Here is a 144179-nt window from a genome sequence, read left to right on the forward strand (position 1 = left end):
CTGCACGGTCTAAGGACAGACTTATATTCAGCAACTTCAGTTTATGCTCTTTTTGTGTGAGCTTAACCCCTTGAACCGGGATCTGTAAATGGAAAATCTTAAAAATCTTTAATGATGAGTTGTGCAAGGGAGGAGGAGTAGGCTGAATAATGGTCACCCAAAGATCTCAGGTTTCAATCCTTGGAATTTTTAGATGTTATCTTCTGAGGACAAAGTTCTTTGCAATGTGCTTAAGGATCTCGACAGATGAAGATTATTCTGGATTACCCAGGTGGTCCCTAAATTTATCACAAATGTCATTATGAGAGAAAAGCAGAGGAGTTTTGACACATCAACACAAAAGTGAAGGCTACGTGCAGATGGAGGCAGAGATTGGAGTCATGCAGCCACAAGCCAAGGAAAGTTGGCAGCTGCCAGAAGCTAGAGGTAAAGAGCAGGCTCCCCAGAGCCTCTGGAAGGAGGGTAGCATGGCCAGTACCTTGATTTCAGACTTCTCCTCTCCAGAACTGTGAGGGAATAAATTTCTATTGTTGAAGTCATCAAGTTTGTGATAATTTGGTACAACAGACACAGGAATCTAACACAGAAAGAAAATAAGCTAACATGGAATAAATTAAGATAGAAAATAGAGGAAACCTTTAAGATGCCTGCATTTGCAAAAGTATTATGAGATGCCCCATCCTATTAAACCATGCTAAAATTCTCAGTCCTTCTTTCGTATTTCGTTTTGACCCATCCGTCCACTCTCCTAAACAGCCATTCATTTATACAACAAATATCTATCAAGAACAAACAGAGGGCTAGGCTCTGGGGAATACAAAGTGGCCATGGAGTTTATGTTTTATTAGAGCACACAGACATTAGGCAACAATTTACGACAATTATTGACTGAATGGAATTGTTTTAAGAACTATGAAGAAAGATAGGATGCCACAAAAATAATCTGTGTGATGTTGAACATTTTTTTTTATTTTTTATTTTTTTTTAAAGATTTTATTTTTTCCTTTTTCTCCCCAAAGCCCCCTGTACATAGTTGTATATTCTTCATTGTGGGTCCTTCTAGTTGTGGCATGTGGGACGCCGCCCCAGCGTGGTCCGATGAGCAGTGCCATGTCCGCGCCCAGGATTCGAACCAACGAAACACTGGGCCGCCTGCAGCGGAGCGCGCGAACTTAACCACTCGGCCACGGGGCCAGCCCTGATGTTGAGCATTTTTTACTTGAAATACTGAAGCTTTGTTTTGTTTGTTCTGTGTGTTTCAACTTGCTTGGCAAGATTTGTAAGACATTTAAATGAGATTATGTGTCTGGCACATAGTAGTTTATTAAAAAAAAAAAAACACAACAACTCCCCTTGCATTATTTTTCTATTCAGTCTAGACAATGTTTTTTCTTAATAAGAAAGCGAATTCAGCCATGGTATTAAAACGTTCCCTTCTTCACAAGTATGCTTGTTGTTAATTCATAACCTTACTGAAAGAATATAATTCTAGTTCATAACATATTTTTCTACGCCGGATTCCTGATTGTCTATTCTGCTGAGACTATAAATTGTGTGACAGTATATCGTGGGCCCTCTATAAATTATCAGCAAAAATTACCTGTAGGATGTGGCCATTTACCAGATTTTCCTGATCACGAATAATATCCTGGAAATAAGCTATCATTTTTAACTTTTATGTTTATGTAAAACTTAGAGCAAAGCCTAAATTTGACTGCCAAGTATACTTATTTTAATGCTAATGCTTTTGGATATTAGGGGTAAACTGCAGTCGAATAACTTGTGTGCCACAAATTCCAAAGAAAATATATTTCTTAATCTGGATATTTACCAATGAAGAAGCATTTTGAGAGTGGCTATCTGAGGGGCTGGCCCAGTAGCACAGCAGTTAAGTGTGCACGTTCTGCTGTGGCAGCCCAGGGTTCGCCGGTTCGGATCCCGGGTGCAGATATGGCACCTCTTGGCATGCCATGCTGTGGTAGGCGTCGCATGTATAAAGTAGAGGAAGATGGGCACAGATGTTAGCTCAGGGCCAGGCTTCCTCAGCGAAAAGAAGAGGATTGGCAGCAGTTAGCTCAGGGCTAATCTTCCTCCAAAAAAAAAAAAAGTGGCTATCTGAGACAAATCACCATTGTAGAGAACTCAGCAATTATTAGAATATTCATTTTGAATTAAGATCCAATTTACATTCTACTTCCAGTTAAATCAAACATGTAAAATCAACATTTTCTCATAGTTTAACATCAATCCATGTGAGCCTAAAACAAATCAAAGTGAGTCAAAATCATTGGGTAATCTATCTTTGAAAATAATATAGCAAATTTTTGATTAAGATGTTCTACTTTGTTTTTTTTTTTCTTATTGGACTATTATGTTAGTTTATGTAGATTAAACAGATTTGGTGTATCCAGAGCTATGTTAATAAGCCACTTGCACTTATATCCAGTATTGTCCTATTTTCTCCCCAGAATATTGACAAGCTTCTTCTCCCCAGCCCGTCCACACTCTTTCTGGGGCTGCTCTAGGTACTAAAACAGTCAATTGTGCCACCAATAAAAGTTCGACAACCATCTGCCAATACAGAATTAGATTACATTCACTTCCGAAAAGAACTTATATAAGTACAAACTGAAATTTCCTTTTTCAGGGTTAAACAAGAATCAGCTTGTATTTAGCTATGGTCATTGAGGGGAAGATGATGACTATAATTTGTAAAAATCTGTATGTATGAAAAGAAATACAGAGTAAGACGATAAAATATTTTTTGCTTTTGATTATGAAATTGAAGAAATGAGAAGTAGAAACATTTCAAATAAAGAGAAAAAAGTCTCAATGTGACAGTTAGCTAAATGACAATAGATTTCTGTTGTCTTTCTTACAGTAGAACACAATTATATAACCCAATTATAATTAAAGTCATACTATTTAAAATGAATAAAAATTAATTCAGCTTCTCAGAATAATCACTGAACATGCTTTAATTTGCATAGCATCTATCCTACCTATTAAAAGAAATTGAGGAAAAAAATTTAAAGAACCTTTCAATGATCTATCCCCATATAACAATTAATCGAAGCTACTTACCTTCAAAGGTGTAAAAATTGATATTTTGTGGGCCAGCCTCATGGTGTAGTGGTTAAGCTCGATCAATGCACTCTGTTTCGGTGCCCTGGGTTCATGGGTTCAGATCCCAGGCGTGGACATGTACCACTTGTCAGCCATTCTGTGGTGGCAACCCACATACAACTTAAGGGAGGTTGGCACAGATGTTAGCTCAGGGCTAATCTTCCTCACCACCCCCCCCCACCAAAAAAAAAAGATATTTTGTTCTTCTAGCTGGCTAGAGGGCCAAGAAAATTAGAGTTACTCTTGAGTTCATATTTCTTCTGAGCTGGAGTAACATGCTAACGCATTCTTAGGAAAAAAAAAACAAAACGGAAGGAATATGAAGTATTCTTTTTGACTGTGGCGCTTCAATGTCTCCTCTCTACAGCATAGCAACTAGCTTAAGAAAGAAAAATAGAGTAGGTGAACTAACTACCAGGACTCTAATAGAATCTGGGACCAACAGTGTTATGGCAAAACAAAGGTAAACATTAAGTTCCAGTTAGAAAAGGTAAATTAGTTTTCAAACTCCTGAGAAAAAATAATTTAGTCACTTTGTACCTGATTTCTGGTCAGTACCATACAACATAGACCCTTTCTCCCTGCTCCTTTCTGCTAAGCACAACTATACATACATGCTGGCAATAAGGCAAGACCCAACCAAAGAAGAACTCTGCAAAGTGGGGAGAGGAAGTCGAGCTAGTTAGAAACCCGAGGACTGAGGGAAGGTGAGAGCACAGGGCATCTCAGGATCCCAACAATGAACAGAAAGCTACCCAGAGTTTCCTGACTCCTACACGAGTGACAAAAGGCAGCATAAGTCGGCTCACTCCTCTCTTGGATTGAACGGGAGTCACACACACAGCAGGCAGACACCACCAGTAGAGGGGTTCATTGCAGAATCAGCTAACCAGACGTGGCCAGAGTACCAGGTTAGAACTCTCTTTCCACTCCTGACCTGAGACACACCCCCACCGCACCCCTAGAGAAACTGGGTGGCTAGGCACATCTGCAAGAGGGATGCCACCAGAACAGCACTTGACCTGACTCTTTCTTGCCTCTGGCCTGAGACTCCTCTCCCACCCTGAGAAATACCACGTGGCTAGGGGGACCAGCAAGCGGTATCCCACCGCAAGAAGACCCCCATCTGAGCAGCGCTATCCCTCACCCACAGAAAGGCTACAACAAGCTCCTGGCACGGGAAGTGCTCTTCTTTCCCACCTGGCTTGGGACTCCCTAGCCCCACCAAGAGACACTGCTTGACCTGGCAGCACGAGCTAGAGCAATTCTGCCACAAGCAGCCAAACCCAAGAAGATTTTTGTCTTTGAGAGCTGGAGATGCGCTTCTCTCATCTAAAGGCACTGTCTACCTGGCCAGGGGAATCCTTCTGGAATCCATTAGGCAGCATTAGCAGAGAACAGTGGGAGGCGCAACCCGAGGTCACCAGATAAACCAAGTAGACAAAAATTAAATTGTCGTTGGAACCACAGCCCACAAAAGTAGACAAGGATTTGCCTGCTAAAACTAAACAGGGTGACTGCTTGCTAAAATAAAATATTTGTGTAGAACTTCATGCCTCTTGACATAATAGGTAAAACGTACAGCATACCATTGAAATTACTTATTATTACAAGATCCAAATAGATCACAATATATATGAGAAAATGCAAGCAACTAATGACAACACTAGGAAGAGTCAGCTCTTGAATTTTAAAGCAGCCATCACAAAAATGCTTCAATAGTAACTAAAAATTGTCTTGAAACAAATGGAAAAATAGAAAATCTCAGCAAAGTCATAGAAATTATTAAAAAAAGAACCAAGTAGGAATTAGAGAACTGAAAAATACAATAACCAAAACGAAAACTGGTTTAATAATAGAGTGGAGATGACAGAAGAGAGAATCAGTGAGCCTGAGGACATATAAAGAGAATTCACCAAATCTGATTGACAAAGAGAAAATAAATGAAAAAAAAGGGAGAATGAGCATTGCCTCAGGTGACTGTGAGATGGTAATTAAAGATCTAAGTTTTGTATCATTGAAGTCCCAGAAGGAGAGGAGAAAAAGAGTGGGGCTAAATGAGTATCAAAGAAATAATGACTGAAAACATCTCAAATCTGGCAACAAGCTGAGTGAACACAATGGAGGACACAATTTAAGAAATCCACATCAAGACACATTAGAACTAAAACTCTGAAAAGAGACATTTTGAAAACAGCAGAAAGAAAGAATGCATTAACTATAGAGGAACACCAGTTCAAATGAGAGCAGATTTCTCATCTGAAACCATGGAAGCCAGAAGGAAGTGACACAATATTTTTCAAGTGCTGAAAGAAAAGAACTATCAACCACACACTCTATATCTTGTGAACCTATCAATCACTGATGAATGAATGGGAGATAAACACATTCTCTGATAAGGGAAAAGAAAAGAAAAGGAAAACTGCTACTGTTGCTGTTAGACTTACCCTAACACAATGATATTTAAAAGTGGGAAAAGAAAAAGGACATATTATATCAAAATCAGGTTTCCACACTTCACTTGAACATAAAAGTTGATCCTAGTAGAGTGTAAGTCACATATGTTATACTGTAATACCCAGAGCAACCACTAAGTAAATTACACAGAGAGATGCACTCAAAACCACTATAAGCAGATAAACGTGGAATCTTAAATACGTTCCGGTAACTTACAGGAAGATTCAAAAAAGAAAAACAGCAGTGAGAATCAGAGGAGAAAAACAAAAGTAAATAATAAAATGTCAGATTTCAGTTCTAACATATCAATAATAACCTTAAATATAAATATAAATCATCTAAATGCACCAACCAAAACACAGACATTGGTAGAATAGATTTTAAAAACATGGCTAACTATGTACTGTTTACGGGAAACTCACTTCAAATTCAATGACATAGGTAGGTTGAAATTAAAAGATTGGAAAAGATATATTATGCAAAGGTCAATACACACACACAAAAAAAACCACACACATACACTATCTGAAGTAGTACAAAACCTCTTTTTTACCATTTTCTTTTATTAAATGAAATATACAGTTCCATGCATGTTATACTCCCATCTAAGGTATTTAGAGGGAAAAATGGGAGGGATTTTTGGAGAATATATTTTAGTAAATTCTTTGAAAGTAGGGACAAATGCATTTCAATTTGAAAGATTATTGCTTTTATTAAAGTAAACAAACACTTTTCTAGTGAATTTAATACTGTATAATCTAGTAAAGGAGAAGCTGATTACCTTAAAAAATGATAACAAAATATTGTATATTACATTGCAAAGAGTGATCATTCAGACAGTAAATACCTAACTGCGAGCTGTTGTAGTTAAGGCAGGATCTAACAAGGATGAAATTAGAGGATTATTAGGATGCTACAGGATTTAAACAGAGGAGCAATAGATTTTAGCTTTACATTTAAAATTAAAACTTTAGTTCTTGTGGACAGTGGAGCTGTAGGGGAAAGGAAGAGAACATGGTCACTATATTAGGGTTCTTCAGAGAAACAGAACTGATAGGGTGTGTGTGTGTGTGTGCGCGCGCATACATATAAAGAGATATATTTTAAGAAACTGGCTCATGTGATTGTGGATGCTGGCAAATTTAAAATCTGAAAGACGCGCCAGCAGGCTGGCGGGGCAGGAGAGCCAATGCTGCTGTTCAGATCCAAGAGTGGTCTTCTGGAGGAATTCTCTCTTGCTTGAGGGAGGTCAGTCCTTTGTTCTATTCAGGCCTTCAGCTGATTGAATGAGGCCCACTTACATTATGGAGGGCAATCCATTACGCTCAAAGTCTGCCTATTTAAATGTTAACCTTATACAAAACACCCTGAAAGAAACATCCAGAATAACATTTGAGTACACATCTTGGCACCGTGGCGCAGTCAAGGTGACACATAAGATTGCCATCACAGTCATCATTGCAGTGATCCAGTGCAATCTTTTTAAAACATGGTATGCCTACACTTAGGATGTAGAAGGAGATGGAGAGCTTTAAGGGAATGGTTTTGCAGATCCTGAACTTCCTTGTATACTCTTTCCCAAAAGTGATCTGTCTGAGAATAGAGTCTGTGATCCGCCCCTTGTCTTCTTCGGCTTTCCTTTATTTAATAAGTAGCCTTTATTCCACTTTACAAAACATATTTCAGTCACCACCCCCAAATATTATTGTGGAGCACTGCACCAGAATGTAATATTTCTGGTGATCCAGAATGACACACGTCAAGAAAGCATACATCATGGCAGCAAAGAAAAGATAATTTCTTTCAGAAATCCTAAAGAGTATTGCTTATTTTATCTGTTTATCCTCCACATCATCTTTGTACTATGTTTCAGAAGTGTGGTGGTACAAATAGGATGCATATTTAGATCAATAAGTGAAGTCAGGCTATAAGTGACAAAACGTGAATTTAGCTGATTTGTTTGACAATAAGCATTGACCTTAGCAATTAAGTCATATGGTGGCAGGTTCCATAAACTGAATGAACCAATATGGAAAACCAAGTTTGGCAAAAATATATAGAATGGACATATCCAATATTTGATAGGCTAGAAATTACAAAATTTGTAACTACTAGTATTATTGTTAAATTTTTTCTCAATGTAAACATTGATATCAAAGCTTTTTACTTTTTATTCATTTTATTATTTTTCATGTGTGTGAGGAAGATGGACCCTGAGCTAACATCTGTTGCCAATCTTCCACTATTTTATCTGGGATGCTGCCACAGTGCAGCTTGACAAGCGGCACTAGGTCCACTCTCGGCATCTGAACCTGCAAACCCCAGGCCAGAGAAGTGGAGTGCGCAGCCTTAAAGAGTACATCACCAGGCCGGCCCAGATATCAAAGCTTTTTAGATGTCAAATTACAGGGAGATGTGAGCCAAAAATGTGGAGACTATTGATAGCTGGATGATGTGAATTTTTACTATGATGTTGCCATTATGACTGAAAATTTTATATATATATATATTTGAGAGAAATGTGTATTAATTTCTAATACATTTTATCAGGAAATTTAAACACCTGATGATCCACTGAAATAAAATTTGTCTGAAAAATTTATTTGATGAGTGCTCATATTAACAACTCTTCTCACATATAACTTTTCAGAAATTAATTCAGGAAATTTGAGATATTAATTTAAGAGCAATAGGTTAATTGATTTGAAATAAACCTGCCATGAAAGTTAAACATTCATGATTCATTCTATTATTTTTTCAATTTTCAAAGTTAAAATTTCAAATATAATAATTATCATGTATTAATTTTAAATCAATGGCATTTTTTCTATGCCTATATGACTAGCATACATGATTAGCATGGGAAATATATTTCTCATCTCCTTTTTCTTTAACAAAAGAACACATGAACACCTTTAAGAAAACGTTATAGCTTATTTAGTTACACATTATTATAGTAAACGTTATAGCTTATTTAGTTACACATTATTATAGTACTTTCTTTTTAGTTGTGACATTTGCTGTAATTTCAATTTCTTTCTAGTAAAGGTATATTTTCGTTGCTAGGCCTATATAAGAGGGAAGCCATAGAAAGCATTTTACTCACGATGGAGTACTGAGGATATCGCCAACACATAGAAAGTATTATTTTTGAAGAGCTGTAGTATCACTCAATGTAGTCTAAGGGTCCTTATCCCAGTTGGAGTTATGTCAATAGCTCTTTTGCTCTATTGCTAAATAAAAATCAAATGTAATCTAGGTATTCTAGAGATAACCATTGTTAAAATTTGCAAAACTGAACAAAATAATGACCATGATTATCAACCAAGGGGGATTTTTTCCCACCAAGGGACATTTGGCAATGTCTGAGATATTTTGGTTTTCACAGCTGGGGAGGAAGTGCTACTGGCATCTAGTGGGTAGAGCCAGGGATGCTGCTAAACATCCTACAATGCAAAACCTCACACACGAAGAATTATTAGGCACAAAATATTGAGTGTTCCTGTTGAAAAAAACTGAGAAAATCTGAAATGTGGAACATTTTTATAAGTGCTTTACAAAAGAAACATAGAAATAACGTCATCAAGATGCAAATTCAACTCATGAGATACCTTCCTCATGCATTAGAAAGTATAGAATCAAAGACAGAAAATGCTAAATGCAGACGAGGATGTAGAGCAGGTGGAAATCTCACACGTCACTGACCAGAAAATAAAAGGGAACGATTACTTGGAAGATCTCTTTTGCAATTTCTTGGAAACTTAAACAAACATCTACCTTGTGACTCAGTGACCCATCTAGGTGTTTAAAATGAAGATCTATCCCAACAGCAGGAAGTGTAAAGTATGTTCACAGTAGCTTAATTGAAAATAGCCGGAAACTGAAAACAACCCAAAGTCTGTTAACCAGAGAACAGGTGGACACACTGTGTTACACCCATACAGGTGGCACTCAAACGGGCAGTGTACTGTGTGTGTGTTTCCTGACGTTTACATTCATTGTACAGACATAATTCACTTGCTCATGTGATGACACTGACAACTATCAAAAAAATATTACATTGGGAAAAAAGACATCAAAAGTACCTTTGTATAATTCCATTTATATGAATTTTATGAGAAGGTAAATCTAATCAATGGTATAGAAATCAGAAAGTACTTGTCATTCTAGTGGAGATGGGGATTAACTGAAAAGAAGCTCAAGAGAATTTTCTAGGATGATAGAAATGTCTTTTAAGGCTGGCCCTGTGGATAAGCTTGGTGTGCCCTGCTCCAGCGGCCTGGGTTTGGTTCCCAGACATGGACCTACACTGCTCATTGGCTTCCACGCTGTGGTGGCGACCCACATACAAAACAGAGGAAGATTGGGAACAGATGTTAGCTCAGGGCAAATCTTCCTTAGCAAAAAAAAAAAAAAAGAAGAAGAAGAAGAAACTTTTAGCTTCCTTTGGGTGCATCTTACATGAATGTCTATGATTGTGAATACTGTAAATTTAAAATGAAAACAATATTTATCACTAAAAACTTAATATTTATGCACTTAACTTTATCTAAATGTTATATTCAGTAAAAGAAATAACACATCATTCATCCGCTCCAACTATTCATAGGCACAAATTTTTAAGAAACTCATCAAAAAATAATGCAGATAGAACTAGACTGGAGGGGAGAACGAGCTTCAGAAACAGGTATACTTTCCCAAGTAAAGGGAGATGACTTCAATCTTCTAGACAAGAATTGAGATTAAGGGCGAGAGAGAACGGTAAGATGTCAAATCTTACTTAATGCTACGTGGTCACAGAAGTCAATTCCAGAGACCCAGGGAGCACTCAGTATGAGTCCAGCCAAGACAGCAGAAATCAGCAGGATTTGGGATGAAATTTATCATAAGATGTTAAAAGACGAGATTTTGAGCAACTCTTCTAACACCACTGAAAGAGAGGATCAAGAATAGGGAGGAAGTCGGGGCTGGCCTGGTGGCATGGTGGTTAAATTTGCACGCTCTGCTTCGACGGCCTAGGGTTTGCAGATGCAGCATGGACCTAGCACCACTTGTCAAGCCACACTGTGGGAGCATCCCACATAAAATAGAGGAAGATTGGCACAGATGTTAGCTCAGCAACAATCTTCCTCAAGCAAAACGAGGAAAATTGGCAACAGATGTTAACTCAGGGCCAATCTCCCTCAAAAAAAAAAAAAAGAAAAAGAATAGGGAGGGAGGAAGAAACCATGAAGCCATATTTAACATTCCTTAGAAACATTTGAAATGTGAATCATTAAAAAAAGTCTAAGGGTCATGTGATAATGATACTAAACAACAAAAAATCAGAAATGTAATCAAATGCAATAGGAAGCAACACCCCAAAGGACAGTGAGGGTAGCCACAGTTTGTATCTTATTAGAAAGCCTGTCTGTAATGCAGCCTCTGAAAAAAACTCTCAAAGAGAAGGAATGAAAAACAGATAAGAAAACCAAAAGGAGTAATGTGGCTTTTTTAGTAGAATACCATTCTGGATTTCTGGTTCTTGTAGACGGCTAAAAGAATACCTGATTTTTCCTTCCTATGTTCTAATTATTTATTAGAATGATTAAAAAATATAAAAAACAAGAAAAAAACAATTCAGTGCTACAAACTATGGAAATATTCTATTTATATGACAAACTCTAATATGTATGTAAATCTGTAACTAGATTAGGGAAAGAGAAAAATATTTATATCTCATTAGAAGATAAAGCAATTCTGGAAAGTAATTCGCAGAGATTCTCTGTGAACTCCTTAATCCAATTTAGCACAGAGTAGCAGAACTTGACAATGAGGGAAAAGCAGGACTCAGTTATTTGGGCGTTGGCTAGAGGGGCAAATCTTCATCTTAATATGAATGTTGGTATCGCTTCAGGATATCAGGAGGAAGAAATTCATTCAGGAGTAAATGACTGAAAACCCAACTCAAACAGGCTTAAATAATACATGGGTGACTGATTTCTTCTGATTGGTATTTAATGCACGGTCTTGTGTTAAAAGAATCAGAAATTGAGCTGTTTTTGAGTTCTGTTGTTGTTATGGTTACTCCCTGTGCATCAGAGGCTTCAAATTATTCTAATAATATCTGTGTTTGCCTCTCTATTTGTTCTTGGGCCTTTCCTTGCTCTGCTTCCCAGAGCTATCTTGTATAGGTCCCAACCAATATTCCCCTGTCCTTTTTACTGGACTAGCTAATGTGGCGATGGGGCAGGGCGATAGGATGTACCCTGCTGCCCGAGTCTCGGTCTTAGACTCTGCAAACATGGGCCTCTCTGCTGTGGTGAGTGTGTTCCTGTTCATTTCCAGGATGTAATGCTCAGCCTAGCCTCTCTCTTTGAAGTAGAACTTTTTTTTTCTGTTCTCTCCACGCTACTATTCTGATGCCTTTACCCATTTAGATTAAGGGGTTTTTTTGTTTGTTTTTCTGAGGAAGATTAGCCTTGAGCTAACATCTGCCACCAATCCTTCTCTTTTTGCTGAGGAAGACTGGCTCTGAGCTAACATCCGTGCCCATCTTCCTTTACTTTGTATGTGGGACACCTGCCACAGCATGGCTTGACAAGCAGGTGCATAGGTCTGCACCCGGGATCTTAACTGGAAAACCCCAGGTGCCAAGTGGAACAGGTGAACTTAACTCCTGTGCTACCAGGCCGGCCCCTAGATTAAGGCTTGTTGTTCCTTAGAACAGACAGGGAAAATGGGCCTGCATGGCGTTTTTGGTTGTAGTTGACATTACTCTCCGCTGGATTCAGTGATTTTCTCCCATTTTCCTCAGACTACAGATTTTGATAACCTCCCTCTGTAGATTAAGTGTTTTGTTCATTAGGAAATATGTGTTAGTGTAGAGCTTTTATGGTGGTGACAATTCTCCTCCAGCAGCACCTTAGGGCTGGCTTTCTCAGGATGCTCTCCAATGTTCCCTATGAGCATCTTGTAGGGTTCCTGGAGGAAAAGTCTGTAAGAGGATGCAATCCTTCCTATGAACTTCTGGATCTTACACTTTCATGGTAGCCAAACCTCAGCTTCTAAAAATCTGTTCAGAATTTCTAGCTGAATCTTTAATCGAAATGTATGGGGTTGATTGTGCCAGTCTTGGGTAAGCAAAGGTTCATTCCTGTTTCTCTACCCATGCCTGTCTATTTTTGGGGGTAGTTCTTTGCCCCATGATCTCCATTTTCTGAATTTTTCAGATAAATCATTGATTTGCAGTTGTCCCAGGTGTTTTCTTATTATTAGGGAGGAAGTGACGTTCTCTCCAGCTCTCTAAATCTCTGAGCTGAAGCTGGTTTACTTTTTATTACTCATATTTGACTGGCCTGAGATTTTTAAAGGACCAGTAATGAGCAGCAGTCTCCTGTGCCGGAGAGGCTGGGATTCTGGGCCAAGCTAATACATGCTCTTTTTAGGAGAGAGAATTGTGTGCAAATGCATTCCTTATTAAGCCTTTACTTGAATCCAATAAACCTAGATTGGCAGCTTTTGTTTTGCTTACAATGCAAATTATTTCCTCTCTTTAAACCTCAATTATAGACCATCTCCTACAAATAATGTCTTTCATGCCTGACGCTTAAGTCATTGTTCACGTCCTTCTCCCTGGAAACAGTGTTGGGAATCTTCAAGGCTGTGAAATGATCTCTTACAACAAAGAAAATATAGTCTTACACCTTTAGATGTGCTAATTATGTAAAAACGCTGCCCTTTTTTAGATTTTCTGATGTCTATGGTTATAGTATTCTTTTCAGATGTTCCAGCTTATCTAGTCACTTCTCCTAGAAAGAGGACCTCTAGTTCCACAGAAAAATTAATTTGTGTTTCTGTTTCTTATTTAATTGATTTTGTTTCTTTTAATATAACTTTTCGAAAAAGGCAACTCCACCATATGAAAAATACAAATTTAATTGCCAATTTAATTTTTTGGTGAAATTTTACAATTATTCTTACAGGAAGTTTTCGTAAACATATTTTTCAAAGGAATGAATGAGATTTATTTTTATCACTTGCTTTAGCAACAATATATGTCAACATATATATAATCTTTAACAATTTAGTAGGTAAATAATGGTACTGCATTTAAAATTTATATTTATTTCAGTATAAAAGAAATTAATATCATCTTTCATGATACATATTTCTTTTTCTGGTGGCTGTCATTAGGGATATTTTTCTAGATTTTGCTCTACATGTCCTAATTTTTTTAAATTGATTCTTAATAGTTTAATGGGTACGAATATATTAGCCTTTTAAGAAAGTATTTTGTGGTCATTATAAAGATTTTTTTTCATGAATATAGCATACTTTGAAAGATCATCTTTCCTCAAATACTGTCTTCAAAGTAATCACCTATGGTTTTTTAAAGTATCTTTGTAGTTTAACATCAAAGTTAATACATTTGAGCCCTTTGGGAAATAGTTTGATGTTGTAAATAAGGTTGTATTTTGTTTTGATTTATTATAGCTTCCCAAAATAATATTGGCTGTACTCATATTAATTATTAAATAATTCAGCTTTCCTTCAGCATGAAATCCTACCAACAGATGCAATAAATGCCTCCATATGTTTTAACCTGTTTCAAGACTCTTTTGCACTCTACTGATCTATCCTTCCTTAACAAAATTGTGTCGGTTTAAGTCAGTTTGCCATTAGAATGCATTAAAATAACTACTTGGAAATGTTCTCTTTTTTTCCTTTTACTCGTTACATGTTTATTTATTTATTTTTTTAATGGTGAAAATTAGATGGCTTATTTCTGATTCTAAAAAGTGATACGAGAGCCAGCCTGGTGGTGCAGCAGTTAAGTTCGCACATTCTGCTTTGGTGGCCCAGGTTCTCGGGTTTGGATCACAGGTGTGGACATGGAACCGCTTGGCAAGCCATGCTGTGGCAGGCCTCCTACATATAAAGTAGAGGAAGTTGGGCATCCATGTTAGCTCAGGAAAAGCTGGTGTTTGCTGTTCCTCAGCAAAAAGAAGAGAATTGGAGGCAGATGTTTGCTTAGGGCTAATCTTCCTCAAAAAAGAAAAGTAATATGAGAGTAAACTTCTGGTTTTTAGTTCTATGTGTAAGGAGTTTGGAAATTTCCACTCTGTCCCAACAGGAAGTAAAAAGCCAAACAGACTCGAAAACCAACTCTTCATGGATCCATAAGAGAGGGGAGGACACAAGGCAAACTGTTGCCTTCGAGATTGGAGAGATAGACAGATGATTGCAGAGAGTAGGTATTTACTGGAGCAGAGACTGGAGTTGAAAACTGCCTCAGGAACCAGAGCCAGAGTGGGAATTCTGAACCGTAATTGACAAACAGCTGGTAGCTTAGTGCAGACAACTCTTAAAGATGCCAGGAGAACGCAATAACAGGAGGGCTCAACAACATTGTGAGATTTACCTCCAGGAGTTCAACCAGGTACCCAAAATAAATATCTGAGAAAAATGTCAGGGGGAAGGGAAAAGGAACCATTTTGAAATACATCAGAACAAGTTGTTCTTCTTAACATAGCTTGCCTTCAAGGGAAACTAGTTAACTAGAGCCTACCCTGCTGGGCTATTATCAGAGTCCAACTGACTTGGAGAAGGGAAATTCTCAACTAAAGCCAACTCTAGCCGTCCTGTCACAGCTTAAGGGGGAGAAAAAAAATTGAGAAACCTTGTGAAATTCACAATCCAGAGGCAAAGGCTCACTAAAATGCTGAGACCTCATCATAGGGCGGTAGAACGCTTCCCCTACCCCACATCTTACCACCACATTACTAAAGGCCTATTTGCCATGTTTAGTGTAGGGGAGGAAGACATTTCCTCTTCCCAAATGTGGGTTCGTCTGGCTGGAGAATGAATTAAATTCACATGAGACAGAATAGCAAGAGAAAATTAAACAAAGCTTTATGAGGAACCATGGCCCGGGGCCTTTCTTCCCAAAGGAAGAAAGGGCACCAAAGAAGTGGGGTGCACATAGTGGTTATATACCCCCAAACAGGGTGTTTCACATGTGATTGAAATGTTCCTCCCACAATAGTCACAAGATTGCCCTGTCTGCACAGTGCTTGATGGGCACAGCAGATAGTGGCCTGCTATCTCGGTGGGCATAGCAGGAGGCTAGTTGATTGCCTGGAGCTGGGCGGTCACAGGTGAGTGCAGCAATCAGTTCCTAGCTTAAGGAAAGATGCTTAATCCTTAAAGAAATGCCAACGTTGGGGGGGGGGGGAGTTAGTTACAGGAGGTTACCAGACTAGCACAATAAAATGCAGATTTTAAGTCCTTGCCTTTGGTATTGATTAAGAGTTTCTAGAGAGAAGGTCATCTCCTTTCTTCTTCCTGGTACAGAGAGGGTGGCAACTTTTATAGATAGAGATTTACCTTACAAATGTAAATGTGTCCTAATGAAGGGCAAGTTCCATTCCTCAGAGCCTCCTTCCCTGTCCCAGTTTATCAAAAGCAATCAGCCTCAAATAATACTGATTCCAAAGAGACATATCTTGGGGTGGCCAATTTCAGGTCCCCACATCAGCTATCAAGAAAAAAATTATAAGGCATACCAAAAGGCAAAAAACACAATTTAAACAGACAAAGCAAGCATCAGAACCCATCAACTGAATAAGGGCCATTTATAGACTACTTCACTCAACAACAACAAAAGAATGCACATTCTTCCCAAGATCACATGAAACATTCTCTGAGAACGCATTCTGGGCCACAAAACACACCTTAACAAATTTAAATAAATAGAAATCATACGGTGTCTGCTTCAGACCACAATGGAATTGAACTAGAATTCAATAACAGAAAGATGACTGGAAAATCCCAAGATAAATGGAGATTAAACAACACACTTCTACATAATCATGGGTCAAAGAAGGAATATTAAGAGAAATTTTAAAATATTTTAAACTAAATGAAAATGAACACCCATTTTTTCTTTTTGTTCTTTTGTTTTTTTGAGGAAGATCAGCCCTGAGCTAACTACTGCCAATCCTCCTCTTTTTGCTGAGGAATACTGGCCCTGAGCTAACATCTGTGCCCATCTTCCTCTACTTTATATATGGGACACCTACCACAGCATAGCTTTTTGCCAAGCAGTGCCATGTCCGCACCCAGGATCCAAACCGGCAAACCCCGGGCCCCCAAGAAGTGGAACGTGTGAACTTAATTGCTGCACCACTGGGCTGGCCCCTGAACATCCAATTTATCAAAGTTTGTGTGATTCAGGGAAAGCAGTGCCTAGAGAGAAATTTATAGCATTCAGTGAGCGCATATATTAGAAAAGAAGGAATATCTAAAATAAATATTCTAAGCTTCCACCTTAGAAATCCCGAAAAAGAAGCACAAATTAAATCCAAAGTAAGCAGAAGAGAAGAACTAACAAGAGTTAGGGAAGAAATTTATAAAATTGAAAACAGAAAATTAATGAAACCAAAACATTTATCCAGTGACACGGAACTCATTTTACCAGGATTGTTCTTATGCAAAGTTACGTTTCTTACGCAGATTCTTAACTGTCCAAATCACACACAATTCTTGAGAAAGGTGAAAAGAACAAATGGAATGTTAAAACTAAATGTATTTAAACTGTCATCTACCTTTAAGCTCTGATGACCCAATTTACTATTGTTAGCTCTCATATCCTTCATTCTTTCTTTGAAAGAAGTCACAGATTACCCCCCATGAACTCATCACTGATAGGCTCATGCAAATAAAAATAAATCTATCCATACTTGTTTCCAGTCTTTTACAAGGTGAAGAGCTAAATCTTTTAAAGCATTAACTCATATCAGTTATCATAGACTTTCTTTCCTTCACCCACTTAATCATCCCCTTTATGACCTAAGTCAGGTGATCTGTATTCTGGAAAAGACATCAGATAAATACTGATCTTGGACATCACCAGAAAAAAATACTTTACCAGATAACTCTTGACTACTTTGTGAGCAGTTAAGGTACAAGCAATTTATCCTTGGTTGTATATTAACCAACTAAAACAACTTGACCCATTATCAAAAGATAAGATGATACTCATGAAGGTCTTAAACAGAGCGCTTCCAAAAAATTTCTAGAAATAGTCTACAGAAGAAAACTACAGACTAAACCCATGAAATATGTATGAGGTAGCCAGTATTTGCTAAATACCATTGGAACAAAGGATTCGTAGATGCCTGGAACCATGATTGCAATGCCCTCTTTGTATACCTTTGCACTTTATCCACTTAGCTGTATTTTTCCTCTGCCCTACTTTAAGGCTACCTACAACTGAATCTATTACGCCCCCTTCCAAGTAATAATAAGTTGCCTAGGTCTAGGCTTTACTAGGGAGGGTCTGTAACCCTATTCTCACAAATTATTGCCAGTATGTTCAATTTATGTAGTTTTGCATATGCTGATACCTACAAAATACAAACGAACAAATAGGTAATGGTAGGTTATATCTGTTCACACTGTCCAAGCATAGAAAAGAAATGAGAGTAATATAAATGTATGTCAAACCACCTTACCCATAAGGATATACTTTTGAATATAAAGGAAATTATCTTTGCAATGATATAAAGTAAACAAATATTCTTGGGATGTGGCAGTGATTGTTTTTCAAGACATCTCCCAGAGACAATATACCTAGAACTCCACTAAAATCGGTTATATCTCTTGCACATTTCCTGGTTTCTTTTCTTACATGGGAATAATTTTTTTCCTTTTCATTTCTCTTTTCTAAATGTCTATCTAGGAGGAGCAAGGCTTACTTTTCTGTGAAATGAGTAGTTAGACAATTTTAAGCATGCGACTTTCCGGCTTTCTCAGAGGACCGTTTTCTTGAAGAGATGGGAGGGATAAAATTCTTTTTTGGTGATGTAACTAATAATTTCTAGAACAAAATCCTGAGGATAGTTATTCTACCCATAGGAGTAAACAACACAAGATGTTAATCAAAAAATATATTCTTCACTTTACCTAATAAAATTAATAATTTAGCTTATTTCCTGGGGGCACAACCCACCAATTTAATTCCTTGACTTAAGTAATTACGGATGAAAGAACAGGCTCTAATTGTCTTGTGCCCAATGAGCAGACAGTCTGCACTATGGTTAAACTTCATGTACCTGAATGAATCTCACAGTTAATATAGCAAACCTATATCTGTGCTAAGGAAAATGCAGCCTGGCTAAACTTCACCTAATTTAGAGAAAAGAATGTATGCAACTTAAAGAAAAGATTGACTTAGAGAGTCATCGAGACGTGTTTTCTTGATCAAGCCTGAGAGATCTCATAATACTTTGTTATTCTTGCGTGTTTCATATTCATTTGAAATGTTATCCAGCGCCTTCATGTCTTTGTGCAGCCATTATCCCTACATGATTCAATAAATTATTCAAAGAAAAACCCAGTATGCAATAATGCTGATGAATGCTCACACTGAAAATCAGACCTTCACAAAGGAAACCTTTATCTTCTGGTAGAAGCAGGGACACTGGTGAAGTTCTGGACACTCCTGATAATATCTCCTGCAGCTTTGGCTCAGAAGGACAAAAAGAGGTGGACTGAGGATAAAAAGCTTCTGACCTACGAGGAAAGGACTGATGGTTCTTCAGCTCTAGTATCATCTAACCACCAGAGCTACGTGAAAGTCATTCTCATGATCCATGACAAGTTGGCATCAGGAGCCAGGCTTTTGAGAGCCAGCCAATCAATTACAACCTTATGCTTATGAAAGTCAGCCAACCCATAGAGCATCAAGTTTACACACTTCTGAAATCTTTACATTTCATACTTCTAAACACCTATAGACAATCGTCTGTCCACTTTGTTCAGACAAACAGTGCCTTATAAGTGTGCATTACAGCTCTCTCTTCATTATTGATGAATAAATTCAGCTTTCTTTCTATTTTGTTTTCCTTCCTTCCCTTTTTTCCTTCTTATAGAAGTTGACTTCTTCATTTATCATCCACATTTATCTCTGCAACTTAGTTCATACCAGGTTATAGCCCCCAAAAACCAAAGTGAAAGTATATGTAACTTATTGCTTTATTTTTATATACACATATCCAAGACTTACATAAGTGATAAAAACTTTAGTAGTTACACAATATAATTCATGCACGATATTTTGTTTTGCTTTCATAAATCAACGAAATATACATCCTGATTCTGTTTCAAAAAAAGAGCTATAAGTCAGCAGTCTTGTGAATGGCAAAGAGATTTAGAGTACAGACAATACAAAAGAAAGGTTATGTTTCCTTTTGTCAGTATTGGCCACTGGAAAGTCAGAGAAAATATTGAGAAAGAAAGGAAAAGTTCATCATGGCCTTGACCTATTTGAACATCTCATTGACACCTCATTAAGATCCATTTCTTCTCCTTCAGGATTTTCTCAGAGAATCTATTTTTCCCCCTTAAGTGAGAATATTCATTACAAAAATGAAGAGCTATGTATGAAATGGTTGAAAGCAGAGAAATGCTTTAAGGGTCCTCTGTGGGTTGAGAGAGGAGAAAATATCTGGCAAGGAATTTGTTCGTGTAATGTGTTTGCAAGTTGAAACATATCAAAGGAAATAGAATCTCATGATCTTATCCTAGAGAGATGCCAGCTACTGGGGAAGAAAACACTTAAGGGCTTTAGTAAAATTCACAGTATAGGTCAGTCAAATGCAAATTGTAAAACACAAAGGTTGATTTTAATCCACTTTGCTTGCTTGGAAGAAAGCTTTAAGCCTCTCAAAATTCAGAGAGGCTCGTATATTTAGAGCTAGTTGAAATCCTATTAAACCAAAGAGGGATTATGTAGATTAATAAAAGAGGAGGTTTATTTTTGTTTGTTTGTTTTAATATAATATTCTCTGAACCATTTTTGATTATTAGAGTCTTCTCTTTGAGCTCCTTTCTGAAATTACAGTTCAAACAACCCTTGTAAAATGGCTGAGGGAGATTGATAGTTAATACTTTTTTGTGACAAATTTTACCAGGAATGAGGTCATTAAAAATATTTTGCTTGTAGCTGTATATGATAGAAGAACATATTAAGATTAAAAATAAAGAGTGTAGAAATAGCTACATAGGCAAGATCTACCAGAACATTGCATTGCATGTAAGATGGGAAATTTTACCAGGTTTATTTAAACTTCTTGGTTTTGTTGCTGTAAGTTTGCTTTTTTTTTTTTTTTGGTCAAAAGATAGATAAAGATGTATTTATATACATATCTGTCTATCACTATCTACATACTTTCTTTCTTAGTTTTTTGAATGAACTTCAGAACTTAATATGTTAATGACACATTTACAATTCTTAAAGAGAATTTTAATTCTTCAAAAGCATTATATGACTTATTCTTTATAACGGGACAAGGGCTACCAAATGCATACATGTGTGTAGTTTCTTCACCTAATATTTCTTTAAATCCAAGAAAGATAATTAAAATAGAAAATTAGTATCTTGATTCTTATTAGGATACAGATTTAAAAAGTGTAGTCTGTTTATTTAATTGTTATTCACAGGTCCCTGCTATGTCTCGGGGATGGTGCCCCGCAAGGTGAATGAACGTGGCCTTGGTCCTTAAGCCCTGCACTAAGGGAAGGTGGTCATTGATTTCTCTATTCATTACACAAGTAAAGGGCTGGACATACATAAAAATAGAGAAGGATAAGCAAATGGAAGTAAATATCCATATTGACATAAACACAGTGAGGAAAATACTCAGAAAAGCACGAATGTATAGATAAAAGCATAATATGTAAATACTCTTAAATATTTAAATCAAGTTGGTGTTTGAAAGTAAGTTAGATTCTTCTCTTAATTCCTTTCCTAGGTTGTATTATTCCTAAAGAGGAACATAATTAAAAGCTTATTTTAAAATATCTCCAAAAAAGACAGTGTTATATAAAAAAATCACTGTGTAGGCCAAGTGGGGAGAAATGGTAGAAAGAAATACCTTAGAGGACAGTTTTGTTGTACAACATTTGGCCTTAAGTAAATGCATGGACCTGCGAGTGAAAATATATTACATATGCCAAAGGAACAGTAATTAAACCGCTCCCTCTCAGCTTTTTTGATAGGCCATTTTCAGAATGAATGGCTGAGGCTGGGAAAGGGCGCTTGGCATTTAAGATCCCTACCTTTAGGATATTATTCTCCCTGATTTTTCTATTCAAGATAATTTCTTTTTTCACTTTTATGCCAACTTAAGGGGAAGTTTTCTGCTATTTTAGCAAAAGATAACTTGAGAATCACATAGAAATTGTAAGTTGTTCCTAAGATATATTTAATTAATTTGGTCATCGACTAGAAATGATTAATGATGAGACTGCATCTAAATCCTAAAGAAGGATGACAGATTTAGTAGGTTGTCATGGTAAAAATGGCAAATTTTATAGTTTGGCATTTACTAATGGAAATTAGTATGTTTCATAGTCAGTGTTATAAAATGGTTTAAACTCATTATCTGTCTAAATTTGTTTGTGTGATATGTATATATAAATGTGTGTGTGGATAAGAGTATGTGTCTGTATATAAATAGCTATATGAGTGTATATATATAATATATTAAAGTTTCTGATCACAACCTACCATTCCTTTTTAAGAACAAGTAATTCATGAAATAAATCCTTGCTAATCTTTAAAGGAACTGATAAAAGTTGAATTAGTCTTCTACTTAAAAGAAATGATGAACTACTTTTAAAATTCTTCCCAAAATTCAGAAACAGGTATATGCCATCACTGCTTTAAAATTTTTAAAAGATATTACCACTGAAAATATGAAATTTTGTTACCATTCTTTTCATAGTTTGCTCCTTGATAGAGTACAAATAAATAAAACAAGGTACACACAATAACAACTTTAAAATATTTTGTTAAACAATAATGACTCAAGTTATAGTGTTTTAATGTTTATCAGCTACAATTAATTTAATGAAAGATGTTATTGTCAACTATTAAGACTTCATATTATAAACAATTTCATCAAATTGTATGCATACAGTTTCTTTGCTTGTGTAAGGCAATAATTCTATGTCTTTCCTTTATTAAAAGCTCACAAGCAACACAGATTAGGATATTATTTTTTAGAGAATGTTTCCCAATGTTTATAGTGTTTAATTATCAGCTGACTCCTGAATGCAAGGGCAAAATTCCATTATTTGATCTCAGAGTTAAACACTTAAACATGAGAATATGTAGCTAACCTTTAAAATGTTTGAACGGTGGTTACTGGCTTTAATGTTATTATTATAACATGTAATCAGATTTTTCTATATTCAGTACTAGCCAGTTATCCTGATAACCTTATGTACCAGGTAGTTATAATAAGTTTAAAAAAGAAGTTATAAGTATTTACTTCTAATGGTTTATAATGTAATGGAAGATGCTAAAAATAGAATTCTTTTGGAAATCACTGTGTATATTAATAGATTTTCTTTCATAGAAGGCTCGAAGCGTTGTCCATTTTCTCTTAGCAAACAAGAGAGTTACCAACAGCAAAGGAGTCTTGCCTTAAATATTTTTAATCTGAAGTCCATAGTACATGGTTTCAATTAAGGTTCATATCATAAGCGTGATTATTCTATTTGAGGTAATTTTTAAGAAATAAGTCCTTGAACAGTTAAACGTGATTTTACTTATATAAAAATCACATATTTAAGAAAAGACATTTAAGTGGCAGTTAGCACTTGAACCCATACAGAGAATTTATTCTTCCTTATTGAGCCTTGGTAAAAGCAGTACTTGTTCAGGCAAATTATGCACATTCTTTAATTAGAATGTCACTCTGTGATTTATATCAGGTGGTACATATTTGGTTATAATAAAAAATCCAACTCAAAGTTAGTCAAGAAAGGAGAATTTATTAATTAGACACTTGAATCTCATGATAGCCAAGACAGAATTATACCTATATCTTAAAAATCCCTGGAACTAGGAACTAGAATGTTAAGATGACTTGGCATCTCAATCTTTTTCTTTTCTTTTGATCCTCTTTTTCTTCTCCTGTTTTAGTTTTTGGCTCTTTCTTTCATCGCTTAGTAAGGATGGCTTTACTACAGAACAAAAACCATGCCCATAGATATATTTCAAATAAAATAATAACTTTATACCATAATAATACCTAAAAATTCCAAGCATTTTTTAAACTTAATATATGATAAATGCAAAATGTCGAATTACTAGGGAGAGATCAATCAATCAATTCTTATCTGCAGATCACTGGTTCAACATTTGTTCAAAAGTACACTTGGATCCATATTTGCCACATTCGATTCAAACACAACTAATTACTTTTGTGATTTGTTTTGATGGGCAATATGGCACACAAAAGTATTTTAACATTTCCCGAAGAGTTAGCCAATAAGTAATTTATAGAATAATGTTCCTTTCTCTAAACATGCCAACTCCATGGAATAGTAATTTCTTGAACAAACTAGGTCTGTTTCTATTTTTGTGTGTGTCTCAATATATTATTCTTTTACTGAGTTAAGAAATTCCTCAGAACCTGATAAAGTATTAAAGTCACTCTATTTTTAAATATAGCATAGTTGTTCTCATGTTCTCAAAAAATACAGTTTTTCAAATATGTCAGCAATATATTATTGTTTCAAATGAACAAAATCTCTTTGTAAATGTTGTTACAAAAGATAAAAGTATAAATTAGTGAATTTCAATGAGAGAACTATTATAATCAAATATGGTGCTTTTAAAATTACCAATTCCTTTGTTAAAAGATATGTGATACATTGCACTATTCATTCATTCGACTTTGCCACCTGTTCATCTTATTTTTAGGAAGGATATTTGCCCCTGGGTAATACCAGGTTCCTTTTTCATGATGTTTATTAAGTTCTTTGATGTTCCATTGTTTGCTAGACAGTTATTTCTTCAAGGCAGAACGTCTGTTTAACTCTAGTTCCTAATATAGTGTGGAAAACATAGACGATAATTACCACCAAATAAACATTTTTTAAACTAAATATACTGAATAATCTGAAACCGGCCTGCATTTCTTTCCTTTCTAGTAAAAGCCAATGAACTACCACACTCTCCGGAATGAATGGCCCATTCGCTCTTCCGGTGGAGAAGAACTCTTCTACAATCCTTAGTGACATAATGTTCTCAAAATTTTATTCCTGACTTTGATGAGAAAATGGTGTACATAGTGCCTGGAGGGATATAGAAGAAATAAAATGACTCTGGTCCTCAAAGCAGCTCTTCAGCATAAGAAAGGATGGGGTGTTTGGTCTCCCTCAACTAATTAGGGACTTAAAGCTCTTAGGAAGTGGCGAGTAATGTGCTGAGTGGGTTGGAATCATCCACTCACACCCCTTTTTTTAACCAAATGACGCTCAGATGCTCTATGTCCAGTTTGTATCAGAGCTTTGAAGGGTTGAAAATCATTTTGTTCTATGGCAGATACCATGTGTTGTCACCGCAGATTTCTTTTTGCTTCAAAATAGAAGATGTTTAGAAGAAAAAAGCTTTTTGTTTTGTTGTTTTTTTCCATTTATTTTTAATTTCATTTTTCAACTTTACCTTCTTGTCAGAGAATAGTGCCAGCGTATCTTTTATTTTTAAATTTACTTAGGCTTAATTTATTACCTATTTTGGAAGAATCATAATGTCATTTACCAGTAAATCATATTCTATTACTGCCTCACAAAAGCTATATACCTGTGCAATTAATATTGGATATTTAGTTGAACAATGCTATATTCTTATTCTTGTTAGTTATATTTTATTTTTTCTTATTTAATCTACAAATATCAAGAATACCCTGCTAACGTTTCCGCCTAAATTCATGTTCTTGCCAATTTATCCCTGTATCTCTAACAGTTCTGTTTTGATGCTAAATTACTTAGTGGTTAAAGGTTCAAGATTGTTGTGGCTTCATTTCGCTTTGCCATTTTACCAACTTTGTTTTGGTTAATGTTTTCCTCTGTACTATCTTGGTCCTAAATCCTAACAACTCATTAGAATGAACTAGGAATTTGAAATAAGAAAGACATGGAAGCCTAGGTTATACCCCAGGCCCAGGGTGTCTAGGAAGGGCCAGGGATAGCCTAGTGTTCAAAGATCCACATGTAAATCTAATATTTAGTCATATGAGAATCACTGTCCTAATATATGTGACCTTTCCTCTTCTTGGGAAATGTTTTGCTTAATTGTATTTCTTGTAAGGAGAACATAATTGTTTTCAGAAGTTATTGTAAGATTTTTTAATTCTATTGGGGAGGTAAATTTATTAGTTAAGTTTGGACTTAGTAGTAATTGCATCTCAGTTTTAAAAATTCTTTTTTTTAATTTCTTTTTTTTTTTACTTTTCTTTCTATCCTTTCATATTTTTAAGAACGCAAAGTTATTCTAAAAGTGAGTAGGCACCATAATCCTTTGGCAATCTTGTGAAGTTCATTTTATGGGACGGCGATGTCAGAATCAGCCTCAGGAGATCTGAGATGGGTCCCAGACCTATAACTTATCAAACAACTGTGGTGATCCTGATAAGGATGCAGATCTAGTGACCAACATTAGTGAAAAGGATAGCTCCTCTCACTTCCTTTAATTAGAACTCTGACTTCCAACAGCTGGTTCTGAAATAGAGCTCTCTATGAGAAGGAGCTGCTGCTCAGAAAGGTGCTCTGTCTCCCTTTGGCCTTTCTTGCTTCTATCTCAGTTACCTCCGCTGGATGAAGACTGCTCTCTTTAACACTCTGTATCCAGTTGTTCCCTCTTCGAACAGTTTAAAATGTTCGGAGCAATCGACATAATTTATTAAACATGGAAAAAGAACACTGAGGCTATGCACACAGCCTATATAAACACTTAAGAGCTGCTGGGTTTCCTCGTGGGGATATGCCTCTCATCCCATGCTGTGAAGTCTACTTTCTTGGACCCTGGCACGCAGTGACTCTGAATATTCCATCTTTACGTGTTTAGGTCATATCCTTTCCCAGACTCTTCTAAGTATCTTCCTTTTTCGAGATAAGATTTCTAGCACAGTGACCTTCTTAGTATATGAGTAAGAAAATGTGCTGTGTGAGGAGTGGATTACTCCAGAGTAAACTCTCTGCCAACAACACTTCCCTCCCATATCTTATTAGTTTTAATAGGCTTCTCTACTTACATTGTATATATTTCTAGAATTATGTGTTCAGCATTTTCTAGTCAAACAGTATTTCATTTGTGTCTGAAAGAACTAAAAATAATCCTATTTTAACCTAAATACATATGTGGTCTTCTGTTACTGTGTCACCAAACAGGAAATAAATTGCCTTCACTTTTTCTGTACTCTATTATATTAAACCTTAGCAAGGGATATAGAGAGACCTATAGGTTAGTTCTACTGTTAAGCTCCTGATTGTTCATATTATTAATGAAAATACAGGCATTTCTGATTTTTGTTTTTCGTTAATTTATATATTTATAATTCTGAGATACTTGTTAGTACTTTTCAACCAAAATGTGATTTTTTAAAAATTAAAAGTGCTTTTAAAATAGTAATGACAAAATGACTTTGGGGATTAGAAATTAGAGGAAGTATTCACACTGGTTGTTAACTTTCAAAAGAAAATTTTATTAAGTAGAGTCTTTGATGAAAGTGCATGCCAGAGGGATATTGATTTTTATCTGCTAATTATGTCCAGTATGAGCACAGAGTATTTAAAAATGTTTCTCTTTATTCTTTGAAATATGTGTGTGTGTGTGTATATATATATATCCTGCTTTACAGATGTTGCTGAATAATATTGTTAACTGTAAAAAATGGAACTGTTCTATCTCAAAGAATGACAAAAGTATAATTGTCACAGCTAATATTGAAATTAATGTCTGATGTAATTCTTAATTTGTAGGATTTGTAGGAGTCAGTGCTACTATTATAACTTGAATGTTCTTTCTTACCTTTCTTTCAAGAAATAGGTTAGAAAAATTGCAGTACTTTCAATTTGGTTATGAAAATTATTTTAAAAACTGATTAAAATAAAATGCACAAAAAATTTGAAAACCCAATAAATGAATTCTTTCATTTTTTCATGCCAGATTACACTTTGCTATAATAATGCTTGATTAGTTTTACATGAAAACAGAACTTATAATTATGTATATTAGATAGAGCCTTAGTATATTTTACAGGGTGGTCATCATCCATGTTCTGTAAAACTTTGTAGTTGGCATGACAATAAGTTGTGCAATGATATTGTGGTGGGAAATGAAGAAAATATGTTTCATTGAATGAAGCAAGATAGATGGGCTAAATCTAACAATATCTAACAGAAACAAAGCCCAGTTATCCATTTTTGTTCAAAGAAAACAAAATGACATTAAGAAAGTCAAAAGAGAGAAGACATGACAGCGTGAAAATCAAGAATAAACAATTATAAAACAAGTAAATATTGTTCAAAATTAGTTTAAAAATGGCAATACTACTAGAAAGATCATTTTAATTTAGACTGTACTAATAGGAATAGAGTCAAGTCAAGAATGAAATGAGGGTTCTCAGGGTGATAATGGAGTATGATATGTAACGCTATCACTAGTCCCCAAATTAGGATGGCCTCCTGAATTCTTCCGGTCCTCTGGGTGATACCTAATTGAGGTTGTTAAGAGGTAACACTCCACCTGCAGCAAGTTTAACATGCAAGCCTCAGGCTTATAGCATAGCCCATTTTATTTCTCCTGTGCCCTGTGTACTGTGGACTGCCTATTAAAAAACAAGGGCCATATGCCGATCCATGACATCTAACACAAATTTCCCTGCAGTATAGCCTCGGTGTTTCCCATCTCTTCATCTTTACTCAGAGATTAAAAAGCAAAATCAATAAGACACTGTATCACTTCTCCCACTTATAAAGTTGAAAGAGAAAAGAGACTATTGTACGCTCATCCGGTTTAAATGCTTCCCTCCATGTCCAATGCTTACAGTCTGTCCACTGACCATCATGCTAACGGCGGAAGCTAGAATGGGAAAAAGAAGGGGCAATTACTAACGGACACAAAGTCCTATGGCCACTCCTTCATTTTGGTGTTTGTCATTTTTTTATTTCACAAAGAGATCTGAATGCTTTGACTGTCTACTGCTTCCTCCTAAAATTTGACTATTATGATATTCATGACTTACTGCCAAATTTTGAGATCTTGACTTTCAGAATTCTCACCTGAAGCAAGAATTTAAATGATGTAATTCATTATGATGTGCATCCATGTATAAAATCTGTAAATCTAACAGTCCGCTTCATCCCATCTGTAATATGGTAATTCCAAGCTCTTGTCTGTTTTGTTTTTGTTCTCTCCTCTGTCCTGCTGAGATTTAAATGACTAGAAGCAGAGCACAGAAGCTTCACTTGCTTGGTGCTCTTGGGAGCAGCGACAACACTAATCTCTAGTCCATCATCCACCTGCTGACTGTCCCACACTGGTGTAGGCCCCTCACTGCCCACACCTGCAGAGGTACGCCAGCCTACGGTGTGCTCAGCTCTGCTTTACCATCAGTCATGCTGTGCATGCATGGCAGCCCCTGAGTCAGGACTACAGCTCGGCCCCCACCAGCTATATAATCTTACAGAACCACTAAAAATTCTTCATCATTGGTGGCTCCATGAGATACCACAAGGATAGTGGAGACACTGCTCTCACACTACCTGGCCTATTGACAAAGTGCACAAATAGTACCATCCCTAAGATTCTGAAATTTGTTTATCAGCATCTGGGGCGAGCTGTTCAGCCACCTGCACCTTGCTATCAGAGGATCAAGTCATACAGGGGGCCACAGCAGAGCTCTGAGTCCACACTCTGGGCCTGATGCAGGCCTGCCTCCTTTATCCCTCAAACCCTGGGTTTTTCCTTTCTGTCCTCTGAAAGGAAACTAGATACATAGGTTTCGTTTCCTGCTTTTCTTCAAAACATGTTTTGGTAGCTCTCCCAGTGACTGGCTCCCTCACTTCTTTCAGCATTTTGAAACAATGCCGACTTCCGGTCAGATCCACCATGAACATTACACACACAGTGGGAGTCCACTTCCACTCATCCCCCTTGTCAGTTATGCTTTTCTACATCACACTTATAACCTAATATATAACATTTATTTTACTTATTATTTGTCTCCCTCACTGGGATGTAAACTCTAAAAGGACAGATAATATTGCTGTGTTTTGCTTTGTTTCGTACCAATTCCCCATTATTTAGAAAAGAGTCAGGTACAGTGTAGAGCTCAACAATTAGTGGGTAAGTAAATGAATTTAAAGTAACAGCCCCATATCACCCATACTGTGTTTCTTCTCCACCCCACACTTAAAGCACAAGATTATTCTTATCAGTCAGCAAACTCTAGTAAATATTCTAGGACAGAACTGACATGGGTTCAAAGGTTTGCAAGAATAATGACTCATTCATTATGGCACTTTTATTATTGTGGCACTTAAATTATCTCTAAATTATTATTAATTTTATCATTTTACTGTTGAATAGAGGATCCGCATCCCAGGATCATTCACGAGCACAACTAAATTTCAACAATCGAGACAATCAATGTGAAGGGCTGGCCAGAAGAATTGCTACTTTTTATACCAGGCAATGGCTGCATTCAAGGTAACTTTCTACTAAATTTTTCTATGACACGGTTGTGTGTCTCAGTATTCTATGTATGTCTGTATCACTGAACCAGCAACTGGGTAGATTACAGCCTACTACAATAAATTCTAGGGGAGCGATAGGCTATCCACATATTCTATGCATTGACTGCAATATGAAACATGGCAAATATAGATTGATATAATGTGAACATCAATTTGATAAGGCTAAATAGCCTATTAGCAAATTTATTAAAACATTTTAAAAAAGTAATGGTAATAACAGCTGGGTAAATTTTATTCCTGGAATATTTGATAATTTAAGGCTGGTCAAATAAATAGCAATCACAAATTAGATAAATGATTTCTGCAATCTCAGTAGTTATAAAAAACTGAATAAACCAATCAGCTTACTTATACCAAAAGCACCTTAAATCTAACGTTAAACTAAAATGAGGTAAAAATGCTATTATTTTTCAATGGAGTTAATTTATTATATTCCAGGGTGGGAAGATTATTTACTCTACATATTTTATTTCTTCAAAGTTAAATATAAATAATTTGTTAACTGCAATTAAAAAGAATTGCACTGCAATATTTTTAAAAAATGGCAAATTAATTTAATGGTCCATCTGAATGTATCAACAAGCAAAAATGTTCACATAATTTTATAAATTAAGAATGAGAAAGTCCAATTTTATGAGCTGTTATTAAGGCAAATTAAAAGCTAGATGACTGAAAACAAATCATAACAATGCTAATACAGACAGATTCTTCAGTAAAACAAATATAAAGCTGTACGCAGACGTGTATAAGAATTGCAAATATAATAATTGTCACATAAAAGTCAGTGGACATACCAGGCCACTTTGTACCTGCTAGCTATCAGGTAGGTAGTTATCTAATTGAAAACCTATTTAAATTTTCACTTCCTGTACACCTAAATAAATGCAAGATAAAAATGAGCTAAATATCAAACATTAGTTACTAAATGGACATGTGAATGATTATTAAATGCTCTAGATAAGGAAGATTTGAAATATAAAATCAACGAAAGATATATTATTTTACTCCTGGCTATGCCTAAGTTACTTTTATTATAACAATTTTCCCAAGAGAAAAATAATGGAGTCTGGATTGTATATTAAAAACAATAAACAAATAAACAAAATGTTTTTAGAAATAGAAATGTCAAGATTTGAGTGTAACCGATGCTGGCAAAATGGGTGGGTCACTTTTATATACCCTATGTTGATATCTCTCTTGAGGCATTCAATGATTTGCTAGAAAAGAGTAAGATCAAGAGTTCAAACAAAAATCAGCTGACCCATGTATTCACCGTCTAAAAGAACTGACAGATTAGAATTCATGGCTATGAAGTCAGTGAGGAATAGAGAGGTTAGCATCCTATAGGAAATGCTACCTGAATTCAAGATACTATAGGGCTACAGTAATCAAGACAATGCAGTACTGGCAAAAAAATAGACAAACAGATCAATGGAATAGAAGAGAGAGGCCAGAAATTGACCCAAATAAATATAATCAACTGATCTTTACCAAGGAACAAGGGCAACGCCATGGAGCAAAGACAGACTTTTCAACAAAAAGAACCACTGCGCATCCACATACAAAACAATTAATCTAGACCCAGACCTTATACTCTACACAGAAATGAACTCAAAGTGGATTATAGACCTAATTGTAAAATATAAAACTAAAAAATTCTAGAAGATAACATAAGAGAAAGCCTTGGATATGGTGATGCCCTTTTAACCTTTTTTTTATTATTTGATGAGGAAGATTGGCCCTAAGCTAATATCCATTGCCAACCTTCCTCTTTTTGTTTGAGGACGATTGTTGCTGACCTGACATCTGTGCCAGTCTTCCTCTATTTTGTATTTGGAATGCCACCACAGCATGGCTTGATGAATAGTGAGTAGGTACGCACCCAAGATCGGAACCCATGAACCCTAGACCACCGAAGTGGAGGAGGCAAACTTAACCACTATGCCATTGGGCCATCCTCTGGTGATCACTTTTTAGATATGACACCAAAGACATGATCTTAGAGAGCAATAATTATAAGCTGGACTTCATTAAAATTTTTAAAAATCTGCTCTGCAAAAGACAATGTCAAGAGAATCAGAAGGCAAGCCACAGACTGGCAGAAAACATTTGCGAAAGACACGTTTGATAAAGGACTGTCATGCTAATTATACAAAGAGCTCTTAAAACTCAATGATAAAGAAACAAACTACCTCTTAAAAAATTGACCAGAGACCTTTATCGAACCTCAGTAAAGAAGATATGCAGGTTGAAAATAAGCATATAAAAAGATGATCCACAGCATATACTAGGGAAATGCATATTAAAACAACAATGAAATGCGACCACACACCTACTAGCATGGCCAAATTCTGTAATACTGACAATACCAAATGCTAGCAAGACTGTGGAGCAATAGAAACTCTCATTCATTGCCGGTGGGAATGCAAAATGATATAGACACTTTGGAAGACTAGCAGTCTCTCACAAAACTAAACATACTCTTACCCTAGAATCCAGCAATCATGCTCCTTGGTATTTATGCAAAGGAGTTAAAAACTTATGTCCACACAAAACCTGCACATGGATGTTTATCACAGATTTCTTCATAACTGCCAGAACTTGTGAGCAACTAAGGAGCACTTTAGTAGATAAATGAATAAATAAACTGTGGTACATCCAGGCAATGGAATATTATTCATCACTAAAAAGAAATGAGCTGTCAAGCCATGAATAGACATGGGGGAACCTAAAATGCGTATTGCTAAGTGAAAGAAGTCAATCTGAGAAGGTTACCTACCGTATGATTCCAATTATATAACACTTTGGAGAAAGCAAAACTATGGAGACAATATAAAGATCAGTGGTTGCCAGAGACGGGGGAGGTGGGGATGAATAGGCAAAGCACAGAGGTTTTTCAGGGCGGTGAAGTCACTCTGTATGATATCGTAATTGTGGACGTGTTACTATATATGTGTGTAAATCCATAGAATGTACAACATCAAGAGTGAACCCTGAGATAAACTGCTGATTTGGGGTGATTATGATGTGTCAATGCAGACTCATACCTGATAAAAATGTACCATTCTGGTGACTGATGTTGATAACGGGGGAGGCTATGCATACATGCTGGCAGGGGGTATATGGAAAATCTTTTTTTTTTGTGACAGAATTTTATTGTAAAGCTAAAACTGCTCTAAAAAATGAAGTCTGTCTTTAAAAAAGTCCTATGGGAAAAAATACTACAGAATGGTGAATCCAATATTTTGCACTTCTTTTACTCTTGGGGAATTTACCAATTTCTAAGTTATGCTTCACAAGAGGCCAGCCAGCTGGTGAGTGTCTTAAGTGAGGAAATTGGGAAACTAAATAGTCTGAAAAGAATAAGGAGAAATGTAGAGCATTTAGTGCCCACTAAAAATATTTTCTCAAAAAAGTTTTTTGTTTGAGATCACAGAATGGCTCTACACTCTCAGCAAGGACAAATCAAAATAATGGAGATCTTAGAAAGATTGAAATCAAGCATTAAATTAACTCCATGAATGTCTGGATAAAGTGATCTTTATCTCCTCAGATTGACTGCCTGGAGATATATGTTTAGATAAACATAATTTTATCCAAAGCTTCTTTACTACTTTCATGCTCAGTGCCCAGATTCAAACAAAATTACTAGACATGCTTAGAGATAAGACCAAATAAGTAAAAATCATTGGAAAAATTGTAAAAAGATACTAGAAATAGACACAAGAAGGATGGATATATTGTAGTTGCCAGACATGGATGTTAAAATCACTAACTAATATCAAAATTGTAGATAAAACATGGAGAAATTGCATGCAGAAGTGAAATCTCCGTATATAATGATAATCACATAGATTTTTATAAATTAGAAACACATGTCAGATAAATCTGATGAAAATACATTAAAGGCAAACATTCTAATGTTAAGATCCATGATTTGTTTGTGAGCAGATAGAGTTGGAATAACATTAGGATTTGTTAATCAACACACAAATGATGCTTACTAAAAGAATACAAATAAACTATATAACATGCAAGCAAGAACAGAAAAGTGAAAAGGAAACAAAATTTAAAATCAGTTAATCCAAAATAAGCCAAGTAAGGAAGAAAAAGAAAATACAAAAATAAAAAATTGGGAGTGGCGCCAAATATAATCCCATAATATATTGTTAAAGTCTACAAATAACAGTAACCATATTACAAACAAAGGGACTAAATTGTCTAGTTATGTTGTAAAAAGTATCTAACAAAATCCTATTTGCATGAGAAACATCTAAAGCATAAGAATCCAGAATGAATGGGAAAATATTTACTAGGTAATGTTCAATTTTTAGAAAATCCTTCTATAGCTTTAGGCATGACAGGCAATATAAGTTGGAGGAAAAAACTCATTACATGGGATAAAGTTTTCACTATAAAATATATTTTACTTACCAAGATGATATATAATTCTAAACAAAATCAGTCATATGCTTAGACTGATTTAAGAGGGAAACTGACCTCAGACCTGTGTTTTTGAGGACACTTCTCTTGCTGTTCTGTAGCAAAGCCCTTTTCTCAATTACATGAAGAGTCCACTAGGCCAAAACAAAAGTTTTTCTATATTGAACCTCATAAAATTGAATAATACCATTGGTATTAAAAAACAACCAAACCATGTTTTATTTATTTATTTTTTTTGAGGAAGATTAGCCCTGAGCTAATGTCTGATGCCAATCCTCCTTTTTTTGCTGAGGAATATTGGCCCTGAGCTAACATCCGTGCTCATCTTCCTCTATTTTATACATGGGATGCCTGCCACAGTATGCCTTGATAAGCAGTGCATAGGTCTGGGCCCAGGATCCAAACCAGCGAACCCTGGGCCACTGAAGCAGAGAGCGCAAACTCAACTGCTATGCCACAGGGCCGGCCCAAAAATCACGTATCTTTTAAAAGTTATGTACATAGGATAAAACTATAAAGCAAAGCAAAGCAGTAAATTGCAAAATTCAGGATGGCAGTACTCTAGGGTGAAGAGAGGGGAATGTGATTGAGGCCACAGTGGACTGCAAGACTTCATTTAGTATTCTGTTTCCTAAGTTGGTCAGTGTGTACCCAAGTATTCATTTTATTGTTATTCTTTAAACTGTGTGTGTATTTTACACCATCTTTCATCTGTATGATATGTTGTGCAATAAAACAATAATAAAGGAAGAAAAAGGAAATTTGAAAATAAGTATGTAGATTGCAAAGAATAAAAACAAAATTAACCAAAGCTATGAAAATAATTGGGTTCAGAAAAAAATGTTCTGAATTAAGTAAAAGAGACTGGAATTTTCAGTAAGTAAAATATAAGGTCTTTTTCAAATAAACAACCGAAAAATAATGTTGGCGTGCTCTTTATGTTGTTAGGGCTTTTTAAATTTAGGAGCAAAATCACGAGTTCTCTATGTTCATTTTCTTAGGTTCTAAAAAAATACTTAGGTGACTAATTTTTTTGATTTGCCCAGGGGTGTTGCTTATAAGATACTGTGACAATTTTTTAATGATATCAATATCTGTGCCAGTAGTATTTTATACCAGCTGTACTGGACTAATTATCTGGTTTCCTCAAATGTCTGTTTTTGAATTAATCATGTCTTTTGAACACATAATAACATTATGCTTGGGATGGACAAGAATTCTGCCTAAATCACTTGTTTAAAAACTTGGCAAAACATTTCCATATACTTATTTCACTAGTCCTTTGGCACCCAGACTCCAGAAATCTTGCCCTTATCATTATATGTGCCAATTTTATTTTTAGATATCGATATCCCTAAGTTTATTTAAGGCTTGATTCGACTAGGTACAGAATACGTTTTACCATAGTAACTAAAATATTATATACTATCTTCCTTGATTTTTTGGCAAAAAAAACCCAGCATATAACATTTATAAAAGGAAATTTGAGATGCCAACCCATAATTGCACGATGTGGTGGATTAGTTATTTTATCAGTCAATTATCATAGCTGTTTCTTAGTGTGAAATAAATTTGACAAGCTAAATAAAATGGAATGCTGATAGCACAGGTAGCTTCCACTTATAGTTGACCAAATGCCTCACAAGCACACCACACAGACACAGATGAACACACACACACACGTGCACACACACTACAGTGATTGCAATGATCATAACACTAGGCAATTAGACAATTGTGGAAACATAACGGCTTCATATCATCTAAAGTCCTAATACTTCATAGCCTCAAGAATATTGCATATGAGAACAACATCATATAAACCAATTAACACTGTTTTATTTTTGTCCCTTTCTGGACAACTTAATATGATTTATGTGCAACTTCAGTGCAAAATGCATTTTAAAATATATTGTATCACATGACTAATCATACACAACATTTTGAAATTTTGCCACTCAAGAGCTATTTAAAGTTTTCAAGCTTGATAACAAATGAAATTCTATAAATTGTTTCAATCATGATCAGATGAAGAAACAGCATTCAATGCCTGAGGCATCGTTAAGTTATTTCTTTCTCTTTGTAATTTTCAGGTTGACTGACAATCGCATGTATGTCTTTCTCAAAAAAATATCCAGCCTTTTTATTTTCTCAGTTTAATTTAAGACTATGGAGAAAAGGTCAAGAAGTTTGTCCTGCATTTTAACTTTCTATGTTTACTCTTAAACTGAATTTATTTATTCACAGGACAATTTATTTAAAAATATATAAATACGTAAAAAATATATTTTACTATATGCTACATCAAGCAGTCATTTCTATTACCTTTTACCTTTATATTTTAGGTTCTTCTATCAGTACTTTAGCCCATTCATAGTATAATATATTAAAAAATAGCAATCAAAAACTTGGGTAATTGAAAAATGACCCCATAGAATTCTCTTAGGGAAAATACTATTGATGAACGTTTTATTTACTGGTAAAGAGAGAGATAAATAATGCAATAATTAGGCCACATGTTCATTTTATTCTAATATTTATTAATCCAAGTGGATAAATTTTCATCAATAAAGTTTAAATTGGAGTAGCTAAAAAAGTACTGATAAAGAAATAGCTGTAATTAAATTATGTCATGAATCAAATGCTTTTGTCAAATAAAAGCAACACAAAATGGTGGCCAAATTTTATGGCAGCCTCTGTAGCAGAAAAAAGGACTGAATTTCAATCTTGCCACTAGTATTTCTCATCTTCAGTTTTGTCAACTCTAAAGTGATGATGAGCTGAATTAGCTGGTTTTTATTACCTCTGCCAGCTTAAAAAAAAAAAAAGGAAGGAAAGCAAAATGATTCCTTATTGTTCACTAAACCACATTTTTCTCTATATACACATTTTACTTCAAAGATTCATTTTCTACATTATTCTCATCTATGATCTCATAACTTCATAAAACTCTCAATGATCTATTCTTCCTAGAAGATAAAAGTGTTTACTAATACACTGAACTTACCTATTAACAGAAAAACCTGTAAAATTATTCTCATTCCAGTGTTGTAACTTTTCTTGATATAATTGTAGATACAATTTCTAGATACAGTTACAAAAGGATAGTTTAGCACATTGAGTTCTATTTTGAGACATTTAAAAATAGTAAGTTAGGAAGGCACGGACTATGATTGAAAACGTACTTTAAAAACATTTCAGGGGCAGGCCCCGTGACCTAACAGTTAATTTTGACGTGCTCTGCTTCAGCGGCCCGGATTCACAGGTTCGGATCCCTGGCATGCACCTACACCACTCATCAGCCATGCTGTGGCAGCAACCCACATGTAAAGTAGAGGAAGATTGACAGAGATATTAGCTCAGGACTAATCTTCCTTAGCAAAGAAAACCCCAAAAACCCATTTCAGATGGTTTTGTACTTCTCACACGTACAGCTCTTTTTATTTGTGATGCATAAGTTACTGAGAGTAGTTTAGATGGAAGCTCATCCTTCCTATTCAGTAGTTTTCTTTAGCATCTCAGTAAACTGCATGGCCCAACACTTCCCCAGCACTAACGTCTAGACTCTATTCCTTATTATTGTTGATACTTTAGGTTTTCATGATGTCCTATTCAGGAAACCTTTGTAGTATATTTACTATATTTCCATTGGGTTACTTTCCAGTTATTATTTTGAATTAATGAATAAAATCCTTTACATCTCTCTTTGGTGTATATTTTATCTATGATTGATTATGTGAGAAACTTTTACTAAAGATACTTTACTATAGAGCCCAGGTAACAGTTCATGTGAACTACGTCAGTGCACGTCTTCATATCCCTTTGCAGTTAGAAAGAATTTCTTAAGCCTGAGATATGCAGACTTTTTAACGTAAAAAGGCAAATAGTGAATATTTTAGGCTTTGAGAGCTGTGTGTTGCTTGTCACAGCTATTCAACTCTGCTACTAGTCGTAGTATGCACAGCCGTAAACAATACTTAAAAAAAAAGAAAGAAATTTGTGGCTTTGTTCCAATAAAACTTGGACACTAAAATTTGAATTTCATATAATTTTCATATGTCATCAAATATTATTCTAGTTTTGAGTCCCAACACTTTAAAACCAGTTCTTAATTTGGGGCTGCACAAAAATAGACACGAGGCCAGACTCGGGCCATGTGTTATAATTTACTGGCCCCTGATTTAGAGTAATAACGAATATGACCAGTAAAGCTTTACTCAAGTACCCTTAGACAAAATTCAAGATTACTTTAATATGAATGCAAACGATATGTATTTATAACATAGCAATGATCTGTCCATTTAATGGGCTGTCCCTACTTTAAGTATGCCACCACTTAAATCGTTACAAAATTATTTCGTGAAAAAAATGTGCTTGCTAGTTTTCCTGTTGTCTACTAACTTACAGATTTACATAAAGGAAATAAATATACTTTGGTAGGATGTGTCGATCACTTTACAGGCCTGTAGATCTTTGGATTATGTGTGTGTGTGTGTGCATGTGTGTATGGACACAGAGTGAAATTTGACATCTTTTTTCTTTATGGTGAGTTTCTTTTTTTTATAGCAAGCTGCATATAAAATAGCTTAAGTGCAAAATATCACCAGAAATATCAGTAAAGATATTGGTTAGACCAAAGTATATGTATCCAAAATTATCATAATAAACTATTTAAGCTTACGTGTTGTTTTTCAGTAACTATAGTTATGTGAAAATATATTTGATTAATAAAATTGATTTCTATCAATGTATGCTGTAACATTTTCTCTTGGCCTTTGAATGATATTAAAGAAGTTTTAGTAAGTCATGCTACTTTTGTAGCATTAAAACTGAAAATCACGATGCTCCATTCTTTTGGGTGACAGTTCCCATGGCATTTCTTCACATCTTATGTCAGCTTTTGTTCCAGATTATTTTGCAAGGATGATTATATAGGAAATAGACTTGAAGATAGAAGCAGTGTCTCCATCTGTGACAGAAGGCAGATTTGTTTCCTGCCTAAGATGGCAAAGATAACATCTCCTTCCAGGGTGATGGTTGAATGGGTCTGCTAGCAACCTTCTTTGAAAAAATGGGGTTTCCTAAATTGGAGTTGCCTCAGCCGTGACACAAAATCACTGTGTGTACCGCATCCCCCTCGGCTGCCTCTGCATCTTCTCTGTGGGACTTTGAGGCACTGGAAAACTAACGTGAACAGGAAGCTCACACTGCTTGCTGTGTTGTGAGTAATAAAGTCCTTTCTCTCAGACCTAAGAGTCTCATTTCTTCTGCCAGCATCTAGGAAACTGTGACAGACTTATTTCTTAGTTTTAAAGTAAGGTAACGTCTCAAAGCCTTCACAGTTCTTGATATCTACCTTTTAACTCAACCCAGAACAAAATAACTTTTCCTGGAAAACTATCTCTGGCTCAAAATAGTTACCAAATGATTAATTTTATTAGTATACCCTTGTGTGTCTTATCCACGGCTAGACGTTTCATTAGGGATGCTATTCCCTCATATTCTAACTAAAATTCTACATTTTATTTCATGAAATTCTGACCATTTAAATATTTTTATGCATAATTATTTCTAGAAAATGAAAACTATGAAAACTGGTAACATGTTTGTGATATTTCATGAGAAAATAATGCCTTATTAATAAAAACGTGGTATGTATATTACAGAAATGTGTTAGTGAAAGCTTAATTTAGGAATTAAACTCTTCACTGAATTTTGACTTTCAATGTAAAAATGATGTTTGAGATGATGGATGTAAACCCCGTTTTCTTTTGTGAGACTGTGTTTTTGTTTGATGTATTTCTTAGTAAACAAATTGCTTGATATTGCAAAGTAGTTAGAAATCTGAAACACAGATATCTGGAAAGATGTATGAAAGTAGTTAGATATATATAGCAGACAGTGTTTCTTCTATCTCCTATCTCATGTAAAATATGCAATAATTCTGGGCTACATTTTAGCTAATTTCATCATATATTTTGACCTTTATTATTTTGATTAATTGTATCCTTTTTCAATGTTTTTGAGCTGATAATTAATAGAATATGAGTTGATTTCCAGATGAAACATATACTAAACTATGAATAATATTAAATAAGTTAGCAAGTCATGCTACTTTTGTGGTATTAAAACTGAAAATCAGAATGCTACATACTCTGGGGTGACAATTCATCAGCTACAAATATAGCTCTAGTGTCTTTCTACAATCATACGGACTAGTGTTTATTTTGGGGGTTAAGAGCAAGGGTGTCATTGGGAGAGTGACAATGGACCATCCAGTGTGCTCATAGTGTTCCATTTCTTCACTGGGTCGTGGTATGTTTACTATTTGATAATTCATCATACTGTGTGCACTATCAAATGTATATGTGATATTTAAGTTTAAATGTATATTATACATTCTGTGTTAAATGGTTTAATCATGCCCAAAGTGAGTCTGTCCTTTATCCTCAACTTCTGGAGAGTAATGTCTAAGCCCTTGGAATGTCATGACTGACAGAAGTACCTTTGTTTGCCTGGAAGACTGGGCCTGCCAGAGAGTAACAGTGTAATTTAGGGTAAGGGCTTCGAGCCACACCAACAATATGGTTTCAGCTGGGGTCTTTGGGTCAAGCAGTATCAGCTGGACCTCCTAAGGGGCTGGAAACTAGGTTTAATCCTCTGGGCAGTCAACTGTGTCAAGTGATGAAGCTCAGGTAAAGACTTTGGACATACGATTCCAGTGAGTTTCCCTGGTTGTCAATACTCCATGTGATAGACATTGTCACAAGTCAATGCCAGGAAAAGAATGCTATCCATGACTCCAATAGGAGAGGACAATGGAAGTTCTGTGTTTGAAACTCTTCTGGACTCTGCCCTATGGGCTTCCTCCCTCCACTGATTTTAATCTCTATCTTTTCTAGTAATAAACCCTAACCGTAAGTGTGAGAGCTCTCAGGGAGCTCTGTAGCAGGGAGACCTTGTAGCAAATTTTCAAATCTAAGAATAGATTTGGGAATCCTCCAAACTTTCAATCAGGGTCAGAAATGAGAGTGATCTTCTGTGGACTGTTCTCTCAAAATTTAGAGTTGTAACTTATTCCAAAAAAGCACACAACGGGGGCTGGCCCAGTGGCACAGAGGTTAAGTTTGCACGTTTCACTTCGGTAGCCTGGGGGTTGCCCAGGCATCTCACATGTAAAGCAGAGGAAGATAGGCATGGATGTTAGCTCAAGGCCAGTCTTCCTCAGCAAAAAGAGGAAGATTGGCAGCAGATGTTAGCTCAGGGCTAATCTTCCTCAAAGTAAATAAATAAATGCAAAGAGCATTTGTATTTGTGAGGAAACAAATGAGAAATTTCCTGCCTGGAATTCACTCACAAATATTTGCTCAAAGAGATATAATAAATTCCCACATGATACACATTTGTATTAGTACATATTTAGTGGCTATTAGTTGCAACAAATTAAGTATAAATAAGTAAGTAATTGACATTATTGTGTAATGATCAATAATTCTGTCTCAGCCCTAGCAGCAGTTGTTCATGTAATATACATTTACTCCATATTAATTAACTCCATTAATTTAATAAGAACTTTCTTGTTCAATTTTTCCAATGACGTATTTTGTATTATCACTGAGTTATCTCCCCATGCTGATAACTCAGTGATTCAGTCTTTTTTCGTTTTGTTTTTAAGGTATGATTTTCTTTTTGGTGAGGGAGGTAGGTCCTGAGCTGATATCTGTTACCAATCTTCCTCTTTTCTTTCTCTTCCCCCAAAGCCCCAGTACATAGCTGGATATCCTAGTGGTAGTCCCAGTTCTTCCGTGTGGGATGCTGCCTCAGCGTGACTTGATGAGTGGCGTGTGGGTCTGAGCCCAGGATCTGAACCGCCGAACTCTGGGCGGTGGAGGTGGAGTGCGTGAACTGAGCCACTACGCCACCTATTCAGTCTTGACTAAAGAACTTCTTGTACTCATTTAAATATCACACATTTATCTTTCTTTTCTTTAAAATAATAAATCTGAAAAAGATCATGTCACTTAATTAATTTTATTATTTCTGAGAAAAATGTTTTCTATCATTTTTGTTTTATAATGTGCCAAATCTTGTACCAGACCCAAGAATATCTCAACTAACACTTTTCATGACTAGCTCCTTTCCTCTTTCATTAGAGCTTATGAAATCTAAATTTCAAATATATAACAAAAGAGAAGCATAGAAAAATTAAAATTTGGTAACCTAAACTTATGTAGTCCACTTAATATACCTCTACATCATTGAGGCCTTTCTAGTTTTTTGTTTCTTTTTGAGGAAGATTAGCCCTGAGCTAACATCTGATGCCAATCCTCCTCTTTTTGCTGAGGAAGACTGGCCTTGAGCTAACATCCATGCCCGTCTTCCCCTACTTTATATGTGGGAAGCCTGCCACAGCATGGCTTGGTAAGCAGAGAGTAGAGCCACACCTGGGCTCCAAACCAGCAAATCCCAGGCCTCTGTAGCAGAGCACGCAAACTTAACCACTGTGCCACTGGGCTGGCCCCGAGGCCTTTCTATCAAGCTTCAACATACCAGTAGATATAACATATATCAACTATTTGAAGTGCAACCACTTATGGCTCATGTGCACTAAACAAGTGTATGAGTACCTATGGAAATTGAAAGGACATATTACCAAAAAAATTATCCTCTTTTCTTTTAAAGAGAATTTTAAAATTTTGAAAGTCTTAAAAATCTGAGCAGGATCTTCTTTCAGTCTCTATGTCTGCTGTTAGAAATTACCAGAAATATATGCTTAGCAACTTAACACTAATTTATCATCTCACTTTATGAGGTGGATGAGAACAAAGAAAAATTTCAGTTCTTAAAAAAGCTCATTCATTAAAATTGAAAGTAGACAATAAACCATTACAACACAGTTAAAGATACAATTAAACATAATTTAATGAAATACGCTTCTACGATCACATCTGATCTGTCTACATTTTAATCTGATTAAAAAGCCATGAGTTACAAATTAAAATAAGAAGAAGAAATAAAGATACTAATATTAGTAATAATAATAATAGCTTTCTTTAGTAAGCTCCTATTTTGTGCAGTGTATTCTGATTGGTTCTTTAAACCTTATCTCTAATTTTTAAAACAATTTCATAAAAAATGTATATTTATCTTAGTTTTACATATGAGAGATTGAAGTACCAGAGGAGTTAGATGGTATGTCCAAGGTCACCTCGTTGACAGGTGACAGAGATAATATTCAAATTAAAGTTTGCAAGAGAGAAAGACTTCCTGTTTTTGCTGTATTCCTGCAAGGACTGGGTGGGGTCTATGTATTTAGAATAGTAAAATGGATCTAGTAAACAAAATCTCTAGTCCATGTACACAGTATATTTGCTTTTTGTTATCACACACCTTTAGTAAAAGCTTGTGTCACTGGAAGAGTTAAAAACTGCCATTCCACCCATAAGTAAAAACTGAGGGAGGATTTGCAGTTTCCAGTCCAGCAACAAGGAAGCTTGGAAGTCGCCACTCCACCCTAACAACATGTAAAAACATGAACAAATTGAAAGATGAACAACTCTTCTTAGATCCATAAGAGAAATGAAGTCACATAGCAAACAGCTGCCCCCAAATTAAAGATACCGACAGACAAATACAGAGAATTCCTGGAGCAGAAATTTCAACAGGAACCAGTACTGAGTTAGGAAAACCTGAACTATAATTGATGAATTGCTGGAGGCACAATGTGGGCAAGTATGAAAGATAAAAACTCCAAGGAGACCCAGTCATTGGGGGACCCCAAAATTTTTTGTGAGTTTTACCTCTTGAAGCTCTACCAAGATCTCAGAGTGGCTATTGGAGAAAAATCCTTTCATGTTCCAACAAGGGGAGAGGAAAAGAAACTATTCTGAAATATACCAGAGCATCTTGTTCTTCTTAACAAGGTCTGCCCTCAAGAGAAGCTATTTAATCATATCCTAACTTTCAGGGGTTTTATTAGAGTCTAACTGAACTGAGGCAAGAGAAATACTCAACTCCAGCCACACAGAGGAAGGGCAATACCCAACTCCATCCTCCTCCAGTTTTCCACGTGGGAGAAGGGAAATATGCAACTAAGCTTGCTCTAGCCATTGTACCCCACCTAAGTGTGGGAGACTGGAAGCATATGTCAAGTTCACAGTCCAGAGGCCAAGTCTCACTAAAATACTGACACCTAATCACAGGACTATAGAATGCTTATGTTCCTCCCACACCTTACCACCACATTAGTAAAGGCTTACTCACAGCAGTTCCTTTTACCCAGTACGTTATGTCTAGCTATAAGAAAAAATTAAAAGACAAAACACAGTTAGAAGAGAGAGGGCAAACGCCATAACCAGACTCAGACATGGCAGAAACGTTGGAATTACTAGATTATGAATTGAAAACAACTATGCTAAGGGTTCTAATGGATAGACACCATACAAGAATAGATAGGGAACATAAGGAGAGAGAGAGAAATACTAAGAACCCAAAAAGAAATGCTGGAGATCAAAATCACTGTAATAGAAATGAAGAAAGCCTTTGATGGGCTTATTAGTCAACTGGACATGACTGAGGAAGAATCTCTGAGTTTGAGGATTTATCAACAGAAACTTCTAAAACTGAAAAGCAACGAGAAAAAAGAATGAAAAAAACCCAAACAGAATAACCAACAACTGTGGGACACTGAAAAAGGTATAACATACATACAATGATAATACCAGAGTGAGAAAAAATATAGAAAGGAACAGAAGAAATATTTGAAATAATGATGACTGAGAGTTTCCTCAAATTAGTGTCTGACACAAAATCACAGGTCCAGGGACCTCAGAGAAAAATACCCCAATTACTACACCTAGGTATATTATTTTCAACTACAGAAAAACAAAGATAAAGAAAAAATCTTGAAAGAAACTAGAGGAAAAAAGACCCTCCTTATAGAGGAGCAAAGAATAAATTGTCTCTGACTTCTCATTAGAAACCATGTAAGCAGGAAGAGTAGAGTGAAATATTTAAAGGGCTGAGGGAATAAAACAACCACCCTAGAATTCTGCACCCAGAGAAATTATTCTTAGAAAGTGAAGAAGAAATAGACTTTCTCAGACAAACCAAAATTGAGGCAATTTGTTGTCAGTAGATCTGCCTTTCAAGAAATGTTAAAAGAAGTTCTTTAGAGAGAGGAAAAATGATACGTGTCAGAAACTATGATCTACATAAAGAAAGAAAGAATGTTAGAGACGAAACAAGTGAAGATAAAATAAAAATTTTTCTTTTCTTTTTCTTAATTGATCTAACAAACAGTAGTTTGTTCAAAATTATAACAGCAACAATGAATTCAATTATATATACATATACACACATATATATGTACTTATATATAAATGAGAAGAATGACAGCAATGATATAATGACAAGAGGGAGAATTAGGATTACTTTGTTATTGTAAGGTATTCACACTACTCATTAAGTGGTATAGTCTTATTTGAAAGTGGAGTTGGATTAGTTGTAAATGTATGCTACTCACTCTAGGGCAACCACTAAAAAAGATTTTTTAAAAAGTGTAATTGATATTCTAGCAGAGAGAAAATGGAGTCATATAAAATATTCCATTAAAACCACATGAGGAAGAAACAGAGTGGAAGATAAAAATAGGAAAAAAGAACAAGGACAACAATAGAAAGCAGTAACAAATACGGCAGATAATAATCCAACTAAGTCAGCAATCACTTTGAACATCACTGGTCTAAATACCCCATTAAAAGATGGAGAATTTTAGAGTGGATCAAACAGTAAGATACAGCTATGTGTTGTCTATGAGAAAGCCATTTTAAATATAAAGACACATATAGATTCAAAGTAAATGGATGGAGAAAGGTATGTCATGCTAACACTAATCAAAAGAAAGTGGGAGCAGTCATACTAATTTTGGACAGAGCAGACTGCAGAGTCAGGAAAAGCATCAGGGATAAAGAAAAGGATTACGTAATGACAAAGGGGTCAATTCTCCATGAGACATACCAATCCTTAACATGTATGTGCCTAACAACAGAGCTTCAAAGTACATGAGGCAAAACCTGGTAGAATTGCAAAGAAAAAACAGATGAACCCACTATGATAGTTGGAAACTTCAACACCTCTCTATCAGAAAGGGAGTGATCCAGTAGGCAGAAAATCAGTAAGGACATAATTGAGCTCAACAACACCATCAATCAACTGGATATAATATTCGTCTATAGACTACTACATCCAACAACAGAAGAATACACATTCTTCTCAAGCTCACATATAGCATTCTACAAGTTAAAACACATTCTGAGCCATAAAATATATCTTAACAAATTTAAAAGAATAGAAATCATACTGTGTTGGCTCTCAGACAACAACAGAATTAAACTAGAAATCAATAAAAGAAAGATAACTGGGAAATCACAAATACTGGGAAATTAAGCAACACACTTCTAAATAACACATGGGTCAAAGAAGAAATCTCAATAGAGATTTAAAAATATTTTGAACTAAATGAAAACAGAAACACACTTGAAATTTGTGTGATGCAGTGAAAGGAGTGCTTAGGTTGAAATTTATAGCAATGAATGCATATAACTGAAAAGATGAAAGATCTAATAATCAATATTCTAAGCTTCCACCCTAGGAAACTAGAAAATGACACACACATTAAACCCAAAGTAAGCAGAAGAAAGAAATAATATATACAAATTAGAGCGGAAATCAATGAAATCAAAACTACAAGATCAATAGAGAATGTCAAAAAATCAAAAGCTGATTCTTTGAAAAGGTTAATAAAATTGATAAGCCTCTAGCCAGGATAAGACAAAAAGAGAGAGGACACAAATTATTAATATCAGAAACAAAAGAGGTAGGTATCACTAGATTCCATGGACGTTAAAAGAATAATAAATGAATGTTATAAACAATCTGCCCACAAATTTGATAACCTAATGAAATGGACAAATTTCTTCAAAGACCCTTCTGCCAAAACTCACACAAGAAGAGATGGACAATCTGAATAGACCTATATATACAAAAGAAATTAAATCAGTAATTAATAACTTTCCAAAACAGAACACATCAGGCCCAGGTGAGTTCACTGGTGAATTCTATCAAACATTTAAGGGAGAAATTATACCAATTCTCTACAGTGTCTTTCAGAGGATAGAAGCAGAGAGAATACTTCCTAACATATTCTACGAGGCCAGGATTACTCTAATACCAAATCCAGACAAAGACATTACAAGAAAAGAAAACTACAGACTAATATGTCTCAAGAACATAGATGTAAAAATCCTCAACAAGTACTAATAAGTTAAATCCAAAAATGTATTAAGAAGAATTTTATACCACGACTAAGTAGATTTTATCCCAGGTATACAAGGGGGGTTCAACATTTTAAAATTAATTAATATAATCCATCACATCAACAGGCTAATGAAGAAAATCACAAGATTATAACAGTAGATACAGAAAAAATATTTGACAAATCCAACACCCATTCATGATAAGAAGTCTCAGTAAACTAGGAGTAGAAGGGAAATTTCTCTACCTGATAAAGACTATCTACAAAGAGCTACTTAGGGCTAACATCATACTTACTGGTAGTAAATTCAAAGCATTCTCCCAGAGATCAGGAACAAGCAAGGATGTACCTTCTCACTATTGCTTTTCAACATTATACTGGAAGTCCTAGTTAATGCAATAAGACAAGAAAAGAAAGAAAAGTTTATACCAAGTGGTAAGGAAAAAATAAAAATGTCTTTGTTTGCAGATAACATAATTTATGTAGGACATCTGAAAGAATCAACAAAAAATATCACCTGGAAATAATAAGCAATTATTGCAAATTTTCAGGGTACAAAGTTAATACAAAAAAGTCAATCACTTTCCTATGAGCGAGTAGAACTTGGAATTAAAAACACGTTACCATTTACAATAGCACCCCTCCAAAAAAAGAAATACTGAGGTATAGATCTAACAAAATATGTACAATATGTATATGAGGAAAACTACAAAAACCTAATGAAAGATATCAAAGGAGAACTAAATAAATGGAAAGATATTTTTTGTTTATGGATATTTTATGCCCATGGACTTAATATTCTCAAAATGTCAGTTCTTCCCAACTTGATTTATAGATTTTATGCAATCTCAATCAAAATCCTAGCAAGTTATTTTGTGGAGATTGACAAACTGATTCTAAAATTTATAGATATGGTGATAGATGGTGCTGATGGCCAAAAAAAAAAAAAAAATAGAGAGAGAGGCAAAGACCTAGAATAACCAACGCAGTATTGAAGGAGAAGTTGGAGGGTTAATTTTACCCAATTTCAAGACTTACTATAAAAGCTACAGTAATCAACACAGTGTGGTATTGGCAAAAGAATAGACAAATAGATCAATGGAACAAAATACAGAGCCCAGAAATAGATCCCCATAAGTATAGTCAGCTTATTTTTGACATGGGCAAAGGCAATACGATGGATCAAAGATAGTCTTTTCAGCAACAACAAATTGACCGTAGATACAGGCTTACATTCTTCACAAAAATTAATGCAAAATGGATCTCTGAACTAATGTAAAATGCAAAACTATAAAAAGCCTAGAAAATAACATAGGAGGAACGCTAGATGACCTTGGGTTTGAAAATGACTTTTTAGATATAATGCAAAATTTCAATCCATGGAGGAAAGAATTGATAAGCTGGACCTGATTAAAATTAAACTTTTCTGCTCTACAAAAAACACTGTCAAGAGAATGAAAGACAAGCTATAGGATGGTAGAAAATATTTCAAAAGACACATCTAATAAAAGACTGTTATCCAAAATATACAAAGAACACTTAAAACTCAACAACAAGACAACAAACAACCCAATTAAAAGATGGGCCCAAAATCTTAACAGACATCTCACCAAAGAAGACATACAGATGGCAAATAAGCAAATGAAAAGATGTTCCACTTGATATGTCCTCAGGGAAATGCAAATTAAAATAATGGGGTACCACTAAGTGCCTTTTATAATGTAAATTTAAGTTATAATAAAATTAACATAATTATTGTAATAGCCAAAATCCAGAACACTGACAATACCCGTTACTGGTGAGGAGGTATGGCAGTAGAAACTCTCATTCATTGCTATTGGGAATGCAAAGTGGTACAACCTCTTTGGAAGATAATTCAGTGGTTTCTCACAAGTGAACATAGTGGTATCATTCAATCCAGCAGTTGTGTTCCTCGGTATTTACCAAAAGGAGTAAAAAACTTACGTCCACAAAAAACCTGCAAACAGATGTTTATAGCAGCTTTTTTCATAATTGCCAAATCTTGGAAGCAACCAAAATGTCCTTCATTGGGAGAATGGATAAATAAATGGTGGTACATCCAGACAATGGAATATTATTCAGGGCTAAAAAGAAATAAGTTATCAAGCCATAAAAAAATAGAGTAACTTTATGTTTATATTACTAAGTGAAAGAAGGCAATCTGAAAAAGGCTACACACTGTATGATTCCAACTACATGACATTCTTGAAAAGGCAGAACTGGAGACGGTAGAAAGATCAGTGGTTGTTTGGAGTTAGGGGGAGGGAGGGGTAAATAGGCAGAGCACAGGGAATTTTTAAGGCATTGGGATTATTCTGTATAATACTATAATGGTGGATACATGCCTTTTTAAATTCATTCAAACTCACAGAATGTACACCACCAAGAGGGAACCCTAATGTAATCCTTGGACCCTAGATCATAATGATGTGTCAATATAGGTTCATCATTTGTAGCAAATGTACCACTCTGGTTGGGAATGTTGATAATGGGCGAAGATATACATGTGTGGGGGCAATGGGAATGTGTGAAATCTGTGTACTTTTTGTCTTATTTTTCTGTGAACCTAAAATTACTCTAAAAAATAGAATCTATTAAAAAAAGCTGAGTGGGAACATGACTTTTGAATGAAATCTTAAGCAGCATCAATTAAAGAACTTTTGTTGGCTTTTGCATATATGAGAGATTTAGGAGAATACAACTCTTTTCTGAGTTTACACTGGATTATCTCTAAAATTTAATGTTAGTCTTTGGAAGAAATATGGTTATACGTATGAACCAGTGGTTATTAGCTAAAATTACTACCAGAAAAGAATCATACCTTCAATTCATAACGCTCGTGAACCTGAAAGCAAGCTCAGTTTCAGATCCCCTGTTTAACTAGGATTGCTCCATAGATTTTGGAGTGAGAGGCTCCCTCATCACCTTCTGCTCATCACCATCTTGCACTGTGTTGTCCTGCAGGACTTTCAATGTCCAAAGCCACTACGTGATAACCTCCTGATGTACCCAGACACTATTCACAAATTAGTAAATCAGACTTAGTTTCAAACGTTTCTCAGTAGAGTGCAAAAATCAACAGGTCAGCATAATATTTCAAAATATGGACAAGAATGGTAAAAGTAGTAGTCAATGTAGGAGGTATTTTGGAGAGAAATGGTTGCGTGTGTGTCCTTGATGCGTTGGGGTTAGAAACCCTTGTGGTTTTTGTTTTGTAATTTAGAACGTATCAGATTTTTAGATGATGATGCATTGATATGCTGTATAATGCATAAGATACCTAGCTTGCTTTAGGGGAGCACTCTACAATCAACCTCATCATATTTATGTACTAAAATGTGTGAATATTCATACAAACTGGTATAAATAAGACTATAAGTAGCTGCGTTTCTTTTCATACCTGTTTTTATGACCCAATGAATATACAACTATCAAAAAAATTTGGTTTGTAGAGTCTTTTGGATTTCAGCATTTTGGATAAGGAGTTGTAGTCTGTTTACACACTGAGCTTACTGACAGGAAACTGATTTTGAATACTTTTACTGTCTATGGTAAAACAGTGACTATTCCTATGCAGTGTGCCATTTAAAATCCCTTCTCTCAGGCTGGCACTGTGGCATAGTGGTTAAGTTAAGCAAACTCCACTTCAGCAGCCCAGGTTCGCAGGGTTGGATCCTGTACGCAAACCTACACCACTTGTCAGCCATTCTGTGGTGGCGACCCACATATAAAGTGGAGCAAACTGGAACAAACGTTAGCTCAGGGCTAATCTTCCTCAGAAAATAAATAAAATTCCTTCTCTCATGGAAGAAAGGAGAGAATGGAGACAACTTGGTCTGCAGGTGTGTTCACGTGCCCTGTCTCTTATATGTTACGGCTGTCCCAGGAGACATTAACTGCTTCACACTATATGTTGTGTTTCCTTGCGTCTCTCGGCCACTTGCAGGGAAGCAAGGTTCTGTAGCCGGTGGTGTGGTACTTCCTCCGAATTCAAAGTGATGGGAGAAGCCATAGCTTCCAAGAGTTAAAGAACGTTTTAAAATATACACAGACTATAATTGGGTATTCTTTTGGACACTGGATTTTGAAGTAAGCTCAACTAATTTTTTGAAAAACTATTTCACTGTGTCAAAGGTTTTATATTTTTTTAAACCCTACAATTTCTTATTACCAATTACAGTTTTTTTTAACTCTCTGACAAAAAAGAAATGTGAACAATATAGTCTTATTTTTGTACGTACTAAGTATGTTTACTTTATTGGGTTTATACTCACAAAAATGTAACTATAGGAAAATAATGTGAGATTAAAATTGGTAAATATTTGGCTATGAGGCTATCATATCCTGCATGGGGTCTCTGGGTGTGGGTGTGTAGGGTGGGCCATGAGCAATGACAATAAGCCTTGGATGCAGGCAGAGGGCTGCATGGAACTAAAAGAAGGAGCATTGTTGTACCAAGTTGAAGTAATCAAAATCTATGCTCCTGCCCTATGTGGCATGTTTTTCTAATCCCGATACAGGAACTGTATAGTCTAGTGGAATCCTGAACATGAATTCAAGCAGACTTATAAGTGGGGCCTGGAATAAGTATACTGGTTCTTGATCATGTTCACCAAATATTGACAATTTTCACTTTATTTTATGCCATGTAGAAAGCAATCTTATGAAAACATCTGAATGCTTTTGTCTGTATGTGTGGTAATCTAAATTATAACCTCTAATATACTCAAAAGAAGTAACAATAAAATGCAACTGGTCAACATTTCAGTAAAGCACAGGTAAAACATAAACAAGAGAAATCCGTAAAACTTTCATCATTTATCTTTACATTTTTTATTTTCAAGTACCAGATGCCAGACAGGTTATGATGAAAAGTTGCAGATGAAATCCTTCAATTGAAGTACAAAGAAAGCCTTCCCATCTACTTCAGATGCCTGAAAAATACTTAACTTAGAGGAGACAAAATGCACATTGTTGTTTGAGATTACGCTTCACTGTAATCAAGTCTTAGTTCTTTTGTCAATAGTCAATCCAATGAGTCAATGCAAATAAAATGACCAATTATCAAAAACTTTCCCATTTTTATAGGAAGAGTGATGATGGCACATTGGGTAATTGTAATAGGAAAGCATTAAGTGAGTTGAGGATGGATCAAGCTGGTTAAAAATGCAAAAACGTGGCCTAGGCCAGGGCCAATTTATTTTTTATTAAGCAGAAATAGTGTACTTCACTGAGTTTTTTACCCTATAGAAGCACAAAATTTAGCCATTTACAAAATTTACGGTGGCTGGCCCAGTTGTGCAGTGGTTAAGTTCGCACATTCTGCTTTGGTGGCCCAGGGTTTGCTGGTTTGGATCCCGAGTGTGGACCTATGCACCACTTGTCAAGCCATGCTGTGGCAGGCGTCCCACATATAAAGTAGAGGAAGATAGGCAGGGATGTTAGCTCAGGGCCAGTCTTCCTAAGCAAAAAAGAGGAGGATTGGTGGCAGATGTTAGCTCAGGGCTAATCTTCCTCAAAAAAAAAAAAAAAAAAAGTAAGGGGCTGGCCCCAGGGCCCAGTGGTTAAGTTCACGCACTCTGGTTCGGCGGCCCTGGTTTTGCCGCTTCGAATCTTGGGTGCGGACATGGCACCGCTCATCAGGCCATGCTGAGGTGGCATCCTGAATGCCACAAGTGGAAGGACCCACAACTGAAAATACACAACTATGTACCAGGGGGCTTTGGGAGAAAAAGGAAAAATAAAATCTTTAAAAAATAAATAAATAAATTTAAACAGAAAAATTTCTCAACATATGTTTTATTGGTTGGATGCAGAGTAGAGAGACAGACAGATGTAAAGAAATAAAACCGCCAGGCTAGTGCTTACCTCTATTTTCCAAGCATTGACTCAGCACAGAAGAGATTTTAATTTTTTGTTTATTAATCATTATTAACTTTTTATGAGCATCCTATTATCATAATTTTTAAAGTACTTGAATCATTTTATAAACGTCTTTTACCAAAAATACATCTTTTAATGAGTCTCACTCTTTTAATTTTGGCTGGCTCACTCCCTCTTCTCTCTGCCACGTCTAACCAATATTATTAAGCTGAGATATATTTGCTTGCTACTCTTTATTTGTTCTTATATATTCATATGTATATTCATGTATATTGTCATATATACAGGTAAGTGCCTTTGATTTTCACTTTATTCTTATACAAATATAATTACATTGCATATATTTCTCTATATTCAGCTTTTCTCATTTGGTAATACATCCTGTAAATCCTTCCAAGATTTATATCTCATTCTTTTTTGTTCTTTTTGTGAGGAAGTTTTGCCCTGAGCTAACATCTATAGCCAATCTTTCACTATTTGCTTGAGGAAGATTGTCCCTCAATCTATGCCAATCTTCTTCTATTTTGTAGGTGGGATGCCACCAAAGCATGGCTGCCAACAAGTGGTGTGTAAATCCATTCCTGGGAGCTGAACCTGTAAACCCTGGCCTGTCAAAGTGGAGCACGCATACTTAACCACTACACCACCCCTATATATCATTCCTTATATACATATGTAATTATGAAAGTATATGTATACATATACTTAAATGGTCAAATATATCTATCTTTTCTTTTTTAGATGCTTATTTTACTACTTTTTCTCTGGACATGCTGCATCTTTCCTTCCCTGAGCTTATCTTGCTCATTTTACCATCAATGTCCTTTGACTTTTTCAAGAATCATTTCAAATATCATCTCTCATTTATAAATATGTCTCATTATGCTCTTTTTTTTTTTTTTTACAGATCGGCACCTGAACTAACATCTGTTGCTGACCTTCTTTTTCTTTCCTTCTTCTACCCAAAGCCCCCCAGTACATAGTTGTATACTCTAGTTGTACGTCCTTCTGGCTCTGCTATGTAGGATGGCACTTCAGCGTGGCTTGTTGAGCGGTGCTAGGTCCATGCCCAGGATCTGAACTGGCAAAAGCCTGGGCTGCCAAAATGGAACGTGTGAACTTAACCACTCGGCCATGGGGCCGTCCCCTCATTATGCTCTTATAGCTAAACTAATAGCTTATCAGTTATTCATGGTGCTATCATATTTTAGTATACCCATAATACTTATGCATGGTGCTAGCAAACGTTATTAAATCACTTATTATATTTGATATAGAATTACTTGATCACAAAGTTCTTATAAGTTAGAACTTTGATGGTAAAAATTATATTCTATTGTTATTTTATCTCTAGTATCGTTCATAGTTAAATTGTTTGGCTCATGGTAGGGTAGCATCACTTACATATTGACTATTTAAAGTTTAATGGCATTTAGATTTGGCATCATGAAATGGAAGAAGGGGAAAATAAGTAAATTAAAAATTTCACAAAATCATTCAAGAAAAACTATAGATTATATTTCTTTTCATATTGTTTTGATTATTACAATAAATCAACATTTTAAGAAATAAATAGAAATTTTAAAATCCAGTGAATAGTTATCAATAATCCAAGCACATAGGGTACCCCACTAATAAATTTACATATTTTTCACCTATTAATAGATTCATCTATTTAACAAATAGAAAACAATTCTTATATGTTCAGCTTTCCCCAGTTTAAAAAAATCCTGTATCGTGAAGTATATTAAATATATGTTCAAATGTTATTAATTTCAGTGACATTCAATATTGCATATTCTGGATATGACATAAGTTATCTGGCCAGCATATTTTTGTTTGATACAGATATTTACATTTATATGATAAATATGATTCATGTAAATATGTCTCCATTACTGGTTATTCCTTTATGTTATATCCCTACTAATCAGAATATCAGATCATCATATCAAGGATATTCTATTTCACTTTTTGGATTTAAAAATATGAGCCATATGTGAATTGGACTCTGAATTGTGGAATCATTACTATTATTTTATAGTCACAGTTTTTATTAAAATAAAATGTTTTGCCCTATTCCTCAGTGAGAGGTATTGATCAAAAGCATCTTCATTTAGGGGAATATATTATAATAAATGAATTAGACATACCATACCCATTAAATAAATGATTGAGCTAGCTTAAGAATGACAGGCTTTCTATTGTTTATTTGCAAAATATTTTAGCAATGATAATAGCTAAATCTCTTCTATAATCTCATTTATGAAAAGCCTTGTTTAGCTTAGAGAATATTTTCTGTATGTTTTTAAGTGATTCCCTGATGCTCTCAAAAATGTTTGGCTCTCAGACAAAAGGAAATACCAGATTACTATTCTTGTACACAAACCAATTTTATTCTCAGGCAAAACTTGATGGTGAAATCCAAAGTGTAGGAATAAGGGAGTCTAGGGTAGAGGAAAAAAATAAAGGAAAGAAGAAAGACTGTTTAATCACATTATGGATTTTCCCGTCTTTACCCAACCTAATTCAAGTAATTGGCAAGAATCTGGCAATACTTATGACTCAGCTGGGACACGAATACCATTAATTTTGCCAGCAATCCTGCCTTGTGTCCATTTCCCAGCACGTATTTATCACAGAAGCAGTCTTGCAGCATCAACCGTGAGCCCTTCCGTTTAAAGGCCTCGTCTTTACACACTTTTATTACTTGCAAAATCAGAGGAGGTAATTGAGCTGTTCTGAGTATCCAGTTAAAATGTTTTTCTGCAATTATTTTCCACACACTGTACTTGGAGGTCAATAAAAGTCGTATGTGCTAATAGTTCCATTCGATGAATAAAAGAATGACCTTTCATGTAAATTTATTATCTTAAAAATATCAACAAGTAAAAAGGAAAACAAGTGCTTCTCAAAAGAGATTACTAAAAGCTAATAGCTTTTAAGTGAATAGCTTTTTAAATGAAAAGTTGCTCAAAATCTTTACTCACAGGGTAAATGTAAATTGAAACTCTAATGGTACCATTCTACCCGCAGAGAGCCTACAATTAAAAGATCAGGTAATACCAAGGGTTGGTAAGGATGTAGAATGGCTGGAATCCTCACATATTACTGGTGAGTATTTAAATTTGTGTGACCACTTTGAAAAATTATTTGGCAGTACCTACTTAACCTGCTGAATACATTGACGTATGATGACTCAGCAATTCAACTTCTGGGTAAGAAATGAGTAGTTGTGCCACCAACATATATATTTTAAAACTTTCTTAACCTTATTCATAATAACTCAGTGCTAATTTATAATGTTTATTAATAGCAATACTGAAGAATGAATTATTCATATATGCAGTAATATGTACCACCCTCAAAATAATAATGTTGAGTGAAAAAAAATTCAGCTACAAAAAATGACATACTGTGTGTTTTCATTTACATGAAAGTCAAGAACAGACAAAACTAATAATCTCTGTTGATAGAAATCAGAACAGTGATTGCCTTTGAGAGGTGTAGCGACTATGGTCTATGGTTGTGGCAAGCAAGTTATCCAGCGGACAGAATGTAATTAATTAGCAAGGAACCTCTAAAACGTTTGCTTTTTGGAGAAACCATGTAAAAAAAAAAAAAATAGGTAAAGGAAGGGCCTGTCCGGTGGCACAGCGATTAAGTGCACACGTTCCACTTCCACGGCCCAGGGTTCCCTGGTTTGGATCCCGGGTGCAGACATGGCACTGCCTGGCAAGCCATGCTGTGGGAAGCATCCCACATATAAAGTAGAGGAAGATGGGCACAAATGTTAGCTCAGGGCCAGTCTTCCTCAGCAAAAAGAGGAGGATTGGCAGCAGTTAGCTCAGGGCTAAACTTCCTCAAAAAGAAAAAAAAAAAGGTAAAGGAAAATAGCAAGAAAAGGAAACAGGAATTTGTCTGTTTATTTTGGTGGTTGTTACTGTTGGAGGCAGAGCTACAAACTGTTGGTCACCTTTAAACCAAGAGCTTAAAACATATAGTCAACTTTCCTGAATACACCCCCTGTTTTACCTAGGTGTAATAATATGGGTGACGTGGTCATTACCTAAAGGGAAGTAAATATTTAAAAGTCGCTTGAGAACTATTTTATTATTAGCATTTCAGTTTACCTTTCTCCTTCAAATACTATGTAGAATGTCAGGAGCCTGTTCTCTGTCCTACACAAGCTTCCTGTTTTGTGTGTGATTCCAAACTTGGGCTGAAAGAAAGGTAATTTGGTGCAGGGGGACCTGGGAAGATGTCAATGCCAGAAAAGCATGTTGAACCAAGGCTCACCATGAGCAGAGATGAGTGATATTAACAAAATTTATAGTTTTATTGTTTTCTTTCGACATTCGGTTTGTTATTCATTATACGTTTGATCTGTATTCATCTTAAGACTGCCTGCTAAATTTAGCACAATGAGATAAACTGAGGTTTTAAAATCAATATTTTGTTTTTTATAGTTTTTACCATTTCTTATCATATGGTCAATAATGTTAGACTTTAAATATTTGTAAGGTTGATTTACTTTTTTGTCTTTCTTTTCCAGTTGTAAGATTTCTCAGTTTACTTAGAACTTATTTTTATTCCTTTTTATGATTAATTGGCATTGCAAGGCTTGAGGTTTGAAAGTGATTTTAATGTTTCAACATTGTTCCTCACACTTTCCAGCAGCCTTGATCTTTCTAAGTCAGTTGAAAGCATGAGCCTTTTCCTCAATTTGTTTTTATAATTATGGAGTCCTTTTAATTATCTGATTACTGCTGTATATATTTGCTAATTCAGCAAATCAATTCTTCTTGGCTCTTTTCTCTGCTCAGCTGTGCTCCATGAGCTTGACAACCGGTGCTTTTCTGAACAAATCTCCACTAAAGCTGGGTGACCAGTGGACTGTCTTCAAACCTGAAACTGTGGGTTCAATGCTGCTGTCTCATTTCTCTTGGAAATGAACACAAACTTTGAAGATGGTATGTCTGCTTTGAAAAAGTCTCTTAAAGAAAATTATATGTAGTACAATCATAGGCTCTATGTTATCTGAAACTTTTTTTTTTTGAGTGAGGAAGATTGGCCTTGAGCTAACATCTGTGCCAATATTCCTCTGTTTTGTATGTGGCATGTTGCTACAGCATGACTTGATGAGTGGTGTGTAAGTCTGCACCTGAGATCTGAACCCGTGAACCCCAGGCTGCTGAAACAGAGCAGGTGAACTTAACCACAACTCCACCAGGCCAGCCCAGGAAATACTTTTTATTAAAAAAGAAATGATAAAGTATTTAAGGATGAAAATGGAGAAGTTAAAAGCTCCAGATATTTCTTTTAGTCTAAAATTTCAGATATTGCATCATTTATAAGAGGAAGATTAAGGAAGGAAAAGAATCTAAATAGGAGAAACCAGCTCATGGTGCCTCCCCAAACACTAGCTAGAAAATTGTATTTTAATTTAATGAAATTCAAGGGTGTATTTGTGTGTATGTGTGCATTTTATCTGTTTAAGCTCTATAAAGTCCTAAATTCTTCTTCAAACTAATATTTCAATCTTATCTAAAATTACATTATATTGCTTAAAACTTCAACATATCTTTCTCTTTTAAAACATTGTTTTACTACATGGGTTTTGTTTTTAAGACTCAGTTCTCTTATTTTTTGTTTTTAGAAATACTCAGTTTATGTGAAGCCAGGCATCAGCAGCAGGGGCCTATTACCTTGTCATTCAGTAGGAATGTATTGTTTAACATTCAGAATAATGTTGATATAGGGAATTAAACAGAAGCAATATAAAACAACATCTTAGGATTCTGATAAATAAATCTCAACTCGTAAGAAAAAGATCAAGGACAATAGTTGAGGAAATACATCTTTTGACTAACAAGAGAGCATAGTAGTAGTTATGGTTATCTTCTCTCTTCTAAGAACCTATCTTAACAAATTTGATCCAGCCTCACTCTTCCCCCATCATTTTTTCTGTTTCTACCACTGTTAAGTTTCTCCAGAGAAACAGGAGTGAAAGACAGATTGATTATGAGAAATTGACTCACATAATTACGGAGGCTGAGAAGTCCCATGATCTGCTGTCTGCAAGCTGGAGATTCAGGAAAGCCAGTGATGTAATTCAGAGTTGGAAGGCGTGAGAACCAAAGAGCTGATGCTTTAAATCCTTGTCTGGGGGTAGGAGAAGAGGACACGAGATGTTCCAACTCAAGCAGGTAGGCAGAGAGCAAAAACTGTTACTACACAAAATTGAGGTTCTCTGCCCGATGTACATAAACAAGCCAGTTAATTATGGCATCAACCTTTGGGGGAAGCAATCAGCTTTTTTCTGTGAGATCGATCTGCAGGGAGACAGAAGGCATGCTCCTTCAGATCTGTCTCGCTGATTCAGGATTTGGGGTGAAATTTAGCAGGTTAGGGAGAAGAGGCTGGCACACAGGGATGCTGGTGGAACAGGTTTTGATAGACGGACTTCAAGCATTTATGATGAGTTTTTAAACATTTATGACAGGTTTGTAAACATTTATGACAGGGTTCGAAACATTTATGATGGGGTTCTAAACATTTTTGATGCGGTGGAGAAGGAATTTTAACAACAGGTCTTTCTGAATGAGGGACACCTCACCTCTGATAAGAGTCCGACTTTCCAATTCTGGTTGTGTCCCAGTCCTTGGGTTCCATGGGGAGGAGGATCTTTGATTCTGAGGTCATTTCAGGAACAATTTCTTCTTTTACCCATGCTCTGGCTACGTGACTTTGCAGCTTCTCTGAAAGACAATTCATAATCACTGTTGATAAGAGATGGGGTCAGTTGAACTGGTCCTGGAGGGCTGTGGTTACAAAAAGAGCAAATTCCTCTTTCCTCTTGTTCTTGTTTTTATTATTATTATTATTTTCATTTTGCCTTTGTTTTACTAAAGCCCCCAGCAGATTGGTGGTGCCCATCGATATTGGGAAGGAGAACTTACTTTATTGAATTCACTGATTCAAATGCAAATCTCATGTGGAAACACCATCGCAGACAGACACACCCAGTGTTAACTTTTAATCTGGCACCTCATGTCCAGTCAAGCTAACACACTACCACGAGTTAAATTCTCTTAGCTTACCATCACCTCTAATATAGTCCAGCCCCAAATGGCAGTGCCAAGGATAAGTTTGAGGATGACATCTTTACCCCTCCTCTCCAGAGGTCAACATAAACTCTCCTCAGTTATACGTAGAATCTAAGTAAATGAACTGTATTTTAAAAAGACAATTTTCCTTACCTGCTCCCAAATCTCACTTTTATACTCCTAAATAATCTACTATGAAGACATTTAGCCCTATCTATCCATTGAGCAGTCTGGAATTCAAGTTCTGTGATGACAAAGACAGTGAAGATTCCAGAAATTCTATGTAGGAGGGGTTTAGAAATGGCTATCTTTAGTAGAGTGTGGGGAGAGATAAAATAGGAAAGAGAATGAAGGATAGAAAATTGTACTTGGGATACCTCCTCATTCCATTTTATATGATGGAGAGAAAATGTCATTTTATTACAGAATTAGGAAGAATGCGGGAAACTGTTAACTAGAGAGAAAAAAAGACATTTCTAGTCCTGTTTGTTTCAGTCTTTAGCAAACACCCTTATATCCTCAGTCTGCTCAGAAAATTTCATTTATCGCTTTGTCCTATCTACAAATGGTTGGATTCCAAGCACACTACTTTTTCAACATTTTGCTCAACAGTTGGGCATTTATTCATTTACTTTTTGTAATAATAATCTATTATAGGAGGTTGTTTTCTTCTAGAAGTTTCATAGTTTAGTTTTTACATTTAGGCCTATGATTCATTTTGAGGTAAGTTTTGTGTATAGAGAGAAGTATGAACCAAATGTCATATGTTTTTGCAAATGGTTATCCAATTGTTCCAACAAAATTTGTTGGAAAGGTATTCCTTCTCCACTCAATTACTCAAGAATCTTTGTCATAAATTATCTGTCAATATAAGTGTTCCATTTCTGGACTCCCTACAAATTTCAATTGAGGTATTTGTCTATCTTTCAATCAATAGCACACTGTCATGATTATTATAGCTATATGATAAGTCTAGAAATAGGGAAGAATCTAGTCATCCTTACTTTGTTTTTTTCAAGTTCATTAGGCAATTCTGCGTCCTTTGCATTTCCAAGTGAATTTTCGAATTGGCTTGTTAATTTCTACAAATAATCCTGAGATTTTAATGGGTATTGTGTTAATCTATGGGTGAATTTAGGAGAATTCATATCTTATTTTTATTGATTGTTTCAACCCATGAACACAGTAAACCTCTCTTTTTATTAAGGTATTTTAAAAATTTCTCTCAGGAATAGTTTTTAGTTTTTAGTATATAAAGTTTCTTCACAATTTTGTCAGATTCATCCATAATGAATATTTTTATGCTATTGTAAAGTTTTTATGTATTTGATTTTTTAAGACTTTATTTTTTTAGTGCAGTTTAAGTTTCACAACAAAATTGAGGGTAAAGTACAGAGATTTGCAATATACCCCATGCCCTGACACATGTATAGCCTCCCCCATGATCAACATCACTCACCAGAATGGTACATTTGTTATCACTGATGAATTTATATTGACATACCATAATCCCCAAGAGTCAATAGTTTATCTTACATTCACTCTTGGTGTTATATATTCTAAGGGTTTATGCAAATGTATGATGACTCGTATCTATTATTATAATACCATACAGAATATTTTCACTGCCTTAAAATCCTCTGTGCTCCATCTATTCATCCCTCCCCATCTCAATGCCTGGCAACCAATGATCTTTTTACTATCTCCATAGTTTTGCCTTTTCAAGAATGCTATATAGTTGGAATCGTACAGTGTGTAGCCTTTACAGATTGGCTTCCTTCACAAAGCAATATGCATTTTAGGTTCCCCCCTGTCTTGTCATAGCTTGATAGCTCCTTTCTTTTTAGCACAGATTAATATGCCATTGTCTGGATGTATTACAGATTATTTATCTGTTCACCTACTGAAGAACATCTTGGTTGCTTCCAAATTTTGACAATTATGAATAAAACTGCTATAAGCATCCCTGTACAAGTTTTGTGTGGATGTGTTTTTAATTCCTTGGGGTAAATACCAGTGAGTGCAATTACTGAATCTCATGATAAAAATATGTTTGGTTTCACAGGAAAGCACCAACTGTCTTCCAAGCTTATTAGTTCCATGAGTTGTTTTGGTCAATTTTTTCAGATTTTCTTTGTAGATGATCATGTCATCTGCAAACAGAGACAGTTTTATGCCTTCCTTCCCAATCTGAATACCTTTTATTTCCTTTTCTTGCCTTATTTCATTAGCAAAGACTTCCAGTATGACATTGAAAAGGAGTGCTGAGAGGGGACATCCTTGCCTTGTTCCTGATCATAATGGAAAATCTTCAACTTTCTCACTATTCAGTATTATATTACCTGTAGGGTTTTTGCAATCTTTATCAGGTTGAGAAAGTTCTCCTCTATTCCTAGTTTACTGAGAATCTTTATTATGAGTGAGTATTAGATTCTATTTCCGCATCTATCAATATTATCATGTGATTTTTCTTTTTTAGTCTGTTGATGTGATTTTCAAATGTCAAATCAGCTTTACACACCAGGGATAAATCCCACTTGGTTGTGGTGTATAATTCTTTACACACTTTTTTGGATTTAATTTGGTAATATTTTGTTGAGGAATTTTTGTCTATGTTCATGTGAGATATTGGTCTATAGTTTTCTCCATTTCCGTGTCTTGATATTTTATACAGCATGCTTACTAAACTTACTTACTAGTTCTAGTAGCCTTTTAAAATAGATTCATCTGATTTTTCTACAATGGACAATATGAAATTTCATATAAAGACATAATTTGCTTCTCTTTTTCCAATCTGGATGCCTTTATGTTTTCCTTGTCTTATTACACTGTCTAGAACCTCCAACACAATGCTGAATAGAGATAGTGAGAGGGGGTATCCTTGCTTTTTCCTAATCTTCACACAAAAAAATAAACCTTTCACCATTATGTATGTAAGTACTCTACCTAATGTCAAAATATAAATTATGTCTCCATTGTCTTCTGCATTTAATTGTTTCTTTTATGATATTGACTCTTAGTCTTATTTTTGATACTTTGGAGTATTATGCCTTTTGCTCTCTGGGTGCTTTAAGTATTTTCTTTTTGTCTGTACTTTTAAAGCAGTTTTATCGTAATGCTATAATGTTATGGCTGTTAGTTCCATAGTACTTATTACCTTTATGTTCATAGAGTTCATGAATCTGGAACATAATGTCTTCCCTCCATTTTAGTAAGTTATCAGCTACTCTCTCTTCAAATCCTGTGTTTTCCATTCTCTCTCCCCTAAATTTTATCAAATTAAATATATTTTTGGGGTTTTTTTTTGAGGAAGATTAGCCCAGAGGTAATATCTGCCACCAATCCCCCTCTTTTTCCTGAGGAATATTGGCCCTGAGCTAACATCCATGCCCAACTTCCTCTACTTTATACGTGGGACGCCTGCCACAGCATGGCTTGACAAGCAGTATGTAGGTCTGCACCCAGGATCCAAACCAGTGAACCCTGGGCTGCTGAAGCAGGACATGCAAACTTAACCAATGCACCACTGGGCTGGTGCCTTGTTTGCTTTTTTACACCTCTCTTTTATCTAACTTATCTTTTGATCTTCCTGTGTTAAAATCTCTTATTTACTCATTCTTTTATTCCATTCTTTTAATGTCTTGTGTTGATGCATTTCTCAACTTCAGTAATTTTTTCGTTGTTGTGTTTTGAAGTGTAGGAAGTGAAAATGATCCCTCTTTGTACTACTATCTGAAAATAGAATCAGAATTTTAGTCTGTGAAAATTTTAAGAGTTTTGTATTGCATTTGATTCTTTTAAACTACTTTATACCATTTTATATGTAATTCCATTTTATATGTAATGTTATTTGGAATGGAAATAAAAGTTTTTAGTTTAATGTCATCCAGGTTAGTTGAAAATTAGAAAAAAATAGCTTTCAATGCTTAAATAATCAAAATGCATATTTTTTTTTCTCTAGCAAGACTTTTAATCAATAAACATTGCTTTAACACTAAATGTGTGTCAGCATATACAACATAAACTCCCATACTTCAAAGAGTTCGAAGACTATAGGATGATAGAGCTATATTAACAGAAAATTGTAGGAAGTAGGGCATCATAAATACAGTCAGAAATATAGTTTATTTCCCTTAATCTCTACAAAAAGTGTATTTGAGTGGAAGGAGGATTATTTTCATCAATTTTCTAAAAATTTGAAAAATAAGACATGGAATTTCAAATGATTTGCTTATGGACGTACACTGGAACAATAAATCAACCCAAAAATTGCAAAAATAGATCCAATTGCCTATATTCCACTTGGTATACAATGGAAATAATTTATATTTATGAACTATGACCTTCAAATATCACCCAATTTTAAGATAATTTCTTATAAAATATGAAAATTTACTATCAAAAATAAATTAATAGAGGCTAACTGTTTTACTCTAGTAAATTTTGAAAAGGCATTCACTTCTTTGGATCCATTAAATTAACCTTACCACATGATGATTCTTGCAACCCAACTCTAAAATATGTGGCTATTTTAGGATCTAAACTAATAATTTTAAAATAATTTCAAATTCAATATGACTAAGTACATATATTTTAAAATATAATTTATATGACAATGATAATTATAACTGATGCTTTTTTAGGAGGTTGATTGATATTCCAGGGATATTTGTTAAATTAAATACTAAAATCTTTAATGAAAATTGGAATGGGCTCTACCATCTAAGATAATACAACTTCCTAAATTTAAAAAATAACAGTTTGATAATCTGACCTATTCATTCTAAAATAGAATGATAACAATATAAGTTTGGTAAGCTTATCAATATTTTCCTTGACTTTTTTTTTTGCTTTCTCTCTGTAGTCTTAATTCTTAGTCTACTCTATCTTACATGATAAGTGTTCAGAAAATATTTCCTTTATATGAGAAAGAGAAATGCAACCTCTGGAAACCAAGAGCTTCCCTGGTACTATCATCCAGGACTTGGCTTTGCTATGAGCTGGCCTGGCACTCATGGCTAGGTCTTGATGCTCTTTTATTCAACATAAACTGTGTCACAGAACATCAACATCAGACAAGGCCCCTTTGTGGCTGTTAAGGATTAAGAGAAAAACGCGACCATTCTGCAATCATGTCTAAATCCAGACGAAACATGAAAGTTGTCCAAGCCACAAACATGGCCTAACCCGCCCCCTGCATAATTTGAATGATTGATGCTTCTTTACCAATTACAACTGTAATTGCTAGGTCTAGTCTTCCCTCCCTCTAGACAAGATTTATTATGATACCAAATCATGCACTATTTTCTGCTATCTGACAGGATTCAATTGAGGGTAAAGTCCCACTTCTTCAAATCGTTTGTAAAATCACCTAATACAAGCCTAATTCTATGACAAGTTCTTTCTAACACACTTTCACTGAGACACTGTATGGTTTCCTAGGGTGTGTGGCCTTTCTCACAAGATGCAATAAACCAAATTTGTTCAACCAGATGTGTTCCAGGTGTTCTTTGGCTTAGCTGGAGGGTACTGATGAATGGTTAAATGTGATTTTAGATACTAGACACTGGCGCAAATTTATTGATGCTACTACCTTCTCTCTATTTCTGTCTCTTTCTCTCTCTCCTCTCTTTCCCTTTCTCCTTCCCTCCTTGTCTTTCTCCTTCTCTCTCTCAATCAGTCTCACTCTACACACACTCATTTCGGCAAACAATTCAACCAGTGTAAAAATTTTCATAAAACTAGACTCCTTAAAATGCTTACAACTCTAGCCACTCTACCATAGAGTTACTATTTTTGAATATAACTATGCTCTAAGAGAAAGGTAAATGTTACTAGCTGTGAGTAACTTGAAAACAGTGATAAGTATTATTGACAACAATGAATGTCTACAGTTTGATTGACTATTGCCAACTGCAACTCATTTGTAAAAAGTAAATCCTAACTTACGGATTTTTTGGCTCCAAAGTTCAGTCACAGAAAGAGTCATAAAGAAGTACATGGAGTACATCAGAACGTCGACTTCAGAATGTAAAATAAGCCTGACATTCTTGGTTTAAAAAGAATAACTAAGAAGACAAAAGAGAAACCATACTATAATACATGTGTCCTGAGGGAGAAAATGAAAACTGTCAAGAAGAGTTAACACTTTTTACCCGGATTCCTGTTTTCTGCTTATAGTGCAAAATCTTAGTGCTGATGTGTGGTGACATCCCTAGGGAATGTGGCCCTTTGTAAGACAAGTTGTAGACTGGCTCCCTCTCCCACCCTCTCCCTCTCTTCACTTCAATGTACTCCCCCATCCTACTTTATGCAGTATTTTTTGGTATATATAGCAAAAGTTGCGAGTTAAAGGCATTGAAGTGTCTATCCAAGGATTTTGGTACTTTTAAGAAAACATGAGAAATGCTTCCAACTAAGTGACTTCATAGTGTAACAGAAAATAAATGATTAAGTTTGTCACCCAAAAACATTTCATAAAAACATTATCTTTAATTGCTTTTTGTCCCCCAAAATCTGTTAATTGGATAATAAGTAAAACTTACCACTTCAAGCACTAATGTAATTTTATTAATGTTGACTTGAAAATGAAAAATAGTATTTGGTGATACATCACTCATTACATATGAAAAATGCTGTCTTAAGTGGAATCATTCATCTAGTTTAAATAATAAACAATCATGTTAGTGTACATTTTAACCTAATGGCTTACTCAAAGTTATTTATTATTTGCAGAGTAGAGAAAATGATTTTGCATAAAGACATAGGGTAAAGTATGCCACAATAGAACACAGTCTCTTTAATGTATGTATTTTTCTTAAAGGCCCATGTCTGTCTGGAAATTCTCTGTGGAAGAATGTGCTATTTCTTCGAGTGATTTCTATTTATCATTGAGCTGTGGGACACTATTGGCAATTTAGAGAAGATGAATGCTCTGTAGGTTAGAGACCAACAGCAGGAGTTTCTCCCATAAAGACAAATGTTCTAAAGATTTATCTGTTTACCTATATAATTTTTTCCCCTTTAAGATGCCTAGGGATTTTTGTGCATCATTTGGCACTGATTTGCAAGGTACTGTTGTCAGGAGAGAAAAAAAAGAATGTTAAATTTCTTTCATTGAAAATGCCTTATATTCTAGACATTTAGGGAGTAGCAGAACCTATTAAAAAAAACTTTGCGAATTTCAAAATGTTACCACCAAAAGCTGATTACTTTTGAGAATCTAAATACCTTAATGACTATTCTGAATTTTCCATCTGAGAAAACATCATGCTTGTTATAATTTCAGTGCTCATTCAGAATTTTAAAAAATATTTTCCTGTATATTCACAAAAATACACTACATAAAATTGATATTTTTTGAAAATTAATTTTATAAATTGACATGACATATGCTAGAGCTATTAAAGAAAAACATGTTATAAATAATTGGCACTGTCATAAATATTTAATGCAATTGTTTTCCAAGGAATTCTATAGTTATTCTAAAAGTTTAAATAGTTTCTGTTAGGTACAAACAATAAGTCATACTGTAATGTTAATATTCACATTTTAATAAAATTACAAATATTGTACAGGCTTTGATATTAGCTAAATTAATACTGAGATATCACTATGTGCCAGGATTAGTGGTTAGCGGCTCATTCATCCCTCATAGAAATGATGTGAAAGGCATCTTTTCTTACCCTAATGCCATAGATGAGGAAAATAGATACCAGAAAATTTGTGTTTGTAGTTAATGCAGTTGTTTAAAACTAATGCTATAAAAACCTACTACTCTATAGCTCCTCTCCTCTGAAAAAAAGTGGAAGAGATGAAAATTTCTCTGTGGCTTTAGAGTGGGTCTTCCCCTGTTTCATATGCATGTCAATTTTGAGCCAATTAACTATCTCCATACTAAAAAGTGATCTATTTGGTTGTTCATAGATACAACAGAGAATAGAGAGGAGAGTCCTTAGCTAGAAACTATTTTTCTCTCTCTTCTCTCTTTAGTCGCATCCTCTGAGGATTTTTTACGGAAGAGCTGATCTCTCCACAGTAGAGTGGCATTCCCACTGCGTAGAAAGTTGTTTACACGTGCACATTCCCAGCTTTGATGGCATATGCGAGGCGTTTTATGCTCCATGGAAGAAAGGCCTGTCGTGCACGAAGGTAGCATCATTGCTATTACACCCAGGGCGCTTGTTTAAGCATCTATCTTTAAACAACAGCTACAAGGTCCATTTAAAACTCACTTTAGCTTTGAACATACTTGTAATTTAACTTGAGAATACCCAAATCACCAGTGTACTATTTGTAGGATGCAGTTCCGATTCAATCTACACAGATCGTTATTGACACCTAAAAATAGTTCAAAGAGATGTAAAATTGGGTCTGTAGAGGGTTAAATGAACCAAAGAGACTGTCACCAAGTAAAGAGTTAAAACACTCTGATTCCATAAGGTCCTTAAACATATTTGCCTTGTATATTGCAGCCAGACAATTTTAAACAGTATGAAAATATTTTCTGTAAGCCTTAAATTAGAGCTTTATGTTGGAACCCATCACTTAGAGTCAGAAGGTCCACAAACTATCCCAAATAGCAAAATATAAAGGATGCGCACCTGTGCTTTTTTGTCTTTCTTTTATCTTCTGCTGGAGAGGATCTGCTCTAGTCAGATTCTCAAAGGTAACCGTGAGCTCTGACAGGTTTATATTCATGGATATCAATGGAAGATTTCCTCATGAAAACCAATGCTATTTACTAGAATAGCAGTTGAGAATTAACATCCCCGGAAATATGCAATCCAAAAATATTTTTCACTTCTCTAGACTACTAAAAATTTACCACGTTTCTCGAACCCCAACTTAAATATGTTAAACCACAATCGGAAAGGGGAGCACATATAAATACTTAACATTTTCTTTCTTGTGTTCTTTTATGATTCAACTTGTGACCTACTTGACTGTATGGTTTTTGAGTTTTTTGGCTATTCCTGGGCCTCTATATATCTGTTTGCTCAGAACACTCTGTACAACATAAGTGTATTATATATTGTATGTCAAGTGTCAAGGACACAATGATGAACCAGAAAGATGGTCTCTGTTCACATTGAGCACATAGCCCAGAAGGCAAGACAAATATTAAACAATTAAACACGCAAGTAATATTGAATACAGTTGTCACAAGTGATATAAAGGAGAAATAAAGAATTGTATCTAAGTACATAGTAGATCCTAATTAGGCAAAGAGCTAAGTGATCTCAGAATATAAGTTCAGATGAGAAAGGGCTTGGCTTAATGAATGCTATATTTGAGCTAAGGTCCCTTGAAAAGTTGCTCAAGTTCTCACTTCCTAGTGTAAAATATATTTATATTCATAAGTCACTGTTTCAAGTTATTGTTCAATATCACCTTCTCGTTTGAGGATTCTTTTCCACCGTATCTTCTTTAGACAATGTATTTTTTTGGGTTTGATTTTTATAACACTGGAACTTATGATTACTGGTCTTTGATGACATTCTACCTTTTCCAATATTAGTCTGTAAATATTAAGTTACCCTTTTCTATTTTTGCTTTTTAATATAATTTACATTACGTACTATCACTGAGACTCTAGTCAGAGCTTATCATTAATGCATTTTATGTGATTGCAGTGTCAAATGCTTGACGTCCTTCCCCAGAATGCGAAGTTGAGTAATAATATCTAAGAATGTAGTCTGTCATTATGTATTTTAAAATATTTAGATTTCTTATTTTCTGTTACTGTTCAGTGTTAAGTAGTTAGTGGAGATTGTATTGTCTTTATGATTGAACTCTGTTGTAACAAAACCCCACCAAGTGATATTATTTATCCCATAAACACCTTCACTCTGGTTGCATTTAAAGGAATGTGTTGGCACCAACAACTTCTCCAAAAGCTTACAGTACCTTGATATTGCGCAGTTGTTACGGCTTTGAAATTTCTGCATGATGCAGACACTGAGGCAATTTTTATGTTTCCAATATACAATCTGCAAACTAAGTAATTTAGCTGGAGCATTTAAAAGGAATTACGTCTTGTAAAAGACCTCTAAATAGAACAAAACCATAGTCCTGAAATATATACTATTTAAGAAGAAAATTTGAAATTATTAACAAAAGGAAATCCTCTTAAAGGAGAAAAGTTGTATAACTTTTCTATACAAATGACCAACAGATATGGGCATTTCTAAGACTGATTATGACTTGTGATTACATGCATGAATTTCCCATTCACATTTTGACTCTATAGTTACCCTATTTTAAATAAAATAAGCATGGTTTTACTTTTAATCTAATGAAAGATATGAGTTTGAGTTGAAAACATCACTTTGCCTTAATGCTTTAGCAAATGCATATTGTACTCAAACGAAATATCATGGAATTTCTCAGGGGATGTGAACTTGAGAAAGTTGAGAATATAAGGAAAGTACAAAAGGTTTTGTTTTTTTCTCCCTCCTTGACTGGCTCTTTAGAGGGAGTGTCACACTGTTCGTAAAGTACATATATGCCCTTTTTCTTTCCTCTTGTGTAAAGATGAGATGCACTGCAAACAGTTGCTCGCTTGCATTTTTCACTGGATATATCCAGTATTCCACTTCAGTAGTAAAGAACTTGAAATTTTCAATCTTTTAAAAAAAAATTCAGACTCAATGTATCTGTTGTATGTAGCTACATATAATACAGTATATATTATAATTTATTGAACCAAATTTCCTACTGATGGGCATTTAGACTGTTTCCAATTTTTTACTATTATATCCATTGAGGCAACACTTTGAAAGAAGAGAAACATAAAGTAGAAGATCTTTCCCTGGGCGGGGGAAATAAAGTTTGAAAGCTGAAATGGATGTTTGGCGGAGAATGAAATGAATTCCTTCTCTGGCATGATGATTAATGGGGAAGTGAGTGGAGAGAAGGATGGAATCACGTGAAGATGCTTGCTAGAGTCCATAGTTGCCAACTGAACTGGAAAAGTAAAGATGGCAGTGGTGATTGGTAGCAGCCCCTATGACCAATTGTTTGCTCTAGGCAAAGGTCAGTCCTGCATGTATTTAGAAGTTTGGTGCTTTTCTAGAAAATGATACTTGATATCTGGAAACTGGTCTTTGGGTCTATGGCCTATAATAGTATATTTAACATAGGAAACCTGTTCAAAGGATAAACCAAGATTCCTCATGTACCATCTAGAAGGAAATGTCATGGCCTATAGTGCAATATATTTTAAGTACTTGTTAATTTTTTATTGTAGTATTATTGTATGTGCAAAACTAAGATTTAAACTACTGAAATAAATGAAGTTAAACAACCTCCTCCTTCAGCAAACTTCCCCTATCCACATCTGTTCCTCATGGGTTGCTTAGGTCATGTTTTTTTAACAATGTGGTGTGAATCCTTTCAGACTTTTATGTATAAACAGAAATAACATATTGATGCATCTTAAGTATGTCAGTCAGAATCCAATTGAATAACAAGTAAATGGTAAGAATGATGAAAGCGAGAAATGTATGGAATAACAAATGAATAAGGCGATACTGGGATACAAGGTAAATAGTGAATGCTCTTTGACTTCTTCAGTCCAAGGGAGCTATAGATGCAGAGTATTGTTGTGTGGAGTCTAGCAGTTACATAGGTTCTGTAGCTGGTCTAGCAGATTACTCCTAACAAGTCTTTTAAGCTTTCCCAAGTTATGCTTTCTTTTTAGGGTGTAGTATTGGCTAACTGAATAGTGACGTATTATCTTTTCTTTGTCATTTTCCAGTGTTCTGTCTAAATATGGGATTTGAGTATTTTTCTGATAGGCGTCAAAAAATTAGTTTGTAAGTGTTTGATAGACATGTCATTTCTTTTCACTATGGTATTGTATATTCTGCTTAGGTCCACGTGGTTTAGATTGTTTTTAACAATGGTTCATTTGCAGTGACTCATTTCTGAGCACCTATGGTTCTCTTTTGGTCACTTACACACACCTTACTAGTCATTGTAGAAATAGTAAGTAAAAGGTCATTTTTTTAAATTCTTTCTGCTCTTTTCCTCCGTATAACTGCAGTAGGAATTCATTGTAGGAAGATTAGAAAATATGGATAAAGAAGAAACACATTATGAAGAATGTTATCACCCAGGGGCGATGTATCTTCTAGTTAATTCTAAGAGACTTCTGTGTTAATGAGAACACCAACTAGCAAAAACCTGTCTTTATAAATCCTGTTGCCATATAGGGAAAATAGATTTGGTAATGGAAGCCCGGAAAATGTGGGTGCTTGAGTTTTCTCTGCCCTGGATGCTTTGCTATGTAACCAAAGCTGTCACAGGCCTGGACTTAGCCCATCAGGTGATTCGTGCACACGCAGAGCCAAACGCTTGGTGGTTTAGCTGTTGGTGATGGGAGCCCAAGCGTGGGGCTGGACAGATCAGTCAGCACACCTCCATCACTGCTCCTCCATTAACAGATCAGAACTTTTGTTCCGATTACATATCAGCGCATTTTTGTAATTCATTTTTAAAATACTGAGCCTTAAGTTTATTCAAAAGAAATATTTAGAAATGTTATAGCTCAAAAAGTAACACAAAACCATCTTTGTTTTACAGAGTTTAGAAGGACGGTTTGTTTTATCCCTGTGACTCTTGTTATGTCCTAGTTCACATGTTTTCATCGAGTCTCTTGATGACTAGAGTGGATTTTTAGATTCTTGGTCACCTGGATACTCAAATATAAGAGCAAATTTTGAAACACATGAAGGTAGTTGCTACAATTTTAGTTTCAAGAAAAAACCTAGCAGTGATCTCCAGAGGTTTAACATGGATTGCAAATCCCATCCCGAAATAATTCCTTCAAATCTAAACCAAGTTCATGGACTTGACTATTTTCTTGCAAATAGAGTGATTGGAACCTTTATTCTTTTATGAACCAGAGAAATTAGAAGTGGAAAAAGAAAGATTTAGCCTTTTATACAGTGATTTATATAAATGTCTGTGCACTGCAACCATTCATGAAATTGATTTGATTCTAAAAGGAATGGAGGGAAATACCCATGGACTTCAAGTAGTCGATCGACCTCATTGTTTATGGCAAAAAAGCTTTATACAACTTTTCTTTTTCTTGTTATGGACTTGTTCAATATCACTGTTTATTTTAATAATCACTGGTTTTATTGTAGTAGACAACAATAAAATGAATGCAGTTCACACTAATAAATAACTTTTACATGTATGTCTGGATATACACACATACACACATACACAAACAGTCATGGTGCTGCATAATGATGTTTTAGCAAATGACAGACCACTTACATGACGGCGATCCCATAAGATTAGTACCATATAGCCTAGGTGTGTAGTAGGCTTTACCATCTAGGCTTGTGTAAGTACTCACTGTAATGTTTGCACAACGAAATTGCCTAACGACACATTTCTCGGAACTTATCCCTGTCGCTAATTGATGCATGACTCTACATTGTGAAATAATTGGTTCTTTACCAATTTGTGCTGGGGATTATGTACATTATGCGGCCCTTTTTCGTAGAGGATGAGGCAGCATCTATGATTTCACATGTACTCTCCTTAGTATTGTTGAAAAGCTTATTGGAGATATCACTGGAGGCTGAATGACAGGATCAAAACAATTCTGTCAATTTTTTTTTCTTTTTTTAAAGATTGGCACCTGAGCGAACATCTGTTGCTAATCTTCTTTTTTTTCATTCTTCTTCTTCTCCCAAAAGCCTCCCAGTACATAGTTGTAGTTGTAGTTGTATTCTAGTTGTAGGTCCTGCTGGTTGTGCTATATAGGATGCCACCTGAGCATGGCTTGAAGAGTGGTGCCATGTCGGCGCCCAGGATCGGAACTGGCGAAACCTGGGCCACCAAAGCAGAGCGCGAACTTAACCACTCAGACACAGGGCTGACCCTTGTCAATCATTTTTTAACAATAGTGTCTCATGACTGCTCAGACTCCCAGAATCTTTTTCTGCAAAATGGGGATAATACTGTTCTTATTTCATAGAACAGCCATCAGGATTAAATGAAGAGATCTATGTCAAATAGCATGATTGACATTTAGGAAGTACGATAAATCAACTATTCTTTTATTATACGGAAGAATAAATACATATTCTTTTATGTATTATTTTTGGCTAAGCTTGCTTTCTTTTGATGTTTGACACCATCCTACTTTGAGATTCATTTAACTTGGTTTGTACAAAGTCAGCAAGTCTCATTTTAAGCTATTGTGTGTGCTAACTATTTTAGATATATTATGTAATTGTCAAATATATTGTAAAAAATTGTAGAAAACTCATTGTAAGAAAATAGTCTTGATTAACCAAATCAAAAATATTTATTAAACATCTAGTATGGAAACACACTTATATTACTGCAAAGAAAACTACAGTGAAAATGGGATACTTTCTTTTTTCAGTCAATGGCCCTCACACAGGCCTTTGGTTCCCTTCTCATCCAGGTTGTCAGGGAATGTTGACTGCTGGTGTTTTTTACTCCCACTCTTCTATAAATTTTTAGATCCTGTTTTTATTTCAGTTCTTTCTTTAGATATATTTTAATGATTTGAGATACTTCAAATTCATTCCTCATTTATCTAATGTATTATATTCAATAAGTGCCTTTTTTACTGAAGTAGTGTTACATGTACATATATGTGTGTTCATATAGATTAATACTATCAATTACCTCTTGTCAGTTGTGTAGAATAATAGATAAATTTTGCTTTACAAAAGAATGATAACTTATGAAAAATTACCTCATCTGTTGGTAAAACAGTAGATTGAAGAAACATGAATATAATAAGTATTTAAGATTGCAAATAACTTTTTAAATTACTTGAGCTTTTTGAGTGGCAGAACCATAGTGTAGTCATCTCAGTTGTCCCCACAGGACACAGCACAAGACACTGTGTACAGCAATTCCCTGGGAAAAATTAAATGAACGATCCCTACTCTTCACACTGCTGCCTGCCTCCATCGTAGCATAAATCCTAACATTCTCCTGCTTCTTGTTCTGTTTCTTCTCATATTGTGTCTTTCTGCCAGCATAACGTTTATGTTACTGCTTAGATAGCATTCTAAAACACTTTTCTGGTTATAGCACTCCAGTAATTAAAAATCCTTCGTGATTCAATAAAATTTCTCAGTATGGTGTAATAGATCATTTATGAAGTAGTCCTGATCCATAATTCTTTTCTAGTTACTCTCCCTCTGTAATTCTGACTTTCCATTCACTCCGAACTCCTTTCATTCTGTTCCTTCCCAGGTAATCCCCATTACAGAAATAGAAAATCTATTTTCCAGTTGTCCACATAAAATTTGGAATCAATTTTATTTCTTCTCCTTTCCTCTCAGGTGAAAAATCAATACATCATAATATATTGTGTACCCAACTTTCAAAATATATTCACCATCTCCACTGATGTTTTATTCCAAAACATCATCATCCTATAATGATGCATACCATAAGCTGCAGTATGGATTACTGTGGTACCCTCTTAAGTGGCGTCCGTGCTTCTGTTCTTTCTCTTTCAGGGTAAATGTTCCACATAGAAGTCAGCGGAATCCTTGTTTAATACACAAATTATATAATGTCATTTCAATGTGCTCCTTCAAAACCTGCTAGTTCAATCGAAATAAAACCAAAGTTCTTCTTCTTATAGCCAAGCCTTGTTTGGGCTTGCTCTGTAATAGCTTCTCTAAGATCTCTCCCCTTGTCCCATGGTGTCCGACAATACTGCCTTCTTTGCTTAAGTATAGCTAGAATAGTCCTGCCTCAAAACCACTGCTCTTGTATCTCTTTATTCGGGAACAATTATCTCTCAGACATAGGTTGTTTTCTTCCTTTAATTTAAGTCTCTGCCTAACTATTCTGCCTTAAAGACTATATATAGAGCGAGAATTTGTACATATGTAAAGTCTTATATATAAAATATTATATATATGTCTTTGTATATGTATGTGCGTATGTGCATGTATATGCACAAATATATATATATACACATATCTATGAATATATTAATATTTGAATGTATAACTCTTGAAAGCAGGGACTTAATTTGTTTTGTCCAATGTTGTATCTCTAAAACCCAGAACAGTGTATGACAAAAATTAAGTATTCCATGAAGGAAGGGAAAATAGAGAAAGAGGAAGCAAAAGGAAGGGCAGAAAGAAGACAGGGGAAAGAAGATTGTATTTTTATATGTGTGTGTGTGTATTGTGTATTCACTCTGTTTTTTAAATTTGTATTCTGCTTTCAACCAGACATTTTTTGTTTACTTTTTCTACCTCGTTACTGGTTTCATCCCCCAACCTAATGTTAGTTCCTTTGAGAAGCAATTCCTAACTTGCACTGTCTCAATCTAAATCTTCCTTGTGCCATTTCCCCACAGCACCGGTTTATTTACGTTTGGTGTTGGACTGCATATATGGATGGATAAGAGTTCCTTTCCTGATAGAAAGTGAGCTTTTGAAGAATTAGGACCTCTTATTTTTCGCACCACCTTCCCACCTGACCGTGCCTCTCACACTGAAAGTCATCAATTCATGGTTGAAGGAGCAGTGAGAATTTTGGTTCTGGCTTATCTTTTTATTACAAATTGAAAAGTTATTTCCTAACTGTTTTCTTAATTACCCTTTTATTACGTAACAACGTCAATGTAGAGAAGACCGGAAGAGTAAATTAAAATGAAAACAAATCAATTCATTATATTTGCCAGGAGCTCAGTTGAGCTGGAGAGAGCCAAGCTGCCAGGCGTTGCAGGAGTCAATTAAGATGACAAGTCAAAATGAAAGGAACAGTCCAGCTTGTAGCAACCTACTGTGATAAAATAAGCAAGAGGCTAATCCCCCTGACCCGACCCCATTCCATGTATCCCCATGGACCAGTACCAGGCGAGGGTCAGGTGGCTTCTGAGTACTGAGTCCCAGTGGAGAATACTGTCTTCAAGATTCTCCCACTCATTCAGGCACCTCGGCTGAGAACGAGCTATGGCTAAGGGCAGGGCCAGCTTGGGAGGGCTGAGTCCTTGACTGAGACTCCCTCAAGAGACTGAAATGCCCTGGCTGTGCACGAGTCTGATTTGGAGAGGGCAGCTATCCCTTTTGAGGCCTGCCAGGCTAAGTCTTTGTTGTTGCCCATGGCTGGGACTGAAAAATCACACACAGATTTCTAGCCAGGAGCTAGACCCCTGAAACTTATTAGACACTAAGTTTAGATGAATTGTGAAATCTAAATATGTACCTTTTTCTGGTAAATTTCCAGAAGCTGTTTCATTTTAAAATATGGACATTTAGGGGCCAGCCTGGTGGTGCAGTGGTTAAGTTCACATGTTCTGCTTGAGCAGCCTAGGGTTCACTGGTTTGGATCCCAGGTGCAGACTCACACACCGCTTATCAAGCCATGCTGTGGTAGGCATCCCACATATAAAATAGAGGAAGATGAGCACGGATGTTAGCTCAGAGCCAATGTTCTTCAGCAAAAGGAGGATTGGCAGCAGATGTTAGCTCAAGGCTAATCTTCCTTAAAAAATAAAACATTAGGGGCCGGCCCCATGGCACAGTGGTTAAGTGCACACGTTCTGCTTTGGCAGCTTGGGGTTCACTGATTTGGATCCCAGGTGCGGACATGGCACCGCTTGGCAAGCCATGCTGTGGGAGGCATCCCACATATGAAGTAGAGGAAGATGGGCATGAATGCTAGTTTAGGGCCAGTCTTCCTCAGCAAAAAGAGGAGGATTAGCAGCAGATGTTAGCTCAGGGCTGATCTTCCTCAAAGAAAAGAAAAAAATCGTTAAAATAAATAAATAAATAATTAAAATAAAATAAAATATAAACATTTAATTTTTGTAATTATAGAAAACGTTTTTCTATTTATCAATCAATAAAAAGCATTACAGAGTCTTTGGAAAACTTAGGTGACTAATAAAAATCACTAAAACTCAATAGCCAAATGATAATCTCCTTTACCAAGTGTGCATGTGTGTGCTGGAGCATGTGTGTATATGTAAGACATATTATTTTGGAATCTGTTTCTCTCAATTAAGAATTAAAAGTATATGTTGACTTTTATTGGTATACATATTTTTACATCATTAGTTTTAATTACCGCCTACCGTCTAATCAGGTGGATCCATCAAAATGTGGAACCAGAGTCAACATTTTGATCATTGGTTATTTCATGGGCAATTATTGTTAATATAATCAGAATTCATTTACTTTATTTATATTTGTATTTGCATATTTTATAACTATGTTTTTCTAAAAGAGAATGTTGTTTCCTAGATTAATCATAATAATATATATAATTTATTGGGTTTTAATATTTATGAGTAATATGTTCAGCATTTTTACAAACGTTAACTTGTTGAATACTCACAACAACCACTTCAGATAGGTACTATTATTATTGACAGTTTTAAATAAGAAAAAACAAAAGTCAATAGTTACTAAGTGTTTCACACAAGGTTTGTCGGCTCATGTTTCAGTAAGTGTTCTAAAGTTAATGTTAATTTGTATACATAACTACTGTGAAATACTAACTTAAAGACTTCATTTTGTAATGGTAGGGCCTACCTACTGGGACAGAAACTACTTAAAAATATATAATTCTCAAATTTCCCTGACAAACTCTAAAGTAATACAAAATTTTGCCTCCCACCCCATCACAATAAGCAAAATAAAGAAAATTCAGAATTAAACTTTTAAACCCTCCCATTTCCTAGAACGTTAGATTCTGCCCCTGACCCCAACAGAAACTGTTCTTTTCTTACAATGAGGATGACATAACTAACCCAGAGTCTTTAAGCACAGCCACGTGGTGCATGATGACCTTTCCGTCAAGGGCAAACCACACATACCACGGTGGTCCCATGGGACAATACCACATAGTCTAGGTGTGTAGTAGGCTATACCATCTAGGTTTGTGTCAACACACTCTACGATGTTCCCACAAAGATGAAATCACCTAACGATGCATTTCTCAGAATGTATCCATCATTAAGCGACGCATGACTGCTTAGCCATAAAAGATAAAACAGCCAGAAATTCTGTGCTGTAGTGCAGTTCATATCGGCTAGAGATTGTTAAAAAAGATTTATATAGAGTTTCACATTTTCTATAAACATCAAAAGATAATGGCCACCATTGGTTTCCAAATCATTGAAGTTTGTAATATAAGCTATCGGTTTCTTTATAATTTTTGACAAGTGGTAGCATTTCCTAATCTAGTTGAAGCCCAAGTGCTCTGTTTTAGAAGCAATTGATAATCTGCATTTCTTTGTCAGACTGAGCGCGAGATAACATCCTATTGTCTGCTTATTCAGCTATTGGGAGGGTGGAATAAACTATGCAGCCACTTAACTGAGGTCACTTCACTTCTCTTCCTTGTTGGGGAAATGATAAATTTTGAGACGTGAATCATTGTTTAGGGTCCTCTTTCATTATTTTGAAATATACCATCAAATTGCACTGAGTGTTTTGAAAGATTTCCAGAGGACAATTAGTGATATTACAAACACTACTGATAATAGACTATGATCTTTAAAGAAGAAAGAAAGAAAAAGAAAAAGGTGACAAAGTCACCAAACAGTAAATAACGTGGTCTTACTAGAAAAGCCATCCATCCATCCTGTTTCTCATTTGTAAAGTGCTTGATACCACTATATTATATTACTATAATAAGATGTCATACCAGATTTCTTAAAGAATATTGGTCCAGGAGTTTTACCAAGGGACTTTAGTCATGCAAGAATGTTTTACATTTGAGAGCAAGAACACCAATATAGCCAGGAGGAATATACTGAACATAAACTAATTGCCAGAGACTATAAACTGGGTTATACTATAAGGTGTTAGACAAAACCCAGAATTTGGAACTCACTGCCCAGAGATCGTGACAAATATGTAAATAAACTACATAAACAACAATATAAATAAGAGGTCCGATGAAGCATTTTGAGAGATTCAAGGCTAAGATATGGAAGAAATGCCCAGAGCAAGGATCCTAACCCAAGGTTCTGTTCAAAGAGCAACGTCGAACTACTTCACTTCTCTCCTATTCACTGTGGGATTTGCTAAGTGAGATGTTAAATTTAAAAAGCATGAAATTTAATTATGATGCACTTCAGTGCACTCCTATCCCGGGACACACAGATCTCAGTCAACAAAACTGAAAAATAAAAAGTAAAATATTCATCTAAGCACTTATTAAGTAGACAGTATTTATGTATGATATCTGCCTCCTGCCCCTTTCAATACATTTTGCCCTTTCAATTCTTATGCAAAGAAACAGACAAAAAAAAGAAAATGAATGGAATGAAATGAAATGGAATGGAATATGAAGCAAACATGCAAAGGATGATGATATATCTATTATCACAGCCTACTAATGTTAGCTTCATTTCCTTGAACCCAGTAGAAAGAATATATATGCTTTCCATGATCAGATTGAGGAAAATGTATTATCACTTTTTTGTTAAATAGGTTTTTATTTTATTTAAGTATAATATACATAAAGAAAAGTGCACAAACATTGTTTGATTTTTAATCAAATATACACACGGGTAACATCTCAAATCAAGTGCCCAAAAGTCCCCATCATATACACTTCCTGCCATATCTCCCCAAGGGCAACCACTATTCTCACTCTTACATTGTGGGCTAGTCTTGGAATCATATGGCAAATACTCTGTGCCTACCTCTGTTCACTCAGCATTGTGTTGGACGATTCATCCATTTCATGGCATGTAGCTGTATTTACTTCATTTTTATTGCTACATAGTGTTCCATTCAGCATATTATGTTTTCCAAAAGACAAACTTATCCCTATTCTCAGGTCATGATGTGGATTGATATGTGGGCAAGAGAGGCTGTGTAGCTAATAGTGACGGACAGATTATGCAGAGTGTATTTGCTCTGCTACTCGTTGTCTGTGTGGTCTTGGGCAAGTTAATTAATTTTTTTTTGGTGAGAAAGATTGGCCCTGAGCTAACATCTCTTGCCAATCTTCCTCTTTTTGCTTGAGGAAGATTGTCGCTGAGCTAACATCTGTGCCAATCTTCCTCCATTTTGTATGTGGGACATGGCCACAAAGTGGCTTGATGAGCAGTGAGTAGGTCCACACTCAGAATCTGAACCTGTGTACCCCCAGCTGCTGAAGCAGAGCGTGCAGACTTAACCACAACCCCACCGGGCCAGCACCCCAACTCCTTTTTTTTTTTTTCGGTTGAGATTTTTCCTTCTTTAGAATGAGGATGGTAGTATTATCATATTAGTTTTGGGGGAAACAAATTGACCAAAAAACCCCAACGTTTTATTTTTTGTTTTGTTTTGTTTTCCTATAAATGTTCAAAACCGTCTGCCAAATAGGAGCAGCAACATCTGGGCGAGGATAAGCTCCATGATTAGCTGTATGTGAGAATTAGGTGATACATCCCATCAACCGGGACTTCAGCACAAATTAATGCAGAGCTTCATTCTAAGTGAAGTGAAATGTATGTCATTAAGAACTGAAATAATTTCCTTCATTTTAAATTCTTTAATTTCATATTCTCCCAGATTAAGATAAATCAAAGTACTTAATCCAGTTCTTCAAAACAAAGCATATAGAGAAGTTGAAAATATTTATAAACATGCCTTCTGTTATCTTAGTTTCCTTTTTAATATTAACATACAAGTAATACTGAATATTTTGCCACCAGCTTTACATCATGCAAAAAGACTTAAATACTATGTCTAGTCCTAATTTCCTCTGTTCCCAGCTATAATCAGCTCATCAAACCTTTTTTGTTTATCCTCATAGACACTTAGTGTGTCTGTATGTGTGCACATGACCAATATTTGTTAATGAATGTATTTCTAGACCTTGCATTTTTGATAAATTATCTTACTTGGAGAGTCATATTTGTGTCTTTGGTTTTGATTTTAAAATATCTACTATATTTTAATTCAGAACCAAAATCATGTTTATTGTAGAAAATTTGTAGACTACACTGAAAAAAAAAGAAAGTAGTCATAATCTCAAATTAGGAAAAATAGATTGAAAAAGAGAGAGAAGAGGGAGAGAGAGGAGGAAGAAGTGAGGGAGAGAAAGGGAGAGGCAGAGAGAGAGAGAGACTGAGAGAGAGAGAAACAGCAAAAATGTCACAATGTGGTGCTATCGAGAAATCTAAGATGGCCCCCAAGATTCCTGGCCCCTGGTGTATACACACCTCCCAGTTATTCAATCAAACATTAACTAGTTTATTCTGTGCTCTGTGAAAAATTCTGCAGATATAATTAAATTTGTGGTCATACAGAAATAGAAAGCTAACACAATTTCTGACCAGGTACTCGTTTTTTAAAAGTTAAAGAAAAATCAAAGGTATTTCAATGAAAAGTTAAAGCTCTTCTCAAGCCAGCTCTCCCTCCCCATATGATGACGGACGCTTACTATGTCCCAAAAAACAATGAACACACTTTATAGATTATGATTTAAATAAAAGATACTTTATAAAAAATATTTAACAGCTTGTTTCTTTTTAACCTATACCTATATATCTGGGAGCTAACTGCCTATCAGAAATAGAGATTAAGCTCATTCTTTTCAATATATGTAGTATATAGCATTTTATGTGTCTTTGTACTTTAGATAACCAGTTCACTAGTGTGGACACTCTATTTGCTTTCAAACTTTCACGAGTGCAAAAATAAACTGTCTTCTTTCGCAAAAATTAACTGTGGCTGAGATTATCTTTTTATATAGAGTTACTGAGAATTTGAAAATATTTTGCTGTAAAATTTTTCATATTATTTGCATATTTTTCCTATTGTTGGTTTATCATTTTCTATTCATTTTATCCTTAATATTTAAGATTAATTTATGTAAGATAAATTAATTTGCCATTAAGTATGCCTATTTTAGACATATAAATATTGATAAATTGCCTCCTACGAAATATTCACAATTCCTCCTTCTAACACTACAAGAGGATGCATTTTCCCTCTCTACATCAATGCTAGATATCTGAATGATGTGTTCGTTTTATTCCCAGATGGTGATTTATTTTTGTTGCCTTTCTGAATGGACCCTTTTTCCATTCATTTTGTAAGTTACTGACATGAGTGTATAAGAAATTCTTGACTTTCATCAGCTGATTTTCTAATGTGGAACCCTTTTAAGTATCAACTTTATTAGTTCTGTGTCATTTCAGTTGATTTTCTTGAGCTTTCTAAGTATTTAGCATATCATCTTAAATGATTAATTTCCAATATTTATAATTTTAAAAATGTTCCTGTCTTCTTACATTGTTTATTAAGTGCTAGTATTGGCAGTAATAATAGATGTTTCTCTCTTAAAATTTTTAAGTGAGAAGACTATTGTTTTACCATTGTGCACTGCTTTCTCAAAGTTTCTGGCACACATAGGGGAAAAGGTTGAAGAATTTATTTATCTACCTATTTACATTTATTTAAGTTAAAATTTAAGACTGTATGTTGAATGTCCTCAAATGCTTTAGAGCTATTCCCATCTTATGATTTTTTCATTTAATTACTTTATAAAGTGGTTTGAATTAAAAGAGTCCTTGATGTCGAATGGTATTGTATGCACTTATATGCCATTGATCATAATTATTCACTTATATTGGCTTGAGTACATATGCTAAAATTTATGTTAAAATTTTAACCAATATTCATGAACGAGATTGCTTTCCAGTTGTTATTGTTATTTTTTACTATTTTTTTATTTTGGAATACATATTGGAGTAGCTTTGTTGAATGAGTATGGAGTCTTTTATGTAGCTTGTCCATGGATTAAACATTTTTTATAGAATTCACCTCAAAAATATCAGCACATGGTTAATTTTTTAAACAGGTGACATTGACCACATTTTGCACTTATTTAATGTATATATTTCCTACTGATTTGTAATTTTGAAAATTGATATTCATCTCAAAAAACATTTGGTTCTCTTGATTTTTCACATATAGTAGCACATATCGAAAAAATATCTTTGTTTGTAGTTAGCTTCAATTTGGACTTAGTGTTGCTTAAGCTAGAAGAGTTCTGAATTCTTGGGGATTATCTAGTTATTGTGCCGTGTTACAGAAGAGCAAATCTAGGATCAAAAAGTGACATAGTGCACTTTGATATACTCATGTCTCCTTTATTTCTAACTTTGTCTACAGAGCTAGAAGAGTGATTATATGGTCAATATGCTACCCTGATATACAACTGAGGAAACCTGGGAACAGATATGTGACACAGTGGATTTTTTTGTAGTTGTGTCCTCTTTCCCCTAACCTTACTAATAAAGCTAGAAGGTTCTTAGGTACTGTGGTTAGTAGGTTATATTTAAAAAATACACTTTTGTTTCAATTAGGTATTAAAATATATTAGTTTAATAAAATAGTTTGGTTTAAATTACAATAAAATTATTTTATTTAAATTTAAAATTTGAAATAAAATTTAATATCAGATAATTTAATTGGTAATAGTAAGCTAACAGATTAGTGTTAGTTTTTAAAAACTTATTCTAATTTGTACATTTGTCCCTTATCTTCTAATGTTTCTAATAAAGTAAGAGGATTTTAAGAGTTTATATAGTTCACACACACTGTTCCATTATTAAACAAAAGAGGCAATGAATGAGAAGGGAGATGAAGGGTGAACTTTTTCAGAATCAAGGATCAAACTCGTATCCTTATCCCCAGAACTGGACTCTAATATCTTTATGGAGATACTATAAAATCATATCAATGCTTTTATCTCCAACCCACAAAAATGTTAAATAAGGTTGACTGGTAGACATATTTGCTTTTTGTTGTTACATATTTCTGAAGACAGGTAAAGATTTAAATAGATTACTGATAGAATTAAAAAAAAATCCCTCTGAAATTTTGAAGTAAGTGACATATAGCCCAGTAGTTTTCTATTTTCTGTTATCTTATCATTGCTCTCTAAGTCCAGTGGTTCATCTGGCAGGACGAGCTCTAAGAAATTATTCAGCTCTACCGAGATGTGTAAGGGCAAAACCACATATCCTTCATTATTTGTAAGTACAATGTACATTTTCTTCCTTCTAATGCTTCTTGGTTCCTTTTAAGTTAAAATCACTGCCTGTTCCTTTGAGGAAAAGCATCCATCCTTGTCCTTAGGAAAAAAGCTGTACACTAACACTATTTTTCTCTTCAAGTGGATGCGAGGTGAGTATGATTTCTCCTCTACTTCTTTCTGAAGCATGAAGGCACAGGCTCAATATTTTCTCTATCAATTCCTTGGAGGTTCTGTTTGACAAGGTCAGATGAAGAATTTACCTCCTCCCTCAGGCTTACAGGTTGTACGATTCTCAGAGACTTCCACTGCATAGCTTTCAACAAATTCTTTTTTTGAAAAAAAATACCCAGAAGTAAGCAATGTAATGTGTTGGCAGCAAATCTGTCTCTATAAACGTGACATTCTGTGCTGACAACGTGCAGTCTGTTCTGAGCTAACATTTAACTGATGCTCACCTCTGAATATCACAGTGTCTCAGATATATTTGGTAAATTCCTAAAAGTGTTTACATACAGGATTGAATAAAATACAATTTCTAGATCCTTCTACAGCGAGACCTGACTCACTCATGGCTGTACATATTTAACAAGTTTTCCTTAAATCATGTTTAAATGGACCTATTAAATTTGATTATTTATCTTAAAAATAGGCTTATTTGTAGGGATATTAATTGTTATAAAGAATGTTTCTTGAACAATGTAACTTTTTATCTAAATGACTTTAATTGTACACTGTAATTATTCATTTTTAAAATTCTTTGATGATGACCATTTTCATGTTTAAATTTGTATTAATTCAAAACTGTTGCAGAATCTGAGACCTATACATTAAATTAAATCATTCATGAAATCTGTTCTTTTGGTGATTTTTTCTGTTTTTCTGCCTTATCTGGTTTTCACTGAGCATGTTATATAGCATTCCATTTTATCTCCTTTTGACATATAGATTATAGTCAAAAGAAAAAATTTTTGAGTGGTTGCCCTAGAGTTTAAAATATACTTTTTTATATAATCCAAGTGTGCTGTTAAATGACACTTTATTACTTTGTGTCGTGTGGATACATTATAGTGCAGCATTCCAAATATTTCTCTCATCCTTGTGATTTTGCTGTCACTCATGTCGCTTATCCATAGGCTATAATCCAATCATTGTTACTACTAGTGCTCTAAATAAACATTTATCTTTTAGATCAATTAAGATAAGGAAATAAAAGTTTTCTTTTACCTTTATGTTTTTCTTTTCCACTGCATTTCTTTTCTTCAGGTAGATTCAAGTTTCTGATGTGTATCTTTTCCTTCCGCCTGAACTACTCTTAACATTATTTGTAGGCAAGGTCTGCTAGTAGTTGAAGTCCTTCAGTTTGAGTTTATTTGAAAAAAATCTTTATTTCTTGTTCAGTTTTTAAGGGTAATTTTGCTGGATATAGAATTCTAGGTTGGCAGTTTTTTTCTTTCAACATTGAAAGATTTCACTCCACTCTCATCTTGCTCGCTTGGTTTCTGAGGAGAAGTCCACTGCAGTTGTTATTTTCATTCCTCCATAGTTTCCTCCCTGTGTTCTACTCATCTTCCTTCAAGATTTTTCTCTCTGTCTTTGGTTTTCTGCAATTTTATCATGATATGCTTAGGTCTGTGGATGTGTTATATTCATCTTTCTTGGTGTTCTCTGAGCTCCCTAGATGTGTGGTTTAGTGTCTGATATTAATTTTGTAAAGTTCTCAGTCATTACTGCTTCAAATATTTCTTCTACCCTATCCTCACTTTCTTCTCCTTTTGGTATTCCAATTATGGGTATATTCAACTTTTGATATTGTTCTGCTGTTCTTGGATATCCTAATCTGTTTTTTTCATTCTTTTTTTCCCTTTGAGTCTAAGTTTGGAAAGTTTATATGGACCTATCTTGAGGCTCACTAGTTCTTTCCTCAGTTGTTTTGAAACTACTAATGAGCTTGTTAAAGGCATTCTTTATTTCTGGTTCAGTGTTTTTGATATCAGAATTTTCTTTGATTTTTTTCTTATATTTCCCAATGCCCTGCTGAAATTATCCATTTAGTATAGCATATTGTCTACTTTTTCCATTAGATCACTTACTGTATTATGCATAATTATTTTAAATTTCTTGTCTGATAAGTCCAACATCTGTGTCATTTCTGAGTCTGATTTTGATGATTGTTGTCTCTTCAGACTGATTGTTAAATTTCTTAAATTTGTTTTCCTTTTGGGCTGCCTTGTAATTTTTTGTTGAAAACTGGACATACAGTATCAGGTAATAGGACCTGAGGTAAATAGGTCCCTAATGAGAGGATTTGTGTTAATCTGTCTGGATGTGGGCTATAGTTAAAGTTTGTTGTAGGTGTAAGTAGCAGAAAATTTAAGTTTCTCTAGTATTCTTGTTTTTGTCTCAAACTTTGGCTTTGAGATTTTCCTTTGTATGCTCCTCAGAAGGAGCTTGGTCTGATGGGTAGTTCTTCTCTAATATGCTATAATTACACTGACTTATGTTGGGGTATTGGTAGGGTTTTGGGGAAGAAAATTGTTCTATTGTCTTTAGATTCGATCCTTTTGGTTCTTTTAGTGGAACTGTGTTTTGGGGATGTGGCCTTTATAAGCTTTCTTGTTACTTCTCTAGGGTATAGATTTTTTTCCATTGTCCCTACTCTTTCTCTGGCTGCAGAATTCCCAGTTTCGTCCTTGAAGCCTCCCTCTGTAACTTTATGGAGTTTTTTCCTCCTTAGGTAAGACACAAAGGCTGAGGACTGTTGAAATGAAGAAGAATTGCTTTTCCCATTTGGGATAAGTTTTCAATATTGTTCTCTGGTGAATTTTTTCCTCCTGGAGAGTATTTGTTAATGAGAAGAATCTTGAGGGTCTCGTAATGACTACTTTCCTCCCCTGCCTACAAGGACCTTTCTAAGATCCTCACCATGAGAACCTGGTGGGGTTCCTGGAGCAAAACCACACAAAGTGTAGACCCTACTCCCATCATTGCAGCAAATTATGAGCTGATTTTTTTTCTATTTCTATTTTATCTTCTTTTGGTTCACAATTAATTTTATGTTCATAGTTTTGACAAACAGACTTTATTTCTTATAATGATTATATTTTACTTTTAATAAGTTGACTGGAATGCAATCACTAATAATAATGTATAGTTTACCCTAAATTTATTTATACTTAGTGTATAAGATTTGATGTATCAGAAAAAACATCTGGAATTGGAAAATTTGGTTATAAATTCATGTTGCTCCAGTTTCTTGCAATATTTTGTGAACTCATTCCTTAAAGTTTGTGATCTTATTTCATATTTGTATTATTGGGATTCGTATTCTGTTGGGATTCAATTGTATAAAGGTCATAAATCACTACAGAAAATGGAAAAAACCCCACAAACTCAAAAAGAGCTACACAACTTTTGGCATGTCATTTATTATCGTAGTTTACATAATTATATATTTCTAAAAGTTTTCCCAGATCATTTTTCTGGAGAGTTTTATAGAGTAAAACATAAAATATACACACAAGTAATTCATACCATTTATCTAACAATTTTTTCTGCATGTCATATGAAAACAAAAATCAATAAAAGACCTTCAATTCAGGGGGAAAAAGGAGAGAGAAAGAAACAAATTAACAATATCAGGAATGAAACAGGTAACATCACTACTGATCCCAAGAACATTAAAAGAGTAAAACTGTGATTCAACAATAGTTCATTTGAAAATTAATCAATGCTATTTACCACAATAAAAAAACTCAGCAAAGTAGGATTAGAAGGAAATTTTCATAAACTAATAAAGTGCAGCTAAACAGAATACTTATTGATTAAAACAGTGCTTTCCATAAGATCAAGAATGAGTCAATGATGTCCTCTCAAGCCACTTCTATTCAACGTTGTTCTGGAAGACCTTGTGGCTGTTAATGCCTCCTAGTCAATTCCAACTCCCAGAGACCCTGTATACTGCAAAGCAGAATCCTTCCTGGTCTTTTTGTGTCATCCTCTCACCTTCCAGCACCATATCAGACCATGCTCCACTGCTATTCATATGGTGTTCACGCTGAATTTTTTTGGCTAGGCTCTTCTTCCTAATCTGTTGAGTTGAGAAGGTTGAAATCTGTCCACCATGGGTGACGCTGCTGGTATTTGTAATACTGGTACCGTAGCTTTCAGCATCATAGCAACATGCAGCTTCAACAATACAAAAACTGGGTTACTTGACCAAGAAATGAACCTGGGCTGCGGCAGTGGAAGCCCTGAAGCTTAACCACTAGACCACCAGGGCTGGCGCTGGAAGAACTGCTCAGCACAGTATTGCAAGAAAAAGAATTCAAAATCATAAGAATATAGTGCCAAATAGCCAAGATATGTTAACACCAAAAACTTACAACACCCAATGCTGGTGAGGATATGGAGCAATGAGAATTCTCACTCACTGCTGAAGGAAGTGCAAAATGATGCATCCACTTTGGAAGGCATTTGGGCAGTTTCTTGCAAAACTAAACCATATGATTTTACAAAACTCTTACCGTAAAATCCAGCAATCACACTTCTTGGTATTTACCCAAGTGAGTTGAAAACTTATGTCACACAAAAACCTGCACATGAATGTTTATAGCACCTTTACTCATAATTGTCAACACTCAGAAGAAAGAAAGATGTCCTTCAATATGTCAGTCAATAGACAAACTGTACTACATCTGTACAATGCAATATTATTTAGTGATTAAAAATGAGCTAGAAAACCAAGAAAGACATGGAGGGACTTTAAATGCATATTGCTAAGTGAAAGAAGCTAATCTGTAAAGGGGAAATAGTGTATGATCCAAATATATTACATCTGAAAAAGTAAAATCTATGGATGTAACACAAAGATCAGTGGCTAGCAGTGGTTGAAGGGGAAGGAGAGAGAGATGAATAGATGGAACACAGGAGATTTTTAAGGCAGTGAGATTATTCTGTATAATACTGTAATGGTGGATAAATGTCTCCATACATTTGTCAAAACCCGTAGAATGTTTGTGCAAAGAGTGAACCCAAATGTAAACTACGGACTTCAGTTAATAATTGTATCAATATTGGCAAACCAATTGTAGCAACTGTGCTACGCTAATGCCAGACCTTAATAATAAGGGGAACTGAAGGGAGAGACATTAAGGGTTGTGTGGGAACTCTGTACTATTTTCCATCAATTTTTCTGTAAACCTAAGACTGCTCACAAAAATAGTCTATTAACTTGGGACTTCATCAGACTAAAAAGCTTCTGCAAGGCAAAGGAAACCATGAAGAGAACAAAAAGACAATCAACCGAATGGGAGACAATATTTGCAAATCATATATCCAACAAGGGGTTAATTTCCAAAATATATAAAGAACTCGACAACAAAAAAACAGACAACCTGATCACAAAGTAGGCAGAGGAGGGGCCGGCCCGGTGGCGCAGCAGTTAAGTTCGCACATTCCACTTCTCAGAGGCCCAGGGTTCACTGGTTTGGATCCTGGGTGCGGACATGGCACCGCTTGGCAAAAGCCATGCTGTAGTAGGCGTCCCATGTATAAAGTAGAGGAAGATGGGCATGGATGTTAGCTCAGGGCCAGTCTTCCTCAGCAAAAAGAGGAGGATTGGCAGTAGTTAGCTCAGGGCTAATTTTCCTCAAAAAAAAAATAAGAAAAAAAGACAGAGGATAAGAACAGACATTTTTCCAAAGAAAATATACAGATGGCGAACAAGCACATGAAAAGACGTTCAACATCCCTAATTACTAGGGAAATGCGAATCAAAATGACAATAAGATGTCACCTTACACTTGTCAGAATGGCTATAACTAACAAGAAAAAAAGAACAAATGCTGGAGAGAATGTGGAGAAAAGGGAACCTACATGCACTACTGGTGGGAATGCAAACTGGTGCAGCTACTACAGAAAACAGTATGGAGATTTCTCAAAAACTTAAAAATAGAAATACCACATGATCCAGCTATCCCACTACTGGGTATTTATCCAAAGAACATGAAATCAACGATACAAAGCTCATGTTAAATGTAAAGTCATAACACTTCCAGAAGAAAAAATATAAGAAAATCTGGTGACCTTGTGTTTGGTGATGGAATTTTAGATGAATATATTCTTAAGGGAAAATTGATAAATTGGACTTACAAGATTAAAAAAAAACACCTTTGCCCTGTGAAACTCATTTTGTAGAGAATAAAAAGACAAGCCCTGGATCGGAATAAAACATTGGCATCCTATTTCCGTTAAAGGATTATTACCAAGAATAGAAAAAAAGCCCCCAAAATAAAGGAGCACGAAAACAAACCAACCAAGGCAGAGCCAAGGTCTTTATGGACACTTCAGCAAACACATAAGGGTAGAAAATAAACCTCTGAAAAGATGCTCAATGCCATTAATCAGGAAAATGTAAATTAAAGCCATCATGAAGTACTACTACATGCCTATTCGAATTGTCAAAATATTAAGAAAAAATCCCTGAAAATACCAAATTCTGGCGAGAAGCCAGAATAACAGGGAATCTTACTAATTGCAGATGGGAATACAAAATAGTACAGACACTTAATAAAACAATTTGGAAATTTTTGTAAAACCAAGCAAATATTTACCATACTACGCAGCAATCCCACTCTCAGGTATCTACCCAAGTGAGTCAAACACTTACATTTACACAAAGACCTGGTCAAGAATGTTTATAGCAGCTTCATTTATAATTACCCCAAATTGGAATTAACAAAGATAGTGTTCAACAGGTGAATGGAAAAAACAAACTCTGGTTCATCTATATAGTAGATTCCATTAAACAAAACAGGAACAATTTACTGACTCACTCAACAGAATGGATGAAACTTGAGTGTATTTTGCTAAGTGAAAGAAGCCAGACCAAAGGCTACAAATTGTTTGATTTCATTTGTGTGACACTCTTGCAATGACAAACCATAGGGACAAAAATAGGTCATAGTTGCCAGTAGCTGGGAAAAGGATGAGGGCATTAGTCACAAAAGGGACCAAACGAGATTTTAGGGTGATGGGATAGTTCTGTGTGGCACTGTGACAGCAAATATGTGACTCTCTATGTTTGTCAAACCCATAATCCAGTATGAAACCAAGAGTGAACTTTCGTGTATGCAAATAAAAAACAACAAACAGGATTTTCTCAGATATCAGTATGGAAGGCAGACTGTTAGAAATGAATCTAACTTTATTTTAAATGTGTGACTTCAGGCACTTCGAAGGGGGTAAGAAAGAAAGGAGGTCGTCAAAGTATACTTGGAAAACAGTGTTTCAACTATTTCTGTAAGGCTAAAGACAAAAGTTTACACGTCTGCACTGTACTCGAGTGGATATATTTTTTCTTCACGCAGATAGAGTTTATTATCATGTGGCTGCTTTACATATATAGTAGTGTGGATAATGAATGAATATTTTGTAGATAATGAGAATCAGGTTTCTCACTATCAGAGAAAGAAGTTACAAATTACCAGAGAGAGAGATTAGAACCCTGGGTTCTGTTTTAGATAGAAGAATAAATTCATATTTGCTTCAAAAATATATATACATATACACAAAAACACATATACATATAGAGCAAAAGAAATCCATAAGTGCTCATACATATAATGTGTGTGTATAAACAGGTATGTATATTTCCTAATTCTGTCTTCTGAGAGTGCCTAGAAGCAGTGGCACCCAGTAAAAACGAATATAGTCATGATCTAAATCTTCATTTATACAAACAATTGTTCAAAGAAAGAGGAATCAGCCTTTTCGGAGAAATGGCTGATTCTAGGGTTAAGGCTAGGACAGAAGAATCTGGAGCATCTTGTGGTGTCACAAAGTAAAAAAGAGCTAAAAAGAAAAATGAGGGCATTCCAAAGGAACACAGTAACCAATCTGAAAGTGTTCTTGATGACCAAATTTAGAATAATTAGAACAACAAATAAATAGTGGTAGTACTGAATTACAAAACAAAAGATAAAGTAAATATCCATGAGTTCAGGAAAATATAAATAATAATTCAATAAATAAATATATGGCAGAGAAGGGACAAATTGTCTTTATAGAAGAATCTTAAATAACAAATGTAGGAGCAATGAAAGAAATACAAGAAAATCACCATTACAACACCAGGGCAAAATATAATTTTAAATTGAATTTCTTAAAATGTATAATTTTAAATATCATGAAACATTAGGCATAACTAACAAGAAATTTAATAGAGTGAAGTAACTTTTCTAAATTGATCTACTGATTCAAAGCAACCACAAATGTGATTTTAATCACACTTTAGCTTTTAATTATAAAGGCTGAAATTTCAAAGAACCAAAGTCCCTTGTAATAATACATTTTTGGTTTGAAGTGTGACAAAACTGGTACACTTATTTTTTGATGCAGTTTGGTAATTTGATATAGCATATGCTGGAGGGCTATTTGGCAAATTCTGAAAAATAAATAAATATCACCTTTAACGGAATAGGTACACCTCTATGAAATCACGCCTCCAATATGCTTATGTATGTGCACAATGACGGGTTTATAGTGATGCCCATTGCAGTCTTAAAGGTAGGGGAAAGTCTAAAACAACCCAAATGTCTGCAAATAGAGAAAAGATTAAATTATTAAGGCATACATTTGCAATTCAACATAAAGTCATTAAATTAATGGGGTTGTAGTGTATGACTTGATAGGAAATGATCACCTGGATATATTATTAAGTAAAAAAGGGAAGTGCAGAACTTATTTCAATCAACATTCATGTTAAAAAAAGATAAACTGAACATAGAGTATTTTAAAGCCTTTTTTAGGATGCTATTTATATTTATGTTATATTACTATTACATGTGTTTATGTTATTAAGATGCTTAGCAGCATGTTTAAGTATAACGATCAAAATTACTAATTAATTATTTTTGGTTATAAGTTATCCACCATTATTTGTGTCTAAGTGGAAGATTTTCATATATTCTCAGTCCATCACATAGGATAAAATTCTACTTACTGTTTTCAAGAACCTGAAACTTAGCCAGTTTGTCTCTGGAAGTAAAACTAGAGAGTCAGTGAAAAGAGAGGCTATACGGTATAGGAATAAGGAAATAATAAAAGGATTTTCTCCCATCTATGGTAGCAATATTTTCTACATCCAGCTCATCCTCCATGAGTTGGCTTTCGTTTCTCCTAATTTAGCATATTTCCATCCGTAGTCTCCTTTTCCTAACAAAATTATCATTCTCTATTACATGCATGTAACCCATGTTTATGATTATTGACCTTCCCATGTGTCCATGGCCTGAAACTTAAGTGAAATTTGGAATAACAATCCCTAGTAATATTTTTGAAATTCAGCTCCATTCATTGAGGAATATGAGTTTCAGAATATAGATGTGAATGCTATGGTCTCCATGTTCTTACCCAGATTACTACTTTCTCTCTTATCCCCTCTCAACTCCTCGTATTTTCTTTTGTTTTTATTAATAGAATCATCACATAGAGTGTAGAGCTTGGGATCAAGTTTATTTACTATAGGAGGGGAAAGTATGGGGAAAACACAGAGTTATCATTAGTCATTCTGATAATTTATGAGTTTTTAGTTTGATTCCTCCATAGTCCTGCAGGCATGTCCTTTTGTCGACATCATAATTTACCTTTCTTGCATCCAATTGTAATTTATTTCTCATATAACCCGAAAGTCACTTGTAATTTACAATCACTAGTTCACTTAACTGCCTGGAATCACTATTCTACCCTCTTAAACACCAAATTCCCCTTGTGTTATATCCTAATAATTTCCTATATAAAGAAAATGGTATTTTTTAATTCATCAAACAACTTAGAATTCAACATGTTTACCATCCAGTGCTAGATGCTAGTTATTAAAAAAAACCAGCAGGGGCAGGCCCAGTGGCACAGCAGTTAAGTTTGCATGTTCCACTTTGGTGGCCTGGGGTTCGCCAGTTTGGGTCCTGGGTGCAGACCTATGCACTGCTTGTCAAGCCATGCTGTGGCAGGTGTCCCACATATAAAGTAGAGGAAGATGGGCACAGATGTTAGCTCAGGGCCAGTCTTCCTTAGCAAAAAAGAGAAAGATTGGCAGCAAATGTTAGCTCAGGGCTAATCTTCCTTAAAAAAACAAGTGAGAAACCAAACCAAATACATAATGTCTGTGCCTGTATGGTTATTCTATACTGAAGCACCAGAGTCCTAGGATGAACATTTGTCTCAAAGATATATTTGATTGACTTTCAACAGGTTGCGTCTCCTAGGGGGAAGGACTCGAATGTCTTTTGACAAAGCATCATGCATTTCGCACATAGGTATTATTCTGTCTGCTACCACTTTCCCACAAAATACCCAATTCAGTGACTTTATGCATGAACTCTCTGGGGCTGCAGTTATTTGATATTGCGATCTGTGATCTCTTAGAAGATAAAAAATTCAAAGAGGAAATAAATTAATGAGAAATTCCAACTATTATGAGAATCTCAAAGGAAAGTACATGGTACTATGAAGATGATCCCAGATGTTTCAGAGAAGATATCTCTTAGCAAGAGATTTTGTAAATTTAGATCTGAAAACATGTATGAGATTCCCCAGGTAGATTGGGAGATAGAAGTAGAGTGATAGAAAGAGTAAACGGGAAAATGTTTCAAATGCAGAGTTTCTCAGTGTGCTCTGTGGACCCCTGAAATGTTCCTGAGATCCTTCCAGGGCATCTGTGAGGTCAAAATGATGATGTTTCACTGTGTTGAGCTTTGTACCGATCATGGAAAAGTAATGGTGGGAAATGCTACTATATTTCAGCACAAATCAAAGACAGGGTACCAAATTATATTAGTAGGCATTTTATTCTTCACTACCACTTACTTGCAGGAAAGAAAAATGCCTGTTTCACTTAAGAATGTCCTTGGTAAAAAAAAAAAAAAGTAAAAATTTAAAATGTTATTATATAGTGATGGTTCCACATCTATCTTTCTGTTATTCTGCGTGACAAACTAGAACCACTCATAAAGCACTTCTGTTGAAATTACGATGCTGGTGATGAGGAAGAGCATCTACATGAGCTTTTCTGTTGAGAGTGGAACCGGCTACATTTTTTATGGAACACCATTTCTACTTAAAAGTAACAGTGTGGTTAAATAAGGTGGAACTGGGGCTGGCCCGGTGGCGTGGTGGTGAAGTTCACGCACTCTGCTTCGGTGGCCCAGGGTTCACAGGTTCAGATCCTGGGTGCAGACCTACACCAGCTCATCAAACCATGCTATGGCAGAATCCCCTAAACAAAATAGAGGAAGAGTGGCACAGATGTTAGCTCAGTGACAATCTTCCTCAAGGAAAAAGAGGAAGATTGGCAATGGATGTTAGCTCAGGGTAAATCTTCCTCACATACACACACACAAATAAAAAATAAAAATAAACAAATACATGAAAAGGTGGAAGTGGCTGGTGAGGGACAGTTTGCAGAGGACCTTTCAGGCTGCATTCAAGCTGATGCTCTTTTACAGAGGAACAATCAGAAGCCATTTAAGGAACTAAATATACCTGGAGATAATTATGAACATTAATTGATCAATTTCACTTCAAATAAATTATTTCAAGCTTAAAATTAAACCTCAGTAATGCGCCCGAATCCAACCATGTTTCCCTAGCAAATTTAGGTCTCTACTCTATCGGCTAACATTTGCTGCATCATTTATCGTTCTCCTGTGTTTCCCATACGGCTTCCTCTATTCAGATTTACTCTGGAGGTCTCACTAGTACCTCACTCCCTCACTCAGTAAAATGTAATCTATCAGATGGCAACTCCTTCACCATATTAAGGATATAGTGTTGGGTCTGTAGAAGCTATCTCTATAATCCTCTCCAGATGAGAGAACTACAGGCCTAATTGCTTACATTTTTTAGTACAGGTTTAAAAGACAGATTTACTGTCTGCTACCTTGGTGATATTCATACTTAATATATTTATAAAAATATTATTTTTTTATTCCAATGTTATTTTTAACCCATAATTGACAACAGTATTCATGGCCACGCATTGAAACCTAGGAAGAAATACATTATTATCTTATTTTCAGAGTCAATCCTGAAGCTACAGTGTTTTCTCCTCTTTGGAACAATTTTACTTTTCAGGCCATGCCCAGCCTAGGGCTCTTAGAACACTTAGAGAATGAAAGCAGACCAGGCCTGTTACAAAAAAATGTGGACGCTCTTAATAAAGACATTTTCCCACATTAAAATTCTAGAAGGTCACTTAATTTTTTTAGGAAATTGCAGTCAACAACTAGAGGAAACAGCCTTCAGTCCTGCAGGAGAGTCAAGAGAAAATTCTTCTTCTTTGCCGTTAATTATTATTATTGACGGTTATCCCTAACTTCTGTTGAAATTACTTGAAGGTTTTATTTTCCTCAGTTAATGATTTTCCTTACTAAAATGCACTGCTGGACCCTGAAAACATTCCTCTCTGGTTATCTTCATTTCACTTCAAAGCATGTGGATAAGAAGATAAATACAATTAGAAAATCTGCAAAGCATCTCGTTTTCCTTGTATTATTATTATTTTTAGCATTTTTACATGATATTTATTCACAAAAATATTCTTAGATGGTTAAGCATGAAATTATTCCATTACTTTAAATATAAACTATTGCTTATTTTACATAAATTATTAAGTGAAAAAGTATTTTATGTGATTTCATAAACTATTAACAGTTTATGTTTAGCATACGTATTTATCATAGAATTATTTTATTAGTTATATAATTTACCTTGCTTAGCTGTAAATGGAATTTACATGTAAATGTATATGTAATGTAATGTAAATGGTATAAATTTAATAAAGCTACATTGAAAATTCAACTGTTACAAACTGATGTATACATTGTACAATTATGAAATAATTAACTTCTATAATGCTGTATTGTCTGCTCTAAGAGTGAAATACAGTAAAATATAGTTCAATACAATATAATTTCCGGTATTAGCTATTACTCTATTAATTTGCACTACCTTGGAAAACCTAAAATCTGACAAAATAAACTTCCACAACTGACTTTTATTTTGAAAACTTGGATTTTCCCTCAGAGCTTATTTTGGTTACATGGATCTTGAGTAAAACTCACATTTAAGTTTTTTAAGTAATATAAAATATTATATTTTAAACTTTTACTGAGAAAGTCTTATTGTAGTACATGGATACATAGGATTGCGTGCACACATATGTATGAACACAGTTTTTCTGTACAATTTTCTAAAAGAATGTGATATGATACTTATAACACATTCTCTTTAAAATTGCATGGAAACATTGAGCTTCATATATTTCCTATAAACTAATTTAATTTGGCATTATGTTCATAAACGACCTGTGGTGTCAAGTGTATAAAAATGTAATGGATTCAAATAACATGAAGAGATATTTATTTCTATCTCAACTTGTCATGACATTCCGGATTGTAGATCCTCTTTGAGTAGAGACATTCCATGGCGTATACTCTTTGTATTATTGTTTCCTTTTCAAAAAGTTTTCTAATTTATAATGTGCATTTCAGTTTGTGAAACATTTAATGTCACAAGATGGTGCTTGATTTAGCATGAAGAGAAAATTATAGCATAGAATTGAAATCCATAGATCCTTGAGTTTAAGCCGTACTTTTAAAAACTTGTGCCAGCTTTAAAAATAAACTTTAATTCACTTTGCTATAAAACATATCATTTATAATTTATCTTGTTCTGTAAACAACACAATAACTTTTTAATTTCTATGTCTAATCATTTTGCAAATTATTTTTATTATATTCTACAAGTAGACAAAGATGTAAAGATAAATGTGGCAAAGAGATAACAGTGGAGAAATATCACAAAGACTTTCTGAGTAAAATCAGAAAATTTACATCAGTGAATATCATTGATAAGAGTTTTTAATTTATTATTGAGAACAATGACTACCATGTTTTCCATTCTGGTTATATGCTATATATTTGTGGGTTATAGTGATACAATATGGGAAGGCATATTTAAAATATATGTGATTAATAGCACTTTCCTTAATATGTGCTAAAAAAAGATGCTGACATTCTTACTTTTTTTAATTGAAATGTAATTGACATATACTATTATATTAGTTTTAGGGGCACTGCAAAATGATTTGATATATGTATATATTGCAAAATGATCACCAGAATAAGTTTAGTTAACATCCATCACCACACAGTTACAAGTTTTGTGTGTGTGTGAGAACGTTTAAGATCTACTGCCTAAGCAACTTTCAAATATACGATACAGTTTTGTTAACTATAGTCACCATGCTGTACATCACATCCCCAGAACTTAGTCATCTTATAACTGGAAGTTAGTACATTTTGACCGCCTTCACCCGTTTTGCCTACGCCCCTACCCCTGCCTCTGGCAGCCACCCATCTGTTCTTTGTATCTATGAGTTTGTGAGCTTTTTTTTAGGTTCCACATATAAGTGAGTTCATACAGTATTTGCCTTTCTCTGTCTGACTTATTTCACATAGCATAGAGACCTCAAGGTCTATCCATGTTGTTACAAATGGCAGAATTCCTACTTTTCTTATGGCTGAATTACGTATATATGTATATATATATATACATATATATACACACCACAACTTCTTCATCCATTCATATTTACAAATGTTGGATTGATCCCTTTATCACCATATAATGACTTTGTTTGTCTCTTTCTATAGTCTTTGTCTTAAGATGCTGATATTCTTGATGATTGCAATAATTAAATAAAATTAATTAACTATAATTAATACAAAAGAATTACAGATTGCAGATGGAAAAAACGTTGTATGATGTATCAAAAACATTTTTTATAGTCCCAGAATTTATTTTACTGATTAATTTTTAATGTCAACTATATTTCATGTACATATCTGTTGGTTCAAAATCTCGGGAGTTCCCCAGGTGAAATTCAAAGTTGGCCCCCATACACCAAGGGCAGGGAGAGATCAAAGAAAGAGGCAGACCACTCCAGACTGGTAGGTGGCAGTTTTAATAAGCAAGCAAACTTATATATGAAGCTTATCTTGGGTGGCGGAAAAAGGGGTGGATTTTTACACTTGCTTTCCAGAATCTCAAAAATTTATATAGAGGCCTTTAGTCATGTATCCAGTCAAGACACTCAACAACACATTCCTGTCTCAAGGCCATGTCCTTGAAACGGCGGCTAGTATGGGAATAGTAAGTAGAACGTACATTCCAAGGACAGGGGAGCAGATAAGGAGCCTTCAATTACCCAGGTCCAGCTTGCAGGTCAACCGGTTGTCATGTCTTCTCAATGACCTCCTCCAACAATATTGGGGGGGAAAAAAAATATATATATATAAGTTAAATGTATATAAAATTTAAATTATAAAAATTAGTCACAATGTAATAGTAGAACATTACATAATTATGCATTTTCTTTAAAACATTCTAACTAAAGATTAGATTTAAATCAATAGCTAAAAGATAAAATACCGGAATAATAGAATCATTTAAGATTCTATTTTGAGACTCTGGATATAGGTACAAACGTTAGCTTTAGGAAAATATCTAATTGATTATTTTATTTATAAGTTCTCAATTAGCTGCATGAACATTTTCACATTTAAGTTTAATGCTGTTTTTAACTCTGTATGCTTTGTTAGTTTTTAACCTCTAGATACAAATATAATGACTATATATTTAACCTATTGATTAAAACACTCCATATGAAATAAGGCATGTGCTCCGTGAAAGCAAAAGTCACTCATCTACATCTGTCATACACAGAGGCATCATGAGAAGTTAAACATTTCAAAGGCTTGCTGCAAACAAGGGGAACAGTGTTAGTAGGTGACAACAAAGAAGCAAAACCAGTGAATAGGACCTATTATGCTATTAATATAATGCTAAAAATAAATAAACTGCTGACATATCAACAGTTTCAAGTAAACACACTTGTTATGATAGTCACATAAACATACAATTTAGTCAAATGATATTGCAAAACATTTTTGTCCTTTTTTCTTACATGATTGATCAAATTTATTGGTCCTCTTGGTATTTTAAAAAGAATGCAGGAGAATGAATGAATCTGAATGATTTGGGAGGCTAAATGGCTTCCCGTTATGGTTAACATTTGGGAGACATTTATATTAGCTGGGTTTATAAGCCAAGATTCCTAGCTCTCTGCTCTTTGAGATGGTCAGTGTTGTGTTGTGTGGATTGACTCAGTCATTAACTCAACTGATTCATGTGAATCAACAAAGATACTAAGGGGCAGTAGAAAAAAGGACCAAGTTGTTTCTTTTAGGAAGATTGTATTTTAATAGGAGATACAAACAATTAACAAGTATGCCAATTGTAAAATCTAATTTAATGGTACATATTATGAAGACAACGAATAAGGTGATAGAAAGTGCCAGGGGGTTGCTATTTTAGATGTAATAACTTCTTCAGAGACATGAATTTTGGATGGAGACCTGAGTATAAGATCAGTGAACCATGTGAATGGCTCGATAAAAGACATTGCAGTGGTCTCAGGCAGGAGGACACACCGAAGTGGCTGGAACAGACTAACCAGCAAGGAGGGGAGTAGGTCAGAGCAGGGCACAAGATGATGTTGAATCTTAAAGCCAAGAAAAGAACTTTTTTTGTTATTCTAAGATTGGAGGAAGAGCTGACAGTGTGACCCAGTTATATTAATGTGTTACAGGGGTCAACCCAGCTGCTATATATGGGATAGAATAGAATGGAATAACAAAGGCAACATTTGACAGTTCAAAGGCTATTGAAATGAGTTGATATGACAGATGATGATGGTGTAGACTCTGGTGGAAGCAATGAAGGTTTTGAGAAGTAGTTATTCCTGGCTGTAATTTGAAGGAAGCGCATACAGGATTTACTGAGATATTCAATGTGGGGTATGAGAAAAAAAGTATTAAACTGATTCTAAGGATTTTCAGCTAAGCAACTGGATAAATGAAGTTATCATTCATGGACATGTTCAATACTACAAGAGTAGGAGATCTGAAGGTGAATATTAAGCTTTGTATATGTGAACTTAGAAAGGCCTTCCTAGGATTCCCTAGAGGTGATATCAGGCAGAGAGTTGGGTATGTGAATTTTTAGGTCAAGGGTGAAGTCAGAATAGGAGAGAAGAATTTGGAAGTCATAATAATATATATGATATTTAATAACTATCAGATGCAATCAACATGCAATAAGCAGCACATATTTGAAGTTATCCATTTGGTATGTTTTGTTATACATATAGGCCCATGATGCCATTGCTGTAATTAAGATAGTGAGCATATCCATCACCCCTAAAAGTTTCTTCATGGCACATTGTAATTCTTCCCTCTCAATAAACGTCTCCAATACACAGGGCAGAGGCCCCCCTACCCTCCCCTCAGAAGAATCATTTAGCCTAAATGTCAACAGTTCTGAGGTTGGGAAATTTTGGTCTACACTCAACTGATGTTATATTTCTTCATGTATGGTATAAGAGCCTCATACTTACGCTTCCTTTGACTCCTCCCAGCTTTCGCACAGTGGCATCATACATTTTACTTTATATATATTAAAACCCTAACTTAGAAGTGCTATTATTTTTGCTTGACATATTAAACTATCTTTTAAAGATCTACAAATTGTGAGAAAAAAATCTCTAATATTTGCCTAGTTACCTGTTTTCAGTAATCCTAATTCCTCTATGTATATTTAGATATCTCCACCTGCTTTTAGGAATATCTCTTTGTAACTCTTTTCAGGAATTTGATTAGTTTGTGTCACAGTGTGGTGTTTCTTTTTTGTTTATCTTGCTTATGGGTATCTTTTGTTTTTTTTTTTTTCCCCCAACTCTTGGTTCATATTATTAACCATATTTGGGAAGAGTTCGGCCATTATACTGCAATATTACTTTCTGTCTTTCTCTTGTGCCACTTATTCTAGGATCTCAATTATATGTATGGTACAGCACTCAATATTATCCTACAAATCACTGTAGCTCTGCTTTTTAAAAAATTCTTTATTTTCTGTGTGCTAAAGTTATAATAGTTCCTATTGCTATATCTGCAGGTTCATTGATTTATGCTGCCTTATCCATACAGCTATCAATCTCATTCAGTGAGATTTTCATTTCAGATATTGTCAGTTTTATCTCTAAAATTCTCATTTGGTTCTTTATTTAAAATATAATTCTCTCCACATTATGAGGAACATGTTGAATATTAGAATATATTGAAAATGTCTATAATAGCTTTTTAAAATTCCTTGTGTGGTAATTCATTATCTCTGTCATTTCTGAGTGTGTTAGTATTGGCCAATTTTTTAGCTTTGTAAGAGATTTAGACTAGCCATCACTCTCTACTATACTTACCTGTACAACTAAGTCACAACCCTTTGGGGTCTTCTACTGAATGCTCTAGTTGTGTGACAGGAACCTGCAACTCTGGCAAGTCACATCAGAAGTTTGTCTCCCTCAAAAGTGAGATACAAGTTGCTGCTCTTTGAATTGACCTTCTTTAAGAAAGTGTGTCCTTCAACAGATGAATGGATAAACAGACCATACCGTGAAATACTCTTCAGTAATAAAAGACATGAGCTACTTAGTCATGTAACAACACGAATGAATCTTAAATTCATTTTGATAGGTGAAACAAGCAAGATTCAAGTGGCCACAGTTTATATAATTCAATGTATATGAAATTCTGGAAATGGCAAAACTAAATGCTAGAACACAGAATGTGATTGCTAGTGGTTGTAGTTGGATGGATTGGTTGACTACGACGTGGGATACTGAACACTTGTTAAGATGACGAAACTGTTCTGTGCAGTACAGCTGTTGTGAATCCATCACTCAGTTTATTTTGCAACATCTGCAGAATCGTATATACCAAAGGGTGAAATTTATTGCAAGTAAACATTTTTTAAAACCACCCAGAAAATCAGAGGATCCCGTGATGAAGTGAACACTGTGACAAGGGAATCAAACAAGATTACAAATTTAAGACTAACTGCACTTAAAAGTTGAAGCAAAAAGCAAGCTGACCTAAATAACGTCAGAAAACAGTATTTTGACTAGAAACTCTAAGGTGAAAGATTTTTTTAAAAAATAAAAACTGTACTTAGAAACTGTATTGCTTATAATTTAGTTTCTCAAAATAATGTGGATTAATATATTGAGACTAATAGGTTGAAAAACAAGTAAATATACAGTAGAAAATAAGAATCAGGCTTCTCACTCTCAGAGGAAGAAATTATGGTCAATTAAAAGACTAACATGCACCTTGGTACTGAGTTACAGTTGGAGACATCAGTATGAATTCATGTTTACATGTACATACACACGGGAAAACAGACAGACAGGGATGGATATATCCATAATTATATGTGCGTGTGTGTATGTGTGTGTATGTAAAGCTAGCTCTTTATACTCAGAGCCCCTAGATGCAGTGAGACTCCAGCAGTAATGAGCATGTACAAAACCCAGATTTTGGTTCCTATGTACCATTCTCCATTAAAAGGAACCAGGGATCCTTTGAGAGATAGCTGATGCTAATGCTGGGACAAGGAAAATACAAGATGAGCCTGGAACATTATGTAGTGTTATAATGAAAGTATTCAGAAACAAACTAATGGAGATACATCAAAGTGACGCAGGATTCACCTAAAAGAACTCACAATAGCCAAAGCAAGAGTAATCTGAGCAACACAATGGAAAATGTGGTATTGGATTTTAACCTAAAGTATAAAATTAATATCCATCAGTCTATATTGACATAAATAAATGATTTCATATATAAATAAATTGGGGAGCTGGGGAAGGCACCTTTATAGAATAATTCAAAAATGGCACATCAGTATGTGTTTCTTCTCCTTCAAAGAGATGGAGCTTATTTATCTCTCTCGCAAAATGGGCTGGAACTAGTGATTTGCTTCCAGAGAATGGAATATGAAAATGGGAAAACAGTAACTTATGACGGAGAAATCTAACGAACAATACCCTAACCAATTGATCAAGGTTAACTTCATCAGAGATAAGTTATTTTGTTATCAACCATTAAGTCAGGGATACCCGACATAATGTGGTGAGATGGGTACTTAATTTCTGTGCTATTCTTCCTCAAAATCCATGTCAGTGTGATAACGGGAAAATATGCAAATTGAGGGACTTTCTTCAACTCTTCAAAATGGTCAAAGTCATGAAAACAAACAAGCAAGGAAAAGCTGAAAAACCGTCACTGAACAGTAGAGACTTCGGACACATGGTAACAAAATGCAACATGGCATCTCTGACTGGATTCTGGGGCACAAAAACAGTTATTAATGGAAAAACTAGTGAGATCCATATAAAATCTCAAGTTTAATCAATGCCAATGCACCAACATTAGTTTTTAGTTTTGACAAAGGTGCCATGGCATGTAAGATAACATTAGGGGAACATGTGTGAAGTATATGTTGGAATTCTCTGTACTTCTTTAAATCTTTTCTGTAAAGCTAAAATTAACCCAAAATAAAAATTTATTCTCTTTATGAAAAAAGGGAGAAAACTTTGGGAAGTCAATAATTACTGGCCATCAAGGATTCAAAACTTGAGGAAATGAAAATTTCCATAAGTGCACCAAAAGAACTCCATTTCACCAATATCCTGGCAGATGTAGTGGGAGGAATATGAAATGGATGCTTTAAAAAAGAAACTAGGATTAGCACCATAAATCTCATGACAATTTAAGAAGTTTTACTCGAGCATCTATGTTTTATGTGAATTAAATTTTCTTTTTATAGTCTTCATCCCCCCGTATGTTTTATTTGAAGCTTCCTTTTATTTTCTGGTGGAAATATAGCTGAATTGAAATCATCCTTAATAATACAGGGCTTGATGCAAAATTTGTGGTTTCCCTGTATTGGGGATGAAAGCTTTTCATTCAGACAAATGACGAGTGGAAAAGAGCTTGGCTGTGCTAAATGGATTTGTCCTTTCACAACTACTCTCTGCCATTTCCCACCCTGGGAATTTGATAATGGACTGTGTTGACCAGATTCCCTTATTACTTCTTCTGTTTGACTTCAGCTGGAAATAAGAGAGCAGGAGGAGAGTAAAATGGTAATTAATAATGGCTGTATCCTATACAAGAGGCCCTTGCTGGGGAGTTTTCTCCTACAGGTTCAACTCTTTATAGCTTTAAGCAATTGATCTCTGCTATGGGCACAGTTGTCTCCCCAAAGTTCACATGTTGTGGTCCTAAACCCCAGTATCTCAGAATGTGACTCTATTTGGAGTTAGGGTCTTTGAACAGGTATTTAAGATTAAATGGTGTCATTTGGAAGGACCCTAACCAATACAACTGGTGTCCTCATAAGAAGAGGAGATTAGGACACAGACCCACACAGAGGAATGGCCATATGGAGACACAAACAAAAGCAGCAGTCTATAAGCCAAAGAGAGAAGCCTCAAAATGAAACTAACTCTGCTGACACCTTGATATTGGACTTCTCTCTTCCAGAATCACTAGAAAATAAATATCTATTGTTTAAGCCTTCTAGGCTGTGGTAACATGTTACAGCAGCCCTAACAAACTCATTCTCTCCCATACCTTTCTCTTTAGGCATAGGGTCCTCTTACCACTGTTGTTAGCTAGGAGATACTTCACCATCTCTTATTGATGAACAAGCTTTCTCTCTAGGTATTCTAAGTAAAATTATGTCAATTTTGTGGATTATGAATCACAGCCTGGATTTTAAATAAATGGTCTCAAAGTTTTTTGATATGCTTAATGCGACATAGCTGGAGTTTGGAGACAAGTGTTTCACTAATGATCATTCTCATATAGTTTATCAACTTAGAGAAATTTGAGTTTTTATTAATAAGATAAACTTGTAAGTATACTAAGTGTATGTATTTAAGTAGCTGGTCTCTTCAAATTCGGAAACTCTTAAAAGAGTAAGATAACATTTCTTTGCCAAATGTATCACCTTTGTTTTGAAACTCATCTGGAATTGCCATTTCGTGTCAAACCTAAGATAATCAATCCCGTTTCTTTGCATTACATGCTGCTTTTGAGAAAATTTGTATTATTCATCTGGATTACTCTTCCTATTTAAAAAACAAATCCTACTGTCTTCCAGTGATGATGTAGATTTGTCATCACCAGATATTGTAAAAAAGAAAATCTTCCAGAAATGGCTAAAAGTAAATTTAAAAGAAGTGTGTCAAAATTGCCTATATTGATAAAAAATGATTTTGGATTAAGTATATTGTATAGTCAGATGACTATTCTAAAGTACTACTTATTTAAATATGTATGTTAAAGGTTGACTTCTACTACTTTTTTGGGGGGGTGCATATCATCAAAATATATTATACTCTGTGATATATTTATTTTAAGGAAACATGAATTATTAAGTGCTAACAAAGCCTGGACTTTAAAAAAGTTCTTTATATTAAAGAACACCAAGAAAACCATAACTTTTTAATCAATACCAAATTTTAAGGCCCCAGCATTGGCTTATTTAGGCAGCATATTTCTTCTTTATTTACATATAACATTTCTCATATTTAGGCTATTAGACATTTTCAACAAATAACTGCATTTTTTTCTCTTAGATCTTGCTAAATATTATGGCTATGTGGACAAGCCTTTGTAAAAATAAATGATTTAAATTGATTTATATGCATAGAATATGTACTTTTCCCAAATTTAGGTAAGAATGCAGACCCCTTGAATCTTGCATAAATGTTCACTAACCATTATTGTTTTCAATTTTTAGAAAGAAAAAAATTATTTCCAGTCTTTTATGAAAGCATTGTCCATTCAGTTGCATTTAGAATGGTACAGGGAAATTCACCCATGGAAAAATCCATGTCTGTCTGTCAGACTGAAATGGATACGTGAAATTTCATAGAGAATCAAAATGAAACAATTGCCCAGCTGACAGCAGGACAAATCAGTGAAGCCTCTTACAACAGCTGCTGACAGTTGTTAAGTGTTTGCTGAATGAAGCCTGCGTTCTATTCCCAGCTATCATTCAGAGAAGTCCTGACCAGTATAAACATCAGTGCTCGTGAATACACACAACTCATCAGAGACTAGTCACATATTTTCAAAAAGCTAAATTTTTCCTCTTTCACCTTTAAAAGATTAGAAAATTTCACATTCAAAGGAACTATTTAAATTATTCTGAAGATCTTAAAAGGATCAACAAAACTTTTCACCAAACTTTATATGTAAAGGTAATGATGATATTTATATTTTCTTAGCAATCAGTAGCTTTCTTGATTCCTATATTTAAGTTGTAGAACTGAAAAACTACTGGAAAATAAGGAGAAAAGAATGAGAGCCAGGGCACCATCTTTAGTGAAGATTTCCATGTGGTTGCTTTCACAAAAGAGTCCAGAATGACCAGTTAGATTTCAGCTTATCCTAACTCTGCTTTCAATCCTCCCTAGTCTCTAAATTTAACTCTATTTCACTTCTGTAAAAGCACTTTTTCTGTCACCTAGCAGAAAAAGACATGTTTTAGGGAGATTATAAAAATCATGTCCTAATAAGCATTTTAATAATAATATCTACCTTAGAATGTAAGATTAAATTAATTATATATGAAGCAGTGTCTGACACACATTAAAAAATACGTAAATCTTATCCCTCATCATCATTACTCTCATCATCATTATCAGAAGAGTAATTTGATTAGCAAGAGTGAATTGTAGACACTTACTTTGCTTCAAGATTTAAAAAAATATTCTGAAATATGTTCAAAATAATGCAGTAGCTTATTACCCAGTAGCATAACCCAAAGTTTGATTCCTGAGTGATCTGAGCCCTTGCTCTTTGACTCTCCTCCTCAGTGGAATCATCAGAGGATGCCCTAGAGAATTCTCTAGATTCCAACCACCTTTCTCTTTGGACCTAAGTTAACAGTATCCCTATTAACATTGATAGTTAAGATTAATCCCCCTACCCATCAAAATAACTCTTGCTATATCGCCTGCTAGTTCAGTAAAAACCTTATCTTCCTATTAAAAGGTCAATATATGTTCACCAATGAAATATTTCTTACTTGGAGAGCAAAATTGCTAAGCCCCACGGTCCCAGTAGGCCAGGTGGGGTGGGGAGGAGCAGAGATTTTTTTCCAGGGAGTCATCAGATGTAATAGTGAAAAATATGATTATTTTTTCTATCTCTTTTTTTTCTTTTGTCTCATTTTTGTTTGTTTGTTTGTTTCTTTTGTTTAAAACTCTAGTTTCTGACTAAGGGAGAGGAAACACCATTATACATTGCTAGTTCATACCTACAGTTCCTCAACTAATCTCTAAATATGTTATCGCCTGACTGGCTTCATTAGTAAATTTCAATATATCATTTCATAGTATAAAGACTATTGTTCCAATGTGATAGGGAGTATGATAAGTCCAATGAAGGAGATGGGTTTTTAAAAAATGTATTTTTCATGCATATTGAAATTCTTTTTGAAGATTCTTGGAGAGAAATAAGGATTATATTAATAAATATGCCACAAAAATTAGTCTAATACAAGACTGTGTGAGACAACCTGGATTTAAAGTCGGCTCAGCAATGAATGCCAGACTTCAACCCATCATATTAAATATATGTTTGTACAGTCTTTACATAAAACCATTGCCATTAGAGGGTCTCTCATGATATTGTACAAGATATTAAATAAGGCCAAGTATGCTTGGACTGACAGTAAGTAGGAAAAAGAAACCCACGTCCCAAATAACCATCTTTTTCAAATGAGAAAACATTATAAACTACTCCAAATGTAATCAACATGCCTGGATGTGTGTGCTTTGCTTAAGAGGGCACAAGAGTGTGGACCTCTAGAAATTTTTTCTTGCTTTATTTCTGTTCAATGGCAAATGGTCATATCATCACATCAACTGTGTTTTTGTGACTTTAAAGATGACTGTGAAGAATTGTGTCTCTTCATTCATTTTGGAAATGGTTATTTTACATACCCTAGAGCACTAGACCAAGAGAAATTTTACTGAAATGACAGACACCAACTTTTTATGGACTTAATCTCCTACTTTATGCTCTAAACAATTGTTAGCAACATGTATTATACTTGATATCCTATGTTTTCTAAGTACTATTTGTGGGGAGATATAAGGAATTTATGCCATAAAGCCCTGTGGGATATCAGACAATTAAGGACCTTTCATTCTAATTTGTGTCATAGAGCCAAAGGCTAAAACCCAATGTGATCAAATGAACATATACTGTTACCTCTGCCTTCCGCGTCTGATATTCTCCAAGTATTGGAGTAAGAGTGGAAAAAAGCCATATTTGGCAGTTAGCTGTTTATCAAATCCTATGGCTGTATTGATTTGCTCAAGTAAAGAGTACATGTCATGTAAAATCTCTGAATTCGAAATGGCCAATTAATAAAACTTAAGTTACACCACTATCTTTCTCCCCAAACCATCTGACTTCTTTTGAGGACAAACAGGAAATCATACTTTATGTCTTTGATCGTGACGCTAATCTCTACGATTCCCCCAAGTGCAGCAGTACTGCCGTTGGTTTATTACTGTGGGAGAAAGATGTTTCCATTTGGCCCCTCATGCTCAAATGATCATTTAAGGATTAGAGCTGATATGAGAATTTGGCCAAGTGCTATTACAAATATATGTTTAAAAACCAGGAAAATAATTTTAGGTAGGATGAAAGTACTCACTAGGAAAAATATTTATCCCTTGACAAATTAAGCTCCACTTTGAACAGTGGACCACAGAGGTGTTCAGTTTGCCTGGATTTCATGATGAGCTCAGAGTCAGTTTCAAGTATTTTCTATAATATTAATGTCTAGATATTTTGGTTTTCTAGCACATACTTACTCTGAATAAAGTAGTGGCAATTACACTTGAGGAATTCTAGGAACAAGATTTATGGAACATGCCTATGATGTTTTATGAAATACTTTCTCAGACTTTGCTATCCTGGGAATGCTGAAGTTCCAATTGAAATCAGAAAGTCCATTTAACTAAAGCATATCCCTACAGGGAACAATTAATCTACAACCACTTTTAAAAGACCATGATGGTCTCTCTTCCATGGATTTCTTAATGACTTGGTGACCTCTGGGTCCATTTAGAGGGCATTGTTTAGGGTAAGGGAATACATTATGCCTGGTAAATCTACTCAAAAATTTTATTTCTCTATATTCTTGAAGTCTATTCACTAAATTATAATCAGGAATTTCTGGTATCTCAAATTTAGTTTCCATGGCTCTCTACTGAATCCAAATGTGTCAACTAATCAAGAAGAGTGATTATAAACACTCCCATCTGCTTGACCTAGCACACTGAGTGGAGAATATCTGGCAAATGCACTCATATTTATAAATTCAAGCCAAACTAAAATTATGTTCAACTCTAATTTTGTATGGCTTTCAGAAACCATTCACATATATACTTCTTTTGATTATATCCGAAATAATAACATTTAGAATAACTTTACAGTCCTTACATGTAAGTCTTCTGCTCTCAAATTGGACTTTGTAATCAATCTATGGAGCATGATCTAATCTGGTTTAGTCCGGAGAAATGAGGGACAGTGAGAGTGAGGTTTGAATAATATTTCTTTCCTCTTGTAAAATTACTTTTTTAAGAGAGTACGAAAGAATCTTCAGAAAGGAGAGGAAGAAACGATCCTGCTGACAAAGGAGACTCTTCATTGTCAGATGATTTTCATGACAGAGTGGTTTTGTTTCCTTCAGCATCCAGAACGGGGTGTAGCACATCATAAACTCTCAAAGATTTGTTGGATGAATCTAAACCTCCAAATTTTCCCTCTATTCTACTTTCAGTCAATTCCCAAATGTTACATAGAAAATCTGAAAGGATGTGAATTCAGGTGATACTGAAATTTGACAACAGAGGATTTGAAATTTGAATTTTTTTGTCAGTTATCTTAGCTATGTGGCTGAAATAAATAAGACAGTCTTTTAGCATAATCATAGAATGTCCCTGGAATTTAGCCCAATCAGAGAACTTAGGAATGTGAACTTTACGTCCTCTTTATTTACGCAGAGCATTTGGAAGAATCCTTCTTCCTCTATAGTCTTTGAAATTCTTAATGAAGTAGAAATATTTAATTTTCCATTGTGGCAGTGGCAATTTATTCCCCAGGTCTTTAACTCATTTGTCCATTCAATATAAAATGATTCTGAGCATCCCTTCTATTTCAGACTGTTCTAGGCTAGTGGGACACAGCAGTGAACAAAGAGATAGTATCTCTAGCCAATGGAGATAATGTTTTAATAAAATGAGACAAGTAATAAACAAAGTGAGTGAATATATGGCATGTCCAATGGTGATGGATGCTATGGGAAGAGAGAAAGTACTTTCAGTGGGGATAGAGAGTGCTGGCAAGGAGCATGGGTTGCTACTGCTTGACTTTCCTACACGGGGTCCATTTCTCCAGGTGATGATAGCGGATCATTTGATGAACAGTTTTATCATTGCACTTCTTGAACTGCCATAAGGCCATCCCTTATTCCTAATTGGATCTTCACTGCTCTTAATCTCACCTGGCCAGATATCTTCCCCCAGATGTGCCTAGATAATCCACTCTTTGCCTATGATCATGCAACAGTTGCTCTATCCTTCGAGCTTTGGTGTTAAACGAGAAGGGGAAAAAAAACCCTGCCAAATTCAAGCAGAAAAATAAACATATTAGAAAGTATTAGGTAGATCATTGAAGGCCCGATTGTTAGAGAAATAAGAACATAATTACGCAGTCAGGGATGATACTCAAAATAATAACAGAATTAATCCAGTGTTAGTCCTCTCATGGCAAAGATACACTGCAGTTTCTACACAAACTCCATAGTTGTCAGATATTAGATGCTGCTACTAAAACTGTTACCACTGCTACCTCTAAAAATTATTGCCACTACCTCGACTCTTGCCAAAACTTAAATCAATGGATTCTATTTAAAGACTGAGATCTGTTTATCTCATTTATTGACATCGTGACATGATTGTGACCTAGCTTCACGGAAAATAAAAATTGCTGACTCTTTTGTTCAGGGTTTGGTCAGAGGATAGAACTAACCTAGATGTTCCAATCAGAAGGTTATGAGCACAGTGAATTGGAGGCTTACCAAAGTCTTTGAAGTGGAGATGAATGTCAGGAAAGAAATGCACTAGACATGTAGGAACTGTAGGAAACCAATACTAATGGTCTCAGCTCCCTGATGCAATGAAATGGCCCATTCACAGGAGAAAACCAATATGCTTTTGGAAAAATATCTTGTTGGCTATCTGCCAAAGGTCACAGTTTTATTTTTTTCTTTTAATAGCTGTATTAGGTACAGTTAATATATAAAGAACTGCACTTATTTCTTGTGTACAATTTGATAAGTTTGATCACATGAGAACACTTGTGCTATGATCACCACAATCAAGGTAAGAGGTGTATCCAACACCTCCCAAAATTGCCTTGTCTCTCTTAGTGATGTTTTTTGGTTTTGTTTTGTTAATTTGTTTTTTGTACTTAACATGAGACCTACCCTCTTAACAAATTTTGAGGTGCACAATACCATATTGCTGACTATAGACACCGTGTTGTACAGCAGATCTCTAGACCTTATTATCTAGCATAACTGGAACTTTAAGGGTCTGGTTTGGTGAGTACTTGGGTAGGAGGCCACAAGTTATCATTGATAAAGAGATGATGGCTTCTCTTCCACTTTGCTTTCCAAACTTCAAGTCAGTGATTCTCATTGGTAAAATCCAACACAGAGGCTTGCTGTAAATGAAGTTAGAGAACATTGTTCTAAAGTTTCTAGACATTTCGATAAGGAGGGAACATAGAAATGGCTGGGACTGGAACACAGATGGCAAGAGGCAATCCAGTGCATTCGCTTCACCAGCCTTCCCTCAGGGTAATTACAGGCACATGTACTCTCTATATATGCCATTTTTTTTAAGTAAAAAAAAAAAGTAATTATGCAAGAGCATAAAAGGCAATTCTAAGAATTTAGGGAAATTATTAGAAAATGGGAGATGAAAAATGAAGTGGCAGCTCTCAGGAAAGAAGTGAAAGAAGGTAAAAGCTAACTATAGAATTTAGGTGAATATGAAAGCAGTACAAAAGGACATAGCACTGTTAATATAACGTAATAAGAAACATAAAAGTCATGATCAAAAATAGTGGAAGAAAGGATGAAAATTAACTAAGTGTTAAATAAATTCTGAGTGAAATAATTGAAATGGAAGGCAGGAAAGGAGATCCAACTTTCTGCCTAATGGCCTAATGGTGTCCTTGAGGGAAGAATTAAAATGATAGATTTAAAAAAATAGAATACTGAATACAGAAAAAAGATTCCAGAAAATAAAAATAATTTTACACATACAAATTAAAAGAGCCTATCTTTACTAAGGAGATAAAGGAGTTTTGGCATAGAATAATCAACACTGAGATACAGCTTGTTAAAGGGACAGAAATTTCCTAATATAAATAAATAATTTTTAAAGCAGAGAGGCGAACAATTATAGTAATCTATAATGGGAAATGTCAGGCTTATATCCTACTTCTCCGTTGCTACATCCAATGACAGAAAAAAGCAACACAATGAGATGTTTTTCTAAGACATTTTGTAGCAAACTACCTATTATTCAAGAAAAGCAGTAGCAAAAAACTTGTTTGATCATGTAAGAATTAGTTCCCATAAGCCTTTCTTTTATAAAGTACTAAATTTTGGTATTTAAACAAGGAAGAAATTAATTCGGTGATTTTGTTAAAAAGCCAGGAGGTGACCCTTGAATCTATTTCTGTAGGAATAATAGCAAAATAAATATGGTCACAAACAAGAGTATTAATGATATAAAATCTACATATGTAGAGATGATGTAAAAATACATGAATAAAGGAGTTATATGCAGAAAACTACAAAACAATGATGAAAAATATTAGAGAAGATCTAAATAAGCGAAGAAATAATCCAGGTGTATAGACTGCGAATCTCAATATTGTTAAGATGTTCATTCTTCCCAACTTTATCCATAGAATTGCCATAATTCAAATCAAAATCCTAGCAAGCTATTTTGTGGCTATCAATAAGTTAATTCAAAAATGTATATGGAAAGTCAAAAAAAAAATCCAACGTAGAATATCCCACATAATACTTAAGAAGAAAAGGAATATGGGAAGACTCACATTACCTGATTTCAAGCCTTGTTATAAAGCTATAGTAACTAAGATGATGTGGCAAAAGAAGAAACACCTAGATCAATGGAGTAGAATAGACAGCCCAGAAATAGAACTGCAAAAGATATGGCCAACTGATATTTGACAGAGAAGCAAAGTTCCCAAAAAGGAAATTAAGGAAAGAATTTCATTTACACTAGCGTTCAAAGTGCTAAATTTACCTACAGAAATCAATAACCTTTTCACAGAAAAGCAACAGATAGGAAATACATAAAACTAAAAAGTTCACTTACAATGGCCAAAACTGTTAGTCTCTAGATATAAACATAACATGAAATGACCTCGATCTATGTGAAGAAATATTTAAAATATTACTCAAAGACCCAAAGATGGCATAAACAAATACAATGTATATCCTGTTCTGCATAGTAATGTTCAAAAATAATAAAAATGCCATTTCTCTGTATGTTCATCCATAAATATAAAGAAATTCCAATAAAAATAAAAATAGTAATTTGTGGGAAGGAGATGAAACAGAGAATCTTGTTTTAAAGGTCATATGAAAAAATAAATCAGCATGATCAGCCAACAACTTTCTAAAAAATAGAGTAATAGTGGAAGAGCAGAGGAAGTTAACCCCACCAGATATTAAAGCATAATATAAAGATCCATAGATCAAAGTCCAAATTCTAGAAATAGTCCTCTACATAACTCTGCAATTTAATATATGAATAATGGTACATTTAAAATCAGTGGGAAGAAAGATGGATGATTTCATACATTATGTTGAGGAAACTGGACTGTTAGATGGGGGGAAGTCATGTTTCTTTTAATAGAGACTATTTCCAGCTGCTTCTTTGAAAAAATTTTCCCCATGTATAATTTATATATGTAAAACGTGCATAAATTATACTAATATGTATTATAATTTATATAAGTTCAAAGCACTTTTAAACTTATATACATTAAAAATGCCATAGTACATTATATTTGGCCTTGGAATTAAAAATATTTTAAAGTTTGGACAGAAACGTAACCCTGTATTGCAGCATCAGAAATTGAGCAAACTTTTTGCCTGGTCTGATGTTTAGGTAGTTTTTTCCCTTTCCACTCTGTAAATTCATCAATCAGGTTGTGCAATTTTTATTTTACTTGTGACTGATGCAGTAAGAGAAGGGAAATACAACTTGCATTTGCAAAGTCTTCTTCAGAAACAGAATTTGATGATATGGAGAACTTATTGTAATAAATAGTCTTACTGAATATGTTGGTCATCATATTTTCTTTGATTTTTAGTTTTTGAAACATTTAATGTGCTACATAAATATGTTGATCAGGCAAATGGGATTTATATACCTTCAAATCTTGAAACAATCTATAGAATGATTATAATAGTGGTTTCACTTATTAACTTGTACCTCACCCCATAGTGTCACTTATTTATTTTCGTTGATCTATACATCAATTTTGAATGTAATTAATGAATATACAATAAACAAAAAAACTAATTACAATAGTTTAGTAATTAAAAATACCATGATAAAACTAAGAAAAAAAATGTGTTTCACATACTGAATGAATCCAGTAAGTGGTTGTGTAAAAAAATACATAGAAATCATTGATCTTCTTGCATACAAGAAAACACCAGTTATAAGACCTAGATATATCAACTAACTGAATCATGAGCAAGCTCATCTGATCCTATGAACCTTTACATGGGTTTGCTCAGTCCATGCTCAGAGGTCCCTAGATATTTTCATTTTTAAAGAAGGTTTGCAAATTATTGTGTTGCTAAGAAATAGAAATTTGAAACCCAGGCTATTTTTACCTTTAACAGAAGATCCCCTTGCATCGTCTTAATGACACCTTCTCAAGCCAAAGGTTGGCAAATTCTGCACTAGACTAAACAACTACAAGTGTTTTGTTCATTGTGTCTCTAGAGCTTAGCATAGGGCATTGAATAAATGCATGAAGAATACATGAATGATTGAAGGAGGGAATGAAGGAATGCAGCTTCACCAACATGACTTGACACAAAATAAGTTCCAGTTACCTAGAAATTAAATGACCTAATAAACTGTTAAGTTGCCTGAAGTAGAATTTTATTCTCAACTATAGAATTTTAAATAGTAACACATTCCTAATGATTCTAAGTCCCAGCTTCTCAGTGTAGGAATGAAGCAAATGATGCTCTAAGCTTTGAAGAAATCTGCTCGATGGCATAAAGCTTATGTGCGACAGTAACAGAAGTGAGACTCGAGTTTTCACAATATGTTTTCAACATCCTTTATAGCTCTTAAGGACAATTATTAAACAAATATTTTGAAAACAGACAAATTTTACATAGATATAGGTTATACTATTTCATAAAGTTTCAGTTCATATCTATTTCTATCATCCTTCTCATTATCTCTTCTTTTCTGCTTCTTTTTCTCATACTATACAACAAATGAAGTTAACATGCAGACCAACGTAGTAACACATTTCTCTCAAACATTGATTCATAATATTGATTATGTTTCAAAGTCTTCATACATTAAGGAATTAAAAAGTAGAAAATGATTTTTTTTTCTGTATCCCCAGTTATCTTGCATGATGGATACAGAGCCGTACTTTACTGATTGATGAAGGCCATAACAAGAATTTATATTGGGCTTTGTTAATATGTATTTTAAATAGTCAAACTAAAATTTTGTTATACGTCTTTAAGTTATTTACTGAACATTGTTTATGTTATCAGAATACAGTTTGCTTTCTTTACTTTATAACACAGAGACTAGTCCAAAGGGAAAGAAGTTGGATAGAGATACCTGTGTTACAAAGCTAAGTTTCAGAAGTAGCATGAAAGGACTAGATGCCTTTGAATGGGATTCTCTATTTTTCTGGGATCTTCTTAACACATGTGAGATGATCTTAATAATAATAATATCTGAAAGAAGTTTCCAGAACTTGAACATAAGAGTCAATACAATGACCAATAAAGGAAATAAAGTGCTATAAAACAACTTCCAAATTGTTCATAGAATTCCTTCACTTTACTTTGCCATAATTAGAAAACTGGATGTTGTACCTAATAGAATTACGAGTCCAAAATCAATGGAAATACATTCCATGATTAGGCCAACTGAAATAGTAATTTCAGCCATAGGCCTTATTTGTGGCCCTTAATTGCTCCTATACATGTTGCTTTAGAATATGTTAAATTGTAATATATCAGTGTTACAAAAACAGCTGCCCATGTAAGATTAGACTATGACCCACAAGGAGAGCTATTATAATCAAATTTAAAATTGCACTAATTTCTCTTTAATCTTTGCCTCTCATTTTTATTCAATACTGCAGGAACTAAATCTGTTTTATTTCCTAAAAGCAACTATAACTTGCATGTGGTTTTCATAAGGAAATAGTTATTCTATAACTTATTTTAACTGTGCCAACAAGATACTATCTGGTGAATTCATTCTCTTTTATGTTTAAGGATTGGCTCAGAACTTCAAATTCCACTCCATATGGAGGTCCATATTCATCCTCAAGATCCCTGCAGATAATTAGGCATATGTTTTCTCTTGCTTTCCTCTGCCATTGGATTTCTTCTTCTATGACTGTTATCTCTGTTTTCTATATTGTAGGTATGATCCCTAATTCAGCTTCTTCATTAATTTTGTCACATGCTATGGTCATGCATATATTCATCCATTTAGTAGACTATATTAAAGATGTGAATATTTTAAGTATTCACATATTTAAAATGTGAATGGGTAACCACAGTCTTTCAAATTAGAAAGGAATTCATGTCTAGAATACGCAGGAGTTTCTTCCAAATGAAGAAGAGAAAGATAGTTGTTCATAATCAGATAAATGCAAGTTTTAAAATGTGTTTTCACTTTATGGCTATTAGGATGGCAAAACACAGACAACTGGAAAATGCCAGCTATTAATAAGGAATTGGAGAGTCAGGAACATTTACATATTGCTGGTAGAAGACTAGACTGGTAGAACAAATTTGCATAGCAATCTGGCCCTAATGAATTTGTTGCCCTCCAATAACAAAGAAAAGTAGTTTAATCAGAGAGAGAGAGAGAAAATGAAAGAGAAATTAAGTTTCTTATTCTTGTAAAATCACAATGCCACTTTATCATAAGACAATTTACTTCATTCCTTCAACCCACATGGTTCCCGGCCTCATATCTGTCTCCTACTCCCCAATCCTTTACCTTTTCCTCTTTGTATGTTTTCACTTGCACTGCAGCCCACTGATATTTCTCAAATTTTCCAATCAGAAGCAGCTTAAATAATTCTATTTTCTCTCATTTTTGAATAGCCCTGTGGCTCATACCTTCAAGGTCTTATCTTCAAATAGAGTGTCTGTAGTCACTTTGTTGAAGGAAAGGAATTCCTTCTTAAGTTATGATCTCTTAGCAGTCAAGAAAATTTTATAAATTCACCTTTTTGAGGTTATTTTATGAAAAACATTCTTCTGTTTTCTACTGGAAAGTTATTTTCCAAGGAATTAAAAATATAATTACTATAACTAACATACAGCTCAAGCTACCATAAAACCCTCTGATTTAAAGATTAGGCACATTCTATAGGCTTAAAATTTTGTAATAGTTTTCTTTTTTTACTTAAAAGATAATCTATTAGGGAATTACTCTTAAGAGACAGGTTACAATAGAAATACTCATTTTCTTATATCCTATGAGTGGACTAGGGAAGCAAATGATAGATTTTATGAGTTAATCTGAACCAAACATAATCTCAATCAAGAGATTCCAAGGTTCTTAATATGTCATGGTCCAGCTCCCTACTCTACACTTTATATAAACTACAGAAAGATACCAATCAGCAATAAGGATCAGAAAACCTCCTTCCCTAGTGGATAGGAAAGAACAGGTAGGTAGGACATCCATTCCACTGGTACACTGATTATAGGCTGCAAAGGCTGGATCACTCAGATTTACCCAGCATGGTCTCCAGGTTTATGCAGGATTCTCAGGAAAGCAATAATGAACTGACTGAGTTAATTGGACTAAGGGTTTTCAAAATTCACTGAGATTTTGAGTCAGTTTTAAAATAATATTATATCTTTCTTTTAGATCAGTGTTACTCACACCTATATGTACGTTCAAAGCTTTGGGGTTCTTGTCAAAATGTAGATTCTGATTCAGTAGATGTCAGATAGGATCTCAAGTTTTGCATTTCTGTCAAGGTCCCAGGTGACACTGATGCTGTCGATCCATGGACACCCTTGTGTACACACTGTGTAAAAAGCGAGATAGATACAAATATTAGGTAAATTATAGAGCTCCCCATATGTGCTTTGACCTTACTTTAGTTTAAAATTTTGTTCTTTATGCGTTTTCTTCTCTCAGATAATTAAAGCTTTTATAATTTTTGGTTTTGCAATGATTAGATATACAGGAGGTGGCAAAGCAGTGCAGAGAGGACTGATGTACCCTTCACCCAGTTTCTCCCAGTGGTTACTTCTTCCAGAACTACAGTACAGCATCAAGCCAGAAACGTGACCTTGGTACAATGCCTGTGCACAGTCATAGGGCATGTTTTATCATGTGCAGATTCATGTAACAACTGCTGCAATCACCATGCAGTACTATTCCTGCCCCACAAAGGTACTTTTTGTGCTTTCCTTTTACATTAACACCCACTCCCTCCGTCTGCCATCCCAACCGCTGACAACTGCTATGCTACCCGTCTCTGTAATTTTGCCATTTCAAGAATGTTAAATAATGAATTGATTCAAAATGTTACCTTTTGGGATTGACTTTTTTCCCTGAAAAGAATTCTTTGGAGATTCATCCTTATTGTCATGTGTATGCGTCAATAGTTTTTGTCTGTTTGCTTATGTACAGCAGTCTTGTTTTGATTTTTATCCATTTACCTACTGAGAGACATTTTGATTGTTTCCAGTTTGGGGGTTATTACAAATATTGATGCTATGAATAATTGTATACAGGTTTTTGTCTGAACACAAGTTTTCATTTCTCTGGGATGAATGTCCAGAAGTACAGTTGCACATCATATGATAAGGATATGTTTAGTTTATTTCACACACTGCCAAGCTGTTTTCCAGAGGGGCTGTATCCTTTTGAATTTGGATCAGCAATATGTGAGTGATCAATTTCTCTGCATCCTCACCAGCGTTTAATGATGCCATTTTTTTTAAAGTTGTTCTAATAGATGCGATATCTCATAGTGGCCTCTATTTGCATTTTCCTAATGCTAGTGATATTTAACATCTTTTCATGTCTTTGTTACCCATATATCTTCTTAGATAAAATATTTCATGTATTTTGTCTATTTTTAATTGGATTTTTTAAATAGTTAAATACTGAGAGTTCTTTATATATTCTAGATACTATTCCTTTGTGAGATAGGGCATTTGCGAATACTTTTTGTCTCCTGTTTATAGCTTATCTTTTCCTACTTTTAACAGTGTATTTCACAAAACAATGTTTTTTAAGTTTTATTAGATCCAACTTACAGACTTTTTATTTTATGGATCATGCTTTTACTGTCATGTCTAAGAAGTCTTTGCCTAGCCCTGGTTTCTGACTATTTTCTCCTATACTATTTTCTAGAAGTTGTATAGTTCTGTATTTTATATTTAAATCTATGAGCTATTTTGAACTATTTTTTGTAAAACGTTTGAGGTTTAGGACAGGATTTTTCCTTCTTTCTATCTTCCCTTCCTTCTTTTCTCCCTCCCTCTCTTCCTCCCTTTCTCACTTCCTTTCTTCCTTCCTTGCTGTCTCCCTCCCTTCCTTCTTCCTTCCTCTAGAGATCTAATTACTCGAGCATCATTTGTTGTAGCTCCTCCGTAGAATTGCTTTCGAACCTTTGTAAACTGTCAGTTGACCATACTTCTGTGGGCTATTTATGACTTCTCTCTATTTGGTTCCACTGATATATGTGTCTATCCTTAATCTACTAACACACAGTCTTGATTACTTATATAATAAATCACGAATCTAGAGTGATTCCTCCCACTCTATTTTTCTTTTCAAAATTGCTTTAACAATTGTAGTTCCTTTGCTGTTTCCTATAAATTTTTAAATAATATTGTCTATATCTATGAAATATCTTGTTGGGGAATCGATGGAAAATGCATTAAACCCATATCAGTTTGGGATTATTTGACTGCTTTACTGTGTTGAAGCTTCCAATCCATGAACATGCTATGATTCTACATTTATTTATATCTTTCTTTCAGTGGCACTTTGTTGTATTCAGTATATGTCTTATACACATTTTGAGAAATTTCTACCCACATATTTCTATTTTTAAGCAATTTTAAGTGATGTTGTGTTTTTAATTTCAGTTTCTATGTGTTCATTGCTAGCATATAAAAACACGCTTGTTTTGTATGTTGACCTTTTATCCTGTGAACTTACTGAACTCACTTATTAGTTCTAAGAGTGTTTCTTATAGATCCCTAGTGTTTTTCTACGCAGAAAATACTGTTATCTGAAAATAGGCACAATTTTATTTCTTCCTTTCTGGTATGCATGTCATTTCTTTTCTTTCTGTCCATTTGTTCGTTTCTTTTGCCTTATTGCACTGGCTAGACCTCAAGTACTATGTTGAATAGCAGAGACGAGAGTGGACAACTCTGCCTTGTTTCTCATCTTATCAGGAAAGCACTACATCTTTCATCAAGTATAATGGTAGCTCTGGGATTTGTAGATTTTCTTTATGAGATAAGGAAATTCCCTAGTTTCTGAAAGGTTTTATTATGAGTGGGTATTGAATTTCACTGCATGCATTTTTCTGCATTAATTACTACAATCACATAATTTTTATTCTTTAGCTGTTATTATGGTGGATTGCTTTGACTAATTTTTGAATATTGTGCCAACCTTGTGTGAACTTGATCATGATATCTAATTCTTTGCAAATATTTCTGAATTCTACTTGCTGATATTTCGTTTGAAAATTTTTACACTATATTAATGAAGTATATTGTTCTATAATTTCCTTCCTTCCTTCCTTCCTTCCTTTTTCTTTCTCTCCGGTATTGTCGGTTTTTGACTTTCGTGTCACTGTAATACAGGCTTCATAGGGTGAGTTGCGTGGTGCTCCCTCTGCTTCTTTTTTTCTGGAAGAGAATCCATAGAATTGGTATTAATTCTTCTTTCAACATTTGAAAAAAGTATCAGGGCCTGACCATTTCTTTTTCCAGAAGTATCAAGGTATGAATTCAATTACTTTAACAGTTATAATTTTATTCAAATTATTTATTTTATATTTAAAGTTGTGTTGAAGTAGTTTGTACTTTTTGAGTAATTAGTCCATTTCATCTCAGTTGTCAAATTTATGTGTGTAGCATGGTTTCTGCAGTGTCTGTGATGATATCCCTTGTTTCATTCCTAATATTAATAGTGTGTCTTCTTTATTTTCCCCTTATATGTCTTGCTAGAATTTTGACAATTTTATTAATCTTTCGAAAAATCAGCTTTTGTCCCATTAATTTTCTACTTACTTTGTCCTTTTCAATTTCGTTGCCATCCCTGTTCTTATTTTTATTATTTCCTTCCTTCTGCTTCACTTTGACTTATTTTGCTCTTCTTCCTCTAGTTTCTTCTGATAGGAGTCTAACTTCTTTATTTTAGACTTTTCCTCTTTGCTAATGTAAGCATTTAGGGCTATAAATTTCCAGTTCAGTACTACTTTAGTTGTGTTCTGCATGTTTTGATACATTACATTTTCATTTTCCTTCAGTTTAATCTACTTTTTAAATTTCTCTCAATACTTTCTCTTTAACCAAGGGATTATTTAGAAGTATGCAGTTTAATTTCCAAATGTTTGGGAAGTTTCCTGTTATTTATTTCTGGTTTGATTCATTGTGGTAAAAGAACACATTCTGTAGGATTTCAATTCTTGTAACTTTGTGGAGGTTTGTTCAACAACCCAGGATATGGTCTATTTTTTATAGCTTCTGTGATCACTTGAAAAGAATGCTTATTCTATTGTTGGATGGAATGTTCTATAAATCTTGATTAGATACTGTTGGTTAATGGTGTTTTTGAGTTGATATTCTTGCTGATTTTCTGTTTGGTTTTTCTTTCAGTTGTTGAAAGAGTGCTATTGAAGACTTCAATTAGAATTTTGGATTTTTCTACTTATTCTTTCAGTTCTGTCAATTTTTGCTTCACATAATTTGCAGCTATTTTGTTTAGCCCATAATGTTTAGGATTGCTATGTCTACCTGGTTGGTTGAATCTCTTTGTCTCTAATAATTTTATTCTCTCTGAAATTCAATTTATCAGATATTAATGTAACTACTCCTGCTTTCTTTTTCTTTTTTTTTTGAGGAAGATTAGCCCTGAGCTAACCACTGCCAATCCTCCCCTTTTTGCCGAGGAAGACTGGCCTTGAGCTAACATCCATGCCCATCTTCCTCTACTTTATACGTGGGACGCCTACCACAGCATGGCTTGCCAAGCAGTGCCATGTCCACACCTGGGATCAGAAGTGGCCAACCCTGGGCCACCAAGAAGTGGAACATGCTAACTTAACTGCTGTGCCACCGGGCCAGCCCCTTGAATATTTTTTAGAATTCTATTCTTATTTATTTATAGCGTTTTTGAGTATCTCCTTTAATAGACTTCTTTGTGGATGCTTTAGATATATATAACTATATGTCTCAATATTTTAAAAAGATATATATAGATATATATAGATATGTGTCTCAATATTTTAGCAAGAGGCTTTCGATCCTAAATGTGAGAATGTCAAAGCAATGAAATATAGGACCAAGAATCATTTCAAGCCCATGGTCTAAGAGTAATCTCAAAAATAGTCTAAAAATAATGACTCTTGTAAGCATCAGTGTTTAACAACTCTAAACTCTAATCTATGTGGAGTACCTGTACTTCGCATTCCCATTACTATGATGCTCAAGTGGTTAAAGTGAACTTTGATCCGTAGTGGCTTCGGGAGTCTTTGGCTTGAAATTCTCTTTAACACTGAAAATGTTAAAAAAAAAAAAAAAGAAAAAAGAAAAGAAATATTCCACTAGAGTGATTTATAAATCTGTAAATCCTCTCATGGCCACAGCATTTCATCTAAGGGACAACCCTCTACTATGAAGCAATCTGAAATACCAGTTTCCTGTTGCTGCTGCTCCTGCCACTGATTTGCTCTGAAATGTTCATCCTGGCTGCTGCCCATCGTGCCATCCAATGGCCTGCCCATGGCTGAGACAGATATACAGATTGACTGGTCCACATTATTACTGTTGGTTTTCTGACCATAGTCGCATTCACTCATCACTTTGTGGCAGCAAGTGCTTCCATTAGTTCAACTCTAGGAACTTGGCCCTGCCAGACCAAAGCCCACATCACCTATGTGCCACTTTGGTGATTCTCTCATTCCAGCTCCCTACCTACAATTGAAAAGAAAAAAAAGTTAATTTTCTACTTTTGTTGCTATAAATGCTTCATCAAATCACAGACCTTGAGGGGCTGATACGCATGAGGTAATAGAACTGGTACTACTTCTTGTGAGCCTTTATACTTCTAAAAAACAAATCTTTTTCTCTTCCCTTCCCAGCTCTTCCCTTCCTCTGAGCTTGATATGCACACTTCAACCTTTGTTTTTTTTTTTGGAGGAAGATTAGCCTTGATTTAACATCTGCTGCCAATCCTCCTCTTTTTGCTGAGAAAGACTGGCCCTGAGCTAACATCCATGCCCATCTTCCTCTACTTTATATGTGGGATGCCTGCCATAGTGTGGCTTGACCGTGGTGCATAGGTCCACACTCAGAATCCGTCCTGGCAAACTCTGGGCCACCAAAGTGGAAGGTGCAAACTTAACTGCTGCGCCACTGGGCCTGCACCCACATCAATGTTTTTTTTATTTTTCTTAAATCTGTTCCTCCATTTTAATATAACAAATAATGCATATCAAAGTCATCCCTTGGTATCTGCAAGGGGTTGTTTCAGGAACCCCTGTGGAGATCACAATCTGCGAATGCTTGTCTCATATATAAAATGTACAACAAATACAGTCAACCCTCGTTATCTGTGAGTTTCACATCTGCTTGTGGGGAGGGCAGACTATACCACACTGATCCATTCATTTTAAAAATAATTCCTTCAGTGAGGGCATTACATATTATTGAGTATATGGATATGAACACTGGTTTCAAGATGCTTTTTCATTAATAATGAAAAGGAGGAGATAGTAATTTGAACATTTGTAGGCACTTGATACATCAGATAGATTTTGACTAGAATAATACATCCTGAAACAGTGCTTCTCAAACTTTCATGTGGGGATGTTGTTCAGTGCCCTTTATCATTTGTTAGGTATGGCATAGGGCCTGAGGCTTTCCATTTTTAGAAAGCCAGTCAGAGCGCTACCATTTGAGCGGCAAAGTCTTAGGAAATTTCAATGGAATGTAGCATCTTTAGGTAGCCTATGTTAATGGTCATCTTGTTACACGACTCCTTTAATAACAACCCTTAAAAAAATATAAAACACAAGTAAAACACAAACCTGGAAGAACATCCTATGCATAAAAATGGATACATATTTATTTTGGTTTCAATTGTATTAGCACCCATTATTCATTTCATTTTACTTTTCAGTTAGTTCCATACAAACTGAATTGAGAATTCATGGTTTTGCCTCTTCTAAATATGTCTATCAGAAAATGACTAATGCGACATAGTTTGATTGTTTAAGTAGTACTCATACTCTTGAAGGTTTTCTCCAAAATATTGCATTTAAAATTTAAAGAAGATATAGATATAGATACAAATTTATTCTTATTTACCTTAAATGCTTGATGTGCCTTAACTTTTTTAAAAAAGGACTTCAGATTATTTTGTGTAAAGATAAATTATTTAATTCAATTTTCTTTAGACCATTCAAGGATTCATATTCTTACTTGTCTAATAACCTGTTACATTTTAGATCATTTAGCATTATTTTAATAATTTCTATAATTTTCTCCATAATATTTAATTGCATTGCAAAACTGTAACTGACTATCTATATAAAGTTTTTTAAAAAAAGCAAACTGCAGATTTCCTAATGGCACTGAAGCCTTAATTACACTTCTGAAAGGACTAGGCCACTTAGAAACACTAATAAAACATATTGAATATGCCTTTGTAGTCTATTGATCCAGACGAGAAAATTGCTCTTTATATTAAATAACTCTGCATCTTACTGAAAATGGAAATACGTAGACTCATGTTTTAAGAAAACAAAATATTTAAACATTTGCAGGATTCGAATAGTATAAGAATTTAGCTTCTAGGAAGAAACTGAGATTACTCTCCCACCCCAAAATCCTGCGTGGCTCCTAATTCTCAGATAGCTTATGCTCTTCGTAAGTTGAATTTTCGTTGCTAACGTACTAGCTACTTTCAGTACCAACCATGCAGCCAAGACTTCCTAATGTTTTACCTCTAGTAATTCTACTCCTAATACTCCCCTAGGTGGTGAATTTATGAAATGCAGTTACACTGTAGTAAATTTTTAAATACAGGCACTTACTCAAATAGTTCACTTTGGGAAACTATCTATTAATTTCAGATAAAGCTTTGTAATCTGTTGTCTTTTATTTCCTTTGATTGCCGTGAGGGTCAGAGAGACATTTTAGTGTAATTACAGTTGTCTTAGCTCATGCAGATCTTCACGTATAGTTACCTTCTTAAAAATTGTTCAGGTATAATAGTACAAATAGTCAAGTATAACCCCTCACTTCTCTAGCTCTTATTATATAATAGTGTCTTGATCGCCTTTAGAATTTTGTTGCAGTTTTAAGTAATAAAAAATTAGTTTCTTGTTAAAGAAATCCCATTATTCACAGTATTTCTGAAGCTTTTCTTTAGGAAATAATCTCAAAACCATTGAGAAGCAACATAATGAAATCAGTCTCATTAATTTATAGTTTCATCTCATCTGTGACCTCAGACATCTTGACTCAACTTATTCGCCATATAAACTCCCATGTTCTGAAAGAAATTACAACAGAGTTCCAAGTTTCCTATACCGATACGTAGACATTAAACTAAAAGCATCAAGTCAGGAATCTAATAGGTTAAGTGAAACTCACAATCCAGAGGCACATCTCAAAAGTTCGTGTAAATCAGAACTCAAGAAGATTTTATGAGTAAGAAACAGGAATCTAAACAAGGAACATTTGCCAATGCAGGTAATAAAAAGGACCAGAGTTCAGAAAAGATGAGTTGGTACGCCTCTAATGTAATCCATGCTTATTGCTATCCATGCTGTTTTTTATATTGTGGAGTCTATCTTCGTGGATTACTCTCCATCTTTGATTATGCAAATGCTTTGTCTTTATTCATGGGAGGTTGAAGCGTCACAACTCCCCCAGGGAGCCTGATTGAGGCTCTTAAAACACTGTCTTTGATTAAATGTTACAATCAATATGCCATTATATAATAAATAAATATGCCATCAAATAATAAATGAATGTTACCTAACAATTATCATGTGTTAACTTACTTTTCACAATTGGATTTTGTGTTGACTTGTTTTTCAAAACCTCATAGCATGGAGCTCAGAAGTAGGCATATGGTAGAAATAATTAAATAATAACTGATTCAATGTATAGAGAAGAAGCTGAGAGCGATGACTCTACGGCCAAATTGCCTGGGTTTGAATTCCACCCTCCTCCTGTTTGAGGTGTTAACCTCTCTGTGGTTAGTTTTTTTATCAGTAAAAGCCAGAGTAACCTGTTAGGTTTGTTGTGATGATTAGTGGGCTAATATATTCAAGAACTTATGCCAGTGCCAGGAAAATAATCTTTTTAATAAATGGTAGCTATTATTATTCAACAATAACATTTGTGTTGATGATCTTTTCATGATGCCAAAACTTATTGCTTACTTCATAAATGAAAACAATGCATTACTAGGTGATTTATCTTTAGGGTTCTGAGATATTAATTGCAACTATCTGACTAATAATTTTGTTATAAAGAGTAAGTGATAAAATATCCAAATAATGACCTGACGTTTTGGTTCAGATTCACTTTATGTCAAAGTAACCTGAACTGATGTTCTGAATAAGTCCTCTTTATTTGGACAATATTAGTTTTCTTTGAGGTTTTTGAACCTCTTCTCAGTCAGTCCTATAGAGTAGTTGTGACTAGTGTCTTGCACTTGGGTATCAGCAATCTGTTGCCAGATTGCCCTTCTAGAGCCCAGAATTGAAGAAATTGTTCTATTTAGTGAGTCAGTGAATCAGCAGTGGTCTTGGGGAGAGGGCAGTTACTGACATAGGATGTATACCTTGATCATCCATGGGATAATTAGAGGCCAGTTGGTTGTGGTCTCAGATGTGAGTTACCAAGGGACTCACATCTGACCTCACCCTTAAGGAAGCTCTTGTCCCTTTGACTTCAGATTTGCAGACCCATCCACAGAGCAACTGGTGCAGAATATAACAGTTAACGGTGTGGAAATATGCTATCTCTTTGTGCTTTGTGAAACACATGCGCAGGGTGAGCAGAATATAAACTTAAAATCAGATTCTCTGAAGGAACTATGCAGTTGGTTGGATATTACATGCAAAATTTCAGGAATCACGGCATGCTTTTATACAGTGTGTGTGTTTGTTTGCTATTCGTTTTCCAAACTAGAATTCCCTTAACTGAAGGAGGAGGAAAAAACACTTTTTTCAAATAACTACCCATGAATCAAATAACTACCATATAATCAGGAAAACAAAAAAATGATGCAAAATTTGGAAGAGGTGCAACTCAATACATAAGGGATGGACTGTGCAGTGAGATTGCTTGAGCAACCCAATAATTGACAGAAAGACATAAACACTGCTTTGTGTTTGGCTGGAACCAAAAAAAACCCCAAAAAGGCGAGAAAAGACATTTCTGACTGGGGGATAATAATTTTCCCAGACTATATAGAAAAATAAGATAATTTTACATAATATATAGTGGCCTCTGTCTAAATTTAGAATGCACAGTGGACACTATTTTGATAAAATTGGAATGTGTGACTACTACCTATTCTGAAGTAGCTGAATTATCCTTCCTTTGTGATAAGCCTTTTAAAGAAATCTAATATGTAATATACATATATATATATTTTTACTTGTAGTGATTAAAAAAAACCCTCTGGAAGCATAATGAAGCTTCTGTACAGGGAGGGCTGGTAACTTGTTCCAAGATGGGCAAGAAGGAAGTGATTTCTTTATTCTTGCTTTGTAATGTTTCAGTTTTAGTAATCTTCAAGCACTTGAATGCCTTCATAAGTTACAAATAAAAACAATAGAAAAAGTTCATTTTCTTTCTTTTCCTCATGGTCATTTCCTTTTTACCCAGTCTTTTGCGTCACTCTAGTTGCATTACCAGTAATACAACTTCTCCTGATGCAACGTTAGTACTTTAGACTTTCCTTTAATCTTCTAGATTCTTCCAAGATTCAGATATTGAAAAGTGCAATAGATAGCAGAACTCATGGACAACGCCATCCACGGCTCATCATATTCCAAAACACAACAGAAGAGGTAGTAGACGATTTACTCGTTAAGTTTTCATCCGTTGAGTTTTATTCCGATGCTTCTCTTTTGCCTTTTTCCCCTTTTACATCAGTATCAAACTTCTCCAGAAAGAAAAACCCATTGAAATTGTCTTATTAACATTTAGTAAAGCATCCACAATGAGAGGTCTCAACCACATCACAATGTATAGGTCCTTATTAATGCCCCGCTAAAGACTCTTGCTTTTGGCTCAGACATCAATCCACAGCACAGTAAATCATGGCCATCACAGTGTGGTCGTATTGCATCAGACATGCCGTACTTACACAGAAAGATTCAGCTGTGAATATTTTTCCAGATTAGGGCTCTGGATGTAGCAAAACCTTAGAGTTTCGGTGAATGTCACTTACTTACACAAACATCAGACTTACCTCACACAGTCTATGTTAATTTCCCCACAATTTGAATGTCTACATCTTGTGTACTGATACAAGCTATTACATGGATGAATCTATAGTTATTATGCTAAGTGAAAAAAGTAAAGAAATTCCAAGTATTATATGATTCTATTTATATGAAATGTCCAACATAAGCAACTTTATAGATACAGAAAGTAGGTTCATGATTCCCAAGGGCCTGGCCTTGGTAGATGGGCATGGGATGACTGCTAATGGGTATGGAATTTCTTTTTAGATTTATCTAAAATTAGATTGTGTGGAGAGTATTACATAATCCTGTGAATATACTAATACACATTGAACTATATTATTTAAATGGGTGAACTGTAGAATATGTTAATTATATCTCAATAAATTGAAAAATAGAATGGGCACTCTAAGACTCAGACTAGAATTGCCAAATTATTATACATCTCCATAAATCTTTATTTAAATCCATAAATCATTATATTAATTAATTATTAATTATTATACAGCTCCATAAATCTTCATCTCTAAAATGGGAGTAATATTCTTCAAATTATCTATACAAATAAATGATAAAGATACTTCTAGAGCACTGAGAAGAGTGCCTATCATATAACGCTCAATCATTATTGGTTATCATAGACATCTGTCAACCTTTGGGTACGAGGTCCCATAATTGAAAGTTTCTATAAAAAGAAAAAAAAAAAAGGCTCTGAGATAGAAATATCATGCTCGAATGAGCTGTTGGCAGAGTATAACACATAAAAAGTGTCAAATGTGAGGATGTTAGGGCCTCTCTTTGCAATTCCTTTGAGCTGTGCATCATTTTCTGAATATTTGTTCATTTAAATAAAAAAGTAAAATCAAGGACTAAAGAAGATCAGAATGGATGAAACACACACGCACAAAATCAGGGAAGTGTCACCGAATGACACCAGGTGGAGGTGCAGGGGCCAGGGCATCAGCCACACTCAAGACTTTAAGTTTATGCTGAGTGCAAAACATCTGAGAAGGAACAGATTTCAGAGAAATATTTTCTGAGGCCAAAATCTGCTATAAACACTATTTAACTTATCAAATAAGGTATAGAAAATAGTTTCATTGACCAAATGATATAAATAAATCTGAGTTGATATGAGAATACAGAAAATGTTTTATGAGGAGGAAGCCTGTTCAGAGGTTTTTAAAAACTATTAAGCAGGGGCCAGCCTGGTGGCCCAGGGATGAAGTCCGCACACTTAGGTGGCCAGGGTTCGCCAGTTCAGATCCTGGGTACAGACATGGCACCACTTGGCACGCCATGCTGTGGTAGACGTTCCACATATAAAGTAGAGGAAGATGGGCACGGATGTTAGCTCAGGGCCAGTCTTCCTCAGCGAAAAGAGTAGGGGTAGCAGCAGATGTTAGCTCAGGGCTAATCTTCCTCAAAATAAATAAATAAATAAATAAAATTAAAAAACTATTAAGCAAATGAATATATATGTATTTTATGTTTATTTCTCAGAAGCAAATATATTAAGATTGATTTAGGTACATTGCATGTTTTAAAAGATCTAGAAATTAGACCTAAGAATTAGCTATAAGAGCCTTTAGATGATGCTTAAATTTGAGATGATAATTTAAATCAGTGCCATGCAATACTAGCTAAACAGTAAATCATTTGTGGCCTTTTCAAAACCAAAAACCATGTCAAATCTAGTAAATCAGAATTTCTAGGAGTTGGTCATCGATATAGAAATTTTAAGTTTTTTTATATTTTTAAGTTCTCTCAATGCTTTTAAATAAGCGAGATTTAAGAGTCACTTGTCTAAGTAATCAAAATGGTAGATTATACATAAAGGTAAATTAACAAAAATTGGTAAAAATGGAAGCTTTAATGGCTTACTATTAAACACATTGCCCATATTTTAAGATAATGTTTTCATTTATTAAAAATAACATTTCAGAGTTTGAATGAACGTAAATAAATTAATGAATATTTAATGTATCTTAGTTTTAAGCCAGTTAATTTTTAAAAATTCAGATCAATTTAAATATTACAATTCCTCAATGACTAATGAGAAAATATTGGTATCTTTGGGCATATCCACATCATTTTGATATTGGTAATCAAGTCAAAAATTGGCAAACTTTAGTAAAGTTACTGATTATGGGGAAAAAATATAGCATTAACAAAATGCACTCGAGGAAATGGTGAATGCTAACATACTGGTCTATGTTGTGCCCTATTATGTATATGCATACTTAGTAGCCACTGTTTTGTACATATTATTAAAAATTATTTTATTGGCAAGTGACAGAAACTAACTCAAGTAGCTTTAGCAAAAAGGAATTTTATCTTAAGTACTGAGTATCCGCGTAGTTCATGTTATCAAAGAAATAACTCAGGTTCCATCTGTTGGGGTTTATTTGGGGGTGAGTTTGCATATCCACACTTCATTTTTGGCTTCATTTTGCCAACAAGTTCTCCCTCTAAATGGTTCAAAGTGTGGTTTTACAACATCATCAGAAAGAAAAAGAGATTCTTTCTCTGAGTGTTTATATAGTAGTTCTGGATTTTTTCTCTTTTTTTCTACTACTTGGTTATTTGTCCATCCCTCAAGAAGATAGGTTTGATATATAGATAGATCTGAGCCACGTGCCCATTGCTGTGTGTTTTCTGCAACTGCAGTCAAGAAGTTGGGAACATTTATATGCAGAGGAAAAGCTACCACAGTTCACCCTACAGTGATTAAGAAAATAGCATAAGTTGAGATAACCATCTCTCCATTTTATCAATAACCCATCTTGAAAAATCAATGCCCATTTCTTCCTTTTTGAATTATGTTACTATAAACAATAAATCTTTATTTCTCCTAAAGGCTCACAACAATGTTGAATACTACACAATATTAAATTTATTTTATATTGTGAGGTATCAAATAGAAGCCACTAAGGAGTTAGATAATGGTAATTCTTCTGCTCCCTTAAATCAGTAGTTTTCAAACTAGTTTCTAACTCATTTCCAGGTGTTGATGAGGCTGCTGAGCTGGGGGTCACGCTTTCATAACTACTGTCCCTGGAATCTATAAATTATACAAATATATTAAGAATGGTTCCATTCGTAAATTTTTTTCAACCTTATGAACATCATGGTTATCAGGAAATATATAAAAACAACTTATGATAAACACATAGTGATAAAGATCTTACAGAAGATCACATAGCATTCATGAAATACTGATAGGTCAAGGTTTGATAAGTAATATAAAATCCAACTCAAACTGGCCTCAACAAAAACTGATTTTATTGATTCAAGTAATGAAAAAAATCCAAGGATAGTGCTGGCTTCAGTCAACACTAAATCTGATGACTCAAATAATGTCACCAAGGTCATAGTTCTCTGTTTTTCCACACTTTTGCTCTGCAGGTTTCATTCTCAGGTTATGATGAGTGCCTTTCTCTTGCTCAACCAACACTGACAGCTCCAGGCACTCCTTCAGTGGTTCAAGAGTGATGCAAGCCACAGTCTCTCATTCATAGCATGCAAGAGAATAGAACATTTATTTTATTTTCCCACTGACTGTAGCAATATCTGGTCATGCCTCATTGGCACTGCTTAGCTGTCATGCCCACTCACTTAAGCTATCACTTAAGGAAATCAAAGGCCACTTCTGTAGGCAAGGGTGGGGATAATTGTCCTCAAACATAAAGAGTCAGAGAGTTGCTTCCTCTACAAGAAAATTGACATACCAGTTTATCAGAAGAAGTGTGACTAGTGTATCTAAAGATTGAAGAGGAAAGGAACAGATGTCTACCAAGCCAGTTAATCAATATCAGATATATAATCTTTATGGTTAGATTTATGTAATCCTATACACAAATGAATATATTCTATCATAATGTTATACATGAAAAGGAGGAAAAAAACCCAAATTTTATGTCAGTAAATTAATTTTGCAACTATATTCTATTTAAATTAGTTATTATTAGAGGAGTGATTCTCAAACTTTAGTGAGTTTTATGATAACCTTGTAATTTTATAAATATGTACGTTTTTGGTTTCTACATCCAAAGATTCTTATGCACAAAAATATAGTGATTCTTCCTTTTTAGCAGACACCACAAGTAACTCTTCCATTCAATGTATCCCCCTAACATAATGTGTTAGAAATGATTTTAAAATTCAATATTCTTCTCCATGTTCAGAATTTTAAATGCAAAATTCAGGTAGAGTAACATGTGGTATATACGTTGGCCTTTTTATAGCAATGGTGAGAAAACAAACTCAGATTCATATGAACAAAAGAAGAGAGAAATTTTTAGGCTTAAGGGAAGAGAATGAAAATAATCTCAATAGACTCTTTATCGTCTCAGAGTCTTTGTAGTCTCCCACTGCTTTACACTCTCCAATCATGGCTATAGGATGGCTATGACCTCAGAATTCACACTCACACCCCACCAAATCCATGAAAGAGAGAGAAAAATGCAACCTATCAGAAATTCCAGCAAATGTGTCCAATATTTCCTAGGTTCTTATTAGGCAATGTGCCTATCCCTGAACCAAAAATATTTGCTGGAAGAATGAAATATATTGAATGATCAGTGAGAATAAAGGTATTGTCAGTTTACCCCAACCACACAGGTTGGAATTGAGGAGATATGATTTCTCACGTAAGACTCAGGAGGCTGTTGTTCTTGAAAGAATGGAGAAACGGATGTTGTAAACAAAGTCAATTTGATGGAGTGTATCATGGTATATTTATTTTCTACTGCCCACATTAAAAATTACCAAGAACTTAGTGACTTCAACCAACACGATTTTATTACCTCACAGTTCTATAGATCAAAAGTCCAACACGGTTCTCACTGAAAATCAAGGTGTTGATAGGGTTGTGTTCCTTTCTGAAAGTTTTGAGGACAGGAATTTGTTTCCTTGCTCATCCAACGGTTGGCAGAATTCAATTCCTTCCTGCTGTAAGACTGAGGATCTCATTTTCTTGCTGGCTTTCAGATAAGGGCATTCCCAACTTCTAGAGGCTGCCCTCATTCCTCGGCTTGTGTCTCCCTTCCTCTATTTTCCAAACCAACAACAGACAGTTGAATCTGTCTCACGCTTTACATATCTCCTGCATTTTCTTGTGTCTTCTCTCTTTCTGACTTTACCAGGAAAAGATTTTCTGCTTTTAGAGACTCATGAGACAAGCCAGGTAAGTCTCCCCATCTCACAGTACCTACTTTAATCACATTTGCAAAGTCCTTTTTTCCCTGTAATGTAGCATATTCACAGGTTTTGGAAATTAGAGCATAGCCATTTTTTGGCGGGGAGTGGGGGAGAGGTGTCCTCATTCAAACTACCACACATTGAATGTTGTTATTAACTGAATCTCTATGCTTCATTTTTCAATAATGGTTTTGTTAACTCTATAAATGTACATTTGAGGTTCATTGTCAAGTCAGAAACTGTGAAGATTTTATTACTTGCAAGCTAACAAGAACCCTGTCAAAGTGCCACATTTATGTTCTATTCTCTATATATAATATATACAGTCTGTTCTATATACAGAATACATATGTATCTATTCTGTCCCCTATATATTTTATATGTATATCTTCTGTTAACAATCATACACAAATTTATATGTGTGTCTGTTACAGCAAGACACAAAATTCTTGAAATAGGCCCCATAGCTAAAAAAGCAGCCGGAGCAATGTCTTGCTGTGATGGTGGTTGGACATCAGTGTGCACACAGTGGGGTATGTCACAGAAGAGTAGAAAGACAGGACTTTGTCTTTAGCATCATGGGATGCCTCCAGGAGTACGTCTGTAAATCTCTCCGGGGGAATGCACTAACACTTGTTTTCAAGACATATTTGCTATTCAAACATGGTCTTTGTTCAGAAGGCCCCAATCATGCGAAAACATCCTAAATCTGTGAGGATTTGTTTCCCAACATTGATATTCTCATTTTAACAATTCTCCATATGAGTTAAAACCAGATTATTCTAACCTTCAAATACAAGTAAAACTTTAAGTGAGGAAGTATTTTCTCTTTGATAAAATAAAGATAAGCTTAGAGGTAGACAACTGTCACTTCTTTGAACATCATGATTAGCAATTCAATATGTATATTAGACATTATAAATCAGACTATCGGTAGCTACATTCTGTATAACAAAGTTAAGAGTGGATCACATATTGCAGTTTTCACTATGTGGCAATGAAACGAAGAGTGATATAAGTTAAGTGATAACTTCAACCAAAACTCAAGATATTTGAATTTGCCAGGAACTTTTTGACCTGGATAATTATTAAATCTTCAAATCCTCAGTTCACTCTTTTGGAAAATTACTTCATAATAAACAAGAGAACTTCCATTTCTGTGATTCAGTATGAAGCATCAAGCAAAAATGTTTATTTAAAGAAGCGTATCTTTTAATCTATGTATATCAAATTTTTTCTTTAAAAATTGTCCATAAAGATACTCATGCCTATTTTTAGATAGTGTCTCATCCCTTACAAGATATGAAATCAAAAGTAAGTCATTTCTAATTTTGCAACCTAAGAATGCAAATATTTTCAACCTGTTATAAAGTGAGGTATTAGGTCTTCTTTGATTCTGTCAACAATGAAGTATAAAGATTTTAACATTGAATTTACTCCCGGTAATATCTCAGTTGTTTCCCCTCTGTGGTCACTAAGTTGTTGCTTTAGCTAAGGATTTTATCATTATCTACCAAAAAAAAAATCCCACATTTTTGTGGAGTCTAGAAATATTGTTCCTTTCATTTTAATTTCTTGTTATTTTTGATGCATTGTTTTCATTCCCTTTAAGAAGTAAATATAATGGTTGCTACTGCAAAAACTTTGGTCAAATGAACAATAAACTACAGTAAAATAACAGAAGGAACCAGCAGCTTTTCACATTTAAATGTCCTCTTTATTCCACACATTGAAATGGCATCTCATTTTTCAGTGAGTCCCAGAGCAGCAGGCATATACAACTCCATCAAAGCGCATGAATCAATAGACTAAACAAGTTACACTGTAGCAGTTTATACATCAAAACCACTTGTCTATTTCTTTGTGCAATATCATCAAAATCAATATATCCCCCACTCCTCAGCTATTCCCCAAACTACCCTTTCATATTACATATTCAAACAGCTGTAAACAAATTAATAAATTGCTCTGGACTTTTGTTTTCTCTCCTCCTGAATTTTAATTGATTCATATCACTGGAAAATCCATGCAGGCTTGATATCTTGGCTTTTTTCCCTTTGCTGGCATGAAGAGGAATACAGTGAATAAGAGTTTCAACCTCACACTTCACTAACCACTCGTAGTTTTGATGTTAAACTCAAAGAGAGGTCTTCTGTTAAACATTTAGTGTGTAATTTTCTTCCATCACTGAAACACAGAGCTGAAGAGTTTTCTTATCCAGACCATGGTGATGAGTCCTGTAATGCCAGTGAAGCACAAAATGTACAGATGCCATTAGAAGGCGTCCAATCTATGCCAGCTAATAAAGTGGTGACTAGATAAGTGACATCTGCATAAGCTAGATTACCCAGGAATAGTTAATTACCAAATCTCTTACTTGCATGTTATATTAAGGAAATTACCCTACTGAATTCCTTCTTCTTTTTAATTTTTTTTTCTTTACTGGTGCTGTGTTTTTCACTCTTATAAGTGAAATGGTATTATTTAAGTTTGCAATATTATACCTAGTTATTAAACTTCAACCAACCCAGCAGTTTAACTTTGTTTAATGTTTTGTTGTTGTTAGAAATAATTAGGTTGATTTCACATGAAGCTTGTGTTTGCTGGAATCCTAAATACAAAATTATAAATACTGTGTGGTGGTAAATAAGAGGGTATAAATGGCAGAGGATCTGGAATTTAGATGCAACACAGCAGTTAACCTGACCATGTTATATAACAAATGTTTGCCACAGGTTTTTCAACTGTTAACTGTTGATAATGATACCTACCTCTTATGGTTATTTTCAAGATTAAAGATAAAAAGTAAAGTATTTAGCATGATATTCAATAAAATATGTTTTTGTCTATATCCTCAGTCCATCACATTTATTTGCTCAAGTAGTTGAAAGAGTTGTAGCTCTTTTGTGATAAGCGTTGAGTGAATAGGAATCTCAGGAAATTTGTCCAACAGGGTCACACAATGTCCAATGAAAACAACCTTAGTCACTTCTCTATTTGTGTTCAGAAATGTAATGTAGACACTATATCTCATGACAAAAGTACAAATCTAAAGAATGATTTGCCTTTGATCTCAATAATTTCTACATTTGAGGTTTATATTTGAGAGGGGATTCCAGGGTTGTGAACAGGTGATACAAGTACTCAAAGCAAATATAATTATACTTCCTCTTTTTAAATCTTTAATAAAGAAGAAGATGCAATGGACTGGATGTTTATGTCCCCTCCAAAGTCATATATTTAAATCCTACCCCTCAATGTGATGGTCTTAGGAAGTGGGGCCTTTGGGAGATAATTAGGTCATGAGGGTGGAGCCCTCACTAATAGGATTAGTGCCCTTATAAAAGATACCCCAGAGAGATCTCTTGCCCTTTTTTCATGCCATGTGAGGACATAGCAAGAAAATGGCTGCCCAGGAACCAGGAAGTGGACTCTCACCAGCCATTGAATCTGCTGGCGCCTTCTTCTTGGCCTTCCCAGTCTCCAGAACTGTGAGAAATACATGTTGTTTAAGCCACCCAGCCTATGGTATTTTTGTTACAGTAGCCTGAATGGACTTGCCAAATAAACGGGTTGCCAAAATAAAACCCCAACACTAACTGCACTGGCGTTCTGTTACTGCTGTAGCAAATTGCTAAACTTAACTGCTTAAAATAACAGAAATTCGTTATCTCACAATTCTGTAGGTCAGAAGTCTGACAGTTGTCTCACTGGCTTAAAATCACAATATTGGCAAGACTACTTTCTTTACTATAGGTTCTGGGGAAAAATATACCTCCAAAGTCATTCAAGTTGTCTGACATCAGATCGTTGTGGTTGTAGGACGGAGGCCCCATTTCATTGCTGGTTGTTAAACAGTGATTAATCTTTGGTTATAGGCTATTGAGGTCAGCCTCATGCTTCCCATTAACTCCTAGAGCCCTCTCTCCAGTTCTTGCATGTAGGACCCTAGGCCATTAAGCCAAGTCCCTCTCGTGCTTTGGATCTCTATGACTTCTGCTTCATGTCTGACTCCAGCTGGAGAGAGTGCTGTGCATTTAAGGGCTCAAGAGATTAGAGTGGACCCACCTGGATAAATCAGGATAATCTCCTTATTTTAAAGTTAATCTCTTTAACTACGTCTGCAAAGTGTCTTTTGCTATATAACATAACATATTTATGGCTTCTAAGGATTTGGGTGTGTACATCTTTGGTGGGCCTTATTCAACCTATTTCAGTAACCATGTGTCAAATTGGCTTGAAATAGTCCATGTGTCCTAATAATAATTCTTTTCTGTTACATCAAACTTTCTTCAGATCTAGATCCTTTTTTTGCCATCTGGGGTAAATAAGGAAGCATTGGCTCACCTTTCTGAACCTCAGCTTCTTTCTTTGGGCAGAGGAGGTGAACATAGCACTTGCTATACCTAGTGGATAAGAATAAATGAAGAAGTGTATTTGCCCTCTCACAGTACCTGGTATGCAGTAGGTTCCCAGAAATTGTTCTCTACTTTGCTTTACTTTTTCTTGGAGCAGGCTTTCTCTCTACATTTTTAGTTTTGGAGTAACAAAGTCCATTTTTAAGTTCAAAAGTCTGTGAAATAGATGCTATTTCTGTCCATTTTTCAAGGTTATCCTAAGAAAGAATAGAGCAGACATTACTAAAATCTGTGCAATTTTCATGAAATCACAATGCATTTCACTGCTCTGAAGGGAGATCCACTGAATGGTTTGGTTGATGTCATAATCTGATTCCTGCAAGTATATTTCACATGCTTCTCAACTATAGGAAAAAATGCAATATTTCTAAGCCTGGAGCTGTCTGGAAACTGACCAATAACTTCAAAGTGATGAAATTTAAAAAAAAATGCCAACAATACTATATCTGGCAAGGCTGTCCTTCAGAAGTGAAGGAAAGTTAAAAACTCCCAAATAAATATTGTAGGATTTCATCATCACTGTACCTGCCTTACAAGAAATACTAAGGGAGTTCTTCAAGTTGAAGCAGAAGTACTCTAACAAGTGGCATGAAAACATATAAAAGTATAAAATTCACTATAAAAGTAAGAATATAGTCAAAATCAGAATACTCTAATACTGTAATGGTGGTGCAAAAATCATTTTTAATTATAGTATAAAAGTTAAAATACAAAAGTATCAAAAATAACTGTAGCTACAATAATTCACTGACAGATACAAAATACATAAGAGATATAAATTATGACAGCAATAACATAAAATTTGGAGCAGAGAAGAAGTTAAAGTATAATTTTTGTATGAAGTCAAAGTTAAGTTGTTATCTGATTAAAATAGAGTTTTATGACTATAGGATGTTTTATATAAGTGTTATAGCAACCACTAAGAAAAAATCTCTATAGATACACAACAATAAAGAGAAAGGAATCAAACTACACCACTACAAAATATCATCAAATCACAAAGGATGGCAGCAAGATAAGAAGAAAAGAAAAAGGAATCACAAACCAGTCAGGAAACAATTAACAAAATGACAATAGTAAATCCTTAGCTATCAATAATTACTTTAAATGTAAATGGATCAAATTTTGCAATCAAAAGAATGGCTAAAAGGATTAAAAAAGCAAGATCCAACCCTATGCTGCCTACAAGAAATTCACTTTAGATTTAAGGACACACTGAAAGTGAAGGATGAAAAATGATACTCCATGCCAATGATAAACAAAAGACCAGAGTGGCTATACTTATATCAGACAAAATAGACTTTAAGTCAGAACTGTCACAGGAGAAAATGAGGTTATTACATAATGATAACAGGGTCAATTCATCAAGAGGATGTAACAATTATAAACATGTATGCAAACAACATTGGAGTACTTAAATATATAAAGCAAACATTAGCAGAAGTGGAGAGAGAAATAAACAGCAAATAATTAATATTAGGGAACTTTAATACCCCATTCTCAACAATGGATAGGTCATCCAGACAGAAGATAAATAGCAGCAATATAAACATTCTTTTCAAGTACACATGGAACATTCTCCAGGATAGATCATAAGTCAGGACACAAAACATATCTTAGCAAATGTAGCAGATTGAAATCACTTAAGTTTATTTTCCAACCACAATGATATGAAACTAGAAATCAATAACAAGAGGAAATTGGAAAATTCAGAAATATGTGGGAATTAAATAACACACTCCACGATTGGTCAAAGAAGAAATCAAAATACATCTTGAGACAAATGAAAATGCAAATACAATATACCAAAACTTAAGGGATGCAGCAAAAACACTTCTAAGAGGGAAGTTTATAGCAATGAACCCATACACTAAGAAAACAGAAGAATCTTGAATACATAACTTAACTTTACACCTCGAGGAACCAGAAAAATACGAACAAACTAAGCCCCAAATTATCAGAAGGCTGGAAATAATAAAGATTAAAGCTGAAATAAATGGAATTGAAACTAGGAAAATAATAGAAAAGAACTAAACTAACAGTTGGTCTTTTTGAAAAGATAAACAAATTGACAAATCCTGAGCTAGACTATCTCAGAATAAAGAGAAGACTCAGATAAACAAAGTCAGTAAAGAAAAGGAGAAATTACAACTAATGTCACAGAGACAAAAAGGTTTATAACAAACTACGATGTGCACTTATATACTAACAAATTGAATAATAATAAATAGATAAATTCTTAGAAACATAAACCTACTAACACTGAATAATGAAGACATAGAAAATCCTGGGGCCAGTCCAGTGGCTCAGCAGTTAATTGTCCACCTTCTGCTTTGGTGGTCCAAGGTTCACTGGTTCAGATCCCAGGTGTGGACATGGCGCTGCTTGGCACACCATGCTGTGGTAGGCGTCCCACACAGAAAGCAGAGGAAGATGGGCATGGATGTTAGCTCAGGGCAAGTCTTCCTCAGCA

This window comes from Equus quagga, chromosome 22, assembly GCF_021613505.1.
Source record: "Equus quagga isolate Etosha38 chromosome 22, UCLA_HA_Equagga_1.0, whole genome shotgun sequence".
NCBI lineage: Eukaryota > Metazoa > Chordata > Mammalia > Perissodactyla > Equidae > Equus > Equus quagga.